Genomic DNA, 144179 nt, shown 5'->3' on the forward strand with positions numbered 1-144179 from the left:
GTCATGTTCCGTAATAAGTTGTTAGTGTCCTTGTAGTTTTTCCATGTTGGCCCGACTCTAACATGCAATATGTTGAAGGGTCTGATAGTAATTCTGTAATCTTGGCTATGTAGTCCTTATTGTTTAAAATGACTGTGGCATTATCTTTGTCTGCATTTAAGATAGTTGTTTATCCTTTTTCAAGTTTGAGAGAGCTCTTTTTTCTTGGGGTGTCATGTTTAGGTTAGGTGGCTTTGAAGTTGAAAGGATAATAGCACTTTTTAATCTCATCATTTGCCATTGTTTCTGAAAAGGATGAGAGTGCTTTCTCTATGTTACTGATGATGTCGACCTTAGAAACATGATCTGGGGGGACAGTGAAATTGAATCCTTTCTTAAATATTCCAGTTTCTGGTTGTGTTAATATATGATCCAAAAGGTTAAAAGTTACGTTTTCATCGGGGAGGCTTGGTCCAAAGTTGTAATACTTTTCATATAGTCAGAGGCTACCTAGATGGGGGGAAAAAGGGACGGTCCGCCTCAGGTGGCACTTTGCATTTAAAATTTTGCCATACTGTCTATAGAACAGCAAATTTGACAATGTCATTGATGATTTTGCTACGGAAAAGCAAGAAAAATAATATTTTAGAATGTTGGAATTACAGTTTTACTATAAAAATAACCATAGTATTTTAATATAGGTATTATTTCTGATAAAACTCCCATGTTACTCCTCTTAAAAAAACTTATTTTTACGGCTATTTTGCCTGAACAAAAGCAGACAAAATAGCCATAAAAATAATAGTGTTTTAATTTATTTCCCTATGTGTCGTTTTGACTTTTTGTGTATTTTTGATATGTATCGAGAAGAGCGGCAAACTTAGGGACCACCCCGGGCGGCAAAAGCTCTAGCTACGACACTGCATATATATAGTGTGTTGAATTTTTTGATTTGAGTTTTTTTTACTAATTAGAAAAGCTTTGTTGAAACTGTTGTAAATCATCTTACATTCTTCGTAGAAACCCCCACAACAACCTACCATCACTCAATACAGTTCATGCTTAGTTATTCGTTATGCAGGTATGGTGTCCGAGAAGATTGCAAAACTTTTTAACCCTTTCAACATCAGAGTTGCATTCAAACTGGTCAAGACTGTCCATCACGTTTTAAGATCGCCAAGACATTAACCCTTTTTTCAAACACGCTGGAGTGTACAACACCCCATGTGCTTGTGGTCTAAATTATATAGGACAGATGTCGAGAAGCCTTGAAATCCGAAAAAAAGAACATATAGGAGATGCGTCGAAGGGTCTTGCATCTGTGAGCGTACAGTATAGTGTCTTGAGTGGAAAAGGATCTAGATTTTTTTGGAAGTTGAAACTATGGATATGATATATGGGCCAGGAAAGATCAGAGATGTAAATCAGTTCAAGAAGATAAATTTAGTCTTTAAGGAAAGGGAAAGTGAAGTGTGATCTTTTTAAAGCAGCTCATTTCATTAGTTCGCTACTGAAGAACACCTGAATAACAGATATCTCCTTATAGGGCTTTGGTAAGACCCCATCTTGATTACTGTGAACCAATCTGATCTGGGTTTCTTGGTGATGAGGATTCAGATGACCAATATGTTGGCTGGTCGATGGAATGCGGTTTATGAGAACAGGTTGAAGATTTTTGGGTTACAGAAATTGCTTGCATTCAGAAAAAGCATGATTGAAACATAAGATTACAGAAAGGTTTTTAAAAGATTAAGAGAGGAAAACTTTCAAAACAGGTCTGGTGGTGGGAGACCCAGGACCCATCCTTGAAAAGTGAGCAAGTGTGGTTAACAAGCAAGAATGTGAGAACTATATTTTTTGTTTGGGTGATGATGGTCAGACTTCAGTTCAAAGCAAAGTATGATAGTATTGCACAAATGTTGGATAGTGCTTGGCATATTTAGGGCTGCCTAAAGTTTATGCACTCCATGATGGAGTTTCCCCATATATAAATTATTTCTGAGACTCAAGGAAGAGCACTGTGATGATAGTTTGATAACCCCTTTTATATCTTTTTTTTTACCTGGATTAAGTTGAACGTAGACTTGCTTCTGTGCTTTAAGGTAGATGCTGAATGAATTCTGGAGCAACCAAGAAAACCGAGGACTAGACCTATATTCAGTCCCATTGCTTTTTTTTTTAACAAAAGGTCTGAGGAGCATGGATGGTACGTTTTGGTATATATTCAATCCCATTGCTTTTTTTTTTCAACAAAAGATCTGAGGAGCATGGATGATAGTTTTTGGTATAGTGGCAAATAATTTGCCATAATCATCTACATAGGCAATTGGAAGAGCCTTATCTTTGGGTGATATTATGATGGTTACTATACTATCTGATCAAAAATACCAGATGCCCCTTTATATAGTAACAGACATGGTTGTGATGGCTATGTTCATTATAACCATGGCTCATACAGATATAAAAGGAAGCAGTCTTGCGACCTTCATGGACAAACAGTAAAATGGGCTGTATTGAAGAGCCAGCCAAGTAACTTTCAAAGTTGAACTATCATAGGATGCCATCTTTGCAACACCAGTTTAGGAAATTTTTGCCTTACTGCCCCAATTGATGGTGATATTATATATAGTGGAAATGTCTAGGATCAACAATTGCACAATCCCAACCTGGTAAGCTACATAAATCACAGAGCAGGCCTGCAAATGATGAAGCATGTGAAGCAATAAAATCATGTTCTTAGTTGAAACATTCATGAGTTCCAAAATGCCTCTGCAAGCACCAGCACTGCAACTGTTCATTGGGAGCTAAAGAACATTGGTTTCCATGGCTACAAAGCCACACACAAGCCTAACACCAGCAAGGGCAATGTCAAGCATTGGGCAGTCCTGTAATGCTCACGGCCATTGGATTCCGGAGCAGTCGAAATGCACTCGAGTAATGAATTGTACTTAACGAATGTTGGCATAATATATAGTTTGGGCTGAGCTATAGTTCCAGTGATGGTAATCTTCTGCAGGCTATGGCATTCTAAACCATCGGTGACCAACCAGTGGTATGTGCTGGGCTGGTCAGGGGCATGAAAAATAATCAGTAATGGCGGAAAAACAAAATGCAAAACGTTAGTTATGGAACAATAAATGTTAAGTTTGAATCACCACTATTTTAAAAATGAGGGGTACAATTTATAGAAATTGGTTTAAAAGGGGTACACAAGTGGAACAAGGTTGCGAACCACTGTTCTAAACAGTTCTGTGCTTCTAACTTTATGGTAACAGTTCAGTAAAGGCCCTTACCTATATCAATGTTCCCAACCGCAAGGTTTTGTGCATGAATGATGGGACAGATGTTGAAAGAACTTGACTGGCCAGCACAGAGCCCTGATCTCACTGAACACTTGTAAGCTGAATTGGAATGCTGATTATGAGCCAGGTCAAATTGCTGACCTCACTACTGCTCTTACAGAAGAATGGAAGTGAACTACTGCTGACATGTACCAAAATCTAGAGGAAAGCTTTCTCAGATTGAAGAGTGGACCAACTCTATATTAATCCCTTTCATATTAGTGTTGGGATAAGCAAGCACCTAGATATTTTTGATCAGATAGTGTATTGGAATTAGGGATGTAATCTTGAAGGAAAGAAACCATGCTTAGTGCCCTTGATCAGAACCAAAATGATCAACTGCCTGTTACTCAAAACAGAAATTTTCTTCATTTGACTCTTTCAAAATCTGATTTTATTTTATAGTTGTTAGGAGCTGCTTTGTGGGTCGAGTACAGAACTGAAATTTTTGGTTTTAAGCCACTTGTGGAACACTGAATTTTGCACTGCTATGACACACCAGCATAAAAAATAAGGAATGGTACAAAAAATCCCCCCCGAAATATTCATACAAAACTTCGGTTTGTATAATATTTCTATGTATTGTAACCCCAGTGACTATTAAAAACATCTGAGTTGATCACTGTGATTTGCATTCACAGTGGTGATGACCAGGCTCTGCTGTGGCTTCACTCTTTACTAGCATCCTCTTCCAACACTAAATTCCGTTTCTTCTAGGCACTGTCTGACAGCCACTGGAGTTAGAGCACATAGACATATTTGTTATATGAACAGAAGGTAATACCACAGGGCTTCCCCACCCCAACACACACTTTGGAGAAGTTCTGTATGATTTTTTATTTTTTTTTTGCTGCCATTCCTCCTCATATATACTTGGTTTTAATTCTTTTCCCAAGGAAGCAAAACAGTGTTTTGCAAGTGATAAATATGTCTGAGCTACTTGTATATAGAGGCTAATGATTTCATATCACTTGCCTTAGTATGTATCCCATAATCAAGTCCCAAGTTCCTTGGGAAAAGGATCAAAACCAAATATATAATTTCTTGGTATCTTTAATGTTTTCTACATTCCTCCTCATTTTTTATGCTGGTATAGGTATCTATTCTGGCTGTTCTCTCCTACCTGATCCTAGAGAGAGAGAAGGGAAAAAAAAATTATTAATTACAGCTAATGTGTGAATGGAATCCTATAGTTCACTAATTTTTCCCCCTTCAATTGCCAAAGGCCAATACTTAGTAGATGCATTTATAAGAACTTTTCCCCAAAGTCCTAGAAATTTGGCATTGCTTCATCACGCAGTTAAAGTATACTCCTCTAAGGTTACAAATTTTGAAGACATAAGTGATCTCTAGAATAACCTCAACTTTCCTATGCTCTAGTACATAAGTTACATCTGAGCCTGAGAACATGATTCATATTTCCATTCTCTATGCTGTGAGAAAATTCTGCACAAAAAGCAGAGATCACTAAAGTTCACATCTTTCTCTCTCCAGTTAAGAAACTCATAATGCCTCTAACTTCTTTAAATGTCAGTTTTGAATCAGATCTTATTCCAGAACTTTAGTTACTTTGAACATATGAAAAATATCTGGAAAATAGCAACAGAAGGGGACATGAATCACATCAACAACCATGCTTTGAAATCTTTAATTCTTCATTAGTCAAACAAAAATTTCCTGAATGCGAGAAATGTCATTATATTCAGAATAATATTTAACCACTCATACAGATGAAATCAATTAACAGTATTCCATATTATTTGAATTTCGATGGGCACTTCACATCTCTATTGAAATTATTGTTATTCAAAACAAGCCGAGGCCAGTAAAGTTATTTATTTTTATTTATATATATATAAAATGGAGAACCTATAGTACACTAGTACGGTGGATGGACAAGAATAAATCCAAACAAGTTCATTGTTTGCATTTACCTTGAAGAGCTATGGATTGTATACCTTGGAAAACATACAGTGAGAGTGTTCCAGATAAGGGATGAACAAAGAGGAGAAATTTGTTCTGTAAGTTTGGAGATGCACTGTGAGAGAGAAGTGATTAGTTGCTGTACATGTTTGAATGGATCTCACAGAGTGGGAATATTATTGATGCTAATTCTAATGAACAGTGGCTGTATTTGCAGAAAATGAAGACAGCAGAAGCTAGGTGTCTTTGTGAAAGTGAGCAAATTCTTTTAGTGGGATTTATCAGCATTGATTAATCAGCATGACTGCCTTTTTAAAACTGTAGAGTCCAGTATCTTTAGGGAAATCATCCCAGCTGTGAGAGCAATATTCAGAGGTTAGACAGATTTGTGATTTGTATAAAGTTTGAAATTAAAGTAATGCCTCAAGCAAAAAAGAACACAATTTTTTTTGAGGCATAGAGGGCAATACTTATATGCCAAAACAAGTTTTAAATATATTTTTAATAAATTAATTATAGCATATCATTTCATGGTTTTCTATTCTGTGTATCATGGGTTTTATCATATTTTCAACTCAGTGTATGTTTAGCATTTTGCAACTGTTATTCACTAGTAGTCAAAAAAATGATAAAATAGCATGGGGATCCCACTCAAAAAAAAAAAAAAAAAAAAAAATCACATTACTACCATCAACATACTAAGGATTAAAGGGAAATTCAAATCCATGGTATTAACATGAGAAAGCACAGATGCTATCTATTCAGTCCACCAGGCTGACTCAGTAATAAATTAATCATTGAATACTAACCTAAAAACGTGCATATAAATTACATCAAAAATTTCTTTAAAGAGAGAATAATACACAACCACAAAGAAGCTATTTTTAATTTTTTTTAATCCAAAACTTAAATTCGATTGTTGCCTATATAAACAAATGGTTTCAGTAAAGAATTCCAAAATTTGTATCCTTACTTATCCATTGATAGTGCTGTTACGAATGCAGACTTTTGTACATAGATATATTTGTTTCTTCTAATAATTGGTTGACATGACTCAGCAACAGAAACACGTTTTTGATTTAATGAATCCAGACAGTCTTTTTTGAAGAACATTTGGAATCTATGAGAGGGGGGGGGGGTGAGGGAGAATCTATCTGGAAAGTTCTGATAAACACCTAGAACAAAAATGATATTATTAAAGCAACTGATATAACCACCAGAAAGAACATACTAGTAGCAGAGTTATGAAGGTAACTTATGTTGTTTCTTGTGGTTATATCAGCTGCTTTAATATCATTTTGGTTCTAGGTGTTTATCAGAACTTTCCAGACCCCCCCCCCTCTGTAGACCATCTATTTATTCTCAGTATAAGCAATTTAAGGAGTAAAGCTTGTGCAAATTATATGGAAAATTTACTACTACAAATCTGGCTGTCCAAGCCAGGTGACCAACAGTGCTCACAATCACAATAAACAAAACATGGAGAATAGCTCTTCTTAATGGTGTATGCTCTACTTCTGTGCATGTTTGTTTTCTGTAACAAATGTTTTAATGCAACGAAAACATTTACTAATGATCTTTAATGTAAAATCACTTTTTACGTTGATAAGTGATGCCATTCAGCAGAAAAACAGTTCCAATACCTTATCCTGATTTCACACTATCCTCTCATGACATGCTAACAGCAGAAAGTTTTTATTTTTCCTGAAAATGTGTGCAAAGTGTTATAAGAATGCAAGAAGCAAAGTTAAAAACAGCAGCACATTTTTCTAAAGCAAACCACCTTTGTGAATTTATCACTATGAGAACATATTCGTAAATTGGAATGCCAATTTTAATGTTTTCTGTTGTGAAAGTAAATGAAATAACACTTTGTATTCATTATAAAATTATATTTGAGATTAGTAAGCAGTTACATTTCAAAATTTCACTCAAGAATAAAATCTCAAGGGAAAAAAATCACAACTGCATTTATTTTGATAGAAATGTAAACAACTGAGCAAAATAGCAATCATAAATATACTTACAAATGACAAAGTTTGATATTTTCAGTATACTGTATTTGTTAATGATAAGTGGTCTCAATAACTAACACCTCTGTGGTGCATTTTTACAGCTTCATGTAGTATAATTGCAGCTAATGATGAGTCAAAGCTGAATGAACTGATATTACTATGTATGGAATATAATTCCTTATTTTAGTAAATTTCTATTTCTGAAGTTCATCCAACTATAAATTTATGATCCTTACCCACATGTGGACGGCATGCTTAGGATCCAAACATTCATCATTGAAATTCATGCGAGAAGTCAATGAGTGGATCAACTAATAATGGCAGTTACTAACTGCATTTTGAATTAGTACAATTACCACCATAACAGGAAAATGAGGTAGGTGTTCAACTGCCTATTTTGTTATTTAGTAGATGCATTTTGAAGTTTACAATACTGCAAAGTGTATTTTAAATAAATTTTTAATTCTTAAAAAGTTTCATTGAATTAACGAACAAATTTTTTTTTCACAAATGTTAGTCACAAATTTATGTAAAGACTTTTTTATCAACAATTATTTTAATGTGACCAAGTGTTGAACTCTAATTTAAAATCACTCGAGACATCTTTCAACAATGCAAAGTTGGATGTTACAATTTCATTTTCAAATACTCAAAAAATATTCATTAACTTGTTTCAGTAAATTACCTCAGAATTTTTCTATCTCATCATCACTACATTATGTAATTTAATTTTTTATCTTAAAAAAAAAAATAGTTTTATTACTCAACCAAAGATTGCATCAAGTTATTTTAACTTGATACAATCATATAAAATTATATGATTGCTGGAATTGTGAAAATGTATGTCAGTGAATGCAAAGTCATGCACTTTGGTGTGATTAGATATCCAATGTTGTATTATGTGCAGTTCCTGGTTTCCATTGTGATTCTGATACAGGGGAGAGAGAGTACAAAGGAGAGTATTAAATTGATATTAGGATTGTAGAATACTAATTATGAAAAAAGATGGAGAATTTGTAAACTGCAGACTAGCAAACAGGAGAAAGATGGGTGATATGATTGAGGAATTACAAATTTCTGCACGGATCATACAGGATTTCAACTGATGGAATTTATTTTATTTTATGAGGGTGGGAAAAGGACAAAAGAGCATCCTTGGAAGCTGAGAATCAATGTCACTAAGAAGAGGGTGAGAGCTGGATTTTTCCTCTCATAGAGTGGTGTGTGATTAGAATGCATTTTTGAAAATTATAGAGACAACTACCGTGTTTGAATAAAAACTTTAGTTTAATATAACTAAAATCTACATTCGACGTTTCGACCTTTATGTCAAGGTCATCTTCTGGAGCGTACAAATATACACAGGAAACAACCTATGCTACAATCAAACTGGTTCGTTAAAGACACTGACCAACCGCTACCACAATTGTTGACCTGACCTCTGGTGAAAAAAAAAAAATAAATAAAATAAAATAAAAAAATTATACATCAACGCTAGAGTCCTATTATTAGTGTTGTCTAATATATATATATATATATATATTAACATCATTCCAGCCAGTTGGCATGGAATGGTTTCTAATACTAGTTATGGATTGGCTAGAGTCCTGACTTATGCTGGATCTTTCATATTAGGTAGGCTGAATGTGTGCCATCCAGATCCTTGGAATTTTCATGCCATCTTTGTTATTAATATTTGAGTGGTTTATCAGGATTTCGCAGGATTCCTTAAATTTCCTTTCGTACCAGGTTTTTGTGCGGTGCAAAGAGCAGGTGCTTTTCCAGTTGATTTGGTGTAAGGTGTTCAGTGCGTGGTCTGAGAGGCCAGCTTCACCATAATAGTTATATTTAATGTGTTCTTTCTTGCGTATAGGGATTGTCCGTCCTGTTTCACCAATGTACGGTAAGTTACAGGTGCAGCGGATGCAATAGGCTCCAGGATGTGCTAATGGGAGGAGAGGATCCTTAGAGGAGCCGAATATGGTTTTAAGTTTAGTGGGTGGTTTAAAGGTGGCATTGAGGTTATAATGTTGTAGGATTCTGTTGATTTTTTCTGATAACCCTTTAATGTATGGGATGGCTATGGTTTTACTGTAATCTAGATTCGTTTTTGTTGTAGTGTTATAGAGTATTTTATTAACAGTATTTTTGTTATGGCCATTATTTATGAATGTGTCACTAATGATTTTTAGTTCTTGTTTCAGGGCTTGCTGGTTAGAGCAAATAGTTGTGGCTCTGTTTTTAAGGGTGTTAATGACTCCATATTTTTGTGATGGGTGGTGGTGGTATGAATTTGCTAACCCTTTAATGTATGGGATGGCTATGGTTTTACTGTAATCTAGATTCGTTTTTGTTGTAGTGTTATAGAGTATTTTATTAACAGTATTTTTGTTATAGCCATTATTTATGAATGTGTCACTAATGATTTTTAGTTCTTGTTTCAAGGCTTGCTGGTTAGAGCAAATAGTTGTGGCTCTGTTTTTAAGGGTGTTAATGACTCCACATTTTTGTGATGGGTGGTGGTATGAATTTACATGTATGTATTGGCCAGTGTGTGTCGGTTTTCGGTAGACCGTGACGGATAGACTGCCTGAAGGAAGACGTGTAACTAGTGTCTAGGAACGGGAGCGAATTTTGGTTTTTGATTTCGATGGTAAATTGTATGCGTTCGTGTTGTTTGTTCAGGTGGCTGAGGAATGTGTTTAGTGTTTGTTGCCCGTGCGACCAGATCGCGAACATGTCGTCAACGTATCTGACCCAGACTGTCGGTCGTAGCGTGGCAGAATCAAGAGCCCTTTTGCTCAAAGGTTTCCATGTAGAAGTTAGCGATTGGGGGGATAGTGGTGAGCCCATGGCTGTACCTTCTTTTTGTAGGTAGAATTTGTTTTGCCATACGAAGTAATATGACTTTAGTACGTGGGCAAAGAGGGCCATAATGTCGGGCGGAAATTTGTTCTGTAGTAGGAGAATTGTGTCATTGATGGGGACATTAGTGAAAAGGGCAGAGACTTCAAAACTGACTAATAAGTCGTCTTTGTCGAGTGTTATGTTTTTGATTTTGTTTATAAAGTGTTGTGTGTTTTTTATGTAGGAGGGGGAATGACCTACCAACTCCTTGAGTGTTGCCGCTAATTTTTTGGCTAGGTGGTAATTGGGACTGCCAATCGTGGAAGGAATAGACAAGAAAGAACACATTAAATATAACCATTATGGTGAAGCTAGCCTCTCAGCACCTTACAACAAATCAACTGGAAAAGCACCTGCTCCTTACACCGCACAAAAACATGGTACGAAAGGAAATTTAAGGAATCCTGATAAACCACCCAAATATTAATAACAAAGATGGCATGAAAATTCCAAGGATCTGGATGGCACACATTCAGCCTACCTAATATGAAAGATCCAGCATAAGTCAGGACTCTAGCCAATCCGTAACTAGTATTAGAAACCATTCCATACCAACTGGCTGGAATGATGTTAATATATATATATATTAGACAACACTAATAATAGGACTCTAGCATTGATGTATTATTTTTATTTTATTTTTCACCAGAGGTCAGGCCAACAATTGTGGTAGTGGTTGGTCAGTGTCTTTAACGAACCAGTTTGATTGTAGTATAGCTTGTTTCCTGTGTATATTTGTACACTCCAGAAGATGACCTTGACATAAAGGTCGAAACGTCGAATGTAGATTTTAGTTATATTAAACTAAAGTTTTTATTCAAACACGGTAGTTGTCTCCATAATTTTCAAAAATGCATTCGGATCACCGGGTAAGCCTAAAAGAATGAGATTGGAATGGATGTTGTATAAGCAGTGTGAATGAATTCAAGAATAAGTATGACAGCTAGTGCATGTAGTATATTAAGAGAGAAACCTTCAGGGAGCCAGCATTTACTTGTGACACATTCCAAATCATGCATGGATGCTGATGATGGCTATTCTGATGATACACTATTGCAGTCTTATAAATTTAAGTGCAATAAATCAATGCATAATATGAAATAATTTATCTTCATAAGAACACATCAAAATGTGGTAATATCTTTATGGGAGACCATACTAGTTAAACTTTTTTTTTTTTTTTAATAGGGCTACTTTTCAACTAAAAATATTAGCACATTATTTCTTCTACAGTATATTATTATTCCTGTTCCTACAGTGACTGGTGTATGTTTGTTCCTTGTAAAGTAGTAAAGATATGGTAATCTAGCATTTATCAGACCCATCAGTTATCAGAATGATAAGTTCAGATAACTGAAGGATTGGATATTTGAAGTACTATTACAACATGGTGCTGTGCAGAGAAGTCAATTGAAGTGCAAGGGTCAATTAATTGAAGGTTGGATAAATGGTAATTTATATATTGTATTTATATTTAAATACTCATTCTCTAAAATAAATAAAAAAATGTTTTCTGTTCGTCAGGGTGAGGATCATTCATACATACTTTCTAATTATTCATTCATTTTATTCCATAATTATTGAGATGAACATTTGCCACATGCTAAGAAATTTCAGAGTGATTAGGCGAATGTTTCAAATGCATGATTACATACCTTTGTATCACAAATTACACAAATATGAACAGAAAGCTTCTGAATGCCAGTGGAAGTGAACATGCATTTCACTAAGTTTATATAATATAACAGATAATAAAGGAATACAGGTCATCAACACGAAGCACAATAACAACACCACGAATGGAACATCAGTAAGTAATAAGGCCCCACTATAAATCCACATCTCTTATTCATTTAACTGCATTCCCATCACTTCTTATTGTAGCACTAGTGAATTTGGAAATTATCATCATTTATACACTTCAATATATATATATATATATATTTGTGAACTCAGAATAAGAGATTTTTTTTAATGGACTGTACAATAATCCATGAACAAAATGACATTACTTTGCTGGAAGACATGTTTGCATCTGAACCTCATCAAATGATGAGAGAAAAAATGAGTAGATATGACTGAAAGAATCATCTAAGAAATTTGGCAATACAGAAATAAATTTCCATAATGTAGAATCTGTGAATGAGAAATTTCTCAATCTCCTGCCAAATTCAAAAAGGGAGAATAAATTATTTTAAATATGCAAAAACATATCATACAGTTATCATCATCCCAAAATTATAGTAAAACAAATGGGCCAAAATGATTGCATATTGGCAGAAGGGAAACTATGATAGATCACTGGCTTGTAAATTAAGTCTGATCACGGTCTGCTTATTATGTAATTAAGTTTTGTAGATAGAAAAAAGTCTGTATTACCAGAATATTAACTCTGGTGTCTATTTAATATCATTATAATGGCAATTTTTCAACAGATTTTTGGATACAGACAGCTGGCAATCATGTTATTACTAAGAGGTGTGCATCAAACAAACTGTTAGGGACAAAGGAGCAATTTGGCTTTTTTCTTATAATGCCAACCCAGATTCCATGAGAAAATCAATATTCCACGTGATTCATTCAAAATATTAAAAATAAACATTAAAAGCATAAATCTTCAGTGGCTGAGTTGATCTAAGATTACGAGCTCCGAATATTAACGTTTATGCAGTAGGAGATTACTGCAGCTCTGATTAGTATCCCAGTTATATGTTGAAATATATGCTTTCTTTAGGTTACAATCATTTTTAAGTCTGTCAGACTAAATCCATTTGCTGATGTGACAAATTTGTACTGGGAAGATTAGCATTTCCTTATCTATACATTCTCAATATATTATTCAGGTGAATCATAAAAATGGACATAACTGTTATACAAGTAACCCTCGTATGACATGGTACTTATACAATGTGGTTTCGATATAACACAGTCTACAAGTTGTAATAACCCTTTATCTTTTCATATATTTTTCACTGCGCGACTTAAAAATCTAATTTTATCTTCGTTAAATTTGCATCTGCCCGTATCACGCGTGTAGTTAGAAATAGTGAATTTATATGTTAGGGGAAATACCCTTCAGCACACATGTACGTCAATTGTTTACCATATAAGGTGTTTATTGTTGAATTGTCTTCATTATCTGCCATGAAAGCGCATTAAAAATCATAAGTGGTAATCTCAAGCTGAGCAGTTTATTTTCTGGTGAGTTATATATATAATTAATATGTAATGTTTTTTATGTAAAAAATTTATTTTTCTAGTAATAACCACTAAAACTGCAATGAAAGGGAAAAAACATTGAAAAGAAAATTCATTTCTCCCATGAAATAGCTCAACAAGTCCACCCTACTTGTTTATTGGCAGGCCGACAAAAAGGCATGGCTTATATAGCTAGCATGTTTGAAAATTGATTTTTCAAGTGTTTTGTACCCAATGTAGAAAGTTACACAAAAAAAAAAAAAAGAATGTTGACTTCAAAATTCTACTAATTTTAGATAACGCACCAGGCCACCCAACAAATTTAAGAAACCAGATATTAAAATAACTTTTTTTGCCACCTAATACTATTTCACTTACTCAACCAAGGAATAGTATCAACATTTAAATCATATTATATTCATCAAACATTCCAATTAATTTTGGAAAAAAGGGAATCTAATCCAAACATGACACCGCCTCAAGCATGGAAAGAGTTTTCAATATTCAATTGTGTGAAAATTATTTCTCTATCCATTAAGAAATTACAGCCTTCTACACCGAATGCTTGCTGGAAAAAAATATGACCTGAAGCCGTTCTTAAACAAAATTTCGTACCTCTAGTGGATGAAGAGCTAAGTTGTATAATAAACGTCACACACATTTTTGGTGGAGAGGGCTTTTCTGATATGGTTGAAAATGAAGAATTAATTAATGAAGAAACAAATTTATATGAGGAGGTACAATTAATAGATGACGTCAAACCAAATAGTGGAGAAAGTTCTGCCGAAGATTCTCATTGTGACGAATCCATTGAAGAAATTAGCAGAAGGATTGGACTTGGCAAGAAAGTTAGGAAGTTATTTTATGGTAATGATCTCTCAATGGAGCACTCCAGAAAATTCATGAGATAATTTAGCTCCATATTATGAACTTAATAAAAAAAATTGCAGCATAGTGGGTAAGCAGTCTTACTGACTTCTTGACCAGCCAAAGTATGCAAATGATATCCAAGAGATTTCAAGTGATGATGATGATGTCCGGCCCCTCGTAAATAAAGAACATCTACAAAATGTTATTTTTGAAGACAGTGATGGCGATTAAAATATGCAGTTTATTTTATTTTGTCTAAAATATTTATGCATTATGTGCAATGAAGTTTATGTACAATTTATAATTCATAGGTTATATATGTTTTCTTAACTTACATGAATTACCTGAATTAAATAAAAACATTTTTTTGTTGGATATGTCATTGTTATTTACATCATTTTAAAAAATGATTTCGGAACATAACTCTACCTTTTCTATGTGATCTGAGTCTCACATAACAAGATTTATATAATGTGGCATTTCTATGGAACCTAACATCTGCATTATACAAGGGTTACCTGTACTTGAAAATGTGTTCTTTCTTCTTTGCCTGTATCTAAAACATTTTTTTTTTTTTTATTAATATGCATACCTTCAATGACTTAGCTATATACATGGGAGTGAATGGAAAATTGACATAATATTCCTGAAATTAGGACATGCCATGTCTTTAAAGCAGCTTTTACTTTTATGCTATGCAATTTTTTAACCTTGTTCTATGTATAATTTTTATTTCTGGTAGTTTCAATGCTCTAGTTACAAGAAGCCTTAGATTCCATCATTTTAATAAAATCCCCGAAATGTTTTAAATTTTCAAATTGTACTTGAGAAAAAAAAAAACTGGCTGAGATCAAAGCCTGATGGTCAAATACTTTGTTTCTAAGACTACTGAAAAATTAGGAATATTACACACACACCACTGGTTAATACACAAACTACTTGTCAACAAAAAAGTTAATGCCAATCCATAATTAAATAAAAATGGAAATAAGCGATTAACAAATATATATCAAATATCTTCAATAAATGTATTAAGAACACAGTGAGCAGTCTAAAGAAATTATAATTCACTTACAATTTTATAGCATAACAAGTGCAGTGTTTAACAGTATTTTCTTAGTAAAGTAGTATAATTATTTTATATATATATACTTTAAAGATACCAAGCAAATAAGTCAAGTTTGCACCTGCAAGTCAAGGCAACTCATGGTAAAAGTAGAATAAGCTCTGATCACTATTCTTAATATTTATCCTTAATACAAAGCATATCTCCTGGAGGAGATATATGATGCTATGTATTAAAGACAAGGGCCACTACCCAGACCGGTTTCGACCTTTATTGAGGTCTCATCAGTGGGAGCCAGGCTAAGAGATACTAAGTTTTAAGTAAAACAGAGCTATAAATATTTTTTTACCAAAACAAGTTACCATAAGGTGCTTTGACCTTATTAAATAATAAAAAAAAAAAAAACTTTCTACATACATGCAATTTTATTTTATTTTTTTTGTCTAAAAGATATAGGCCAGTGTGCAAATGTATGAGACAATTTCTTAAAATCAATTCCGTCAAAAATTTTAATCCAGAGATATTTCAGCTTTTACTGCACGAAAACATTTTCAACTTGTTTTCTTCTTTAATTTTTGGCATTATTTTAAAAGGATCAAGAATTTTTTTGCTCTCAGAGATACTGGAATAAATACTTTATTATTTAATTACAAGAGTTCAAATATAAAAACAGAGATTACTTCATTCAAAGAATAAAGTAGCATTTGGAGGTAACAAATTCCAGCACTTTTGGCACATGGATAAAGATATAGGCCAGTGTGCAACTGTATGAGGCAATTTCTTAAAATCAATTCCGTCAAAAATTTTAATCCAGAGATATTTCAGCTTTTACTGCATGAAAACATTTTCAACTGGTTTTCTTTAATTTTTGGCATTATTTTTAAAAGGATCAAGAATTTTTTTGCTCTCTCAGTCGCACACACACACCACTATGTTACTGCTAAAATGTATAATATATTTCATAATTAAACTTTGGCTTTTGCAAATAGCAATATCAGGGAGACAACCAGAATGTCAACTGCCACAGCTTAATGGATTTAATAATAATAATAAAAAAAAAAAAATACAGCAAGTTTTACAGCTAAAAAGAAAGTTTAATGACATAATGAGCAACAAAGCAAAATTACAATAGCTGCTGGTTTTTACAATTATGTCCGTATTTTGATGTAAGGTAATAAAAACATAGATGATGTTCATATACTGAACAGTTCATGAGTGACAGTTCTCTTATGCTAGTTGTGATAGTCTTAATGGGAATGTTAACTATTATAACTGTTGATTAAAAAAGAGTTAGGTTGCTGAAATCAAAGCTATAAGTGTAATTTTTAATACCATATACAGCTAAATTCTCAAAAACCATTCCATTTTTAGCATGTACTCTTTAAATGCAAAATATCAACCACCATATTTGGTCAAATATACATAGTTAACTCTCATTCTAGAACACACCATTACAACAAATTCACTTGCTATAACAAACTATCCCAGCAATTCCTACAGGTTTGCTATAGCAAGAATTAACTGTAACAAGTTACTGTAATGTTAGTATAGGATAGGAACTGTCACACAAAAATTTTCCATTGGAATAAGTGTGGGTAATTTTTAACCTACATTTCATACTTTCAGATGTTACAGTGTAACTGAAACACTAGGTGTTTCTTATTTCCCAGTCAATTATTCCATAGCATCATTATTAGTAAATACATATAAAAATGAAATCATTCAACACCAAAACTGAAATGACCCATTGTTCTGTAAAATAATTAACTGTATATTGGCATTCTATCCTAAGTATTTTATAGAATAACAGCATTACACATTTTAACAGTATTACAATTAAACAAGATTGCAAACTAACTTCATAAATGTATAGCTGCTGCTGCAGCAAGTCAGTAAAATTCAGAATTTTTTTAACTAAAAAATAATTTATAAAATAGTATTTATTCACAAACAGAAACCAAATGAAGCATAAAGTGTAAAAGCAAATGGTTATTTAAAAATAAAGGAGAGAAATTAGTACACTGATCTCTGCCATACAATAATACATAATGTACTTTATTCATACTTTTATATATCACTGCTTTCAGCAGTTCATTATTAGAGGCAATGCTGTTCAGCCTTATGTGAGCAGTCTCTGTTTGAACAGCTCCCATTTGAGCACTTTGTTATTTCTTTCAATCACAACAATTCTTTATAGCACAGAGCATCATGGAAATGAAATTATATATACATGAAATCTAAAGTGAAAAGAATGAATCTCACTTTTTAAGCTCTGATCATTATCTTGTGAGGTCATATAGCATTAGATATTAGGTTTCTGTCTTTTGTTTAGCAGGATCCAATATTAAATATAATATACAGTTTATCTTTTTGGATTAAAAAGCCAAGGAATGACCATCTGAGTGTTACTGTCTTAATTCTCACTATCAACAGTATATTAATATAGTTAAGCTTTGATTTTATCAATTATTTATTAAGAAAGAACACGAATGTCAAAGATGTTATTCCAATGAACTGTATTAAAAGATGAATGCAGAAATCAAAACTGGTTTAACTTTTTTTTTCTCAACGCTTAAAAATAACACAAATCAGCAGTGAACACAGAGACTTTTTTAAATTCATTTATAAGACTCCAAATGAAAATTTTGTCACCTAATGAAATGTGTCAAAATAGCAAAATCTCCTTAGAATAATTCTGTTTTGAGAGAGTGGATAGCCAAATAACTCATAAATAATGACCTATTTTTATTTTTAAATGTGAACTGATCACGAATCAGTTTTATGGGTGGTGTAATGGTCAGATAAACCAAATATTCCTCTAGAGACGAAATGCAGAAGTTGGTCAAGTCACTTTAAGCCTACAATAAGCAGGGTATGATCTCTACCCAAGTGAAGATATTGACAACCATCCACGTCCACAATAAGCTTTGAGCCTGCTGGGCCAGCAGACCTTGCATTCTGCTGGTTAAAAAAAAACAAACAAAAAAAACAGACATCTCTTTAAGATATTTGACTGCGTATGTACACAGCACAAGAATCATGACTGGCATGAAGAAAAAGAAACAACAAAGTGCAATTTGATCATTCAAGAATAATGAATGTAGAGTTCTCATCCCCCCCCCCCCCCCATTATCTACTTTCTACACGTAAGGGGGGAAAAAAATTCTCATCAAGAATTTTAAAATGACAGTAAAAATAATAATACTGTAGGTTGCTATTATACACCATATAACAAAATGATATGTCCAACAAAGTTCTGACAATTTTAGACCCCTCATTAACTGCTAGTAAAATAAACTGCAATGCTTTACTGTGATTACACAATCTGTACACAAAATATGATAAGTGACAGAAAGGGCTCCACTTCGACATGTTCTCAGTTCGATTTTTATTTGCATTCTTTAAACATTTGAAATACTAAAAACGAAAACAACCTTCTCTTTTGCTAACAATTAAAAATTCCTGATGTATATCATTCAAAATCACCTGCAAAAAATTAAATAACCATAAAATATTAATCCTGACAAAAATGAGCATAACATTAAGCAATTTTAAAATACAGTTGACTCTCACTTTGGAAAATTTCCTTTAGAATAGCATTGTGCCTATGGGACTTCAATCAGGATAGAATACAATATAGTAAGAATCAACTGTATGAATTTTAAATTTAAAGCTGCATACCAAATTTGGTAACCCCCAGCTCTTCTGATTCACAAGAGAGTTAGGCACTCAGTTGTAGATCATACTGTAAAAATAATCATAATTTAAAATTCTGAATATTTTTACGTATTGTTTACGTTAGTATGTTTATTAGTTTTGTTTTCATAACATGCATTGTCGGCACTTGTGATGTACCCGTTATGGAAATTGTTTTGTCAAAAGTGATATGTAAAGCAGTTAAAAAGTTTATGTACTTACCAGATTTGAATAGTTGAATTACTTTAAAAATTTTTATAGTAGTTTAAAATATTAAGTTTTGTGTTTTATGAACACATTCTCTTGTCGCTAACGGAAACAACCGTGTCAGCCATTATACAGTATTTAGTTTCTCGCTTGCCATTTTCAAGGAGTGCGCATGCTCGCCGAGAAGTTTGATGTGTGATTGACAGCTGACAAGGAAAGCGTTCAGTATCTGAGTAACAGAAATAAACAAGAGAGCATTCGGAAGGAATTTAGAACACAGGCCAGCAGATATTCAGATTCAGAGGAACTTGAGTTTTTTTTTATGTGACAGTAGGAGGAAAATTAATAGTATATTCCAAAAAAGGAATCATGGAACTATTAAGTTTCAAAGTGGAATAAGTATTGATAAATAAAAGGGAAATCTTGCTATAGGCGTTTTAAAAGGAATGTTGGAGGAAACGCTAATTGGAAGATTTACAGAAGATTCCAAAAAGGGAATCGTAGAACTGCAAGTTTTTTTTTAAATGGAAGAGTTAAGACTGTCAATAAGCATTAGTAGTGAATAAAAGTAAGAAATTGCTATTTACGTTCTAAAGGAATGTTCGAGAAAACTCTGATTAGGAAGTTTCATCTGTATTAAGGACGCTGGATCTAACTATTATTTCCACTAAAAAGAGAGAATTAAGTCAGGAAGATTTTATGTGTGCTACATGAGTGATGAAAAAGGATCCTGTGAAAATGAAGAATAAAGTCATATATCTTCGGAAAAGGGCCTTGACAGAGAAACTGGCTATGAACATTTTGTCGTGCAAACAAAGTGTTTAGTCTAGTCTTAAGGTAAGCTTATTTTTAAAAGGCCTTGGATCCAATTAATTTGTAGTTAGTTATGTAATATTTGTTTGAAGTGTATATATATTGTTTTTGTTATATTAAATGTGTTTATTTTGTATTTAGGTCTTGAGTCAGTGATTTATTTGGATCCTGAAAGAAATAGTAAAAAAGAAGTCATTGCAATCGGAGTGAACCCTTGTGCATATATATAGGTACACTCGGAAATAAATTAAAAATAATTGTTGAAAAGAGATCATCTCTATAGATGATATTCTGATAATATCCTCTATATATAAACTCTATATGAACATCTGAAAATTATTAACAATAGCAAATTCTTATGCTGTTCAACTTGAGTGTTTTTAAGTAAAATATGCAAAAATTTCACAGAGCTCTGGTGGTATGAAGGCTCAACCAAATGTTTACATTTCTTTAATAATAATAAAACACTTATCATATGTATCCTCAATTCAAAGAACTAACAAGATAATGAACAATAATGCATGATTAAGTTTGCATTATTACTAGCTTCCTATCAACAATTTTTTTTCCAAATTATTCTTATTTGCCAAGTGGTTATATATATCTAAAATTAATTATTGTTAAAAAGCTGTTGTAACAACATTAACCATGTGTGCGAAGGTTTCTGTGGTTTAGTAGTTCGAGAGATAGATTCCAGTATTGAGATCACATGTTTATTAAATACGAACAGGATACTTGAAAACCCGAGAAGTTTCGTAAGTCGTATGACTTACATCATCAGGGGTATTGGTGTATAAAAAAAGTTAAACACAACTAACAAAGATTAAATTCATAGTCCATTAGATGTTTTTAACTTAACACCGAAATAATTGAAACATTTGTTACTGAATGTTGTTCCAACAAACATTCAGTTATACATAAAAACATCTCATCAGGTTCCTTCTTTTTTTTTCTGACCACTTGGAATTCATACATGGAATTCACATGGATTGATTAAAAAAGAAAGAGAAGTAATCATATTAATATTTTGTACACTACTAAGAAAACGTAGAAATGGAGGAAAGAGATACTGCAAAGGAAGCAAAGATTATCATTCTGAAAAATTATTAAATGCAGTTAAGAGTATTTGTGTACGTAAAATAATAAGTAAATCCTCTGATAATGAGTTCAAGGCTATCAATGAATCAAGACTTTCATGGGAGAGATTACTGCAGACAAGTACTACCATCTCACAGTCCTAAATCCCAACAGGTTTATATCACCTCTAAAACAGTGTAATTAATATATAATATAGTCTATCTTTTTCAGCTGTTGAGTTAAAAACTTGACTTTCCAGGAAGGAAACCTATCTGAATGTGTCAAATATCAAGTAACTTGAAAATTGACCAAAGAACGGTGTAAAAAAAAATTCCCTAGTCAGTGACTAACAAACTTATAATGGTCTTTGGGCAGTCTAGCACTATGGAAGCAAGCACTATTGGGCTATTTGGAGTTGCAGTCAAAGCAATTTAGGCTATGAGGCTAATGTATTAGGTATGTTAATCCCATATGTTCTTCTGGCTTACCTGCCTATTTTGCAAGATGAAAAACCCAAGTTTCAGGGAGGAAAACCCAGCCATCTCCATATAAGACCAGCTAACTCACTTCAGTGTCTTTCTATCCAAGGGATATTGTCAGTACTGGAACTACTGATGTGTGCTTGTATGCAAGTATCAAATACTTGTAAAGCCATTACTATCATTTTTGGTGTATGGCTGAAAGGCAGTATACCAGAAATCATGGATAGTTCAACATGATTATATTTCATGACTCCCAGTCAACAACTTTAGTTAGGTATCTGATTTGATCAGCTCTTACATTTCAATCTTCAAACTCCTAGTTACATAAACTCATCTATATATATCTTCTTCCAGGTTTATTCTGCTATTTTTTTTTCAAACATTAGTTTTGCCAATCTTTCATTTTGTTTAAATGACCATATCATCTTAGATTAACACTGCTTGCACATTGTTCAAACATTAACAATATTAAATTCTTTTCTGATATTAATGTTCCTGCTTGATGCCATCTGTTCATTCTCCTAATTTTCCTCAGAATTTATATATTTGTGCCTGCTAATTTTGATAATGATTTCTAACACAACTCTTGGATTCATAAGCCAAAATCGGTTTGAATTAATTTATTCACCAGACTTCCTACCATACCTGCTTTATTTTAGTAACTATTTCCATATTTAATTTGCCATCTTCACTAAAAAATCACACCTAAACAACAAGAAAGAGTACAGATTCACTTTCCTATTTTTGTAATGTTAGTCATTTTACTGCTTATATTCAACACTAGATTTGTCAGCAATTATTACATTCACGCCAATGAGGTGTGAATCGTGCTTTCCTGAGGTGCAGCACATTAAAAAATGTGCTCAGGAAAACACAATTTTACAGATAAATTTTTTGGTAGAATTTCATTTATAAAATTTGTATCTGAACTGTCCTTAATGTATAGATAATCTCAAATATGTCATGTTATCTCATTTCATTATAAAAAAACTAGTTGTCTTTGAAAATTTGCATTACATAAATCAGTTGATTTCTACACCTAGTGAAGTATATATGAATGCCTAACAGTATTTAACTTTTTTTTGAAAATATCATCCTATATTATCTACAAAATAACACAAGAAAACAAATCAAATCATTAAAATTGGTAATTCCTCCCCTTCCCCTTTTCTTCCTTGGAAAAAAAAAATTGCATGTGTGCAGTATAGTCTGTGGGGAGGGGGGGGGGAAGGTATGTATGTGTTTTATTACACAGAGTCATTTTCATTCTTCAGAAAGCACATGTTGTGAGTAAAAATACATTCATTCCCAAGTGAATAAAAACAAATTCTATATTTTACAAAGAGAGGACTGCACCTGGTATTTCCAACAAAATATCAGGATATCTGAGACACCCATTATTATTACGATATCAGAATGGCTAAGGGAAAAAAAAAAGTAATGAAGGCAGAATTCTAGAACATGTATAATTTTGATAATGATCATAACTGTCCTTTGTTAGAAATAAATTCTGCATCTGATGAAGAATAAAGTACAGTAAGTGAGGTATCTGATTACAGATATTTATTTTCTGCAAAACAAACAGAAGCTGGGGTAGCAAGGCAGTAACAATTCAGGAGTACAGCAGAGATGATGTGCATTCTAAGTTTCTTACCAATAATGTTATAGATTTCATGGTATGAGAAATTAATACATGCATCAGTGCTTGTCTACCACCAGAAATGCAAACTCCAGACTAAAAAATAAAATTAATCAAAACAACCAAGAAATAAATTTTTGGAATCCTTTTACTTATCAGAATTATATGCATTCCTAAAATATGTTTATACTGATCAAAGAATGACATGCAAATTCAAGTATAAAGAAATCAATGCACAGGGGCAGAATTTCAGCAATTGCCAAAGTATTGGCATTTTTGTAATAATGCTGTGGAGACTAGTGATCATTTGTATAAAATTCAGCAAGTTCAATTCAATTCTATAACAAGCTGTTTCAAACTTTAATTTAAAAAAAGCAATGTTCCAGAAAAAAAAAGAGCTGTAATTGATGAGAGCATAATTCCTTGATATGGGAGGCTGTTCTGTCTACCATATATTCCCAGCAAAACTTACAAATATGGCACTGAAGTTTACAAGCTCTCTTTACCAGCAGCTACACAGAAAACATCTGTGTATGCAGGTAAAGGTAACATGGCGAGGGGTAAAGACCATGCTCATTCTATCACCATGAAATTGCTTGATGGTTCATTGGATAAAGGATGGATTCTGTTTGTTGATAATTTTTATACATCAGTTTGGAATTGGCTGAACTTCTCTCTAAAAGAATACTTTTCTGTGGAATTATCAGGAATAATAGAGTTGTTCTTCAGATAGATATTATGAAGATGAAACAAAATCAGGAGAAATTATAGCCATGGGAAAAAAAAAAGAGGGAGGGCATTAAAATAATGAAATGAATGGACAAAAGATCGGTAACTATGTTGGCAACTTGTAGAAATCACTATGTATTATTACTGAAACTGATCGAATAGAATAGAATAGATGAATGACTACATGAAACTAGATGCTGTGACTAGTTTTAATATAGCTAAGAAAGGTTTCAATCTCTCAGACTAGATGGCATGTTATTACTCCATTCTCAGAAAGCCATCAAATGGTATAAAAATTTGCTATGGAGTTACTTTTAAGAACATCTCTTGTGAATACATGAATTATTTACAAAATAAAATTCATCTCCAAAGAAAATATTTCCTTCCCACAATTAAGAGTTGATCATAAAATAAATTCTAAAACTGCATAGTTCAGGCCTTCTGAACTATGCAGTGCAGCCACTGTAAGACTTTTATACCACCATACTTTAGCATTTCTGGTCGAATATCATCTACTCCTGCTGCCTTTCCACATTTCAAGCCTTTGATGGCTTTTTCTACTTCAAGTATGGATATGTATTCCTGACTGTATGCCTGTTGAGTGTTTTTTTACCACTGTGCTATCACTGCTTGTTTCATTTAGCAATTTTTCAAAGTAATTACTTCACACTTCAAGGATATCTTTTTCTCCCATTTTCATGTCACCTTTATCATCTCTAACTCTGTTTACTGCACTCTTTCCTCCATTTCTAAGCGTCTTCAGCAACCTCCAGAATATCTTACCACCTTCTTGATATTTATTTTTATGTTCTTGCCAAAATCCTCCCATGACTTTTCTTTAGCTAGTTTTACACAGTGTTTAGCTTTCTTACATTTGTCTCTGTATTCTCTAAGAGCACAAGCTGACTTATTTGCCAGGAACTTTTGATATGCTTTTTTCTTTTCCTTCACTACCTCTTTACCTTCCTGTGTCCACCATGGAGTTCTGAGTTTTCTATCCTTGCAGAACTGGCTGAATCAATCAGGTTTTCTTCAAGGTTTGCCACTGAATCTCCAAGGTTTGGTTCTTGTTCTCAAACTCTTTCATTTTTTCCTCAATAATCTTTGTGTATATTTTAGTCTACAGTTCACATCTGAGAGCTGCTCCACTTTTATTTGCTTTAAGACTTTCTTACATATCATTCTTTTCAATATGAAATTCAATTTTATCCTGCTCAAGACTAAATAGTGATCGCTTCCAATTTCAAATCCTCTGTACACTCTAGTGTCTTGCACTAAGGAGAAAACATCACTATCAACAATAACATAGTCAATGAGACTTTTCTTATTCCTTGCCTCTTCTCTCCATGTGAATTTGTGCACATTTTTATGTTGGAACATAGTGTTAGTAATAACCAGTCCATGATCTGAGCAAAAATCCAACAGGTATTTGCCATTATTGTTAGCTTTTCTCCATTTTCCCAAAATATTTTTGTATATCTGACAATCACTTCCTGCTCTGCTATTTAGATCCCCAACAAGGACCAACCTTTCCTTTTTCATTGTGTCAGTAGCTTTCTCTAGAGCCTCAAAAAATTCCTCCACTTCTACCTTAGTAGAACCTTCTGTGGAACCAAAGGCACAAATAAGTCTCATTGTCCAGTTCCTCATTCTGATATCTGCCCATATCACTCTGCTTGATATTGACTGGCAATCAAGAAGATTAGCCTTGTATTTAATAGTCGACTACTATAGGTACTCCTTTTCCTTGATTATTATTGCCTAAATATAACATTTTGTATTTATTGCTCAGAAAGATTTCACCAGTTTTTGTCTTTTTTGTTTCAGTCATCCCTATAATGTCGATCTGGTACTTTTCTAATTTCTCAGCCAGCTCCATTTCTTTGCCATTTAAGCTTCTTATGTTGATAGTACCAATCTTGAACTCTGGTGATCTTGAGTTGGGATGTGTTTTAGGATTTATTACAGTAGCTGACTTTTCTCTGTTTGCTCTAGTTCCTTGGTGAAAACAACAGGGGCCTTGTTTAACCGAGTGACACTGCAGCCGGCACGAAATTCTGTCATGTAGTACCATCATTTTAAATTGTGGTTTAAGCCAATAAGAATACAATCTGGTTGGCTAAATTCCAAACTGCCAGCCCATCCTTGTTTGTTCAGTATCCAGGTAACAGAGTGCACCACGAGAAGGTGAGGATTGGACATTAGTTCAGAAGTCCTGATCGGTTCTCCGCATTCCTTTAATATCTGGAGGTCTCCTCTCAGTTATACAGCTTTGACTCTTAGGTACCTCGAATATTATTTAATTTTTCCAATATTTCATCTGTCACTGAGACATCATCAAGGGTACAACAAAGAACCCACCTGGAACAAGTAACAACTGGAAGCTGAGGATCAAATAAGGCAAAGCATCTGTCAAATCTGACAGCTCTACAGACAGAAAAGATGAAATCACATGTGAAGAGTAGCTTGCATTTTATTGAAATGGTAAAGGATTTAGGGATAGTCTAACTGAACACAGACTATTCAAACATTGCATGGAAAATGCTTTATTCAGATTTTAGAATAAATATTGGGAACAAACAGAAGGATTTGCCATGGGTTTCACTCTGTCATCAGCCATAGCAAATCTTTTCATGGAAAATTCTGAAAAGAATGCTATTGAAAATTATCATAAAAAACCAAAAACTTGGTTGCGTTATATCACTGCTTGGTCAGGAATAACAGGCAATTTAACTCAATTGAAAGATTATCTGAACAGCTTGCACCCAAACATTAAACTCATTCTTGAACTGAAAGATCATAAAAAAGATTGATGTTTTCAGTATACAGAAAACTAACCCAACTGGAAGATTTTTATATGCTGCTTCACACCACCATCCATTAATAAAGCACAATTAAAACATTATGAGTCAGAGCTACAGCATTTCAAGTACATTAGGAAAAAAAAGGAGTAAAGACGGCATTTACTCTTTCCTCAATGGATACAAACCAAAGATGATTAACAAACTTCTTTGACATATAAATTATTTTTAAAGTTGTAACAGATAAAACTACTATTTATTTAATTCATGTGATTTATTTCGTTAATTGTTACCTTATTATAAAGAATATTAATAATTTTGCAAGGTATGATACTTTTCGAAGCACTTAGGTAAAAGTAACAGTATCAAACATTTTTTACATTGCCATGTAGTCTCACTTCTTACATTATGCTTGGCACATACATGCTATCTCTTTGCTGGATGTTGCTTTTTTATCAGTAGGTGGTACATGTTCAGGGAAACGTGCCCAATTTTTTGCCTGCAGTCTAATTGGGCAGTCCTTTTGCGATGGATGTCCACGGGTACTATAATTAGGTAAAGATATATTTGACAACATATCTTCTGCTACGTTCAAACGGAAATTGACTACTGTTAGTTTTGATGTATTGGGTAGTTTGGAATATAAAACATAAGCATTGTAAACAGCGATATCCATCAAATAGAAAAATATTTTCTTGTAACCTTTGACGCATTTTTGCATAATTGGAAAACCAAGTAGTTGGTCTTGCCTATCGACACCGCCCATTCCGCAATTGTATTCAAGAACATATTTAAGTTTCATTACTTTTTCTTCATTGCCCCTCTTACTTCTCCTTACTTTTCCTGTATCTACCATTTCTTCTTTTGAATGCTTTGTGCTTATCATGTAAACATCCTTCTTATTGCGGCAACGTAATGACAAAATTCCTTGATAAAATAAAGTTTTTGATTCGTTTTTTTTTATTTTATATGTCGTCAATTTCTTAGGCATATTCTTGTGATTTTTTCTAACTGTCCCCACAACATTTGTACTATTTTTTTCTCAAGAAATAAAATAATTCTGGTGACGAATACCAATTATCTAAGAATAACGTATATCCTTTTCCTAAAATAGGTTTGGCCAACTCCATTTTGAGATGCAGGTGTATCGCTTCCCAGAATTTTATCCTTTCCTGTATAAATTTTGAACTTTGAACAATATCCAGAGTCTGATCCACATAGCTTGTAAAATTTTATCCCAATTCGTGCTCGTTTGCTAGCAATGAACTGTACATAATTTAGTCAACCTCTATATTTCATAAGGGATTCGTCAATTACTACATTTTTATCTGGTGTATATAATTGCTGAAATTTATTATTCGGGTAGTCGACTATATTTTGCACTTTACATATTTTGTCGTCTTTCTTTATTGTTTCATTATCCACAAAATGGAGAAAATGAGATATAGCCAAGAAGCGTTTACGAGGCATAATTTTTGAATATATGGGTGTCTCAACCACAGCTCTCTTTGACCAATACGTCTATATTAGATTTTTTTACCTGTGACATAATTATACATAATGCAAAATATGCCTGCAATTCGTCACTTGTTATTGGATACCATTCTTCAATCTTTTTAGTAATTTCCTTGTTTATTGCTTGAGCCGCATATCTATTAGTTTCTGTAACTATCGTGTCAAGAAATCATCGCAAAGTATTTGTTTCAAAACAGAAAGAGGTGTCGGATTTGCACCAAATCTTAGCAAAGCAATTGCATTGATGCCGGGAATTTCCGTAAATAGTTTTATAATAGGAATATTTTCCTTTTCTTGCCAATTCCATTCATTTTCTGTTACATCGGAATCATCGCTACTAGACGATATCAGTCTCAAACATTTACGAACATTGCCTTGAACCGAACTTCCACTGCTACTATCGCTATTGTCACTTGACAAGTCAAAAATGCCAACACTTTGATGATATAAATTTGTCTTGCTGTTTTTATCCAAACTGTCCTCCCCGCTTTCAATATCACTTTCGGCTAACATATTATAAATATTTGCAATCATATTAGGGATGATAATAAATTGCAACACAAACTAACTAGTGAATAGAGTTTATATGCATATATATTCACTGCCTAATACCCTAAATTCATTTGAAATTGATGCGAACTTCGTAACATCTGCAATAAGTCAAAATCAATGTTGGTGCAATAAACAAAATACGTGTCACAGACGTCTTTGTATGTTAACTCTAAATCCGTTTGAAATTGATTCGAACTTCGTAACATCTGCGATACGTCAAAATTAATTTTGGTGCAATAAACAAAAGACTTGTCACAGATGTCTTTGTATGTTAACGAGTTAAGAATATTATAGACAATGTTGCTTCACGATCACAAATTTAAAGTGATCCACATCATCCCATGAAAAAAACAGGATTTTAGAAAATTCACTTGTGGCATTTGTTTGAACACGTAAAAGACATTGAGAAAAGAAGACAACAAGATCAGGATTGGCCTTCCCCACAACAAACACAGGCACCAAGTAATTTTTCTTGCTAAACTATTAATGCTATATGTTGATCATAACTGTTTTACAAGAAAGTTGAAAGAAGCCTCAGAAATGCTGCATATATCCACATTATGTAATAAAAACTAAGGTTTAATCCAAGTTTGGTCTTCTTTCATACAAAATCTAATAAGTGCAGACCTGGGATATGACACATGTCATGCCACAGAACAGCAGCAACTAGCATTTTTCCAATGCATACATATTAATTAACCCAATGGTTTTTTTTCCAGGTCACATGTCAGGTCACAATTCTGCTATGTATTAACTCTGAAGTTCTGATAACGTCTGCTATGTATGATTAATTTTTTGTATTCTTTTTATACAATTTTGTACCCCTAATGATGCAAGTCTGACAACTTACAAAACTTATTGGGTTATATTTTACTAAACCTGTTTTATGTTTGGAAAGATGGTCTCAATACTAAAAATTAAATGAAGAAAACAAAGGAGTGTGAATAAAGACTCAACGTAAGACCACATTATCCATGGGTTGATGCAGTTAGGAGTGCTGTAGAAGATCAAACTGTAAGAACTGATCATATAAGGAACCTGGCAAACAATTTAAGGAAACAGTCATGAAAAACTGTGTTACAATACCATGATATTTGGTATATGCCCTCACACACCAGAAAAATTATTTACTCGACAATGAAAAGGTTGAAAGCAACACTATTGTAAGTTGCTTTCAACCTTCCTACAAGCATAATGCTATTCTGAAGAAATATTACTTTAGCAAACTATTCCTGTGTCAAAATTCTCTATAATGAGAGCAGTATTGTATTACAAAAAGATAAACAAAGTTGAGGAAATATGGATTTTTATGAACTTCAAGTGAATAATTATTAAAGAATTTGTGTTTTGCTTCTTAGATATGCAAAGCATTGTATGTATGTATGTATGTATATATATATATACACATATACACACACACACACACACACATGGTGTGACTGTAATATCCCTTATTTTGATCAAACAGGTAAATCTATTGAATTACGTATAGAGGAGCATAAGAGAGACATCTCTTACAAAAGAACATGCGCCAGTGCCTTGTCCAGTCATGTTCTTTTCTCGAACAATCCTGATGATGAACACCAGAGTCATTCAGTCTGCTGGGATAGAACCAAAAACATCTTTCGTTGCCATGATGAGTTTGAAAGAAAAATTGTGGAGTCCAGAGAAATCATCCTTAATCATGAACATTTAAATAACAATTTGAACTACAACCTCCCAGATAGCCATTCTGCTGTTGTTCAGTACTGCGTTCACAAGAGACTGTAAGCACGCCGCATTCACCAAACAATGCCATGATTGAAAGAACAACTTAAATGTAACTACAAAGTTTTTTCATGTTAATTATGTACTGCAATTTTTTCCTGTGTTTCTCAGATTTTTAAACTTCAGTGTTTTTATTGCTGTTTCCTATTTTTAAAAGACACCTGAAGAAGGCTGTCAAAAGCTGAAACTAGTAGTATGTTATACCATTAAAACCTTACAATTATTCTTGGTTTCAGTCATTACATTCTCTTTATACAAATATATATATTTTAGTATCATCATGCATGCAGTTTCTCAAAGAATAAGACATAAGATTTTAGGGTATGATAAAGAAATGAATGGTAAGAGCTAGAATTAGCAAATCTGGTATGTATATTGTTCTTATAACTTACAGCAGTGAATTTCCTTTTTATCATAACTTAAAGCAATGAAAGCATTTGGTTGAAAAATTTACATGAACAAGAACAGCTGGGACCATCAAGTTTGAAATGCAGCTTCACTCACAAAGCTTAAAAGTTGTCTGTTAGAAGTTGTGTATTGCTTTCTTTAGTTAGAAATAATCAATTTAGATAGTTTACATAATATCAGAAATGCCACATGCAAACTTAGTTCACCACATATAGAATTTGTTTTTCTCCCTTTTCTGTTTTATTACTTTTACTAACCTTTCACCATAGTTCCTTTTTCTACTATTTTGACACTTACAATTAACATTTTCATTGTTCAGAAAATAGAAGCCAGCCAAGCTCTCCTTGATGATTTATTTTCAAGTTTTTATAATAACATGCAAAACTGTAGGCTATTTGTTTTCAAATGAAGGTTAACCAAAATTGTGACACATAAATTATGTTTTATTGAAAATCATACTTGGCATTTTTATACAATATTGAACATTATGCATCACCTCCATCATCCTTTCAAAATTCAGCTATTGTATAACATTGTTCAAAACAGTGGGGGTATACACACATAGAGCAACACAACATTTGTGACACATATCTGCTTTTGCTATTTTTCTTCACTTCAACTGGTGTTTGAACAAACATGCAGCAATACACAGTAGGATTTCTTTTTTTTTTTTTTTTTCAGTGAAGGATAAACCAATGTTGGGAAGTTTCTTCCTTTTGTTTTAGTGGTGTTCACAAGGTGATGCACATTCCATTAGTAGTTGCTCTGTGTATGGAAGTTTTGAAAACTTTCTCTTATGAGAGTCTTGAAAATCAGCAAGTACTATTGTTTTTTCCTGTTTTAACTTTGTGCAGTCTAGGAATTTACCATATATTATCGCGTATGATGTGATCCAGGTATAATGCAAACTAGAAATTTTGTTTGAAAACTAGCTCTAAAATGCCATGTCCACGTATAATGCAATCTGTTAATCTTGTTCCATAACATTATAAATAATACAATAAGAATTAACGAAAGAAATATTTATTTTAAAACAAAATGTCAAAATCCTTTAAATTCTTCTTCATCTTTTGAGTCATCAAACATTTCATTTATAAATTCATCTGTAGGGATTGCATCATCAGTGTAGCAGTTGTCGTCGTCTTCATGCACTCCATTTTGTTGTGCATCATCCTCACTTTCATATATGACGTGATCTTCGGATCCATCCATTGAATTACTTATTCCATATTTAAGAAATTAGCGTTGAACCATTTCAGATGGTATCGAATCCCATGCTTCTTTAATCCAGCTGGTGACTAGGGTGATCTCAGGCTTCTGAAAATTCCCACCCTTTGTCATCTTCACCAAACCAGATGACATCCATTCTCTCCATTTTTCACATAAGTGATCTTTAAATGGCTTATTCAAGCTGACATCCAGCAGCTGCAAAACAAAAGTTAGACCACCCGGTATGACTGTTGGGTCTGTATGTAGCTCATGTGCTTTCTCTTTGCTTGCCTCTGTTAAATGTGCCCGGAACATATCCCAGACTAGCATGCTTTGTTGATGTAACAAGCTACCTGGACGTATGTTCCATACTTGATCCAGCCACAATTGTACACCTTCTTCATCCATCCAACCTTTCTGATTGGCGCGAACAATTACACCTGGTGGAAATTTCATATGCTTCGGAATTTTCTTCCTTTTAAAAATTGGCTTTAATTTGGTTCCGTCTGCCATGCATGCTAAAACAACAGTAAAATACATTTCTTCATGTCCCGTTGTTTTTATGAAGACACCCTTTTTCACCAACTGAGTTTACTGTTCGATTCCCAGGCATATCAAAGTACATGGGCATCTCATCCATATAGCAAATTTGGGAAAATTCATATCCATGACACTTCCGTACTTTTATGATAAATTTATGGAAGGACTGCACTTTTTCTTCAAGCTACTCTGGTAACTTCTGTGCAATTTTTGTTCGGTGTCGTAATGTTAATGCTTTGCGTTCCATAAATCTGTTGCACCACCCAGGCGAAGCAAGAAAAGATGAAATACTTGATGTGTCCTTGAATTTATCATTCTTGAGTTGTAGAGTTCAAAAACAAATTACATTTCTTGTTACTATAATGCCATCTTGTCGTTGCATCAAAATCCATTCATTTAGCTCTTCTTCGAGTTCTGGAAAGGATGCTACATCTCCATGACGGTCACATTTCGTTTTGGGGATTTTTTCAAGACTGTCTTTTTGCTTACATCAAAGTCTAATATTACTCTCTGCTACACCAAATTCTCTCATAGCAACACTGTTATTATGTTCTTCTGCAAACTGCATGATATGCAATTTAAATCCTGCTTCAAAAGATGAACGTTTACGTTTCTGTTGGCTCATTTTCAGGCTAGGTTTGTTTAACGAATAATATTTAAAATGAACTGTGATTAAACCGATATACCTAACTGTGCTCTATCATTCGGCGACGGAGCGCGCATCGTATCTGTGCATAAAGCCAGTAATGTAAGTAGATTTATGCACAGATACGATGCACGCTCGGTCGCCGAATGCAAGTGGGTCAAGTAGATTTGGTTGCATAGGCATTAGGTAGTATATATTGTGTATGCAAGTCTAATAAGATGTTATATTTTTTAGGATCCGCATATAATGCGAACCCCTAACTTTAATTAGTATTTTTTACCATAAACTTTTCGCATTATACGCGATAATATATGGTAGACATTTTTATGTGCAGGAAGTGCAAAAAGAACCTTCTTTACCACTTCAAGAATGTACCCAAACATATAGCAGTACTACTACTACTCATTATGTTTGACCTGTCAGATGCTCCTAGGTTCTTATTGTAATCTACTGCACAACAGAACTTCATTATTGGGCTGATTGGTCTAACTGTCTCCCTTTCCTGATGATTTCATGACTTTTGATCAGCAAGCATGTTTCCCCTACTTTTACTATCCATGAGAATACAGACTTTGACACTGGCCGAGAGATTCTTCTACTACACCCTCTGTCCAAAAAGAAACTGAACTTTTCGAAAATAGAAAAAACTAATGGCGTCACCTGTTGTATCTTTTTGTTGTCAAAAGTGGCAACCTTCATTAGTGTTGTGTCAACTGTTTATGACATTTGTTTCATTAGAAGCCGAGTTATAATGCCAAGAGTGACAGTGTGTTGTGACGAACAGTTGGAAAATGAGTTTCAAACAGAGAGCTGCAATTGACTTTTGTGTTAAACTTGGTAAAAGTTTTACTGAAACGCATCAAATGCTTCTAAAAGCATACGTTGATGAATGCTTATCCTGTACTCAAGTATACGAATGGTTCAAGCAATTTCAAAGTGGTCGTGAGACACTTGAGGACGATGAAAAGCCGAGCAGTCCAATAACTGGACTGAGCGAAGTTAACATCCAAAAAAGTGCATGATTTCATCAAAGAAAACCCGAAATAGTCCATGAGATTGATTGAAGATGAATTGGGGATTCCAAAATCAACTGTGCACAACATTTCATTTTGACCGAGAATTTGGGCCTTCATAAATTGAATACGCGATTTGTTCCCCACAAGTTGACCGATGACCAAAAAATGTATCGAACTGAACACTGCAAGGACCTCATTAAAACCACTCATAAGGACTCAGACTTCCTTGAAATGATCATTACTGGTGATGAAACGTGGTGTTTTGAGTATGAGCCAGAAACAAAGGTGGTCTGTGCTCAGTGCCATAGTGCTGAGTGGAGACCACCAGAAGAGGGCATCCAAAAAAAAAGTTGCTTGGAGAAGTCAAAACTAAAGACAATGCTGATTTGTTTTTACGATTCCAAGAGCATTATCCGCAAAGAATTCGTTCTGTCTGGCCAAACGGTCAATGGTGAGTTTTATCTCAAAGTTTTGAAGTGATTGATAGCAAGAATATCGTGACGACCAACTGTTCGTCAAAACACATTGTCACTCTTGGCACCATAACTCGGCTTCTAATGAAACAAATGTCATAAACAGTTGACACAATACTAATGAAGGTTGCCACTTTCGACAAGAAAAAGATACAATAAGCGGTGCCACTAGTTTCTTCTATTTTTGAAAAGTTCGGTTTCTTTTTGAAGAAACCGAAAAACAGAGGGTGTATGTACACCAGTACAATTTTCCTCCAAGTTACAAGTGTAAACAGTGTACTCGAGTCAAACTGAATTATATAACAAATGTCACTACATGTATGCAAATTTAAAGTCGTTTCAGCAGAGGATGCATGCCTATTGGTGGAAAGGTTAGCAGAAAAAGTACTTGGTTGCTAAATGCTCTCCAAGGTCTAATTTAGATAAAATGTATACTATAACCTGTATGAATATTTGTTTCATATTTTCAGTTTTCCTTCTGAATTTATCATAGCTAGAATAAACTATATAATCTATTTGTATGATTTAAAATAAAAAAAATAGAAATTTATACAAAAAATGTTTGCATTAAAATCTCAAGTCAACCATTAATGTTTCACAATTCATTTTCTGATCTCATGCATAGTTATCTGCTTCTGAGGATATACAAGATGCCAGTGCCAATTATAAAAATAGTTAACATTTACAGATGAAGCCATATGAAATAAACCACAATTTTTATTTCAAAAGCATGACAGTTACCTGTCTAAACAAAATCAACATCCATGACTTCTGTCTGCTTTCTATTACTTCCACCACGTCCTCTTCCTCTACCTCGGCCTCTTAAAATAAACAGAAAGCTTCTTTAAAATTAAAACTGTTTAAATTTTACTTGCATTAAAAATTGCTTACATAAATAACATTTTCTTTATTCATAGAATTTTTAGTCAGTGTATCAGGTGCATCTTTGGTATGGCTGATTTAAAAGATAAAGCAGTCTGCTATTTAGACTTATAACACAGGTCTAAATAGCAGAGGGATTAATAATGTAGGTATAGTATCAAAAGCAGCCAAGTCTAATTATAACAATTATATTATATTATAACTTATGGATCTCTTCAGACTGGTGAGTTAGTAATGTTTCAAACTTTTCTTAATACGGTCTTTTCATAAGAAATGTGGTAGTGTGTTAGCCAAACCATTCTAGTTTACAATACTTCATGTATTGTAAACTAAAATGTACAGTGTTTATGTGTTTCTTATTAATTCTGTGATGAACCAATTGACAAAAGTAAGATAAATCAAAAGTCTAAGGGAAGTGATAAAGATCAACAAATGCCAAGAGAGGAAAGTTTTTCTTCACAGAACTCAAAAATGAAGAAAGTTTCTGGACAGGATGGAATATAATTTGAAAGTCAAAAGTTCTAAGTAACTTGTAATGTGTTCACATTCCTCAGATACAGGGGATGTCCTGTCAATCAGCCTCTTTTTGAGTTGATGAAGATGGCATGGTTCTATATTTACAGTCTTGTTGAAAGTATCATAAAAACTACTGGGCAGAAGAATAAATTTTGTGTGTTCAACTACCTTGTTGCAATAAAGTAACATGGAACAAAGAGAATAAGCTTCATGGATGAGAGTCCTTATTGCCAACATGATGATTAGATAGACAGCACTGAAAAATATTCAAAAAGGCTCAAATGTAGAGTGATAAAAGTTTTACAGTGACTATACTGCATAATTCAGACGACTGGAATAGGGCTCTCATAGTATCTATCTTAAAGTGGCAAATAAAAGTGATAACTATAGAAGAATTTCCCTGCAAAGTATTCCAGGTAAGATTTATGCAAGTATATTTGAGAAGCTAAGAAAAAAAACTGAAGAGAAACCTGAAGAAAAAGGTTTAGACCAAATATGATCTATCAGGATAAGATTTTTACTTTAAGACAGAGCTGAGAAATCATTTTTAAATATAACAAGGATCTGTAAGATTTGTCATCATCATCAAATTCTTGACATATACCCTCAAGAGATATACAGGATATAATAGTACTACATGAAAAACTTACATCACCACTAACTTCCTATCTACAATTTTCCTCCAAATCAATCTGTCAAGACTTCAACATTATCAGATCTTCTATTTCTGTCTTCTAACGCACTTTTTACTGTATCAGTCCACCTCTTGATGGTCTTGTAGACAAATCTGAGCTGAACAAGGGACCCTGTAAATTTCAGAATTAGAAAGAGAGAGAGAGAGGAGGAGGATATTTGTCTTTTAGAGAGGCTAGGAAAGAATTTAGTTTACATACTGGATAAAAAGAAACCTGTAGGTCAATAAGGCAAAGAAGTCTCACAATTTGCACAACATATTTTCAACATTTTTTCTTTTAAGCTTTCTCTTATTTGATACTGATATGTTGATAATGTTTTTGCTGTATGGAACTATTCCTTAACTGATCCTCATGAATTTCTTGGGAAAATTAATTTGGTAAACCCAAGAATTAGATTTACAGTTGAAGTGGAAGATAAGAATTGTCTCCCATGCACATAATAAGATATATTCTAATGTTTTTTTTTTTAAATAATGAACTATCATTTATCAGAGCTACTTTCATCTCTAATGGTTATAATATAAAAATAATCAATAAAATAATTAATAATAATTATAGTCTTCATCCTAATCCTCCTCAAAAAGAAATTCCTAGAATTTCAATTCCCTATACGTTAAAGGATTATCAATGAAAATTGCAAGACTTCTTTGCCACACTGACATAAAAGTTTCTTTCATCCAGTAAGTAAACTAAATTCCTCCCTAGTCTCTCCAAAAGACAAATATCATTCTCTCTCATCCTGGAGTTTTCCATAATTGTTATTATGGACAGATGGGTTGTTTGCTCAGATTCATCTAGAAGAACATCAAAAGTCCAATAAGTCTAGTTTAGCCAGTCATAGACTTAGCTAGAAATTAAAGATGCCAAGAAATTATATTCTTGGTTTAATCCTTTATCCAAGTGTAAGCAAACAAAGTTTGCACATGAAGTAACTTCACGACTGGGCTACTTGTATATAGAGGCTAATGACTTACTTCACATCACTTGCCTTAGTATTGGGATATTAAGGCAAGTGATGTGAAGTCATTAGCCTCTATATACAAGTAGCCCAGTCATGAAGTTACTTCATGTGCAAGCTTTGTTTGCTTACACTTGAATAAAGGATTAAACCAAGAATATAATTTCTTGGCATCTTTAATTTATAGTATAATCAAGTGAAACAACTTTCAACAGACTTAGCTAGCCTTTTGGGAAAGCATCCTAAGTAACACTCCTCATTCCTTTGTTTCATAAAACTAATTATTTAAATTTATCATCATCATCATCAAATTCCTGCCATGTATCCTCAAGGGGGTGTATTTCTTTGAATTCTAATAGTTGTAGATAGAGTTATTGTCCCATTGATAGCACTTATATTGTCACACACTTGCAATTTAATTGTTTTTATTGTGTAAAACTTTCAAAAGGACGTGTAGGATATATTTTGCATGAAGAAGCTTTGCACAAGATGGGTGCTGCACATGCTCAGAGCAGATCATAAACACACTCGCATGAAAATCTCTGAACAGTGCTTAGATGTTTTAACAAGAATAAAACTGATTTTGTGCGTCGATTTATTACTATGGATGAGACTTGGATTCACCATTATACACCAGAATCCAAACAGCAGTCAAAACAGTGGACAGAAGCTGGTTGTTCAGCACCAAAGAAGACAAAGTCAGTTCCATCAGCAGGAAAGGTCATGGCATCAGTGTTTTGGGATTCTAAAGGCATTTTGTTTATTAATTATCTTGAAAAGGGTAAAAGAATAACCGGGGAATATTATTCCGATCTTTTAACCAGACTAGACGGAAAAATTCCTGAGAAAAGGTCTGGTTTGCAGAAGAAGAAAAAATCATCTTTCATCAGGACAATGCACCTACCAACAAAAGTGTTTCGGCAATGTGAAAATTAAGGGATCTGCACTATGAATTGTTGGAACATCCACCCTATTCCCCAGATTTGGTTCCCTCTGATCTCTTACCAAAACTAAAACTCTTCCTCTCTGGTCAGCGTTTTTCTCCGAATCAAGAGGTGATTTCAGCTGTAGAGGGGTATTTTGCAGATCTTATTGAGAACCACTACAGGGATGGGATAATGGTGCTGGAGCATAGCTGGAACAAATTAGTCTTAAGGGAGATTATGTTGAGAAATAAAAATAATTTTGAAATTATAAATTCATTTTTTCATTGTTAGGCCGAAAACTTTTCAGACAACCCTTGTAGTACTATCATATCCTGTACACCCCTTGAGGATAAATGTTAGGAATTTGATGATAATGAGAAAACCTAGACATCCAACTTTTGCATCACCTCCTCACAATTAACAATATGGTATCATAAAAACATTCAACCTTTGTTCTAACCAGGTTTCCCACCCAGCTCAACTCTATTTTATTTGCTATAACTTTCTATCTAATGGCTACAATGCCAAAAAATAAAAAAAAAAAATTAAAAAAATAATTGTTCTCCCCCATTGTACACTTTTCTCAACGCACAAATTATAGTGCTATTACTATTCCCTATATCCAGGGCATCCCAGAAAAAATAGCTAGAACGTTTAAAGAAATATCTGTGCACTGCTTTCACACCTCATATAAAGCTGGCTGATTCACATGAAGTTTGAAAGCAATTACATAAAGCAGATATTCACTCTAAGGATCCCTTCCCCATTCCATGTATGCACTGTGTTAGATCCTGAATGGAGAGATTTACAAGTAAATTCTTTATTCAGAATTTAACATAATAAATACTACTAATTAAGGAGATATCTGCACATCAGCTAATAATTATGAAGTATTATTTTATGTTATGTATTAATGTGTAGTCCATGTGAGCCATATAGTGAGAGTTATTCCTGCATAACTGAAATGAGAAGCAGAGAATTTTGTGTCAAAATAGTAAGAATTGTGTAAGGGAATTGTTAAGTTATTTGTAATTCCCATTAAGCTGTCTAGTACATTACGAAATTCTGAGAAAAATTATAAGTAGTAATCCGGAATAATCGCGTATAATCTGTATGAGTTGAGCATAGCGATGGAGGCTATACCTACGCGGAAAAATGACGTCAGAACGGCTACCTGGAATAATGTAACCTAACAGGTTAGGGAGAGTATAGGATCACCCAAGGGGCATGAACGATGGGGTTCGTGAGTGACAACCACATCGAATAGAGGGCGCCCAAAGAGGGTGAATAAAAGACGAAGCGTGCCATTGTACAGGGCTTTTTCTTCTTGGGTTCCTGGATTCGAGTTTTAGGAGGTTTGTCAGGGAATTCGTGAGAGAGCGGTGGATTGACTATGGTGATGATAGATGGCAGGTTCTTTTCTTGAGAATGCTTGAAGATTTCCAAGTGGAGCTGATCGCGATATGACAGCCTATGCGGAATCAAGCCTTAGCAGAATGTCCCACTGGAGAAAGTTTCCTGCGGAGTGATAGACATCATGTCACAGTCGGAAACAATTAAAAGAAAAGTGTAGTGCATCACCAGGTGTAAAGATGGCCGAAGAATATACAGTAAGGTAATCCAGATCTATGAGATGGCAGCATGAAATCTGAAAGGATCCGGTAATGTAAAGATTTTCATTCTATGTTAAAAATCGCTTAGAAGAATAAGAAATTTGTGTATACTGTAACTTAAAGGACACTAGTAGAGAACTTTTAAGTGAGAATTTGATCGACTTAATTAAGACTCTGTGGAACAAACAAGAATTGTTGATAGGCAGTATTTTGATTGAGAATGGCTAGGCTTGCTTAATGAAATTTAGAATTAAGACAGTTATTGGTAGAGTATTAATGAGAGTGTTCAATGCGTGTTCTGTGAATGACTTGTGAAAGGAATTATATCCTAGTAGTATTATGCTTACACTTAATCTTATCCTTTCGTAATTGAAGGATTTAGCACACTCAGATTCATTGTGATTTAGTATGAACCTTAACTTAGAGTAAATTTTGATCCATTGAATATTTGAATTTTCTTAACTGTAAATGTTTTATGTTTTTTCCAATAAACATGTTTTGTACCTTATACCTGAGTTTATGCTTGATTACGAGTTCAAATCACCACTTATGAAATAGAACTTTTTGGCGGGAAGGAATTTAGATATAATTGCTTAAGTGAGATTCGAGTCACGACTGCTAACTGAATCTGCACAGTGCTAGCGTGAGATTAATTATTGTGTCTATCCCTTTTGAATTTAGAATTATTTCCCTGAACAAGAGTCTCCTCTGTTATAGGATGTTGGTTGGCGCAGCATAATAAAAATTTTGCCAATATCCAAAGAGGAGATAAATCTGAATTAATATTTTAGGGGCACGAAAGTAGATTAGAAGGAGGGCTATTTAGAGGTAGAACCAGATATAATATAGAAAAAGCAGCGACATAACAATAGAGCAGCAGGTAGGACTTAAATTGAGTAAGGTTAAAATAAGAAAGGATTAAATCAAGAAACAAAACTAATTAAGTATAAAGTAAGTATAAAATCCATAAATAATAGAACTAACAACTGAATTCCTTGTTCTTGAAATGTACCAGATCTGCCTTGAAAAACACAAGAAATGTATCGCTGCCATAACTAGAGTCAGTCAGGTCTGGCTGACCATGCCCCTTAGATATTTGCTGTTCACTTTGCTCAGAACCAAGTGAGAAAAAACTGTTATGCTTCACAGCAGCAAATACAAACTTGAAAGGCTTTATTTTTTGAATCAGCGATTTTAAAAAAACCAACCAAATTGAAATATAGTTGTTTGAAACTTTATTTCGATTTGGTTGGTTTTTACTGTTTAGTTCTCAGAATTTGTTTTCCAAGATTTGGTAAAGAGTAATTCTGAGCCCGTCTACCTGATAGCAAAGGTTAGCTAGTAGCATATATAGAAGATACCCCTCTTATGACTTCAGGCTTCTGCTCTCTAACATCTTCCACTTATTGTTTATGTGTTTTTATGTGTTACTACAACTTTTATGTTGTATCTCAGATGATGACAGAGATGAAATATTGGAACTATTAAACTTGTATTTAACAATTGCACAGTGCTGGTTTCATTCCATTAATCCTAAAGATGGCATAAACGAGCATCTAAGGCTTAAATACACATTCTGGGAGATTTCTGTATGATCTGTAAGACTAAAATTAGGCATATATATGGAATTTTAAAACTCTTAGAAATGGAGTAGAAAAGAAGAGTATCTTTCATTTCTTTTCTTTCTTTCTTTCTTTTTTTTTTTTTTTTTTGAACATGAAGCGGGCTATTGGCATAATATGTTTATACTTGGATAGGCTAGTCAAGAAGTGAAAACCGATCTTGGATGTTAAGTGGAATATTATCAAACACGAGGGAGAGCGATGCATGTCCTTTCTTCTGGAAAATAAGGCACATTTTGTTTCGGCAGAACTAAAATTCACTCAATTATCAGTGGAAGAACATCAGTATTTAAGTCATTGGCCATAAAATATTTGAAGCACGAGTCATCTAATCACTAAGGTTTTATAAATGAAGAAGAGGAATGGGTATACTCTCATCAGCAAAGCTATAAATTACTGGATGTTAGTGAGAGAAGATCACTAATGTATAGGAGGAAATGTGTAGGTGAAAACACAGAGTTTTAGGATACTCTGGCAAATGATGGAAAAAATCAGATGAGAAAGAATATCTACCATGACATTCAATGAACAACTGATTGTTTATTGCATATCAATTCATTTAACAAAAGGATAAGAGGGAGAACATAAGATGGCAGTTTGTTAAGAAGGACAGACTGGATCAAACTTCTTGGAAATATCCTTAGCCCACCTATGGTATGAATGTACTATGTAGGCTTACAATAAAACCATTTGTGATGGAAGCCACATAAATAAATAAAAAGTGACCAGATAAGTTTCTCCAAATCTTTTCATGGTATGTGTCAAAAAGTGACTAAAGTTAACAAGGTGGTCTGCTATAGAATGTAAATGATGGAATTCATATTGATAATCTAATTAACTGACGGATCTCTAGGTAGTGAAGAAGCTTGTTCTTGATGACTTTAAACTTTTGAGAATTACTATGCAAGGGCAATGGGACAATAGTTTAATGATTGACTTTTATTTCCTTTTCAGGAACAGACTGGATAAAGCTTGCTTTTATGCTGTTAGCCAGTTGAGTACAACAGGTTAAGGCAATAGAGAATGGATGTCAGTTCTGAAGCACAAGCTTCTAGTACGACTGGAAGGACACCATATGGGACAGGAAACTTATTATTGCCAAGGAATTTTTTTTTTTTTTAAATCCTATGAAAACAATCTGAGAAAGCATACTGTTAAGAAGTATCTGGAATAGGAGAGGATTTGCCTTGATCCTCTAAACAAGAACTGGAGAAGAAGACTGATAGCAAGAGGTCAGTCCTATCTTTGGGTGATGTTACTATTGTTCTATTAGAAGGAAAGAGAGGTAGAAGTCACTAATGCAGAAGTTTTGTTAAACAGCTTTGGTAAAAGGATCAAAACCAGAAATCTCAATTACCATTTGAGTAGGAAATAAGCTTAGTGCATTTGGTCCTTACAAAGTCTACTTTATATCTGTTGATTATTTGCAGCCATTACAAGCCGCAGCCGAGTCAGAAGCCAGTTTGAAGATTAAAGCTTGGTTTTTATTGATTCAATTTTACAGGAAAAGTCTCATCATGAGTGATAAGGCACTATTCTAGACTGGCATTGCATTTTCCATGGTTCAGAATTGTCTGACTGAAGGGAGGTACAGAGAACAAAAAAAGCTGTAATGTTGGTGAGAAGTTTATACACCATTTATTTCTGTATAGCAAGCATGCTTATAGTGATAACAGAAATAGCACACAAGGCTCTTTTTTGTTTCTGTGATGTCCACTTTGCAGCTATGATGCTTCATAGCTATGTTTGTCTGTGTTAACAAAATTGAAAACACCACCTGTCATCGTCCGGGTTTGTTACCACCATCTTTGCTACATGCAAAATACATAATTGAGTTCCAGTACATTGAATGAAGGCTGATATTAAAACTAGGAAAACTGTTTTGAAACACTCCAAGTACTTAAATATTTGTGATGATATCTTTAGCCCCTTGGAAACTATTGTGGTAGTTTCATTTGGTGACAGAGTTTGAAGAGGAACTGCTTTTAAAAATGATGAACAAGGGAGCACAAGTTCAAAGCAACATATTCTGAAGAACCACCTGCCTAGTGTAATTCAGAGATTACCCTGTGATTGTATATTTCTTCTTCAGTCATATTTTTAAACATGGTATCAAGTAATGTGCAAGTTTCTTTCTGTCATACAAATTTCAAAATTCTTTCTACCTAAAGACATACTGCAAATGTCTTTACATTAACAATTTTGATGTTCTGTGCAATTCTTTGTCGCGATTTCAATGCAGTGTTTGTTTCAAGATAATACAGAAAAACTTATTTCCTTTAGCTTTGGTTTTTCTATAACAGTTCTAACAGAAACTGTAGGGAGAAAACTCAAGGTTTAATCTCATATCAGTGATCATAAGTACACCACTTCAAAAATAATGGAAGGAACACACACACACACACACACACACACACACACACACACACACACACACACACACACACACACACACACGTGTGTATATATACAGCTAGAAAATAGGTGTAATTATACATAAAATATAAATATTTTATGGAGGAACATAAAATATTCCTTCAGAGTGGAATATCTTATGACACTGTAAGTTATTTCTTCTGAACTTGAGATTACCAACAGTAAACCATGCATGACCTACCTATTAAACCGACCTCGCTGACCACGCCTGGCTTGTGTTGCCCTTGGAATCACTGAAAATGTTATCTGAATGTTCATGGATCGTCCTAGATAATATGAATGGAATAAACAGCAAAATTAAAATACAAAAACATACATTCTACAAAATAGCACAGAGCAGATTTTTATGTGCATTTCTTTTAACAATATGAAAAATTATCTAAACGCTCTTACTTTTCAAATTTCCCAATGCATTCATTGTTTGATCACCACAGGCCTGAAGAGAATGTTCTAGGAAATTGGCATACATAATTAATGGCATACATCCATGATTGTCAGCATGGGTTGACAATAGGGAGATCATTTTGGTTGGAACCAATGGCCTGAGAGGTGAGAAGTACTGTATGAGGGACGATATGAAAGAGTTGTTGGAAGAAGCATAAGAGGGTGAATTTGTGTCTACTGCCCTGTAAGATAGAGAAAAACTGAGAAGGAGAGTGATGACAGCTAATGAATCAATATGCAGATTGTGCAGAAGGAATGATGTAGAGTTTGTCAATGGAAAGATTTGTACAATGCTTATGGACTGCAATTAAATGGCCCATACAATTTATGGGCATTAAATTGTATTCATATTTAAATGGATTTGGAGTTAGGTGTCTGGAGAGAGAGAGAGAGAGAGCTTTGTTCACTGAGAGTGTGGAAGTGCAAAGTCAAGAAAACTAAAGCAATTAGGACAGTGCAGAGCTGTTTGTCTGTGAAAGTACCCATGAAGTGAAAACAAAAAATGCAGAAGCTAGTCTCTCAGGCAACAATAGTTGGGGGCCCTAAGAGGATGCTACTACAGTGTCTATATACTAATGCTAGAAGCATCAGGAATAAGAGGGAAGAGTTTTTGGCATTGGTTAGTGCAACGTCACCAAAAGTTACAGGCATTAGTGAGACTTAGCTAACAGCAGATGACATAGTAAAATAATATTTGGTTTACAGATCAAGTGTTGATAAAATTTATTAACTCTACCAACTAGTTTCACCACACTTTAACTGTTGGCATCTTCAGGGCACTGACATATAGGCTTAAAACAATCTCACAATTATGAGTAACTGTAAAACTGACAAGAATAATTACAAATAAAATAGCATCGAATGTGAGTGAAACACGTATCGCGTGTACAAGGTTAGCTAGCTGTTGCAAAGGAACTTCTTGTAGTTTGTGTTAAAGTTCATTTCTTGTATTTTTAGAGATCTAATTAGGGTTTTCCATATCTCTGGGAGTATAAAACCTTGATTTCTGTTAAGAAATGAACTTGAACACAAACTACAGGAAGTTACTTAGCAACAGCTAGTTAACCTTGTACACGCGATACATGTTTCACTCACGTTCAATGCTATTTTATTTGTAATTATTGTTGTCAGTTTTACAGTTACTCATAATTGTGAGATTGTTTTAAGCCTATATGTCAGTGCCCTGAAGATGCTAACAGTTAAAGTGTGGTGAAACTAGTTGGTAGAGTTAATAAATTTTATCGATACTTGATCTGTAAACTAAATATTATTTCACTGATTCATATGATCAAGAAAATAAACCTTCATTATGAGCAGATGACAGTTATGGGGATAGAATGTGACAGATTTAGTATTTTCAGAGAGTATAGAATAGACAGGAGAGGGAGTGGGATACTGCAGATGATAGCAAATGAATTGCAGCCAATAAGATTAGGAGTCAGTTGAACAGATAGCAGATTGACTCTTTTGAGTCAATCCGGTGTGTGATTGAGATCAAAAAGTATTATATGGAACAGCAGAATCCAGGAGAAGGCAGGTGACTAGTGGTGTGCTGCAGGGCACTGTGCTCAGACCATTGCTGTTTAATTTGTACATAAATTATATAAGAAATAATTTGAAGGAAAATATTAAGTTGTTTGCTGATGATGCAAAGTAAACTGATTAGGGTAACAGTTAATCAAGGGATGCAGAGAGCTTGCAGGATAATTTGAATAGGCTGACATTATGGACAAAACATAATGGATGTCAATTCAATGTGGAAAAGTGGCAAGTTATTTTGGGATATAAAGATTACAAGCTGTGTATATCATTGAAGGAACTGCATTCAAGGAAATGGATGAAGCTAGAAATTTGGAGATAGTAGTAGATACAGAGTTCAAGTTTAGAGAGCATATTGCTAAAGTAGCCAGTGTAGCTCACAGGATTACTTGGTTATTGAAGAACATACTAGCAAGCAGAGATAAGGGTGTTATCATTCCTCTTTATAAAGTCTTAATATGGCTATGGGGTGCTTAAGGGTCAAAGCTGTATAATTGAGAGGAGACCTCCACATGGCCTTTAAAGGAATGTGGAGAACCGACCAGGGCTTCTGACCTAATGTCCAATCCTAACCTTCTCGTGGTGCACCCTGTTGGGTATCTACTTGGATACTGAACGGACGAGGATGGGCTGGCAATTTGGGATTTAGCCGACCAAATTGTATTCTTATTGGTTAAACCAAAATATAGAATGATGGTACAACATGACAAAATTTCATGCCGGCTGGAGTGTCGCCCGGTTAAACAAGGCCCCCGTTGTTTTCGCCAGGGTACCAGGGCAAACAGCGAAAAGTCAGCTACTGGAACAAATCTGAAAATAAACCCCAACTCAACATCACCAGAGTTAAAGATCGGTACTATCAACGTAAGAAGCCTGAATGGCAAAGAAATGGAACTAGCTGAGGAATTAGATAAGTACCAGATTGACATAATAGGGGTGACTGAAACAAAAAAGACCAAAACTGGTGAGATCGTTCTGAGCAATAACAAAATGTTATATTCAGGCAATGACAATCAAGGAAAAGGAGTAGCCATAGTATTCAACACAAAATACGAGGCTAATCTTCTTGAATGGCAGTCAGTCTCAAGTAGAGTAATGTGGGCAAATATGAGAATGGGGAACTGGACAATGAGACTTATTTGTGCCTATGGTCCCACAGAAGGTTCTACTAAGGTAGAAGTGGAGGAATTTTTTGAGGCTTTAGAAAAAGCAACTGACACAAAAAAAATGAAAAGTTGGTCCTTGTTGGGGATCTAAATAGCAGAGTAGGAAATGATTGTGAGACATACAAAAATATTTTGGGAAAATTTGGAGAAAAGTGCAAAGCTAATAATAATGGCAAATATCTGTTGGATTTCTGCTCAGGACATGGACTGGTTATTACTAACACCATGTTCCAACATAAAAATGTGCACAAATTCACATGGAGAGAAGAGGCTAGGAATAAGAAAAGTCTCATTGACTATGTTATTGTTGATAGTGATGTTTTCTCCCTGGTGCAGGACACCAGAGTGTACAGAGGATTTGAAATTGGAAGTGATCACTATTTAGTCTTGAGCAGGATAAAATTGAATTTCACATTGAAAAGAATAACATGTAAGAAAGTTTTAAAGCGAATAAAAGTTGAGCAGCTCTCAGATGTGAACTGTAGACTAAAATACACAAAGATTATTGAAGAAAAAATGAGAGTTTGAGAACAGGAATCAAACATTAGAGATTCAGTGGCAAACCCTGAAGAAAACATTGACTGATTCTGCCAGAGAGGCATCTGGTGAGGTTGTCTGTAAGGATAAAAAAATCAGAACTCCCTGGCGGACACAGGAAGTTAAAGAGGCAGTGAAGAAAAAGAAGAAAGCATACCAAAAGTTCCTGTCAAATAAGTCAGCTTGTGCTCTTAGAGAATATAGAGACAAATGCAAGAATGCTAAATACTGTGTAAAACTAGCTAAACAAAAGTCATGAGAGGATTTGGCAAGAATATAGAAAATAAATATCAAGAAGGTGTCAAAATATTCTGGAGGTTGTTGAAGAAGCTTAAGAATGGAGGAAAGAGTGTGCTGTAAAAGGAATTAGAGATGATAAAGGTTACATGAAAATGGGAGAAAAAGATATCCTTGAAGTATGGAGTAATTACTTTGAAAAACTGCTAAATGAAAGTGATGACAGCATAGTGGCAAAAAACACTGACCAGGCATGCAGTCAAGAATACATATCCATACTTGAAGTAGAAAAAGCTATCAAAGGCTTGAAATGTGGAAAGGCAGCAGGAGTAGATGATATTCGACCAGAAATGCTGAAGTATGGTGGTATAAGAGTCTTACAGTGGCTGCACTGCATAGTTCAGAAAGCCTGGACAGAGGGACAAATTCCCGATGATTGGAGTAGAGCTCTCATAGTACCCATATATAAAAAGGGAAATAAAACTGAATGTGAGAATTACAGAGGTATTTCCCTATTGAGTGTTCTTCCTGGCAAGATCTATGCAAGTATACTTGAGAAACGGTTGAGAAGAATTGTGGAAGAAAAGCTTGGTGAAGAACAAGCTGGATTCAGGCCAAATAGAGGCTGTCAGGATCAGATCTTCACTTTACGACAAATAGTCGAGAAAACATGGGAATATAACAAAGATCTGTATTTAAGTTTTGTCGATCTGGAAAAGGCATATGACAAGGTGCCAAGAGAGAAGCTATTCAATACGCTGCAGTTATATGGTGTCAATGGGGCATTATATCAAGCAATACTTAGTCTTTATTTGAGTTGTAAGTCAGAAGTTAGAATTGAAGGAAGTACAGGAAGATGGTTTAATGTTAAATCTGGTGTGAGACAAGGATGTACATTATCCCCTCTGTTATTCATTATCTATATGGATCACATTATGAAGGAAAGTGGTATTAAACAAGATATCAAAATTGGAGATGTTAATGTCAGCTCTTTGCTTTATGCAGACGATGTTATACTTCTAAATAAATCTACTACAAGTCTGCAAGATTCTCTGACTAAATTGAATAACTGTTGTAATAGATATGGTATGAAGGTCAGCAATAAAAAGACAAAGACAAAAGACAAATGAAAATAGGCAGAATCATTGAAAATATCAACTGTGTTGTCAATGGAGAACCTGTGGAACAAGTAAAACATTTCAGCTACTTAGGCACGATTTTTACTGAAGATGGTAAATTAAATATAGAAATAGACAACAGAATCAGCAAAGCTGGTGTGGTGGGAAGTCAATTGAATAAATTCATATGGAATAAGAGAGAAATTAGTCGAAACACTAAATTAGCTGTATACAAGACAGTGTTCAAACCAGTTCTAACTTATGGATCTGAGAGCTGGGTCAGAAGTAAAACACTTGACTAAAGCCTAGAGACCACAGATATGAGAGTCCTGAGAAAGATTATAGGCATGAACAGATGGCATCAATGGCAATATCATATTAAAAACGAGGATATTAGGAAAGAACTTGACATTGTCAACATCCAGGAATGCGTTAGCAGAGCTAATCTCAGGTGGTATGGTCACTTGAACAGAATGGGCGAAGAAAGATCAGCAAAACAAGTGTTCTCTGCCAGGTCGGCAGCAAAACGACCCAGAGGAAGACCAAGATATAGGTGGATTGATACGGTCCAAAGTGCCTTAGACGATAGAAATATAAGATCTGATAATGTTGGCATCTTGACAAGTAACAGACTAATTTGGAGGAAAATTGTAGCTAGGAAGTTAGTAATGATGTAATTTTTTTCATGTAATACTATCATATCCTGTACACCCCTTGAGGGTACATGGCAGGAATTTGATGATGATGATAATATGGCTACATCTGGATTAATGTACTCAGATCTGGTGGTTTCTTTGGGAATGATAATGTGGTAAAGAGGATCCAGAGGCAAGTGAAGAGTAGAACAAGAGGCCATTCCAGGTAACTGATAAGGAGAGTGTGAGGAAAGGAGTGAGAAGGTTCTTTACATGGTGAGCAGAATGCATTGCCTGAGTGTTTCACATTGAAACACACTGAATCAGAATGCAAGGTTGGATGAGTGTGTGTGTGTGTGTGTACACACGCCTCTCATAACGAGTCATTGACTCCATGGAGGTCAAGCGTTACTAATAACAAAATTATTTCTTAAATCAAAATACTATTCACTTAAAAAAAAAAAAATTTCAGCTTTCTGCATCATAAGTTGATAAATGAAAAGCAGTTTATGGACACGCACACCTGAATGCAAATAAACTCTGAAAACCTGAATGCTTTGTCAGTAAAATTAATGCTAGTTAACATGGATTTTTTTTTTTTTTTAACTGGGATTGAAATAAGTGTATTCTGTGTATTTTAGGGAACAGAATTTAAAAATGCAACTTTTGCCACATCAGTATTCTTTATATATCATTGAGCCAAGCATGTTTGGGTTTACTGATAATTGATTATACAGTAGTCCCCCCCCAATCTGCTGGGGATACATTCCAAGACCCTCAGGTGGATACCTGAAACCACGGATAGTACCAAACCCTACATATATACTTTTCTATACATACATACATACCTACCTATGATAAAGTTTAATTTATAAATTAGACACAGTAAGAGATTAATAATAACTAATAATAAAATAGAACAATTATAACAATATAGTGTAATAAAAGTTATGCGAATGTGAATGGAATCTTAGCAATCAGCATACGATTTTTTTTTTCTTTCCTTATGAAGTCAAGAACTTTCACCTTTTCACTTAAAGGAAGCACTGTATGGGCTTCTCTTTGGCATATCCGAATTTCCAGCATCACTACTCTTGCACTTTAAAGCCATTATTAAGTAAAATAAGTGTTACTTGAACACAAGGACTGCAATACCGCAACAGTTGATCTAGTAACCGAGGGTGGGTAGCACATATAGTATAGCATGGATATGTTGGAGAAAGAGATGATTCATGTCCCAGGAGGGACGGAGTGAGATTTAATCCTTCTACTCAGAACAGCACACAATTTAAAACATGAATTATTTCTGGAATTTTCCATTTAATATTTTTGGACCAAGTTGACTGCAGGTAACTGAAACCGTGGATAAGGGAAAAACTACACACACACACACATTGTATGTGTGTGTTTGGTTTTTCTTTTTTATACTGCTAGCTTGTGGCTGAGTTGACATTATGCTAATCATAATTTATACTGTTATCTACTTCTACATCTAATTTACCATCCTCTACTAAAAACTGTGACTTGATAGATAAAATGTGTCATATTTTATAAGTTCACTACCGAGAACATAACTGATATTGTCTACCCCCCCCCATCTATTTTATAATGTAGCTCATTTATTAAAGGTTTCAAATTCATTATAGTGCAAATTATTGAACAAAGAATTCAAACACAGTCTAATCACAATTGTTCTCAATTGTATTCATATTCAAAAATTAGAGAATGTAAAACAATACAGACTGTTTTTGTTATGTGTGTTTTTGCACTTTAAGTGTAAAGTAAAGTTAATTTCATTCAATGGATTAAGGAAAAAAAAAGGTGGTCTATGATTTGAGGAAAACCAAAAGATTATGCAAGAGATTATCTCTTCTGTTTAACTACTGTATTTTGGAAATTTATGTGAAAAACAATAAAAATTTGATATGATTCAAACTTGAAATCCCACGAGACCAGTATCTTTCTCTTTAGATTTCTAGTACCTAGTCCATCATCACGTTATTGCTATACTAATGAACCTTCTGCTTTTAGTATGGATAGGACGTCATCAGTAACATGAAGGCATTTAAGCAAATATATCCAACTCATATAAGTATTAAGTTGCATTCCAGTAACTAAGATTTCCAAAAATTTCAGAAGCCAAACTTATGAAAAGAGTTTCACTGCAATGGAACAACAAGCTTGGAAATTACTAATGGATACTGACGAAGTTTATGGGAAAGAAACACAATAAAAATTAAAATAAAAGATTGCTTAAAGAACTAACAGATCAACTCATAATAAAGTATCACAACTCATCTGGATTTCTTTCCTGAAAAATCTCGGTGAAGTTAGTGAACAGTTCTACCAGGATATCACAGTAATGGAGCAGCGATACCAAGGAAAATGGAATGCTAGTATGATAGGAAAGTATACTGTTAGGTTCTTGAGGGAGAGAGAGAGATATGCAAAAGTACCAATATTAACCTGAGTACTTATAAAGCTGACTTAAATGTGTATTTTTCTTCTTTGCTTACTTAGTGTAAGCAAATATAGTAAAAGCTGTTTTTATTCATTTTGCAATATACATCTTTTTTTCTACTTAATAATTATGTTTTATTACTATATAATACAGTTATCTCTCAATATAGCAAACACCACTACAGCAAATTCACTAATGAAAAGTCTCAAGCAAAGTCCCAAAAATACAATGCTAAGTTAAACGAAGTTAACTATAATAATGTTCCTGTGGGTGGTCCTTATAAAATTGCCATAGTGAGAATTGACTTTACTTAGCCAATATTTAGATATACTTATAAACAAGAACTCTGATATGCTGGGGGTAAAAAAATTAGATTTTTAAATTCCATGCATTAAAATACATAAATGCCTGATGACTAGTTAGACAATTCATGTTGATCAGTGTAATCGGTCATATGCTCAGAGATTTTCACATCATTTACATTTGCGAAAATCTGAAAGATGCACGTTTAGATTGCTGAAAGATTTATGGAATGAAAACAAGAGTGAATATGTAAGAAATGTTTTGAGAGTGAGGATAGCTGCGTGGAGAGAGAGAGAGAGTAAAGCATATGATAATGGAGTAAAGAATATTGACAAAGGTCTGGAAAATGTTAATGTCACAATATCATTGAAAGTGCAGTAGTGGAAGGTCAGAACCTCATGAAAGAATTAGCAACTTACATGGAGTACTTCACAGAACAAAGCGAAAGATGGAAAGATTACAGAAATGCCCGGAAAATGGTAGGAAATGAGAAGAGAAAAGAGGAAAAGGTGCAAGGCAAGAAACAAGAATGTAAACTAAATGAGAGAATGAGGATAAGGAGAAATTTTTTATTATAATTCTATGATAAGAGGCATACTTAATAATGAGCACCTAACTAAATATTTTTTGGTGCAAAAATCAATAACATTAGTGAAGCTATCAAGAATGTAAAAAGGTAAAGTGAAAGACGTTATGTTCTAGACGGCATTAATGACTTCGAAGATATGAAAGAGTGACTGGAAGAAGCAAAGAAGAAGACAAAGAGTGATGATTGTAAGTTGCTATCAGACTGCAACAGAGGCAAACTGAGGAGTACAATGATCCTCAACAAATTCAATGCACAGGTTGTGCAGAAGTAATGGTGTGGAGTTTGTAGACCTATGGGCTGAATTTGTAGGATGGAAGGACTTACATAATACTGTACTCAAATGGATTCAGAGTTAGGTGTCTAGAGAAATCTTTGTTCACTGAGCACGTGGAAGTACAAAGCCAGGATTAGTATACAGTTTAGGTATACTAATACCAGAAGTATCAGGAATGAGAGAGAGAGTTCTTGGCAATGGATGGTGATACTTTGCCAACCATACCATCTGAAATTCAGCTTTCTAGCCAGGCATTCTGAAATATATTAGAGGTTTGCATAGCAAAACTTGGGACCAGAGTTTATTAGCATGCAAGGCTATAGTTAATTTAGGGTAGAAACACTAATTCACCCCCCCCCCATTTCACTCATAAAACCAAAGAAATGATGATGATAAAAAAATGAAAAAGAAACCACAGGAAATAAAAGAAAACCATTTGAAATAGAAGACAAAAAAAAATCATGGAAAATTATACAAAGCCAGCAGACCACAGAGATTGGTAGGAAACATACAAAAAAAAAAAAAAAAGTACACAAAATGACAACATCAAAAATACAAATGCAACTAATAATGGAAGATATACGAAAGAACTAGAAGAGAATGAAATTATAAAAATAAAAATCCAGAAATGACATTTAAATTTAGATATTTAAATATCATTTAGAGTTAGCTTAAATGAATATCACTTACCTGAAATCTTTCAAAATTAACTAAATATGTACAGTCTGTACCATTAAAATAACATCAAAACTTCAGCAGTCAGCCAATTCATAATTGATTCTCAATTACAAAGAAGAAGAAGGCATAAGCGATGAACTTATGTCTTCTTCTAGTCTGCATTAGTCAGCTCGAGGAGAGGACTAAGTGATTGACATAGCTACTGTTTAGTGTCAGCTTCCTAATGAAAGAGACCCAATGGTGTAGTAATAGCATAAACTGATACTGTTCTTTTATAACCGTAAATTAAAGAACCAACTCATTTTGTGTTTGAAAGATAGATTCTTTATCCATAAGGTAAAAATTCTAAATTTTTTACCTAAATCTTTCATTATAATCATCTGCACATATTGGTTTATTATGAAGATATCAAGTAAGTGACATTAATTTAAGCTACTATAACATTTTGAAATTTAAATATTAATTGAGGATTTTCATTTTTATAATTTCACACTCTTCTAATTCTTTTTTATGTCGAATGGATAAGAGGAAGAGGGGTGATATGATAGAGACCCAGAAGGTTAGTAAGGGATTGTTATGGGATCAATGTTTCTGTTGTCAGTGTATGATTTCTGCCAATCCTTTGTGTTCTGTCATCAATGTATGTATGATTTCTTCTGTGTATTGATTGATTGTGATTTTATTTGGTATGAAATTCAGCTGTTTGTAACAGTGAGCTTAAAATAGTTAGAGTTTAAAAATGAAAAAGGATATAAAAACTGAATGTAAGCTTTACAGATAAATTTCCTACTGAGTGTCCCAGATAAGATTTATGCAATAAAAACTGTGGAAGAGAAACCTGCAGAAAGAAATAGGTTCAAACAAAATAGGGGTTATTGAAATCAGATTTGTATTACATTTCTCTCCACAATTCTTCTTAGCTTCTGGTCAATTATTATTGCATAAATCTTATCTGAAACACTAAGTAGAGAAATTTCCCTGTAATTCTCACACTGAATTTTATGTATCCTTTTGTAGATTTTGTTTATATATATCAGACCCATGCAGAAGGTTGCAGTACATCAGTACCATGTGCTGATGCACTCTAGGTCCTCAAACACTATAATGTTCACTGTTTCCTGAACAGGTGAAAATTGCAGTCTTTGGGGTAAGGTAAGGCAAGGAAAGGAAAGATTTGAGATTTTGCATTCTCAGACATGAGATGTTGGTTTTCACAAATGCACAAGCACTGCCTTTGTGGTGGGTGAAATTGTGTAAGGTGTAGTTTCAGCAAAATGGATGATAGTTGAGGGTGCAGCTAGTTCCATTAAAAATAATAGGTTGATCCAGATGGCTAAGTGGCAGACAATGTTTTTGTTGATGTTTGGCCACAAAATTGTAAGTAAAGTGGATGTAGAAGCTTTTCTTTTTGTAAGACTTTTTAATGGTTGTGGTTTCTTATTGATTTTTGCTACATTTTTAAAATTTTCTGGTTGAATATTTATGCTTTTCTGTGATCGGCAGTAAAACTTTTGTTACGCTGTCTTTCATTCTTGGTTTGGAAGAAGAGTTAAATAAAAATAGACTTATTTAGACTTACATCCTGGTTTGAACTCATTAGGTTTAATGAAATAAATACAGCACATAAAAATAATTAAACACATATTTAATCAATCCTATATTTTGTCTCAGTAACTGAGACATCGTCAGGGAAACAATATTAAAATTGCAAAAACAAAACACAAAATTGCACAAACCAATAAATGGAAAAAATTAAACTGAAAGCCTGAAGTCCTATGAAGGGTGCAGGAGGCTTAAGAAATAAGTTTCCCAAATCTTGGGAAGTTTAATACAACCATATTTATTAAGATTATGTTGGGGTTTCTTAAATTTGCTGCTGATTCTAAAAACAGTCTGTAAAATATGTATTTGTGTGAAGTATATGTTAGTTTTCTTGCATTTTGTGCAAGGTCAGCTAGAACCTGACTGACAATAGAACTTTGTAAACACCTGGAACAGAGGAGTCTTGGGAAAGTGGATAAATACAATACATATATGAGGGAGAGGGGTTGGAAAGTTCTGATAAACACCTAAAACAAAATTATATTAAAGCAACTGATATAACCATACGAAAGAGCATACTAGTAGCAGAGTTATGAAGGTAACTTATGTTATATCAGTTACTTTAATATAATTTTGTTCTAGGTGTTTATCAGAACTTTCCAACCCCCCCCTCCTCCAGTAAAAATTAAATGTGAACTTAATCAATCCTATATTTCATCTGTCACTGAGACATTGTCAGTGAAACAATATTAAAATTAAAATAAAAAAAAAAAAATCACACAAAATAAACAGAAAAAATTAGATTGAAAGCCTAAAACCCTCTGAGAGGTGCCCTCTATGAAGCAAAGTTCCTTGTTCATGCAACTTATCACATTATTGTCAAACTGGGAGATATGCAAAAGAACCGTGTTGCCTGATAGAGTGGTGAGAGCGAGACCGTTCAATGAGTAGTATGATAGACTTTGTGTTTCCTAGGAAGGAGCTCCCGTGATTTTGACTCCATGGAGGCCTGAATAATAATGATCATCATCATAACACTAATTACAGGTATAGACCATATTGGTCTGTTACGGTCTCATTACCCATCCAATATCCTTTTTTGAGGTCTACCCTGCCTTCTCTTTCCAATTGGCTTATATTTTAGTATTCATTTAGGATGTCGGGTGTTGGCCATTCTGTTTACATGTTCAATCCATTTTTGTTTATAATTGTTTAGTTTTTCTTCTATTGATTTTGTTTTTAGTTCTTTTAAAATGTCTTCATTCCTTTTTTGATCTAATAATGTGTATTTTGCAGTTCTGCTCATAAATCTCATTTCACTTGTTTTTGTTCTATGTTTATCTTGTTTGTTTATTGCCCAAATTTCACTGCCATATAATAACGTGGGCATTGCTAAAGTAGTGTATATTTTCAAGTGTATTATATTTGGGTTGAGTGTTCTATTTATCAGGCCTATAAGCTGTAAAAATTTTGAAGTTTTTGATTTTATGTCTTTTTTCCCTTCATATGATATTTCACATCCAAGATAACTGAAAGTATTTATCTGTTCTATTATTTTATTATTAATAACTATTTTGCTTCTAACTGGAGTTTGTCTACAAATTGCCATTGTTTTAGTTTTATCTATGGAAAATTTCATTCCAAACTGTTCTACTATAATGTTTAAATTACAGGTATCCCTTGCTTAACGCAGGATTTGATTAACACAGCGAAATTAATTGCGGCAATCCCTTGATATATACGCGGCAAGAGTTTTGATTAACTTGCCTTTAACCCTGCAGAGCTCGCAGCTGATCTGACAGACACATGCAAAATGTTTAATATAAATATTCTTACACAATTCAGCGTATAGCTTGGAGGTCATGAGTAGCTGTGCATTCACATGTTACGAGTGATATTCTGCACTGTTTTTTGCTGTCAGTTTGGTTTAACACGTTATATAAAGGTTTGTGATATTTGACAGTAAATTGTATCTGAGAGATACCGTGACTTCTGATGTCAGTATAGTATGGTTTAGTTGATTTATTTTTTATTCTTTGTTCAATAATTTCTAGATTGTAACTGAAAATAAATAAACCATCATGTATTACTGAAATAGAGAGCCAAAGGTTTATTCATCATACATGTTGTCTAGGAGATGTGCTTTACATTATGGAAATACTAAGGAAAGTGATCTGGAGCTTACTCCACATTTACTACGAGGTGCCCATAAGGTTGCTTATGCTTGCATCCACCGGTAAATAATGTAGGTACAAGTATTTATTAAACATTTACTTTGCATTCATTTTTTATCTGTCCTAAAAGAGTACCATATAAAACGAATTATTAATACAGTAATCGATCATGGACGAATTATAATTTTTACCATTGATCATTAGATTTGATTAATGCGATTTTGATATACGTGGTAACATCGAGGGATTAATTAGCCGCGTTAATCGAGGGATACCTGCATATATTGTTCTTTGTAAATTGTCTTCCTTATCTGATATTATTATCTGATCATCTGCAAATAATAGCATATTTATTTTGTTATTCTGGGAAATTTCTATACTTTAATTGTTTAAGATGTTCCACTGTATTAATATTTCGTTAATGTAAATATTGAAAAGTTTTGGAGACAGAGGGCATCCCTGTCTTACTCCTTGGTTTATAGATTGTTTTTCAGACAACTTTTCATTTTTTATTTTCATTTCATTATCTTTGTATATATTCAATATTACATGTAGTAAAATATTAGGTATATTTATTCTTTGTAATATATCAAACAGTATATATCTTTTTACTTTGTCAAATGCTTTTTTGTAATCTATAAACAAAAGATGAGTTTCCAAATTAAATTCTCTTCTTTTTTCACAAGTAGTTTTAAACAGAAAGCTACATCTATTGTAGAGCGTCTTTCTAAATCCATTTTGACATTCTAATAATATTTTTTCACTGTATATTTTTAGTTTTTCATTAAGTATTCTGCTATATATTTTGTAGTATGTATTCAATAAACTAATACCTCTGTAGTTAGCAGGTTTTGTTTATCCCCTTTTTTAAATATAGGTATATGTCCATTTGTATACATTTTATTTAAAAATTTTAGTAATCTTTGATGAAATTTTTTTCCAGCAAATTTATACAGTTCAGAGTTTATCCCATCTTCTCCTGCTGATTTGCCATTTTATTTTATTTAGGTTGTCCTTTAATTCTTTCACTGTTATCATATCATTTAAGGTATTTTGTAAGTTTCTGGTGTAATTATTTTTGATGCCAGTATCATCCATCCAAAGATCTGTAAAGTAATCCAAGAATTCTTTTACACCTATTTCACAATTTATATTTGCAGTTTCTTTTATATCTGCATTCATGTGTTTTAGTATTTTGTACGCAAATGGGAAAAATTTGTATCATATATGTAATTTTCTAGATATGATACAAATTTTTCCCAGCTTTCTCTTTTGGCTATTGCTCATCTTTTTTTATATTCAATTTCATCTTCTTGTTTTATGTAATAATAATAATAATATTATTATTCTTGTAATAATAATAACAATTTGCTGCAAGAAGGCAAGGCTGACCCAGGAGAGGCTATATATTGCACCTTTAGTCCAGAATTCAACCTTCTAGCCAAGGCCTTTGGAATTATGAAATGTAGCTAGTGTAAAACTTTTAGCCCTCTGTATTTGACAATTCAGATCAAATATAATATACTCTAGCTACCTTTCTTCAAGTACTGATATATATTCCTCTTGAATATTTTATACCACTGTTTATCTCATTTAACAATTTCCAAGTAATTACTCCAGATCCAAAATATAAGTATCTTCAGTACTTTTGTCACCTATATTATCTCTGATTCCATTTAGAGTAATTTTTCTTTATTTCAAACTCTTTCAATTGCCTCCAGAACATTTTACTACCTTTATAACATCCGTCATCAACATTATTGCAATGTCTTCCCATGACTTTTGTTCAGTGACTTTATATGTAGCTTAATTTTCTTACACATTTCTCTGTATTCTCTCAGAGAACTTGCTTATTTATTTGCCAAGAACTTTCAATATAATTTCTTCTTTTCTAACACTGCCTCTTAACTTCTCGAATCAGTGTTTCTGATTATTCTATCCTTTAAGTTAATTTTGCAACAAACATCTCTGGCTGAATGAATCAGTGTTTTCTAAAGAAAAAAGATTGATTCAGCCAGGAAAGGAGAAAAATTTTCTACTAAATTTGACAAACTAATCAAAGATTAAGTCCTTTTAACATTAATCCAAATGAATATCATCAATATGAAAAATTTTCTAAAGAAATTGTTACCATCCAAAGGGACACCATTGTACTGCTTCAGTGCTCTCATTGCATCTGACCGTCGCTCAAATAAAACATCTGCCGTACCAAGTGAGAGACCAGTTCTGTCATAATGGACGGATGCTTTTCGAAGAGGACCAAATTCAGAAAATAATTCCTACAGATTAAAAAAAAAAAAAAAAAAACCATAAAGCTTATTAAAATAAACAATTTATTACTATTATAGTTTTTAAGGTATACCCTCAAGGCAGAGCAGACAATAGTCCAACACATTTAAGAATTCAGTATTAGCTTCCTATTAATAATCTTCTCTTAAATTATCCTATTATTTGTCAGAGTATTTGATTTGATCAGCTCTTACTTCTCATCCTCTAAAGAAGTGGTTCTATAGACAATCTAACCTTGGTAGGAACTTTTTCTTTTATTTGCCCCCCCCCCCCCACTTCAAACTGTTTTGCAAATCTTTCATTCTGTTTATGTGACAAGAGCACCTTAGATTAAATTTCATACACAGCCTTGGATCCCAACAATATGTAGTTAATTTCTCAAATATTCAGTTTTTAATGCAGTTCGGCCATTGAGGTTACTCACTTCCCATTTTCTCCCGACTTCTCATATTTGATGTCTCCAATCCTAACTGTTTATGTTTATGTCCTTATTCTTAGTTGAAAGGATAAGAGTCATTAATTTGGTGTGTAGTTTAAAAAAATAGTGTGAAAATTATATTTATGCACTACCTTGGCCATCTTCTTCACGGCCAATATGGGATGAGAATAAATTTAATATGATCTTGGTTGTTGGGAAAAGAGAGAAGAATGAAGTTTTGTTTAAAAAATGAAAGCAGTCAATTGCTAAAAAAATTATGGCAGATATAACCAAATTCATGGGAAAGAACTGAATCAATGGAACAAACAGCCTTGAACCTGTGTTAATGTTTTAAAGATACTATAATGGTGAACTATTTTAAGTGTAATTGTATATGTATATGCAGTTTACAAAAGTTTTCAAACTGCATCTTCATCATCACTGTACATAAAATTTGTCCTTCACTTTACTGTCTAGGAAGGCCAAACTAGTTAACCATTATTTTTCTGTGTGATACTTTTTAAATTTACAAAAATATGTACCTAATACATCCATGCAGCCAAATGATAAAGATATCATCAGCAGAGCTGAGCCAAACTGTGGAACTGCTTTGTGACTCTACTAAGAATTTAGTTTAGTTGCTTTATGTTTAAGCTATTAAATTCCTACAAGAGAGAGTTGTAGAAAGTTTTTTCGCTTGGTTAAAGTTAATTAAATTATGCCAATAAATTATACTTTTGTTTAATCCTTTACCCAATTGCCCCAGTATTCCAAATGTAAGCAAACAAAGTTTGTGCCTAAAGTATCTTCATGGCTAGCAAAGACTTCCTTTTAGATATATGCAATGCTATACATTATGGAAAGGCCACTACCCAGACCGATTTCACCTTTATTATGGTCTCACCAGTGGGAACCAGACCCAAATACCAAGATTGAATTAATGCAGAAGTCGTATTTTTCTCGGTTTGGCCCCACTAATGAGACATCAAAATTGAGACTTGTAAAGGATATCCATTTTGAAACTGACCAACACATTAAGAGGAATAAATTTGAAAAAACAAATCTAAAGAGTTTTATTACAATGGCATTAAAAAAATGCTTTACTCTTTTCTCCAAATTTTTCTGTATGTCTGATAGTCATTTCCTACTCTGCTATTTAGATCTCTAACAAGGACCAGGTTTTCCTTTTTCGTTGTGTCAGTTGCTTTCTCTAAAGCCTCAAAAAATTCCTCCACTTCTACCTTAGTAGAACCTTCTGTGGGACCATAGGCACAAATAAGTCTCATTGTCCAGTTCTCCATTCCACATTGGACATTATCTCAAGCAATATATAGCTTATACAGTTTTAGATGGAAATTAGAATAAAAGAATGTGCAGGAGGATAGTTTGATGTAAGACAAGATGTATGCTGTTTCCACACTTATTCATTACTAAATGGATCATGTTATGAATGAAAGTATCATTAAATCTGATATCAAAATCAGATCAATTTATATATGCTGGTTTCAATAAATTAAGGAACAAAGAGAAAAATCACGATAACTCGAAAACTGTAGGATGAATTTTTATGTAATTCATTAAAAGCAGCATGATATGAAATGGGAAAGAAACGCCCACAAAAATTGTAAATAAATAGTTTAATTCAGTAACAAATAGGTATATTAAGACTGGTCAAACACAAGATGTCTATACACTCAAGTGTCCTGCACCAGTGAGAAAATATCACTATCAACAATAACATAGTCAATGAGACTTTTCTTATTCCTTGCATCTTCTCTCCATGTGAATTTGTGCACATTTTTATGTTGGAACATTGTGTTCGTAATAACCAGTCCATGTCCTGAGCAGAAATCCAACAGGTATATACCATTATTATTAGCTTTACTCTTTTCTTCAAATTTTCCCAAAATATTTTTGTATGTCTGGTAGTCATTTCCTACTCTGCTATTTACATCCCCAATACCAACTTTTCCATTTTCATTGTGTCAGTTGCTTTCTCTAAAGCCTCCACTTCTACCTTAGTAGAACCTTCTGTGGGACCATAGGCACAAATAAGTCTCATTATCCAGTTTTCCATTCTGATATTTGCCCACATATTATCAGCAAACTTCTTCCCTTTCTGGATACTTTAATAATCCACACATCTACAGACAATATTTAATTTTCAGTTTATAAAATATCTTCCTTTACTGGTAGAAACATTAATCAATCCTCAACACCATCATCCATCACAATCAAATGACCTTGATCAACCTAGTACCTCATCACAACATTAGAGGAACAGTTACAAAGGGAGCAGGATAAGTAGAAAAAAGAGTAAAAAGGATAGCGTTTTAAGTACCTGTCCCAATAATATGATGTTATGGAGGACCTGGAAACACATGATTATTGTGAAAATTCAATATTATGCAATACATTTTATGCTACATCTGAACTCTTACCAATGGAAACTAATAATGTATCATCCAAGCAGTCACCTATGATTCATGACATGTACCATAATGTAAATTACCACTATGCACAATTGTATGATTAAGGGATAAGTACCAATCATATAGTAAGAAAAAAGAAGGAGAACACAAGAATATGAGACAACATAAAGGCACGCAGGAGGAAGGACATATGAAATAATGAACTGAACCCATCATGTCAAAAAAAAAAAAGTTGTATATTTGTAAGGACAACAGAAAGCCATCAAACAATTCACAAAACAGTTGTCGGCTGTTGAGCCTGAGAAGCTATGGAGAAGGTTTCAAGTTCCAACAAAAAGACCAGCATTCTTGAAGTAGAAGGAAGCATCATCAGCTTATCTGAAATTAAAGATTTCCAAAGAGCTGTTTGAACCTAAGTGGGTACTTCTACTTAGGTTCAAACAAGAAGAAGAGACTTCCTTACTCCTTTACACTTGGTGGTTCAATTAGAAATATTAATGTGCTTATGTGTTAATTATTTTGATAATCTGGCTTAAACAATTAAGGACTCGAGGCTAAAAAGTAAATGTTTGATGTCTAAAGCTACTGGTAAGGTGAGATTTGACTCCTGCTTAAAAATTAAATGAGCGACTTGGCTGACTTAATGAGCTTGCATATGCTAATTAAGTTGATGGGTGTAAGAGACTAAGTTGTTTATTAACCTTCTACAGCATGTATTGATTAGTGTCATTTTGTTCATATTAAATTGTTGTTAACTAACTGTCATTCCTGAAGTCTGACAATCACCTAACCATTTGGTATTTAATTAAGAGATAATCTCATCATATAATTAGGGAACCAATTTGTTTCCACCATTCAGAACACACTGAGTTTGCAAACCACCTGAAATACTCACTGTAATATAGATGGTGCAGTCGACAGAATTATATTTAAATTAGCAAACAGTCAGGATTGAGCTGTGACACAAAACTTATTTAGACTTGAGAATTGACTAAGTATAAAAAAAGATGGCCACCACCAATGTTAATTCCTGAAATCAAACTGAATGTACAGATAAGGAGTTGATAAAATTAGTTAATCCAATTTTTATAATTCCCACACATACTGGTGAGGAAAATGATTCAGTGGAATTATTTTTCAAATGAGGGAGAAGGGTTAGACATTTTAGAAAACAGACTAATACTCAATTATTGTTGAATGTTCAAAATTTCGAGGAAGGGCAAAAAGCTTCTTTCATAACTCTCCACTGCTGAAGAATACAAATGATTATAATATCTTTAAGAGATTGCTAAGTGTCCAATACTCTAAGTAGGTGAGGTCAGCCCATCATATCAAAGATACAGCAGTGTACTCAAGGAAATAAAGCATCCATCCTTGAATGTTGTAACTACTCAATATTTCTAATTTATTAAGAATATTAAATACAGCATTATTTCAGAGCTGAATGTAGAAACTATGAAAGTTTCATATGAAATTTGACCAGAGAGCTTATGGGAATACATTTGCCAGTATTACAAGTTGCCCTAGCGCAGACTTTATAGAAGACATGATCGCTTGCCCAAGTGTCCACCAACTGAGAGTTCACTTACGAAAAATACACCTCTCTGACACTTCGAGTTCCTTAGTACTGAATGAGAGTTTTAGCTCTCTAAAGATTTCTGTCTGGTCTCTGAGGAGAACCAACTAGTTTGAACAGCTGTCAGGCCAGTGAAACCTTATCAAAATGGACCAATAGAAGGTGAATATATGGACGCTTGGGCAAGCGATCATGTCTTCTATAAGGTCCATGCTAGGGCAACTTGTAAATGCCGGCAAGTGTATTCCCATAAGCTCTCTGGTCAAATTTCATACAAAACTTTCATAGTTTCTACATTCAGCTTTGAAATAATGCTGGATTTAATATCTACTTGATTTATATAATTTTGCATCGCCGAACTGAAGTCTTTTGGCTCTTTATTTTAGTAAATCATTAAGAATATTTCCTGGAGAAAAGTCTTTACTTGACAGGATGATATTCCATCAATTCAGATATAAACTAAAAGACTACTTGCAAAAGCAGCTTATAACAAGCATGTAATTGAACTCTGTGTTGCAGTGAAAAGGAAACCAGATTAATGGATATCTTTCAATGTATACCAACTAAGAAAGTTTGTACAGTATTTAGATTCATGTATGTCTAAAAAGTGTTAAGAATTCGAAAGAAATGAATCCCCAAACTAAAGAAATTTAGTTTCGGGATTCATTTACATGAACCCCAAAACAATCGAAGAGCTTAATAATTGAAGATGCTCATTAATAGCAACAAACAATTTTGAAGAATTGGGATTTGCTTTATAAGATGATTTCTGAACTGTCTTTAGCCCAGTCAACCAGTAATGTGTGACATATGAGAAAACTAATCCTGATAATAGGAAATCACAGAAGTATGCCCACTGTGGAAAAATCGGTCATCACATAAGATTACTAATATAGAACTTTCCTTCCACATTAGAAAGAAATTCTCAGACATTCCTCTAAGAAGGAATTTATGTAAAGATGATCCAGGTAAATAGAGATATATTAGATTATGTAGCTGATATTAACAACTTCTTAAAGAAAAGGAATTTTAAGAATTTCACTCAAGTTAATATCTTTGTCAATAAAGACGATTCTCAGTTGACTAAATAAGAATATAAAAAAAAAAAAAGATACTCTGTGTAAAATACTCTTGGACATAGGTGCTCATATCTTCTTAATCACTTGGAATTCTTTTTTTAAGAGTTGCAAAATTTAAAGAAATGTTTGACTCGCAGATGTGTTCCACAAAGCTTATAAATGTCTATATTTCTATTCCTTGATTTCTTAAGGTAGTCACCAGTTGCTAGTATTGCCTACTATTGCTGATACATTACAGTGCAAGTTATTTTATGATCAGAATTTTTTCAAAAATATGGTTTTGTTTATGATTATGCAAATCACTATAACTTTGTGGTTTCTATGTTCTTGAGAAAGCCTCACTCTCAGTAATTTCTACTAATGGATTAGTCATTTTAACTGAGCTGAAGAGAGTCAAGTTTTTGAAGTTTGAAGAAAAGATTCACTGATTCAACAACTGACTTAGAATGTTTGAAAATCCTGAGAAACCAAAAAAAAAAAAAAAAAAAAAAAAAGCATCAGTTAATATGCAGAACCTAACTCAAATATTTCTTTAGGTTATTTTCAGAAAGCATTATCCCAATGACATTTATTTCATGTGGTCCCCCCCCCCCTTCCTCAACCGTCCTTTAGGACTGGTTGAGCCCTCCTAATGAGGGATACTTCTGTATGAGACCAGCTAACTCACCTTTAATAGAAAGAGACCAGATAACAACATACATTAATCAAATAGACATTCATTACACAACTGATACTCCTGTTTATGTTAAATAGTTCAAATTCTTCAGAAGTACATGGATAGATTCCAGAAATTCCCGCCTCATTATGAAAATGCATGCATCACTGAGAAGTCAACTCCTAACTGGAACAATATTTTCTTGTCATTCAAAATCCAAATGGAAATTGGAGATTTGCTTTAGATTGAAGAGCAGTAAATCAAGTTTAAAACTACTGACTTACCTTTGTGTAAGATGAAAAAAAAAAAAGACATGACCAAAATGAGAGAATGCAATATTACACAACAAATTTTATGCTCCACCTGAATTCTTACAAATGTAAAAAACAGTAACAATTTCTAATCAATGATGACTTGCGGCATCATGCAAATAGTTATAATGTCATACACGCACAATCATGTGATTAAAGAATATAAGTAATAACTAGATGGTGAGGAAAGGAGAGCTGGACACAAGAATATGAGACACAACACAACACAGACACAAGAAAGAATGATGGAGCAACTCGCTGTGTTGAAAAGAAACTTGTCAGTAGACCTGTGAGGATGAGAGAAAATTAGTCTTCTTGTTGGAACTTGAAAGTTCCAACAAGAAGACTAATTTTCTTTGAGATAGAAGGAAGCATTGCTAGCGTATCTGAAATCAGTGTTCTAAAGGACTGTTTACCTAAGTGGATACTTTCACTAAGAATCCCCCCCCCTTTACAATTTATGGTTTGGTAAGAACTCTTAATGTGCTTATGTGTCTTAAGTTTTTTTTCTGCCCAGGAAAGGTTGTAAACCTATAGTACTGAGGGTGGGATAAGGCTTTTTGTAATTTATTTTTTGCATTTTTTTTTTTTTATCTGGTCTGTAACCCTGCTCCAGAGATTAAACATGGAACTTTTTTTTAGAAGCCACTTCAATCCTCCAATAAGCAAGGCAGTGTTCTCAAACTGGATGATTAAATTCTTGAAACCAGGACAGCTAAATACTGCTTAAAATTTAAACAAGCAACTTTGTTGATTTAATGTACTTGCATGAGGAAAAAGTAACAAGAACACTTGCTTTGCAAAACCGAAAGTGATTACAGATCAAATTAGAGAATAATTTAGCCTCGCTATATTTTGCACACCCATTTGTACTTACTTTAATATCAGCATCTGAGACCCCATAATCCAGGTTTGAAATAACTAATTTTGCTCCTCTTCCTATTGATATGGCACTGGTATTTCTACCTCCTCTTCCCCTTCCACGTCTTCCAGTTCCACTTGATGAGATATTTCTTTGCCGACGGAAAAAGTTCTGAAATACAATTTTCTTACTAAATACAAATAATGCTATATCTCAAAATTCAAGTTTAACAAGAATTCATTAAATCTTAAAGTAGTTAACTACAGCAAATATGAGCAGCTGAAGGTCTTTTAGTCTAAAATGTCCATTATTCTTATATCTACTATTGATAACTACAGCAAAAATAGTGACATGGTTGAAGATAGATGATTTCATACAGATCCCTTTATACGAAAGTATTAAATGCAATTTTATCAACAATATCCATATTCTCCTAACTACATGGATATAGAAGCATCACTACACAATTTGCACCAACAGTTTATAATTCTAAACAAAGTAATATAGTAGTGCATAAATAAGTAAAATAGACTACAGGGATCTGTCTGCTTTGACCTGGTAGCCCAACCATTGGCACGTGCTCATTCTGGAGACTTGAAGCCCTTAGTCTTGATTTCTTTTCCAAAAAAAAAAGGCGCCTGTAGTACCTTTGCCCTCTCTCTCTCTCTCTCTCAAATGGCCTTCATCAGAATTTTTTTTTTTAATCATCATGCCTGTATGAGAGGTCACAAAGTTACAGTAAATAAATGCTGTGTGTGCATGCATGCTGGGGGTCAAGAGCTAGAAGTTGTGGTTCTTGGAAAATACTTCATAGGGAAAGTTGGTATAACAATTACATACAATTGGCCATGTTTGAGTGCAAAAGACAATGCATCACAATATTTTATTATTATCAAATCAATGAGCATCTTCAGGAATTCCAAAGACTCATTGTAGGAGGCCCAAAAATTATTATTGACAATACCTATCATATAATAAAATTAGTTTAATCCTTTATCCAAGTGTGAGCAAACAAAGTTTGCACCTGAAAGTATCTTCAGGACTGGGGTAAGGTGGTACAACACCAGGGAAACTCGTTGCAAAGGTGGAGCAAGCTACCAACACACCTATCTCAGTATCTCCTATAATGCAAAACACATCTCCTTGCGGATATGGACTGAGATAGGAGTGTTGGTAGCTTGCTCCACCTTTGCAATGAGTTGCCCTAGTGTTGTACCACCTTACCCCTGTCCTGATGATACTTTCAGGTGCAAACTTTGTTTGCTCACACTTGGATAAAGGATTAAACTAATTTTATTATACTCTAACCAAGTGAAAAATAAACTTTCAACATCTTTCCCTAAATCCAGAGTAATTTATTAAAAAAGGGTGGCACACCATCTGGCAACTCCTATAGGTAGAGATGACCTGCTAATGCTTCTGCCTGATATCTCCACTTGGGCCTGGCTCCCACTGAAGAGACCTCTGGTAAAATAATAAACTAGGTAATAAAAAACGCTAAAAATAACTAGGTTTCCTCTAGAATACCTAGAGAATGAACCTGAAGTCAAGAAATTCTTCAGTCAATGGGGGAAATCCATGAGATTAAAGCACTTGAGCACGCCGACTATAAGGGATGGAAAACAGGAGACGTTGAAATCCTGATTGACATGAAAAAAGAAGTCCCCAATTTTGTTTTTTTGGGGGGAACGAGGGTAATGGTGAACTACCCAGGTGTGAAAAAAAGGTGCTTTAGATGCAATTCGGAGGAACACCTTGGGGCAGATTGCCATCGAATACAATGCAGAAATTGCAAATCGTCAAAGCATAAAATGGAAAGCTGTACAGAACCCTGTATTAAGTGTGGGGCTCTGACCCACAAATTGGACACATGTCCGAACAAGACACACTCAGAAGCAATAGGAGGGACCATAACACCGATTAGGGCAACGCCCATCGGGAACCCTGAGAAAATATCAAGGAGCGATTTTCCGGAGCTCGGCCAGCAGGCTGAAAAGGAAGCAGCAACGGAAACGAAAACCCCAAAGATACCCAAGGCAAGTCGCCACACACAGAACATCACCAGCATCAATGTGGCAAACCATGAAGCTTGCAGGAAAGAGGAAGGTCACACCCAGCGCCCCAACAAAGCGCGCAAGAGAAACGGAATCACAGGAAAAGAAAAAAGCGAAACAAAGCAGCATGATGTCATCGGAGGACGAAACAGAGTACACAGAGACCACAGGTCAACGTCGAATAATAGGCGAAAAGCCCCTCAACAATGACGTTACAATGTTAGAGAGCCTACCCCCAGTAATGGATCAAGTGGCACAACCCCAAGTCCACGAAATGGACTCTGACGAAGACAGGGACTCTACAGACAGGCTCGTCATTGTCTCGGATGCTCAAAGTGCAACCAGCTCCGACGAGGAACCAGAACCGGCTTTCATAAAACAAACACCAGATAACGCCCCCCCCTCATTCTAACACCACCATGGAAGTTAAAATCGCAACTTTAAACACTAATGGACTACGCAACCCCTTTGCGCAAAGCGCTGTCTGGAGGCTAATGTTAACACACAAAATTAATATCCTCCTGATACAAGAAACCCATTTCTATAAGCATTGGGACGTGGAGAACTTCTCAAGAAGCTATCCGGTCACCAGCTACTGGTGCTTCGGGGACGCTCACTCGCGAGGGGTGGGGATACTAATTCGCCCCCCAATCGCGGGGGGGTTCTTCAACGTCCAAAAAGACGCCGCAGGACGCCTAGTAACGGTGGACTGGAAGTACGGTGGGCGTACCATCCAACTTGCTGCAGTTTACGCCCCGAACAATCCATACCACAGAAGTGGTTTCTTCTCTGCCCTTGAAAACTATCTCCTGGGAGTAGAACACCTAATAGTTGCAGGAGACTGGAACTGTGTGGAAGACACACGTCTAGACAAAGTAGGCGGGAACGCAAACAACGGAACTGGCGGCATTGCCGCTTTAAATCGATGCTGTATAAATTTTGACCTCGTCGATATCTGGAGGCGGAATAACCCCGCCAAAGTAGAAACTACGTGGGGCCGCGGCCAGATATCGACAAGACTAGACAGGGTGTACGTGTCCCAAAACCTGGAACAATATGTTCAGAGGATACGTCACACCGCAGTGCATAACTTGACAACCGACCACAAGATGGTCATTCTAAAAATCACGCTCCCAGAGGTGATGGAAACAGCCAGAGGTCCTTGGAGGCTCCCTCCCACCTTCCCCAGTCTTTTCAGCGACCAGCTACAGAACCTCTGTGACAGATGGACAAACACCAACTGGGACTGGGAAAACTGGCTGACCTTCAAGAGGCAGGCTAGGGAACTGTTCCAAAAATGTGGACGCGAAAGGGCCTACCAAAAACGCAAACGGCTGAGGGATCTCTACAGGGAACTCGGCTGGTACCGGACAAACGAACGGAGCGGAGTTCCCTGCGGAGATCTCATCAGACAAGTAGAAATAGAACTGCAGCAAGAGCGGCAGAGTAGAGTCGAGGACCTCGACTTTCGAACGAGACTCTATCTCAGACATTTGGAAACACCTTCCGCCGCATTCTACAACCAACAACGGGTGGCGGCTAATGATGAGAAAACGATTCACCAGATCGAGGAGAAGGGCCAGATTTTACGCTCAACCCACGAAATACTCCGTCACTTTCATCAGCAGTATATCGGTATCTTCTCTGACCGGCAGGGCACGGATGACTTCAGTGAGTGGGACGCAACACGTTTTCCCGATCATCTTAGTGCCCTGCAGGACAGGCCGATAACTGCAGCCGAATTAAAGGCCACGTGCAGAATGATGAAAACAAAGAAGACCCCAGGGCCAGACGGACTGGGGATAGAATTCTATAGATCTATCTGGGAATTTGCATTGGCAGCGTTAATAAACATCTTTAACGAATTCCTCACTTCGGGAAACATCCCCGAGGAATTCGTTAAGAGCCACACCATCTTTATCCCCAAGAAAGACCGAGATCGGACTTTGTCGAACAACTGGCGTCCAATCTCCCTAACCAACGTAGACTACAAGATTTTTGCAAAAATTATCTGTACGCGCCTTAAGGGCGGTATCGAAAAAATAATAACAAGCTCACAGGTCTACGGGATCCCTGGTAGATCTATGGAATTCAATCTCTTTTTGTTAAGAGACTTGATCAAACTGGCCAAAGAGAAAAAATATCCTCTGGCACTTCTCTCCACCGACCTGGAGAAAGCGTTTGACAGCGTCAACCACAGGTACTTGCAGAACATCCTACAAAAAACAGGCGTGGGCTCGAAACTTCGGCGTACAATTAAAAACATGTATGCGGAAGCCACGACCCAACTATCTATTAATGGGTTTCTAACAGAACCAATCCGCATAAATAGAGGGGTTAGGCAAGGCTGCCCGCTAAGCCCCCTCCTCTTCTCCCTAGTATTAGAACCCCTAATCAAAAGAATTGATAACACCCCCGCAATTAACGGTATTCCACTGCCCCAAGGCTCCAGACAATGCAAAATAGTGGCATATGCAGACGATGTAGTGGCTACACTCAGAGACTCTGAGTCCATCTATATCTATCTGCACACGCTGCAAAAATTCAGCATAGTCAGTGGTCTTCGCGTTAACGCACAAAAAACCAAAATCAAAAGTTTCGGAAATTTCCATAGCACTGGACTTCCCTACGGTTTAACGCTACAGACACAGCCTCTAACTATACTAGGCGTGCCCTTTTCAGACACCCTAGCACTACCAATCCAAAAATTGCAGGAGACAAGCAGGGAAAGGATAAGGCTGTTCAAACCAACCTTCTTCTCCTTTTATGGCAGAGCGACAGTAATAAAAACAATCGTCACCCCAATGCTGATGCACACTGTCAATATCACAGGCATCACACTGGCACAAGAAAATAAATTAACCAAAGAACTCCTGGATTTCTTCTGGAATGGGAGAAAACGCGAAGTAAAGAAAGAATACCTACAACTCAAACAGGAAGAAGGGGGTTATGCTCTGCCCGATCACAGAAGCTTGCTACAAGCAAACACGTTCAAAACCGTACGGAAGGCCTTAAACTCCAACCACATTTCTGGCCTACTAATTAGATATTTTATAGGACTTTTCCTCCCCCTCTTTGGGATCACGGACTATGCTGGACCCCGCGCAAGGGGGGGTGCCCAAGTGGTACCGTACAGTAGTGAAATCGATCACAACACTCAGAGACAGAGGAATAGCAATCCTCACTCACAAACCCAAAGCAGTATACTGGGATTTCTTCCAACTTTCCAGGCGTGATACACCCAATCTTAGTACAAACAATGAAATTCTCTTCAGAAACATCAAAAATAGCTGGGGACAGCCTTTTCATCGGGATTAGCCTGGAGAATAGCCTACGGGCGGCTCCCGGTGAAACTGGTGAAATCCCAGCATGTACCTAACCCGTGCGACCCATTCTGCGATGTCTGCCGGGACGTGGAAACGGTGGACCACTTCTTTTATTTTTGCCCACCAGCCCAACGCATCTGGCGGAGACTCAGCATAGCATTGGGAATCCCCATGCTGACAGTAGAAGAGGTCGTACGACTACAATTCCCGCCACCAGTCCAAAAAACCCAAAAGTTCACTATCTTCCTAATCAATGTACTAAAATATCACATCTGGAAAGTACGGAAAAAATCCCAGGTACGAGACGCAAATTTAATGTATGCAAGAATAAGAAAAGGTTTCTTTTTCTACTTACCCAAATTTCTTGCACAAGAAAGGCACTTACTAGGAGACTTTAAATTTGTGAATCAATACTGCAAACCACCGACAATATGCTTTCTTATACAGGGACGCATCAGGCCCTGTATATCTCTTTAGAACCCAAAAAAACCCACCACCACCCCCCCACCCCAGGAAAAAGATTAACCACTCTGTCTCCCCTAGCCACAAAGCTTTCGCTGGCACGGTTTCTTTACTCCAAACAAGGGGGGGAGAGATGAGAACCCGGGCGGTGCAGCTCCTCGTGAGCGGCATCTCCCGGGCCAGTCTCTTCCCCATTCTAAGTCCCAGTGGTACCAGGTATACAAGTTCCTCAAAAAGTTCCTATTCACTCCTACTTACCGGACCTTAAGTCCTGTTATTTTAGATTTAAAATAAATATTTAAATAAGTACTATTATTTACATCTTGTCTTAAAAAAAAAAAAAAAAAAAAAAAAAAAAAAAAAAAAAAAAAAAATTACCTGGAATAAAAATAAGGATATTATATCTAGTAACATAAAAAGAACCTCCATTAACACTGGAGTAAATCATTACTTTAGATAAAATAATATGTGAACTATAGACAAAAGTCTATCTTTAACCTTTTTTCTGAACAGATAAATTGAGTTATATGTTACAGACCAATTAGCCATTAAGGCTAAACAGGTTGACTGAGGCCTCTTTTTACCTCCTACTATCCTACTCTATCTTATATCATACTCCTCTTTTACTGTCTGCTGATCCTCAGCATGCTTTATTCTCCAAAGGCCAATGATGAGAGACATGAACTCCCATTCTACCTCTGGTATACCAAAAGTCCTTTTTAGGACTTCCAGGGTAACAAATTGCAATGCTGAACCAATGAAGTTTAACTGAGGTTCAGCTGTTGCTGTTATCCTGGTAATGAGTTCGCTCTCTTAGGGGTTTTGCCTTAAGGGAGCAATTTGAGTCTCCGGGGAAAGTGTTCTCCGGCACGGCCCACTGAGGGGTTCTGGCCGGTGAATTATTTTCTTCGGAATGAGCGGTTCTGCTCGGTGGTCGAGTTTCACTGAGTGGAACCAACGCGGAGATTTAGACGGTCTTTCGCCCACGAATGAGTGGCCTAGAGATCATCTGATTTTTTGAGATTTTACCCTTTACTTAAACAACAGGTCGAAACTAGTCTGGGTAGTGGCCCTTCCCTTAATGCATAACATTAGACATATCCGCAAGGAGATGTGTTTTGCATTATAGGAGATACTGAGATAGGAGTGTTGGTAGCTTGCTCCACCTTTGCAATGAGTTGCCCTGGTGTTGTACCACCTTACCCCAGTCCTGAAGATACTTTCAGGCGCAAACTTTGTTTGCTCACACTTGGATAAAGGATTAAACTAATTTTATTATACTCTAACCAAGTGAAAAATAAACTTTCAATACCTATCATACCTCTCCTTGATGACTTAAATTTTTATGCATCAATTCTATAAAATCCCTTTAAGTTATGTTTCTATATTCCCTCTTTTCCATCAATCAACCAATTTTAGTAATCTATAAATCCTCATAGGGATCATCCTGCAGACCTGTCGCCATCTTGGTCAATTGCCTCCAGATCTTTTCTATCCCTTTCCCATCATCAAGAAACCCAGGAAATCATACACAGCAGTCTAGATGTTGACATATGAAAGTCTTATAAAAGAGTGTTTTCTTTATTTACCAAGTGCTCTTACAAACTATTTTACCCATCTCTGCAATTTTCCCTCTGAACTTCAACTCCCTAACTACCATCAATCCAAAATCCCTAATCTGACTTTGCCACATTAAAGTGGCAACCATTATCCTTTAGACACAATATCATCATTCTACTTAAATCATCCTACAAGATCTCAATATATATTTATTAACTATTGCTTTATTGGTTTTATATCAACAACAAATAACTGGAAGATCATCTCCTATATCATTAACCATGTTGCCAGTTTCATATCCATTCCTGTTTCTTCAAATTTGATATCCTGTGAAATGTCTTTACAAAGTCCAGCAGTATCATCATGTAGTGTTTCCTTTATCTTTATCTACTTTATCTTCCTTTATCCTTCCTTTATAAAGGAAATTACTAACTTTCCTTTATATAGAAAGTTAGTAATTTCCTAAGACAAAGCCAACCCTTAAAAGCTGTATTGTCCCTCCCCAAAAAAGTACATATTCCTGTCCACCCAACCACTTCTAAATCATGCCTCTGATAATTTCTCCAATATCTTAACTACCATCCCTGAGATACTAAGCAGTCTATAACTGCTACCCTGTCTTAGAGACTCCTAAACTATTTTGTTCTCTTTTCACTCCCTTAGAACCTTGATGGAGTTGAGAGTTAAAGACCTTGGTCAAAGGCACTGCCAGTTCCATTGCACATGGACTGATATCCCTTCTTATTCCACATTCTAATTAAGATTCTGAAAATATCCTAAGCACCTCTTGTTCTACTTCTATTCTCATATGAGTCTGTCATCTCTCTCTCTCTCTCTCTGCAACATCTCTATATGGATGATACAAAGTGATCCCTCAGTAACTCAACTTTCTTCTGCTTCTGTCAACCCTCCCCCCCAATCAACATTCATTAAAATTATTCTACCATAATCACTTTTACTTTCCACATAGCAAAAGAATTCTTTGGGATTTCCTCTGACCTATTTAGCTATCCTTTCATAATCAGCTGCTTTACCATTATCACCCTTCTTGCCTGTTTTCTGTACACTGCTCATGAACCTGCACTCATTAGTAGGGTAGTGATCTAGCACAAAGGCAAAAAAATTTATCTACACTGGTTCATTTACCACCAATCACTAACATCCATGCCCACAGGATGATTTGAACCTGCAGTATGTTTGGTTGGGTAGTGGATATGTTAGCCACTCAGCCAACCAGGCCAGTATTTAGGGTTGAATGGCAAAAACATCAAATATGTGGCAGAGTTGTACTAAAAGTTTGAATGTAGATGTGTTGAATGTTTTGTTTTCAAAATATTCTACATTATTAGCCAAAAAACATAACAGGAAGAACCCATTGCAGTTCGATTTTTTCCAATTCCAATTTTCCATTCCATGGAGAATAATCTGCATGCACCATAAATCTGAATGATTCAATTATGTCAGGGGAGGGGGACTTTAATAAACAAGTATTACTATTAGTGGCACATTAAATAGTGAAAGTAATACGAAAACTAATCATGTTATCTGAATTTTTAAAGATGTAGTTCTTTAATACAGATGTGAAATGAATAGAATTTAAAAACATCAACTTAAAGAGGAGGTAACCGCTAACACAAATATACGAAACTTCTAAAATATAAAACTAGAATATATAAGTGTAGGTATACATATATTTTAATGGACTTTTGCCCATGAAAGGTTGCAAACTTACGGTACATTAGTAATGTGAGTGAGCTAAGGAATTTTATTTATTTTTGTTTTGTTTTTAGATAATCCAAAAACCTCACTATAGAGAAGACCAAACATGATACTTTTCACACCACTTCAAGCATCCAATAATGAAAGCATGGTCCATGGCCCAGGAGTTTCAACCCACACCATAATGGTTACAGAGCAAGTACACTAATTACCCATGCAACAATGCTGGCAATGTTTAATACAATGTTCAATACTAATCTTTAAACCCGTTCCGTAATGCATATTTTATAACCTTGTATATTTCAAAACACAATTCTTATTTCTCATAAATTACCCCCCCACACCCATTTACCTTTGATACTACATATATCTCCAAATTTGAATTCTTTCTAGGATAACTTTTAATCACAAATGTTTCTTGACATAAATGTATTTGAGTTTTATCTATATTTGAGTTTTACATCAGCAATTAGAACTGAAGGAGGTACAGGAAGATGTTTTAATGTTAAATCAGGTGTGAGACAAGAGTGTATATTATCTCCACTGTTATTCATCATCTATATGGATCACATTATGAAGGAAAGTGGTATTAAACTTGATATCAAAATTGGGTATGTTAATCTCAGCTCTTTACTTTATGTAGATGATGTTATACTCCTAAATAAATCCAGGATAAATAAGTCTACAGGATTCCCTGACCAAATTGAATAACTGCTGTAATAAATCCGGTATGAAAATCAGCAATAAAAAGATAAAGTAAATGAAAATAAGCAAAAACAGTGAAAACATCAACTGCATCCTGAATGGAGAATCTATAGACCAAATAAACTATTTCAGCTATTTAAGCACAATTTTTAGTGAAGGGGCAAATTATATATGGAAATAGAGAGCAGAATTATCAAAGCTGGTATGGTGGGAAGTCAAATGGATAAATTTATATGGATTAAGAGAAAAATTAGTCAAACACTAAACTAACTATATACAAAAATGTTCAAACCAATTTTAAAAAATAGATCTGAGAGCTGGATTAGAAATAAAACACCTGATCAAAGACTGAAGACCCCAGATGTGAAAGTTTTGAGAAAGATTAGGGAAGTGAATAGATGGTATCAATGGCAGTATCTTATTAAAAATTATAATATTAAGAAAGAACTTGTCATTGTTAGCACTCAGGAATGTGTTAGAAGAGCTAACATCAGATGGTACAAAACTTAAACAGAATGGGACAGGAATGTTAGTAAAACTGATGGAGAAAAAGACCTAGAGGAAGATCAAAATCTAATCTCTCATTGGTTAATTCTATGCTACTCCTTTTCAACAAATACTGAAAGAGAGCACAAAAGCTGCATACATTTTCTACAGATGTTACAATTGCTGTTCATCAGAATTTTCTTCATGCTGTTATAAATCCGTGAAATTGCAGATCATGTCAAATTATCCTTTTTTTGCAAACAGTGGAGCAACTACTGTTCATTCATTGTTGATTTTAAATACTTTCTTCATTCATTCATTCATTCTCTCTATTGCTATCTCTTGGAAAAACCAAAGCTTTTATCACTATCCCATATGCATTGCAAGGTTGCTACATTTACACAGTACAATGTATGGAGAAGTGGTTAAAAAGAAAGGGAAAAAAAACTTGATACATATGGTTTCCTGGGTCATAATATTTCTGTCAGTATATACATAATATATATACTTTTCATAACTACTCAGGAGCAGGGAGACTATATTATGGTCAGTGTGCTACTCCTTTGCAATTGATCATGAGATGTGGCTAATGACTTCCTACCCTCACATTTCTCCACTATACAACCTTATAGCAGTGTCTGTCAATGCATATACACAATGAATATGCCATCCACACACATGAAACTCCAAAAATTATATGTACAGCATATTACCTGAAGATGCATTATGTGTTACAATTTTCACTAACATGCTCAAAATATATGAATTCTGTATATATTAAACTTGAGTATATATCTATTTTGTGAGCCGACTGTAAATTAAGTAAGAAAAATACACCATTAATTAGACTATTGTAGTATATACAGAAATTATTATTTTTTGTTTATTATTATGTGACACCTTTATGGACTCACTGCAGAAATCTACACAACACAATCCACTGTCTACACTAATTTTCCATCACTACACATTCCACCATCTATAGACTATGCTACCTACTACCCACTAATAGTATTTTTGTCACAAAGCTAAGTTGAAATAATTGGCTCTGCAGATTAGGGCAACCTAAAAGAATTTTATCATTATGCTCCAAGAAAAAGAAAGAATGAATGAATATGGAAGAATAATTTTTACCGAATGTAGATAGTAACCTTAGGTCAGATGCAATTGTTCAAATAATAAGTGCTCACTTTATTAATATTTATCAATCTGTGTATATAACATAGCACACACTACTACTACTACACTGGTGAAGAGTAGAGGTGCGTGAGAACAAGGTTTTAGAGCTGTTCAATAACCTGGATAAGAATTTGGCAATATGGACAGATGAGATATCAGCACGTATGCTAAAGGAATGCTCAGTCCTTCAAATGTTTGTTTAATCTGAGTCTCAGCTCAGGAAATATTCTACAGGAGTGAAAAGAATGTATGATAAACCCATTGCACAATGGTGATGCAAACGCTGATGTGTCTGTTGACCTATTAGTATATATCTCTGAAATGGCTGTGAAGATTTTAGAGAAGCTAAGAACTTACATACAGAAATAGGTGAACAGACAAGCTTTACTTTGCAATGAACAGCATGGGTTTACCAAAGGGAGGTTATGTTTTAGTAATTTACTCTTATTTTATAATTTACAGCACAGCTGAGATGAATAAACGGATACCCTATGATATATCTGGTGTTTGCTAAGGCATTTGATACAATACCACATGAAAGGCTACAATGAAAATATGAAACTGAAATATAAATTACTGACTTGGATAAGTGATAGACACTAGTAGTGCACTCCAGCAATCAGTCCTTGAAGATCACTGTTGTTCAATTTATATATTAATGATATTCTATGGCATATTTATACTGTTGTGATTGTGACTGAATAAAATGATAAGGCTAAGGTTCATGGAATTAGTGAATAGGAATCTTATGTTCAAAGGTCAAATAGCAAAACTTGCAAATACAACTCAGAGGATAACTTGGAGAGGATAACATGACACTTGGAGGTGTCACGAATAATAATAATAATTGCAATGTTGAAACAAATATTAACATGTAAGTACAAGGAAGTCATTTTCCCTCTTTACAGGATCATGTTGCAACTGCACCTGGACTACTATGCACAGATTTAGTCTCCTGAATTCCAAGGAGTTAAAGAAGATAATGGGGATTATGAAATGTAGATATGGAAGGTGGGGGAGATGACTAAGAGGCATCCATGGAAGTTTTGTATGTAGTTAAGAAAGGGACAAGAGCTAGATATTTCTCTCACAAAGCAGTGAGCAAGTGGAAAAGTTTGCTCCTGGAAGTGGTGAGTCGCAACCTCGAGCGCACATCTAGTGTATGAGAGAGAAGATATGACAGATGATGTGGGTTTTCTCATTCTCCTTGACTTCTTGGAGGTCTCTGATAATATTATTATTACTTCAAATGAGTCAAAATGATATATAAACTAAATCTGTAGTATACAAAACAAAAATCAGTTTAGGTTCCACTGCAATATTTTTTATGATAATCCTAACCACAAACCTATAGCAAATTAGTACTGTGTATAGACTAAGAGATCCATAATCATGCTACAGACAACAAACATGGTACTTTTTCAAGCCACTTCTGGTCTCTAATAAACTAAACAAAACAAAAGGCCATGGTTTTGACTGAGACAATTTGATCCACAGCTCTGATTCTGAATGTGCTATATGAAAATTAGCTACCACCCAGAATGATATCACTATACGAGAATGCCTATGCAAGATGCACTTTTCATGATTTTCTAAAATCACATCCATAAACAGTTATGCCTTTTATTTATGATAAAAATAATTAAATATTTTATTATTACATCTGTTTGGAACACTGAAATTTTTACCATAACTTCTTCACAGCACTAATTTAGCTATCATAATCCCCACATTCCCATTTTCTTGATTTACACATAACTGCAGTTGGCTGACAGAGAGATATCTATGTTTCTATGTTTTCCTCCCAAAATCTTCATTTGTCAACACTCACAGATGTTCACAGAAGAGGATGAAGCCATTTCTCTTCTTGAAGATTGCTCAAAATTCACAAAAGGAATAGCCCTAAATTACAAAATAAAACTACATCGACATACTTGCTAAAATGCACACACATTTTTCTAACATCTCATTATTATTATTATTATTACCCAAGACCTCATGGAGTCAAAGACTCATCTGGAAGGTCCTTTTATCACACACACACCTCATCATAAACACACTCAAACTCCTTGCAGACACCACACTCTCAGGCAAGGCATTCCAATCATTTACAACTCTGCACGAAAAAAACCTACCTCTCACTCCCCTACTCATACCCTCTTTATACAGTTTCCAGGGATGACCTCTGGTTCTCCCCCAATTTCCCACTATTTTCTGTAAAACTTCTCCAGCATTGATCCTAAAACAATCCCTTACCAACTTGTAGGTCTCTATCATATCTCCCCTCTTCCTCCTGTCCACCAGACACTGAAATTACATCTTCTCAATCTTTCCTCATACTCGACATTCCAGAGGTCAGAAACTACCTTAGTCAGTCACCTCTGGACCCTCTTCAACATCTCTTCATCCTTCTGAAAACCAGGTGACCAAATCTGGGCACAATAGTCCATGTGTGGCCTAATCAAATCCTTATACAGTAGAACAAGTCTCCCTACTTCTACAAGTTAGTGTCCTCCACATCATTTCCAGAAGCTATGTGTCCCCTAAATTTCAGATCCTTATTCACTATCGCCAGCAGATCTCTTATTTCCTCCACCTCCAACAATATATCTTCACCAAGCATAAATTCTGCATCCCATCTTTGTTTTCCACATTTTAAAACCTTACATTTTGCAACATTGAACTCACATCCCCATTTCCAATGCCAATCACTCAATTTATTCAAGTCTTCTTGTAAGGCCAAAAAATCTCTACTTTTCATGGTTCATCCCAACTTTGCATCATCTGCAAACTGAATATCTCCATCCAGATCTTCACCAATATCATTAATACATAAATTAAATAAGTTATATTATAAATTAAATTATCTATTCAGTTAATATGTGCAGGTGCGTATTGTGAAGGATTTAAAAAAAAAAAAAAAGCAAGTATCTTTTGAGAAAAAATATGAAATTTTATGTTACTGTAATGGAAACTAACTAAATACTGGAGTTCTGATCTGATAAATATATACACGGTCTTATCCCTCCCCCCGACACACAAGAAATAGCATGATATGATATGAATACATGTTTGAATGTCCTACTTCAGACAGTCCAAAAAAAAAAAACGACCGTTACTGATGCTGTAGACGTTTATTTCATCCATAAAATTAAATATATATATAAAATAAAATTATATATATATAGGATAGCTGGCATTTTAATTTTTTTTTAAAACCTTAATCCTATATATATATATATATATATATATATATATATGGGATATTTTGATTGTTGCTGCTTTGCCAAATCATTATAGTGCAATTTTATGATTAGATGGATAAATGTAGTTTTTCAAATTTGAATGCCAGGATTTTTTTTAAAGATATAGTCATCAGAAAACAAGTTTTAAAGGATATACATGTAAATCTACTTTATATAACTTACCCTATTTAATGACTGAGATCGTTGAAGTCTAACCCCACCTCGACCCCTGAAAGAACTGGTGGAGAGAGAGGTCCGAGCACTTCGTCCTCTACCTCTCAGACGACCTCGACCTCTACCTAACCGAAATTTTCTTCTATCTTTTCTGATTATATCATCTAGGGAAAGGTCCGCTGTCTCTGCCATTTAGGATGATATTGTAAAGTTCACTATTTCACAAACACTAGCGGTTATAATTTTTATGCTGGATGTCTTGTTTTGTTTTGTTTTTTTATTATGATGATGATTTCTTTTGAAATATAGGCTTACCTTGTAAAAATTACTACTAGATCATTGAAATAGTTCGGATGCTAAAATAATACTATTACTAAAAGATAAAACAAATAAAAAAAATCTCAAACAAGGATAAGCAGGTTTCATATTTATGATGGAAAGTACATCATAAATAAATTAAGACGGCACCCATAATCATATATCATAACACAAAACACCGTTAAAATAAAAATACCGCTGGACGTCATTCGGCGCAAAGAGCGGTGGGTAGACAAAAGCACCTATAATAAGTGCTATCACAAACTTTTAACTTTAAATCAATAAATTAACTGAAATAATACTTCTTAGAAATTATAAAGGAAATTGCAAATTATAATATGTATTAGAAATTAAACCCATATAAAACCTCGCCATTATTTATAATAATGGGTTTAACATATTTTTCAGTCAATAACTTATCAGAAAGATATTATTAATAAAGATCACATTGAAGTCAAAATAATAATTCTTATTTTGATTTTGAGATTAAAAGTAATACGGAAATAAATAAAATAAATGCTTCTTCTTTTCATTTCATAAAAATAAAAAAAGAAAGAAAGAAAGGTATTTTTTAATTTAATTTTACTTTATTTTAAATGTATAGTAAAAGCAATCACTATAACTTACATATCATGTCCAATTATGATACTAATATATTAACAAGTATATCCCATGTTCTGTGGGCACTCATAGATACAGTCACTGGACTTTGCAGTGATTGTGTCGAGCTAAATTAATTCTCTAGTAACCAGTATGGCTAAGGCCCTTGGTTACACATAAATACATAAACTAACTTACTTTATCACTAAAATCACTAACTTAATTTAAGCATTTTATAAACTATGAAAACCATCCGAAATGTATTTTACTCTACTTGTATATATAAGAAAAATATTTTTATTAACTATAACAAAATAAATAGCCAAAAAAAATGTTAACCAACAGAAAATATGATAGTAATACTTGAATTGTATTGTATAATACTTGTATATTGAACTGTATAATATAAATTTTATGTATATGATGAGAATAATAATAAACTTCATCTTATCGATATTATATAAGTATTAGGTGCTCTTTTTTTTTTTTTTTAATTCGATAGGCAACAGACTCCCCTATTCACATCCCCTATTCCCTATACGGGAATAAAATGCGTCAGCTGATTATTTTATTTTATTTATTTATTTTTTTAAGCAACTGGCAGTTTTCACCATCACCCAGGTTGAATAAATTAGCACATTGTGATATATATTTATATGTAATCATGAGTATTGTTCTACAGCCGATTTCGTTAATAGATGAGAGTAAAATGCAAAAATAAAATAATTTTAGCACACACACAAAAAAAAAGATATAGTTTGTGCTTATCTACACGGGCCAGGTTGAACAATCTCTCATATCATAGTGGTGCTCTCTAGGCAAGGGGAACATGATCAATTTGCCTACCAAAAGAATTCAAATCAGAACAAAAAATGTTGTTAATTTTCTGGTCAATATGAATAAGAAAATTTATTACTATGTAAAGTATATGGGATGGGATGGAGAATCTGTGAATTATAATGCAATTTACAAATTTAGATGAATGTGGATACGAAAAATTAAAGATGAGTTGTTTCTCTAGTTTATTATTATTATATGAGCACGTCCATTGAGTCTGAAGACTCATCGCAGGAGACTCAACCTATCCACACAATCTATCATACCTCTCCTTGAATCCATTAACATACAAAGCACTGACAACTCACTCTAGCAACCCATTCCGTTCACCACTCTCCAAGCAAAAAATCTAGTCCTCACACCCCTACTGACCACACCTTTATTCAACTTCCAAAGATGATCCCTTGTTCTGGTCCCTCTAGCCAAGTGCAGAACACTTGGCTAGAGGGACCAGAACTGCATTAATCCTATAAAACCCTTTAAGCAACTTAAATATTTTTATCATATCTCCTCACACAAACCTTCAATCTATCCTGATATGGAACGTTCCACAGGCCACTCACCATCTTGTCACTTGCCTCTGACTCCTCGCTGCTGCTTCCTCATCTGCAAAAAACTCAGGAGACCAGACTTGAGCACAGTAATCCAAATGAGGCGTATCTAATAAAGAGGAATGACAACATCCTAATCTCGACTTGTTAATGTGTTCTTCAGTAGCCATGTAATCTTACGGGCTACTTTAGCAATACGTTCTCTAAACTTTAACCCTGTGTCTACCACCCCTCCCTAAATCTCAAGCTTAATCTACTTCCTGGATTACGATGCCATCAATGTGATATACGGCTTGTAATCTATTTATCCTAACTAAAATGCATAACCTAAGATCAATTTACTGAGGAAGTGACCAAAGAAAGGACTATAAAAAGTTTCCCTGATCAACAACACCAGATTTGAAATTGAAATACTCTTTCTTTGGGCTTCATTGTATGGATGTAGACGACACTTTCACGGGACTACACGAGCACCTTTTTCTTTCGCTTCTCCTACTCTGACACTAAATTGACACCCATTAAATTTTGCTATTACTGATATCCTATTTAAATTGTCCTGCAAACTCCCCACTTTCCCTTGATTAACTATTCCTCTACCTAATTTCGCATTATCAGCAAACAACAGGATATTTCCTTTCAGGTTGTTTCGTATCTCATTTGTGAACAAATTAAATAACAATGGTCACAGCACTGAACCTTGCAGCACCACCACCACTAGTCAGATGTTTTCGACTCTGTCTCAGCATATACCACTTTTTGATATCTGTCCAGCAGAACCATCTTATATTCCCTCAACAAATATGAATCTCTGTCTCGTAAGAGGATAATACTACAGTGATAATGATTCAACTTGCATTTCTGTAATGCTTAGATGAAGCAAATGGGGAAATGTAACACTCAATATCTTTAAACAATTGTTATTATTATTAAAAATCCTCTAACGAGGAAAAAAAAGCAAAGCTAATAATAATGGCAAATATCTGTTGAATTTCTGCTCAGGACATGGACTGGTTATTACTAACACCATGTTCCAACATAAAAATGTGCACAAATTCACATGGAGAGAAGAGGCAAGGAATAAGAAAAGTCTCATTGACTATGTTATTGTTGATAGTGATGTTTTCTCCCTGGTGCAGGACAACAGTATACAGAGTATTTGAAACTGGAAGTGATCACTATTTAGTCTTGAGCAGGATAAAATTGAATTTCATATTGAAAAGAGTAACATGTAAGAAAGTTTCAAAGCGAATAAAAGTTAAGCAGCTCTCAGATGTGAACTGTAGACTAAAATATACAAAGATTATTGAAGAAAAATGAAAGAGTTTGAGAACAGGAATCACCTTGGAGATTCAGTGGCAAGCCTTGAAGAAAGCCCTGATTGATTCAACTAGAGAGGCATGTGGTGAAGTTGTCTGCAAGGATAGAAAAATTAGAACTGCATAGAAAGTTAAAGAGGCAGTGAAGGAAAAGAAGAAAGCATATCAAAAGTTCCTGGCAAATAAGTCAGCTCATTCTCTTAGAGAATACAGAGACAAATGAAGGAAAGCTAAACACTGTGTAAAACTAGCTAAACAAAAGTCATGGGAAGACTTTGGCAAGAACATAGAAAATAAATATCAAGAAGATGATAAGATATTCTGGAGGTTGGTGAAGAAGCTTACGAATGGAGGAAAGAGTGCTGTAATATGAGTTAGAGATGTTAAAGGTGATATGAAAACAGGAGAAAAAGATATCCTTGAAGTATGGAGTAATTACTTTGAAAAACTGCTAAATGAAACAAGCAGCGATGACAGCACTGTGGTAAAAAAAACACTGACCAGGCATGCAGTAAGGAATACATATCGATACTTGAAGAAGAAAAAGCCAACGAAGGCTTGAAATGTGGAAAGGTAGCAGGAGTAGATGATATTTAACCAGAAATGCTGAAGTATGGTGGTATAAAAGTCTTACAGTGATTGCACTGCATAGTTCAGAAAGCCTGGACAGAGGGACGAATTCCAGACAATTGGAGTAGAGCTCTCATAGTACCCATATATAAAAAAGGGAAATAAAACTGAATGTGAGAATTACAGAGGTATTTCCCTACTGAGTGTTCCGGGCAAGATCTATGAAAGTACAGTTGAGAAACAGTTGAGAAGAATTGTGGAAGAAAAGCTTGGTGAAGAACAAGCTGGATTCAGGCCAAACAGAAGCTGTCAGGATCAGATCTTCACTTTACGACAAACAGTTGAGAAAGCATGGGAATATAACAAAGATCTGTATTTAAGTTTTGTCGATCTGGAAAATGCATATGACAAGGTGCCAAGTGAAAAGCTATTCAATACACTACAATTATATGGTGTCAATGGGCATTATGTCAATCAATGCTTAGTCTTTATTTGAGTTGTAAGTCAGCAGTTAGAATTGAAGGAAGTACAGGAAGATGGTTTAATGTTAAATCTGGTGTGAGACAAGGATGTACATTATCCCCTCTGTTATTCATTATCTATATGGATCACATTATGAAGGAAAGTGGTATTAAACATGATATCAGAATTGCAGATGTTAATGTCAGCTCTTTGTTTTATGCAGATGATGTTATACTTCTAAATAAATCCGCTACAAGTCTGCAAGATTCTCTGACTAAATTGAATAACTCTTGTAATAAATATGGTATGAAGGTCAGCAATAAAAAGACAAAGACAATGAAAATAGGCAGAATCATTGAAAATGTCAACTGTGTTGTGAATGGAGAACCTGTGGAACAAGTAAAACATTTCAGCTACTTAGGCACAATTTTTACTGATGATGGTAAACTAAATATAGAAATAGACAACAGAATCAACAAAGCTGGTAACGTGGGAAGTCAATTGAATAAATTCATATGGAATAAGAAAGAAATTAGTCGGAACACTAAATTAGCTGTATACAAGACTGTGTTCAAACCAATTTTAACTTATGGATCTGAGAGCTGGGTCAGAAGTAAAACACTTGACCAAAGACTAGAGACCGCAGATATGAGAGTCCTGAGAAAGATTAGAGGCGTGAACAGATGGCATCAATGGCAATATCATATTAAAAATGAGGATATTAGGAAAGAACTTGACATTGTCAGCATCCAGGAATGCGTTAGTAGAGCTAATCTCAGATGGTATGGTCACTTAAATAGAATGGGAGAGGAAAGATTAGCAAAACAAGTGTTCTCTGCCAGGTTGGCAGGAAAACGACCCAGAGGAAGACCAAGATATAGGTGGATTGATACGGTACAAAGTGCCTTAGACGATAGAAATATAAGATCTGATAATGTTGGAGTCTTGACAAGTAACATACTGATTTGGAGGAAAATTGTAGATAGGAAGGTAGTAATGATGTAATTTTTTTCATGTAGTACTATTATATCCTGTACACCCATTGAGGGTACATGGCAGGAATTTGATGATGATTAAAATCCTCTAACGGTTAAGTTCGCAAAGGCAGTGAGTGGAGCGGCTTGAACTGCAACTAACTTTTTGAAGAGGGGGTAAAGATTAGCAAGCAGCTAGTATCAACTACCAGCAATCACTAACAGCTGAGCTCGGGGCTATGAATTAAGACTTTCAGAGGAAAGAGTTATGTGGATCCACGTGATACTATCTCATGGTTATAAATATTAATGGATAAGAGATTTGGGCTGCGATTTAAAACTGGACTTTCTAGGAGAAGAACATTATTTTCCTGCTGCAAAGATTACCTTACTGAGGAAGTGACCAAAACGAAAGGCCTATAGAAAGTTTCCATGCTCAACAACCAGTATTAAAATTGAAATAGTCTTTCTTTGGGCTTTATCGTATGGATATAAACGCGACTTTCACAGGGCTTCACGAGCACCTTCTTTTTCTTTATCTTCTCCTACTCCTATGCCTCCATTATTTCTTCAGGTAACATAAAAATAGTTAATTACAAAGTAGAACAAACAATGGACTGATTTTGAAAATAAAAGTTACAGCTGCATGATGTTATACATAAAACAAAACAGTGGGGTAACTGAGAAATACTGCAATATTGATAATTCAGAGCGTCCAGTTCGTCCAAAGTAAGAACAATGACAGTAGTAAGTAACTTGGTAGATAGACACCACGTAGAGAGCTAGAGGAGATGGCCTGTCTTTTCAAAATGGAAACCATTCTGATAATTTGTTAATAGGAAGAAAAATAGCCACTAAATTGTATTTCTTAAGAATTCTGGAAATGGGTTCTAAAATGCCAGAAACATAAGGAATTGGAATTTGACATACTGTTTCTTTGTTATTTGAGCTAGGATCATAGGAATTTAAAAAGCTGTTGCATGGTCCTTTCTGATAAGCCATTGAGTCTGATGTTTAAGAGTTCCCATTGTAATAGTTAAGGTGTAGAACAAATAGTATGAGCACGCTGCAATGAAGTTTTTAGAATTCCAACCTTTTGTGATGGAAGGTGAGCTGATTGTTGTTGGATGAAGTGCCCAGTGAAAGTAGGCTTTCAATAAACGGAAGTAATTAATTCACCTGATGGGGAAGTAAGGAGTAAAATATTTAAAAAGGACTTGTTTTTCTCCATGTACAAATTTTCTATTTTTTCCCCTGTTAATTGAAAAAACTTCTCATAACACAAGTATTTCTTAAAGAAGATTTAATAATTTTTCTGCTTATTATTGTTGTTGTTGTCATTGTTGTTTTAATCTAACATCCATGACTGGTCTATTTTGGCACAGGAAATATAAACAGGAATAAGAATCCCAAGAAAATATCTTTGGATGAGTGTCACTTGTTCCCTCTGAGCGATAAACATAAAAAAATCACCTAACGCCTTTTATTCCCGTATAGGGAGTAGGCGAGGATGTTTTAGCCCTATCTAACTTTGGAGACAGAGTGGGAAATTTAATCTCCACTGGAGGCCAATCAGAGATAGATGGCTCAAGGCTGTCTATCACTAATTTAGCTACACGCTGTGAAGAGACTGCTAATAAGTGCCGCCATCTCTTGGTGCCTAACCCTAACACACTATTTTAAATGTCTGAAAATAGTGTGGGTTCTACGGTCGATTTTCTTGAGTTTACGGGACGAAAAACCAGCTTGACCATTCCAGAGATCGACTAATTCGGAAACCGGTCAAAAGGCTTAGAAAAAGTTCCTGTAGTCAGCTACTACAATCGAACTCGTGGCGCTTTTTCTCCAGGCGGTTTAGCGCTTAGGAGTGAACATCACTTCCACTGAGCAACACAGGTGCTCGAGGGATAAATATACATCAGAAAATTTATTTATTACTCTTTATAAGTCTTGGTTTCGAGTCTAGTCGGCGACTAGAGGAAATTTTTCTAAGCCTTTTTTCGACCGGTTCCCGAGTTAGTCGATCTCTGGCACGGGCAAGCAGGTTTTTCCTCCCGGAGACTCGGGTTTTTCGTCCTGTAAACTCAAGAAAATCGACCGTAGAACCCACATTATTTCAGACATTAAAAAATATTGTGTTAGGGTTAGAGACCACGAGATGGCGGCACATTTGAGCCGTCTCTCTTCACTGCGTACCGCTTAATTAGTGATAGCCTTGGGCCATCTGTCTCTGATTGGGTACCAGTGGAGATTGAACTGCCCACTCAGTCTCCAAAAGTTAGATAGGGCTAAATGGCCTCGCCTACTCCCGTATATACGGGAATAAAAAGGCGTTAGCTGATTTTTTTTTTTTTTTTTTTTTTTTTTACAAGAAAAGTAACACTTAATGTCACTTGCTAATCATGGCATTTTTCAACTTCCACCAGCGAGAGTTTCTTTTTCCCCCGTACCGAATTTTTTTTTTAATTCGTTGCTAGATTGCAGCTTTGGATGGATTTAGGATTTAAAGAACAAAGCCAAATGCAGGTTTTTTTTCTTTCAATCCTAAATAAACACACATTTTTTGAAAAACTAATCAAGAAATAAAATAAAATAACTTTGCTAACTCCTTCCATTCCCATACAGGGAGTAGGTGAGGCGTTTTAGCTCTGTCTAACATTTGGGGACTGCGAAGGTAGTTCAATCTCCACTGGTACATAATCAGAGATAACTGGCACAATAGTATTATTAATTATACACTGTATCCAGTAAAGAGAGGCGGCTGACAAGTGCCGCAATCTCGTGGTTGGTCCCTAATCCTGACACAGTCAAGGAATTGGGTAATGCAGAGCTAACAAATGAAAATAAATGACTGAAGCAGCAAATTAACGAACTGAAATGAGAGGCCAATGAAATTCAGCAGTGCTCCAGGTTGAACAATATTGTTTTAAACTGCTTACCAGAAGCTTGTAATGAAAATATGCACACTATTAACTGAAAAATTAGTAAACCTACTGGGGGTTGAAAAAGAAGACATCATGCATACCCACAGAATATTCAGCAACAGTAAAACACAGATCTACCCAGTTGTCACTCAATCGCTGAACAAAAGTGATGAAAGCAAATGGATGGCAAAGTCAAGAAAAGTCTGTACCAAGATGACAGTTCAACAGTTTGATGAATAACAAAAGCTGGTGTCCGTCTATGTAAACGACCACATGAACAAACTTTACAAGCAACTTCTTTATCAGGGTGTAAACACAAAAGTGATAAGGATGAAAACACCAGACGATCTCAACGAACAATCGAAGAGGGCAAAAACCGAATGTGTTAACTAACTGAAGTAAACGAAATAGACTGACTCAAATGGACATAAGAGAATAATTGAATAGCCTGTAATTAGTGCGAGTTTTTTTGCGAGTGTAATTAGTTTTTTTTTTTTTTAGTAACTGTAAAAAAACTATTTTACAGTTTTGTACTGAAAAAAGTTTTTTCACGCTACTTCAAATTCATTAAATATTATAAATTTATACCATTTACATATTAGATCGTAAGGTCAACTCTTTCCAGAAATCAACTGATGTATACACAATACTAGTGTTGAGTAAAATATGCATCAAACACAACTTGAAATTATTCAATATTCTCTCCTTTATTATATGATATATTTTATTATTATTATTATTATTATTACAGAAAAACAGACTGGATGCAGATAGCATCTTTAGACTCTGCTGAAGCTGCATATAATAATCTTAAACTTGCATTTTATAAAATATATAACAAAGCATTAACAAAAATAAAAATATGCTCCCAAACGAAACAGAACCCATGGATAACAGACAACATATTAACAGACATACAAAGAAAAGATCCCCTATGGAAACAACAGTCGCCAAACAATATCGCTTTACAAGCTGAATACAAAAGAAAACGCAATCTCGTAACAACACAGATTAGAACGGCAAAAAAGAAATTACTACAGCAACAAATTAAATACAGCTCAGAACGACAAACACCTGATTAATGAAATACTGGACAATATACACAGAACCACTGCCTCAGAAACAATAAAACATAGCTTTGCTTGCGACCCCAAATCAGCTGAAACACAACTTTAATCAGTACTTCGTGTACTCTGTCCAAAAACTACAAGAAACAACCTTTCCTCATACAAACGAACATTCTCCACTAGGTCCACGAGCAACCCAGTCGATGTGGTTCCCCACAGTAACAGAAAAAAAAAGAACTATCACTTGCAATTCAACAAATTAACCCTAAGAAAGGACCGGGGGAAGTCAGAATAAGACCAAAAGACATCAAGAAACACTCAACCAACCTATGTCCAGTTATACAAAAACTGTTCAATAAGTATTCGAAACGGAACACATACCTGAAACACTAAAGACTGCATTAATCACAACCATACACAAACATGGAAAAAGAAACATTATAAGTAATTACAGATCCATTGCCGCGTTGTCTGTAATCAACCAAATCATGGGGCGCATTGTGTACTTCAAACTCTCCACATACGTTGAAAATTTTCAAATCATACCCAACACCAGTGGTGTGGTGCAGCTAAAGCTTTTGACGCCCGGGGGGGGGTCCCGAGTTTGCTGTCCCTCTCAATACATACCACAAACACTACAAAAAGTCAAAACGACGTATAGGGAAATAAATTAAAACGCTATGTTTATTTTGAAGTAAAACTTTAATTTCAACATTCTGAAATGTTAATTTTCTTGCTTTTCTTAGCAAAATCGTCGATGACAATGGGGAAGTCTCTTTCATAGTAATGTAGGTAATTCTTAATCAATTTTATTTAGAAAAACTCCTCTCACAACTAGCAACCCTTACAGCAATTGTGAGGAAAATTCGCAGTAGTATTACAATAGTTGGAAATGAGTTCTCAAGACAATATTTTAGAATTAACTGCAAAAGTTCAAAAAGGTTCAAAGTGCCGCCTCCTCCCTCTAGCTACGCCACTGCTGCCCAAAACACAATATCGCTTTCAAAAGAATAAAGGAACAGCAACACTCCTGGAAGATTTCACAGTGCTAATAAACGCTGAATTGGATAAAAACAGAATAACATTAGTCGTATTCACTGACCTAACAAAAGCATTTCACACTCTAACACACAAAACCTTGTTAACGAAACTAACGCATATCTGAATCGGAGGTAGTCTACTCCAACGGTTTAAAGCATACACGAAAAACAGGAAGCATATCACACATATAGGATCAGCATGCAGCAAAGAAGTACAGGTAACCTGTGGAGTACCACAAGGAGCTGTCCTATCTCCCCTTCTATTTAACATATACACACATGACATAAGCCATCTTCCCCTAAAAAGTAAAATCTTCCATTACGCAGACGACACGGCCATAGTATCCATTCACAACAATGCAAATATCGCTTACACAAATATGCAACACGACATCAATCCAATCACTAACTGGTTAACCGAAAACAGCATATATATAAACCCTGGAAAAACAAAGCTAATGAAATTCAAACACCCCCCAAACCCTCCCCATAGAAACTAAATATCTCACTATCAGACATTCATCCTCCAATACACAAAGAGCTGAACCTAAAACCACAACCATCATACAGGTGAAAACAACACGCTATCTCGGACTTCACTTCGATGCTAATCAAAGTTGGAATAGCCATACAAACTACCTACACACCAAGCCTAGGATAATAGCAAGCAAACTATACCGATTAAAAGACATTGCCCTGACATACACAAAAATACTAATTTATAAAGCTTTATATGAAAACATTTTAAGATACGCAATCACATCATATGCATTCTGCGCAGACTACAGACTTAACAGGTTACAATGGTTGCAAGATAAAATGGTAAAACTGATATTCTGGGAACAACCACACCTATGCAGGCAGCATGGACACAACACAAAATATTTAAGGTGAAACACTTATGCCACTACACAGTCATGTTAAAACATTACTACAGCCCAACCTATAGAGTAACCAGAACAACATATCAGGTAATAACAAGACCACAGTCAACAAACTACATAACATATAAGTACAACAATCACCACGGCAAAGTCACCCGAAACTTCTACGTAACCTGACATGATAAACAAACTGCCGTTCGATGACAGAAACCTAGGGACATACAGAGAGCTGAAACAGGCCCTATATAAATATTATAGCGAGAACGAAAATTAGAGAAATTCCTGTTACTCTTTCTCTCACACACATACACGCAGAGCCGGCGTTAGGGTCTTTGCCGCCTGCATGCAATTTCTATCTAAGCGCCCCTGTAACGATCCCGGCATGTGTGGTTCTTTTTCGATAATAAAAATTTAAATTATTTGAAATTTCTTAAATAAATTTTGACAGAACAGCCACACGTTGGTTCGCTAAATGTAACGAACCGAGGGGGGGGGGTTGACTAGGCAGGATAATCGTTAAAAACCCGAATATTCAAAAAATGCTCAAAAGTTAAAGCAAATTTTGATAAAGCCACTTCACTTTAATCGTTTAATATAATGATACAGGGATTAGAGCCTTCTCACCGACCCGAACCGCTAACAAAATTAAAATGAATTTTAATTAAAGTTAAAATTTATTTCAACTAAAGTTTAAAAAATTCATGCATTTTACAAGTTACTAAATTCTTAGTAACTTGTAAAAATTGTTTAATAATTTTTATAAGTGGAACTATCTTTTAGGAAAATAAAATAAACTCAAGATAGATGAGAAAATAAGAAAAGAATTCAGAAATAATTAGAACATTTAATATAAGTTTAAATTTAAATTTAATATGTACATCCACTTTACCCATCTACAAGGGTAAAGGGGATGCACAAGACTGTAAAAATCACAGAGGAATAAAGTTGATGTCCCACACAATGAAAATCCTAGAAAGGGTTCTTGATGGAAGATTGAGGAAGGAGGTGGAGATTGCAAAGGAACAATTTGGTTTCATGCCTGGTAGATCAACAACAGATGCTATCTTTGGGTTACGGCAGATGATGGAAAAGTTTCGAGAGAAACAACGGGAGCTACAGCTGGCATTTATTGATCTGGAGAAAGCATACGATAGAGTGCCAAGGCAAGAAGTCTGGAGGTGTCTGAGGGAGAAGAGGGTTCCGGAGAAATATGTCAGGTTGGTGCGGGAGATGTACAGAAATGTGAAGACAAGTGTTCGGACCTGTCTGGGACAGACAGACAGAAAGTTTTCAAGCAACAGTTGGCTTGCATCAAGGGTTAGCATTAAGTCTGTTTCTGTTTAACATTGTGATGGAAGTAGTGACGGAGGAGATGAGAGAAGATGCGCCTTGGACAATGTTATATGCAGATGACTTCTTGCTGTGTGCAGATTCAAGAGAAGAAGCGGGAACTAAACTGGAAAGATGGAGAAAAGTACTGGAAGAGAGAGGTATGAGACTGAGCAGAAGTAAGACAGAATATATGTGTTGCAGAGTGGGCGGCGGCCAGGAGAGAGATCTGGAGCTGGAAAGAAATGTCATCAGGAAGGTGAGGGACTTTAGATATTTAGGTTCAACAAGGGAAGAAGAATGAGAAGCTGAGAAGGAAGTGGGATGGAGGATACAAGCGGGTTGGAGGAACTGAAGGGAGATCGCTGGAGTGTTATGCGATAAGAGGGTGCCGATCAATCTGAAAGGCAAAATCTATAGGACAGTAGTGAGGCCAGCTATGACGTATGCTATAGAAACTGTGGCCCTGAGGAAAAATAACATCAGCAGGATGGAAGGAGCAGAGATGAGAATGCTTAGGTGGATGTGCGGTGTGACCAGAAAGGATCGTCTGAGGAATAACTATGTGAGGGGAACAGTGAAAGTTGCGAACTTAGGAGCGAAGATACAAGAGGCAAGGTTGAGATAGTTTGGTCATGTGATGAAGAGGGAGGACGAATATGTTGGAAGAAGGGTCATGCAGATGTATCTGCAAAGAAGAGATGGAGGAAGCTGGTAGAAGAGGACTTGAAGATGAAGAACTTGGATGTGGTGACAGCCCAAGACAGGAGGATGTGGAGGAGACTCATCATCAACAATGACACCACTTAAGTGAGAGAAGGTGCAGAAGAAGAAGAAGAAGAATATAAGTATTCAAAAAAAAACATCTTTACAAAATAACAGAAAATAAATTAATTACATAAATATACTTGAATTTTTTTAAATTAAAGTTTTAGGGTTTTTGATTTCATATTCACAAAATTAGAAATAATGGTCTTAACGTCTAATTCTGGACATATATCATTTTCAATAACTATTAACGCCAAACTAACAAGCCTTTTTTGTGACATACTTGTTCTTAAGTAGGTTTTAATCAATTTCAACTTGGAAAAGGAACGTTCACCGCTCGCTACACTAACAGTTAAGATTAATAGTATTCTTAAAGCAATTGAAAAGTTAAGGAAGATAAATTATTGGACACAATAAAATTACGAATATCGAAAAGGTTTTGAATATTCAAATTATCCTTCCGAAAAATATCCCGGAAAGTACATAACTCGTCATATAGTTCTATTGCATTTACGTCTTTATTGTCGCCGTCCTTCTAGAGAATCTCTAAATTGCCACAATATTTTCGTAAATCTTCGTTATTAATTTGTAGTAATCTATACAAGAAATTGAAATTATCAGAATATGTTTTTAGTTGTTAAAACTTTCTATTAACGAACACATTGCAACTTCTAGAAGTGTATGAAACGCATTCACTAAATTTATTTTCTGGTGATAGTGGCGTTTCGTCGTAATGCTCGTAGTCAAATTGTTGTGTCCTCTTTCGTTGTCGAACTTCAGTACCAGTTTTAAATTCTTGTTCTCCATCCACCTCTTCACTCAGTTCTTTTGCCGTTTTTAGAACTTCTTTAAAATTTGTATCTGATCGATACTCTTGTAAGAATATTTTTAAGTTTTCGATAGATTCTAAAGCAAGTGTAATGTTCATATTTTTGTCTTGAAGCATTTTACTAACAGGGTTTATTCTGTTAAGTAAATCATGCCAAGTTATAAGAGAGCAAACAAATTTGTAGTCCTTTATTTTAGCACATAATGTTTGTGCTTCATGCTGAGTTTATTAAAATTTAAAATTTCAAAAAGTGCATCGTAAATTTCTCCTAACTGATATCGTAGAAGACGGGTTGCAAAAATTGTAAACAGCCGGCTAATCAAAGAGGCGGCAATATACAATTTTTTAAAATTTTTATTCGGTGTATCCGGCCTTATTTATTTTAATATTGATCATTCTAAGATTTTTTTGTTTTTATTATAAAAATTTTGTTTCTTAAAAATGAACTTATGAACCGTGCCCCGGCGGCGGCGTCCCCTTCGTAGCGGCACCCGCATGCACCGCATGCCCGCTTCTGCCGGCCCTTCACACATGCACGCACGCACACATACACAAACCTATGACAAACTCCATTCAAAAAAAAACACCACTACAAGGATATAAACAAACACACCATGTCCAAATCCAACCCTACTTGCAAAAAAAAAAAAAAAAAAGAAGTTAAACTGCGAAATAGCAGTTGAAGTCTTCCAAACATGTAACAAGAAACAGTAAAATCAACACCCGGATTGCCACTGGTATAGAAACATAACTACGAAACCACCGCCATCTATTATCTTCCTCAGATAAGCACTGCAAAGTTTTGAGGAAGAGATCAGAAATTCCCCCAAAGAAAAGAAACAAAGAAAATTATTATAGTAAATATTATTATTATTATGTGATGATATTATTAATATAATATCACTATGTAACAAAAATAATGTAATAAAACATTATTATTACTAAAAAATTATGTAAATAATGAGTTTACATTATACGATAATGAGAATTAGGAAATATAACATTTTAATTGCATATGTGTAAATACTGTGTATAATCACTTTCTCAAACTTTGAAGAAAAAAAAGTAAACTACAACATGTAATATTATTTAACTTGCGTAAAACTGAACTATATAATTGTAAATTATTACAGTGATTATTTTAAAAAAAGCAAAAAAAATGTTATCATCAATATTACGGAAATATCATTATATGTAGCACTTAGTGCTGAATCTTGTAAAATAATATACTGAACGTTACTCAAAATGATTATTGCATATATGTAAATATTTGAGAGATCAATAAAATTTTAAAAAAAAATTATTGTATCACTTGCAAGGAGTCCTTGGACTCATTATGGGAGGATATATTATGCCACTACACCAAACTCACCACTCCTTTTCTTTATCCTCCAAGTACACATTCACACTACTATCAACACGATGCCATCTACCGCCCACCACAACCAACAGTATTTTTTGTTTGTGTGTGTTCTCTTCGTCGATTTGCCAGTATGAGAGATAAAAAGACAAAGTTTTGGGGAGAAAAAATCCTGCCGTACGAGATCGGCTAACTCAACTTCAATTGAAAAGCACATATAAAGATTTCTCTTGTCACAACGAGAATCGAACCTTAGTGTTTTCTAACCGAATGTCCCATTTGTTTTCCAATTGTGCTATAAAGGCACTTAATGACTGTCAGGATTATAACTGTTTGGGAAGATTAGTTTTATTCTTTAGGAAAAATAATTTTCATCTTCAGAAACTGGAATGATATCTGCATAGTGTTAAAACTCTGTTGATTTATTACACAGCTATGAACATACTCATATTTGCAACACACCATGTGGCACGCTTAGAAATATATCAACTAGACCAGTGTTTCTCAAAGTTTCACGGAGGTACGCGAAAGGTCGTTGGGGGTATTTTCGACTATGCATAATTAAAGGAGTCATTATATTTTTCAACAAACAGTGCAATTGGAGACAACCGGGATAAAATGGCACTAACTAATGAATCAAATTCCATTTCCAACAGAAACTGCTATATAGACCAAGCAAACCATATGTTGCTAGTGGAACATATGCTTTAGCTTGATACCCCCCCCCCGTCGTTAACGTGTTAAAACTAAGAGATATATAGTGAATGTGTTTCAGATATTATGGAATTCGGTTGAAGGGAATTAGCATTTCAACTCAATTTTTGAAATGCTAATTTGTCTTTGGTTCGCGCGATCTTTTGTTATATTAAGTTAAGTTAGTTATATTCGAGTAAATACAGTATTTTTTTTAGCTTTCAATTTCTTACGTATGGATCATTGGTTAAAGATTGGATTTATAAAACCCCCAAAAGAGAGCAATATAGTAAATACAAGTAGTAAATAAGCAACAAGAAAACGTTGAAATTGCATCTGGATCAAATGAAATTGATGAGTGTGTTGTCTGACATATCTAAGAACCAAAATTTAAAAATAAATCATATTTTTTGTTTACATAAACATATAAATTCAAATAAAAAAGATATTTAATTTTAATTAATATTTTAAAATAATTTATTAATTTTAATACATACATACATACATACATCTTCAAGGCCCACTCTTCCTAATTGGGTTGTGGGGACAACAGCTGCAAGAGGAACTTCCAATGGTCACGATCCTCTGCCACCAAGCTCAGGTGTTCTGGCGGGATTCCCAACCGTTGTTTTGGATATAATCTGTCCAGCGAGTCCTTGGCCTTCCACGTGGCCTCCCACCCTCTGGCTTGGCAAAGAGGGCCTGCTGAGGGAGCCTCTCTTGTGGCATTCTGACCAGGTGCCCAACTGTGATCTCTTAACACAGAGAAGCAGCGGTTGAGTATTGAGGGTTCCCGAATTGCAGAGCTTCTGACTCTGTTGTCGAGTTTTGTCAGCCCCGCAACCCCTCGAAGGAACCTCATTTCAGCCGCTTGGATTCGTGTCCGCATTCTTTCGGTCATTACCCAACTCTCATGACCATTGGTGAGGATGGGGACATAGACTGTATTGAAGACAGCCAGCTTTGCATTCTGGCTTAACTCCCGCTTCAATACTACCGAACGGCCAAGCTCCCACAATATTGAGCTTGCTAAGCCAATTCGAGTATCTAGCTCTACGTCCCATTTTCCATCATTCGTGAATATGGACCCAAGGTATTTAAACTTCCCCACCTGTCTCATTGGGACTCCACTTCCATTTAGAGTGCACTGGGATGGTTGTCTTGAGACCACAAATGTTTCAGTTTTGGCCACACTGATTTTCATTCCGGCATCTGCACAAACAGCTACAAACCTATCCAGGGTCCACTGGAGGTCATCTGTGGAAGAGATAAGCAGAACTAGGTCATCTGCAAAAAGCAGACGTCCAATGCTACATTTTCCAATTCTGACACACTCACTTCCTCGGCTGTGTCTATCAATCCAGTCCATAAATATTTTGAAAAGGAGGGGTGACAGAAGACACCCTTGGCAGAGGCCAACAGAGACTGTGAAAGGTTCAGACTTTGTGCTGTTTACCCTGACACAAAACTCTGGGCATTCATACAGGGACTTGATGGCAGCTAATAGTTGGCCATCCACTCCATGCTCCTGTATTACTTGCCAAAGCCTATCCCGAGGAACCCGGTCATATGCCTCTCCAAGTCTACAAAACATGTGTAGACATTCTTGGCATATTCCCAAGATTTCTCAAAGACTTGCCTTAAAGTGAAGATTTGGTCACTTGTGCTTCTACCAGGACGAAAGCCACATTGTTCTTCCTGGAACTTTGACTCAACTATGTTCCTGCAACGTCTTTCCAAGCACTTAGCATACACTTTCCCAGGCAGGCTGAGCAGAGAGAGATGCCACGATAGTTACTGCAATCCTTCTGGTCTCCCTTCTTAAAGACTGGTATTATTATGCCTGTCTGCCATTGGTTTGGTGCTCGCCCAGATATCCAAGCAGCCTGACACACACTCGAGTCAGCCAGAGAACACCGTCTCGATTTAAGGCTTTTAGCATTTCGGGCCGAATTTCATCATCGCCAGCAGCCTTGCCCGATTTTAGCGATTTTATTGCTACATGGACCTCTTCTGCTGTGAGACTAGTCATTGCCCCTATCTGCTCCTCTTGGATGTCCACAAATGCTGGGCCACCCGGGTTAAGAAGTCTCTCAAAGTATTCCCTCCATCTGTGGAGGATATCCTTCTCGGTTGTTAAAAGTGCACCATCAGAGGCCTTAAATCGCCCTTGCTGTGCACAATTTCTTCCCTCGAAGGCGGCGGATGGTCTGCCAGAATACTTTGTTTGCATTTGCATAGGATGAGTCTAATCTTTCTCCAAAGGATTCCCAAGCCTTCTTTGCTGTCTTTACTGCCTTAGCAGCAGCTTTTCGTGCCTCAGCATACTACAAACGCATCTCAGGTGACCTGACTCTAAGCCATGTTAGGTAGGACTCCTTTTTTGCCCAGACAATTTTTCGGACTTCTTGATTCCACCAAGGTGTCCTTTTCTCACTGCCCATTGCCACGCCAAGCCGCTCTCTGCCACATCATGAGAGTGCAGAGGCAGTGACAGTTGTTCTGAACAGCTTCCATTCCTCCTCAACATCTGCAGTATGCTTGGGGATCTCTTTGAACCTGGAGGAAATGTCATCTGCAAAATTCTTCCTCACAGCTTCATTTTCCAATGCCTCCCATTTCACGTGGTATAGCTGGCCTACAGCGTTGATGGTAGCATCTGGTTTCTGAAGCCGTAGAGTGCACACAACAAGATGGTGGTCAGTTGATAGTTCTGCCCCCTCTCCTCACACGAATGTACAACATTGAGGAAAATAGGACTGCTGAGACTATAAAGAAGCCAATCAGAGACCTTTGTTCTAGTGTATCCCTGTACCAGGTATACTTATGGACTTCTCGGTGCTGGAAGAAGGCATTCATTATGGACAAGCTGTTAGTACAGCAGAAGTCCAATAATTTCAACCCATTCGCGTTAAGGTCAGGGGCACCGTTCCTCCCAACCACACCCCTCCATGTCTGGTCATCGGTTCCAACATGTGCATTGAAGTCACCCATTAGCAGGACTGATTCCATGTCTGACACCCTGTCAAAAGCAGCACCCACTTCCTCTAGGAAGGCAGAGTATTCTGACTCCAGATTAGATGCATAGGCTTGCACCACAGCCTCTTGATCGAAGAAAGCCCGACTAGGTCTAGCCAGTAGCGCTTGGCTTCCTCAACCAGTTCCAACTCCTTCCCTGTCAGAGAGAAGATGTTCCAGTTGCCTAAAGCCATAGTCTGGTGCCGATGTCGTTGCCATTTCCGTCCTTTTGCAGAACCATTTCTTTGCGCTGCCCCTAAACACCGCCCCAAACGGGCAGCGGGCCCATTGATGAAGTTTCCTCTAGCAGAGTGCTGAGGAGTGGTGTCTAAGGGAGTTTGTAACATATTTTTCGAACGGGTCCCTCTGCCTAAAACCCGAACGTGTCCCTTGGTAACCCGCGCGATGGACGATGCGGTATGAACATTTTTTGATGGCCAGATCATGTTACAGTGTTTGATAATGTCCTGTTAGCACAAGACGAAATGACATAGAAAAATAGGAAAGATTCCCCTCGAATACTCTAATAGCATTCAGGGGAAGGAGCAAGAAGAGAAGAAAGAAAGAATCAAGGGAGGAAGAGGAGAGACCAGTCTACAGATAATATAACCGATGTATATTACATGAAGTAAGGCATGGTCCAGCATCAGGTACGGGTGTGGCAAACCTCGGGTTTGCCACACCCGTACTCACTAAAGTGAGCCCCTGAGAATTTTAATTAATTATTTTTTAATTAATTAATTTTTTTAATTATTTAATTAGGCGTACTTGGTAATAATGAAAATTTAAGAAGGGGATATCTGAAGTTTGAGAAACACTGAACTAGACCATTGTGTATATAGCAATTTTATTAGAATGATAATGTTATAGTAGTGGGTGATATAAGTTCGAATTTATATAAGAGTAATAGCAAAATTGAAGAATATAAAAATATATTATCTTCACATGGATTTCTTAAATGCCAAAATAGAAATATGAGACAGAGAAGTAAACAATTCAGTAAGTTGCATTGATCGCATATTTATAAGAGACAAACTAACCTTTTTGGTATCCTCTGTAATCTATTATAGCAGTCTAAGAGATCAACACTCTATGCTGTTGAATCTAATTTTGCCTGATAGTGTTGATATGAGCTGTCAGGTAGTCATGAAAAAACCTGGAATTGGTATCAGTTATCAATTTTAGTACATTTCAGGATTATATAAATATTATCAACTTCCGTGGATGTGGCGTTTGCACACCACCGCACTTGGCCGCACGAAGGAAGACTTCGTTTCGAGTCTAGTCGGCGACTAGAGGAAATTTTTCTAAGCCTTTTTTCGACCGGTTCCCGAGTTAGTCGATCTCTGGCATGGGCAAGCAGGTTTTTCGTCCCGTAAACTCAAGAAAATCGACCGTAGAACCCACATTATTTCAGACATTAAATATATTGTGTTAGGGTTAGGGACCACGAGATGGCGGCACATTTGAGCCGTCTCTCTTCACTGTGTACCGCTTAATTAGTGACAGCCTTGGGCCATCTATCTCTGATTGGTACCAGTGGAGATTGAACTGCCCACTCAGTCTCCAAAAGTTAGATAGGGCTAAATGGCCTCGCCTACTCCCGTATACGGGAATAAAAAGGCGTTAGCTGATTTTTTTTCCCACATGATGACCTATTAGATGAAATCAACTATATGAAGAATTCATCGAAATTATGAAACATTCAGAGAGCAAATCATAATATCACAAAAGAATTACTGTAAGAAAAAGTATCCAAAAAGAACACTATCTCAACAAAATTTCTTTCTAGAATGATAATGTAAAGAATGGCCATTGGTTAGCATACGCGAGTCACCGTCTGTGGATTAAGAATTCGATGTATCTACACGCGGTAAATGAGGATGAGGTAAAGAATGTAGTAATCGGATTAAAATGGGACACATTAGAATAGGATAATATAAATGTCCAAACACTGCATGTTACAATTATGCATATAAGTTCTTTATATATAATAAATAAATCTTTTGAACATAACATATTTATAGGGCACTTAAAGGTGGCTCTTCCGTTCTTCCGTTATTTGAAGAAGGTAAGAGAAATGAAATCACAAATTGCAGACCAATATCTATATCATTTAGAGTTTTAAAGGTTATTGAAACCTGAATATATAAAATAGAGAAAAAGGTCTGTAGTTCAGTGGAAGTGACGTTTGCATCCTTTGTACTAGACCGCCTGAAGATAAGAAGATAGAAAGTTCCACCGACTGGAGGAACGGTTTTAAGCCTTTTTTTTTTCGACCGGTGCCCCAGTTATTCGATATCTGGCACGGATTAGTTTTCTCTCGGAGATTCGGTTTTTTCGCCCCATAAACCCAAGAAAATTGACTATATAATCCACCCTATTTCAGGCATTAAAAAATATTGTGATAGGATTAAGGACTACGAGATGGCGGCACTTGTTAGCCATCTCTTCACTGTGTACCGCATAAATCAGTTATAGCTTTGGGCCAGCTATCTCTGATTGGCTACTGTAGAGATTGAACTGCTTACTAAGTATCCAAAAGTTAGATACGGCTAAAACGACCTCGTCTACTCCCTATAAGGGAATAAACGGCGTTAGCTTATTATTATTATTATCGCACGAAGACTTGGGTTCAAGTCTAGTGCTGAGTACAGGAACATTTTCTAAGCCTTATTTCGACCAGTTCCCGAGTTTGTCGATCTCTGTCATGGGCAAGTGGGTTTTTTCTCCCAGAAACTCTGGTTTTTTGTCCCGTAAACTCAAGAAATTCGACCCTCGAATCCACGTTATTTTCAGGAATTAAAAATATTGTGTTGGGGTTAGGTACCACGAGATGATTGCACTTGTTAGCGTCTCTTCAAAGCGTGACGATTCACTGAGTGATAGCCTTGGCTCAGCTATCTTTGATTGGCTGCCAGTGGAGATTGAACTGCCCACTCAGCCTCCAAAAGTTACATAGGGCTAAAACGACCTCGCCCACTCCCTATACGGAAATAAAAGGTGTTAGATGATTTTTTTTTTTTTGATAAAAATAAATGTTAGCACTTTCACATTACCAATGTACTATACATTTACAGCGCAAACGTCCGTGGGCGAAAGGTCACTTTAAAAAAGAATATGCGCTTTGCATATTTGCTATACTACTAAATGTTACCAGTAGCATATTTACTCACAATTTTTCATTTTCTGTGGGTCTCTGTAGCTCAGCAGGTACCGACGATGCCTTTTAGTTGGAGACGTTCAAATCCCTTTATCGCGACATTTTCATCCAAAGGTGGTTAGCCGGTTTCATACAGAGGTGAAGCATTTTTCCTCCAGGGAGCTCGTGTTTCTCATTCTGCAAACCTCCTAAAAGAACATACGCAATTAACTTACAAAATGCTATACTGGTCTCTTAGTTTTGGTTGCTTCAGCCATTCCAAACAACAACAACCTTTTCCACAATTTCGTTACTATTTTCTTTTTACATTTTATAATCTTATATCCAGTTCGGTTCTAAATATTTTTAGACATGGTAATTATAAAATTGAAAGTTGGTTTTATTTTTTTCCAGTTCACTCAAATTACTGAAGTGGAGATAGATTACTAGCAGCAGAGCGCCATCTTATGGCCACGGAGATTGCCAATTTTAACTAGTGTAAAATTGCTACAGGAATTTGGGCAGAAAATCCAGCCGAGACCGCATTTATTTCAGCATTCTTTGTGCCTCATATCATATTCTCCTACTTTCCTATGCGGTATCCTATTTTGGGATTATCTCCTCGAGCAATTTTACAAGTACTGTGCGTTACTTTTTAACAAACTTCGTCATTTTTACGTTCGAAGTCTGTCATAGATTTGCCTTTTCTAGAATTAGAGCCTAAATTAAGAGGATGTTTTCTGATAAATGGAATTCATTTAAACTTTTGAGGAGAGGGGAGGAGGGTGAGTAACTCCCACAATGAAAAACCTGCCACCTTTTTTATTTTTTATAATTTTATTTTTATTATTTTTTATATAGAGAGCCGGTTGTTAAAGTTTTACCAACATATCCCTGCCTATGTCCATATTATATGAAGCTCTGAAGTAATGAACATAAAAATATAGGATAATAACAGTTTCAAAGATTAAGTGTCTATGAACGGAGAATACAACATATGGTCAAGGGAACTTAGAAATATATGTAAGTTTCTGTATAAACTTATAAAAAGTTTATATAGAAAGTAAAAAATTCGCTCAGGCAAGTAGAAAAATATGACCGCCCCGTTCCTGAACAATTTTATATTACTTTCTAACAGTTTGTATATTATTATTATCATCATCATCATCATCATCATCATTATTACGGACAACTCGAAGGAGTTCTTAAACTCATATAGGGAGGCCCTAAACATCACATCAAGAACAATTATTCGGCATTCGCAGAATATCGTATCTATCATACTTCTCCTTAAACTCATTCACAGTCATGGCACCCACAACACACTCAGTCAGCTTATTCCACTCATTCACCACTCCAAGTAAAAAAAACTTAGTTCTAACACTCTTGCTAACTACACTCTTGCTCAGTTTCCATGGATGGCCCCTAGTTCTCCCATCACCATACCAGTTCTGAAAATTTTCCTCTGAATTAATCTTATAAAAACCCTTCACTAATTTGAATGTCTCAATCATATCACCCATTTACCGCCTATTAACCAATTTCTGTAACCCACAGATCTTCAACCTGTTCTCGTAAGGTTCATTCCATAGACCAGCTATCATCTTGGTCGCTCACCTCCAGATCCTCTCTACCTCCTTCCCATCAAGAAGAAACCCAGGGACCCAGATCTGGGCACAGTAGTAAAGATGGGTCTTATCAAGGCTCAATAAAGAGGAACATTAACTTGCTTATCTCTGCTCGTCAAAATATTCGTCAGTAACCGAGTGATCTGATGAGCTGATTTAACCACTTTTGCTATGTGCCCCCTAAACTTCAACTCACTATCCACCAACACACCGAAATCTCTGGCGTCATCAACCTCCTGAAGTATAGTTCCACCAATATGATATACTTCTGCTAATTTGTTTACCCCAAAATGCATAACATTACACTTTGCTACATTAAACTGACATCCATTCTCATTAGCCCAGACTGCCAATCTATCCAAATCATCCTGCAAAATTTTGACATCATGTGCATTCATTATTGCTCTACCCAACTTTGTATCATCGCAAATAAATGAACAGTTCCTCTCAGATCCTTTCCTATATCGTTAATGAACAAATTAAATAGCAGTGGTCCAAGAACAGAACCATATCGCCCACCACTAGTAACAGGCCTTCTTTTGGACTCCACTCCTGAATAAACTACTCTCTGATATCTCTCCATCAACCATCCACCTATCCATCTCACCAACCCTATATCCATCCCCATGTGCTGCAGTTTATTGATTAGAATTCCATGTGGTATCTTGTCAAAGGCCTTAGCAAAGTCCAGCAATATCACTGTAAATCCATTACCCTTATCCAGTTCAGCCGTCACTGTGTTATAAAACGTGAGCAAGTTACTGAGGCATTATCTACCCTTCACAAAACCGTGCTTTCCTCCATACATTATGCCATTTTCATCTATCCATTCCTGTATTTTGCTCTTAACTAATATCCCCAAAATCTTGACAAAGATTCCTAATATGCTGATCGGTTGGTAATTTGCAACAGCAGTCTTGGTACCTTCTTTATGCAATGAAACTCTCTTCCCCTCTTTACACTCCCTCGGGACTAACCCAGAGCTGAGACTTAAATTAAACAATATGGTCAAGGGAATGGACAATTCCTTTGTCACTTCATGTAAGATTCGACCTGGTATACCATCCAATCCCACAGATGTATTTACATTAAGGTTCTGTAATATACTACTCACCTCCATTTCATTCACTTCAATTATTCGCTGCAATATCACAGCATGGATGATATACTCTTGCATAGTGTTCACTTAGTAATTTTACTATTTCAGCTGATTCAGTTACCTCCCTGTCATCGGCATTCCTTAGAATCATTTTGCTGTATACATTTTTTCTTTTATTTGCAGCATATCGAAAGAACTGTTTAGGATTCACTTTAGCTTGCATTGCTAATTTCCTTTCATAATCTGCTTTTGCTTTTCTTACCACACTAGTTACCCTTCATGCATGCTTTCTACTGTTCGTGTGCCTGTAGGTGACCATTCTCCTTAAATTTCATCCACAATTTTTTCTTTTTTTTGCAGTTCTAGCTTAATGGTGTTATTCATCCATTTAATTCCTACTTGATTTACTTCGGACTCTAGGTATACAGTCAGCCATAGCCTCCTGCAAATGCTCCTTGACCACTTCCCACGTCCTATCAACATCCAGCCCTTGCAGTGTAACATGTCATGGCACTGATCCAAGTAATCTCCTAAGCTTGTCATACTTATCAGCCTGGTAATTCCACATATACACTGTCTTAATTGAAAATTCCACACATTTAGCCACTTCCCAGGTTCACCTTATGATCACTCTCACCAATTGGTGGCAATATGGTCATATTCATAATAGTCAATTTCTCGGATGCAATTACTAGCTCAAGCACTTTCGAATCTCAAGCAATTCTAATCCCCAGTTATCCCTTAGTAACTGCATAAAATGCATTTCCTTCCTCTCATTTTTCCTCTTCCCCCCTTCCAATTAATTTTACCATAGTTGAAATCCCCCATAATAATTATCTGTCCTCCTCTCATTGAGTCTATTTGCCTATGCATACTGTCTCCATCATCTATTCCATCGCCTGGTCTATAGCAGCACCCAGCTGTAACTTTTGTTCTGCTGACCTCAATCTCACACCAGATAGCCTCAAATGTGCTATTTTCATTATCCTGAAGTTGAACTTCTATTCTCTTTGGGTGAAGTTCATCAGCTATCGTCAATAACACTCCTTCCCCAATTGTTTTCTCTCTGTCTTTCCTGAACACACTGTACCCCTCACATTCTATCCCACTAACTATATCATCTTATGTTAGTCATGTCTCACTAATGCCAATAACCTGTGGCCAGGAAGAACGAATCAAGGCCAAAAATTTCTCTTTCTTATTCCGAATACTCCTGGCATTAGTGTACATAAAGTGTAGAAGTACCCTAGCTCCACCCCTATTTTGACGCCTTATACTAACTATCCCATTTTGGTTTGTTATCCTTCGTCCTAACTCAGGCATATTATACACATTCTTACACTCAACTGCCTCATTGATTTCTGCATGTCCACTTAACAGCATCCCCACCCTCCCTAAAAACTGTAGTTTCCCTGATTCTACACATTCACTTTCACTTCATTCAGCAACAGTTTTCCCATTCTCCGAATACATAATCCATTCCGATGCAAACCATCCTTCTGGTATAAGTCCTTTCTCCCGTCAAACGCACTCCACACATCCATAAACTCCACACCACTCCTCCTGCATAACTTATGCATAGTCATTCGCAATTATGGCCTTCCTTCTCAACTCTACTCTGTCATACCGCGGTAACAGACTGACTATCTTAACTCTCTCACTCTTTCCTTTTGCTACCGCTAGTAATTCTTTCAAGTCCTCTCTCATAGCAAATTTTTCAACTTTTAAATCATTCGTTCCGGCCACTATTATAATTTCTTTCTCCTTATGCTTCTGTGCCCTAATAGCCTCACTTACATTATTAATTTTCGCACCCGGAAAGCACGATTTTGTCAAACTCTCATCTATTACACCTTTTACTACTGAATCACCATATAATATTCGCGCCCTAATTTTTCTTTCACTCCCGATATATATTCGTTCTCCTGTGATAATGCAAATTAAAATTACCAGTGAAAATATATAATAAGCAAGTATTAAGACGTTACTTTTTAATCTTAAAATTCTGCCTTTTGCTGAAGGAAGAAATCTCAAACACAAGAATGGAGAAAAAAATCATTATAGTAACAACCCATGACCTAACTAGGCAGGTGCAATGGGTGCACACGGCTCAGGACAAAGGGGGTTTGAAATGCGGTATCAAAAAATAATCAGTATTATATTTTCATTTTTAATTTTTAAATTTTTCCACTGTGGGAGCTGATTCCGTAACGTTTTTGGTTCAAGTTAAAATTAATCGGTCTATTTCTATCGTATTTTTTTTTATTTTGTTTTTTTCCAAAAAAAGCGGGCCACAAATAAAATCTTGCACAGGGCCCATGAAAAGCTAGTTACACCACTGATAGCAATATTTGTACTTTTTTTTCTTGAAACATACGCTCTGAAATTTAAGACCACCCTTTCTCTCAAGGGCAGGTTTCTTTCCGTTGAACCTTTCCGTTAGCACTAGCAATTTGTGAAAAGGTTATCAGAAGAATGTTGTTTTCTGACTGTATCGCATGATACTACCAGTTAAGTCTAGTGACAGAGTTGGGATAATGTGAGGAGGAGGGGTGCGTCTGGATTTGGATTCCTTGTTGTGGTGCCTGCAAATACGAACACCCACCGAAGTGTTGACATTCTGTGTTACTTATGTTCAAACCTACATAGTTTGAAGAAATAGAGCGAGGATAGTCTGACCACCACAGAATTGTCTCAAACTGGACCCCGCCCTGAGCCATCTTTGAGAAGAGCTGAAATGCATGCTTAGGTTAAGACCATCATCCCCATTTTATTACAGGAATTGAGTACCATTTTGGTGAAGAATGGACCAAAAATGGCTGTTCTGATTTAGTGAGATATGGTGCATTGGAATTTGCGAAAATGAAGGATTTATGAAACATGGGCAATTTTCGCAATATTATACTGTATAAACATGTTTACATATGATAGAAAAATCGCCCACATAATATACTGCATGTTTAGGTGGAAGATGAATGCATGTTATCATCTGGTATAAAATCACCAACTCCATCATGGGATCCTTAGTGGTCTACCAAGCCTGGATAAAGGAGGAGAAGGGTCGATCAGATCGGTGTCAATGTTCTGACCATAAAGAAAAACAAGATTGACACAGTATTAGCGGTATAATCATACCATCAGAAGTGGAAATGCCATCTCACGTGGGTCAAGACATCAAGGTATCAGCCCTACCACTGGACTTACTGCATTTTGACTAGCAACCAATCTGCATGACACATTCTTTGTTTGTAAATCTCGCAAAGATATGAAGAAAGGACAGCCACATATGGAAATCGGAGACCTGATCTGAAAAAGGGTAGTATTTGGAAACGGTAGGAAATAAATTTTAAAATAAATTTTAAAATTTATTTGCCACCTGGAATGTCCAAGGAATCGGACATAAAGAAGAATAGTTGGATGAAATTTTATCTAAAAATAAAATTACAATAGCTGCAATATCTGAAGCCAAGAAGAAGTTGCAAGGTTCAAAATTTATATCAAATTAACTGCAGTTATACTCAGATGTTAACAGAAATTAAAGAGCAAGAAGCGGCATAATTCTGATGATTCATAATTCCTTTAAAAATAATGTGGAAAACTATACATTTCATAATGAAAGAATCTTACATGCTAGATTAAAACATGGACATCAACATACAACAAAAGCTATACATGCACCAGTAAAAGATAAGATGAAGAAACTGAAAAATTTTATTTTCAACTACAAGAAATATTCCACAAAACTAATAAGAAATAAGAAATAAAAAATAGCTTAGAAATTTTCTAAGCCTTTTTTTTCGACCGGTTCCTGAGTTAGTCGATCTCTGGCACGGACTAGCGGGTTTTTTCTCCGGAAACGCGGGTTTTTCGTCCCGTAAACTCAAGAAAATCGACCGTCGAACCCACACTATTTTCAGACATTAAAAAATATTGTGTTAGGGTTAGGGACTACGAGATGGTGGCACTAACTTGCCGCCTTCTTCACTGCGTACCGATGAATCAGTGATAGCCTTGAGCCAGCTATCTCTCTGATTGGCTACCAATGGAGATCGAACTGCCCACTCAGTCTCCAAACGTTAGATAGGGTAAACGGCCTCGTCTACTCCCTATACGAGAACAAATAGGTGTTAGCTGATTTTTTTTTTTTACGGCACAAAATTAACAGACTTTTCGCTTTTTAATAAACTGAGAATAATGAACACTTTCTATAAACATAAAAACTGTCATAAGTTCACCTGGTAAGCCCATGGTCAGCCCAATCAGTAAGTGATTATATGATTGCCAATGATAAATTATCCAAAAAGTGTTTAGATGTCAGAGTTTTCCTGGAAATGAAACAGAAGCAGATCGTTTTCTTCTAGTAGCAAAAACCAGATTTCCATCAAATTGGAGAGGAAAATTACCCAAAAAGCAACACACAATATTCAATAGCTCATTTAAAGTCAGTCTCCTGAATGAACTTAGCATTCGTTGGCTGTATTCAAGAAGAACCCATACAAAAAAAAAAAAAAAAAAAAAGCTCCAGGAAAGTTCGACATCAAAGAAGAATGGGAAAATCTATGTAAAATTCTAAGAAGCGTTGTTTCAGAGGCTCTGGGAGAGAAAAATGGAAATAGAAGGAAGAAATTGAGTAAGAAAGTGGGATAACCAAATAGCAGCAATTATAGAAGACAAAAGAAAAGCATTCAGAAATACTCTTCAACCAAATCACAGGAAGATTATATAGATTATAAAAGAAAAAGAGATTTAGCGAAAAAAAAAGCAGTGAGACAAAAACATCCGGAAACTTTTGTGTCTGAATTAGAAAGAGATATAACTAGATCACAACCTAAAACATAAAATATTAAATCGCTTAAACAAGATAAAGACAAAGAAGAATTACTACTATTGATACAGATATATGTTGATATATCTATATCAATCAAATTCTATATCATTAAAAGTGGTATATGTGGATTACAAATCTGTATCAATAGTAGTATAAATTACATTTATACTACTAGTGATACAGATTTGTAATCAACATATACCACTTTTAATGATGATAATATCGAACTAGATCTTACACACTTGGAAGAAGTTTTAAATTCATTCAAGAATAACAAGGCACCAGGAGAGGATGTCATCAACATGGAACTCTTTAAATATGCCAGTGAATCATTTAAAATACGATTTCTTAAATTACTGAATAAATTGTTAATAGGAGGAAAAAAAACCTGATAGCTGGCTTAACCAAATGTCATACCTATTCACAAAAAGGGGAAATATAAATGATTGCAATAATTATAAAGGAATCAATCTTCTAAATGCAGGCTATAAAATATAGAGCAAATTTGTAAAAAAATAAACTCGGTGAATTTTATGAAGAAAGACTGGGCGAAGAACAAAATGACTTTAGACGTGGACGCAGGTGTGCTGAGGTTGCTTTTCCTTAAAACTTCTCATTGAGAAACACAAGGAATATAACATTGAGACTCATCTGGCTTTCATTGACTACAGTAAAGCATTTGATACAGTGAATCATACAAAATTTCAGAATATTTTAGAAAATAACGGAGTTTTACAACCCAACTGATGAAAGTAATCAACAACATATATACGAACAACAGGATTTCTGTTCGAACAAATAATTTTCTGAATGGAAACCAATAAATAAGGAATCAGAGAAGGCTGTAGCCTGTAATGAAAACTTAGAGACGAAAATATTCAAAATCAATTTTAGATACACTTCTATATGCACACAACCAGGTGCTTATATCTTCACCAGAAAATGAACTGCAGTATTCCCTACACCATTTAGATATAATTACAAAAGACTTTGATATGAAAATATCTGTTGATAAAACTAAAGTCATTGCCTTTGCAGGTAACATCCCCATAAGAAATGAAATTTGCATTGAAAATCAAATATTGGAACAAGCAAATACTTTTAAATACCTCGGTTACCATTTAACCTACAAAGAAGAGAAAGATATTGATCATAAGATAATAAATTTAAACAGAGCACTAGGCATTATAAATCAAGTTTTCAAAACCTTCAATTGTTCAAACGCACACCAGAATCAGAGCCAATAACACCTTGGCAAGACCAGTGTTAAGGATAAGTTTATGCCATGGAAGCGAAGCCTGGACTTTAAAGAAAAGAGATGAACAGAGGATAGGAGCAGCTGGGATGCGTTATATACTTGTCTTCCAATACAGGGAACACTAGAAGAATCACGTGCAGAGAATGAATATTAACCTCAACCGAATTCCAAAGAAACTCTTGAACTACAGGCCAAAGGGAAAACGTTCAGTAGGAAGACTCAGACTTAAATGGAGGGAGACCGTAACAGGCCACTGGGCCTATTACGTAAAGGAAGAAGAAGATAAAATCATCATCAGTCTTACTGGAGTTGCTTGAAAAAGTTAATGTTTAGCTTCCAAAATAGGGTTTCCAGATTATCTAACGATTAACCTCTGACGATGCTGACATTAATGTGTTATAGGCTAACAGCTTCGACGATGGGATTCATATTAAAAAAAAAAATAGTTGGGTTGTTCGTGGAGTTGTGTTCTGTCTAACTAACCAACTTTTTTTAATTCATTAACAGTTATGCATATCAACAATAAACAATAATTTTCTTATCTTAATACTATTAACGCAAAAAAATCGAGTGTTAAATTTTTTTAAAAAAAAAGATAAAAAAGAAAGAAAGAAAAATAAAAAAAGAAAAGCAGCGGAAGAACAACCGTCGCTTTTACATATTAAGACATCCAACTATTAATATATTAACATAGCAGTATATTAATATACAGTATATTATTATATCACTGTATTAATATATTAATAGATGAGAGGTCTGTTCAATTTTGCAGTTCAACTAACAAAGCAAAGTATCCCAAATAACCAGTATAATATTAATATGAACATCAGTATTATAAACTATACGATAAAGCAGCCAACCAGTCAAGTGTCAAAATCACTAATTTAGTACCAAATCATTCATCTAACTAGATTTAATTTCATAGGCTCAATTATTATTTTTTTTCTTCTTGGCATTGAGTAGTACAAAATGCTTCATGCCACGTTTATACACAATTGTAAACTAACATTTTTTTTTTAGAAAAATATCCTGTGAATAAACCAACGTGCACTATTCCTTTTAGAATATTTATAAAAGCAACCATAACCAGTAAGGAAGTGACCAGACAATCATTAAAGTGCATTTGAATTTGTTTAAGTATATTCTTCTATAGGAATAATATTCATTATTACAACATTGAACCTCAAGTCTATTTATTATGCGTATCGTACGCATAATTCTGTTTGCTTAAATCCAATGTTTTATTGATTGAGATTACAAATTCTGGGCAAACAGTGGATTGGAGTCTTTGAATTGGAATGACATATCAGTTAGTATGAATGTCTTTGGTCTTGCTATTGCCAATCAAATTTTTTAGTTGTTGTTTGTTACAATGCGTAAAACACTGTACATCTTATTGCATCTAGACTTCTTAATATAATAAAAACTAATAAATAAAAGTACAAAACTAAACTAAAAAATAAAACACCAAAAAAATAAAAAAATAATAAAACACCAAAAATAAAATAAAAAATAATCCACGAAAATTGGATTTTTTTTATTTTTTATTATTATTTTTTTTTTGCAGTATATTTTACGTCTGTCCAATAGCAGACGTAAAAACTATCCAACACCATAATACTAAAGTATCAACTCATTGAACTAGAAAGTGAACAAATGATTTCTACGCGTTTGCCACAGAAGTGAATTATTTTTTTCTTATGAAATATGATGTAAGTAAAAATATCTCTAAAGTAATTAATTATATTTACTCGTATTTTAACTACTGTCATTACGGTACTACTTGGTCTCTGAAAAGGTGCGCATGTGCAGAAAGAACAACTTACGAAATATACAATGAAAGCGTTATCTGTTATTCATTAGGGAGATATGCATTAATTGAATTTAGTCGAGATAAAAAAATTTGTTTAAATAACATTGTTCCTCGTGCTGTTTCCATTATACAATAGGGGAAAAATAGTGAAAAATGTTTCTCGGTATTTCGAATCATCTTTGGCATTGTAATGGTTATCATTGGAAAGCTGTAGCGATGACTGATCTTATCGCCTACCATTTGTGTCTTCTGCTTTGAAACGATGATAAATCTGCCACGAATTATCTGTGCGTTTTCACGAATGAATATTGATTTTTGTATTTTCCTTCACGTTAACAGTGATCCGTGTCTTGACTCTTTCTGCAAGCGGAAACATCAACATCCACAACTCTTATCTTGTCTTGTGTAACTACAAACACAGTCATAAATCTTATAATCAAAGAAAACTTGGGGGAAAGTTTCCGTTAATGACAACTGAAATGATCATTTTGGCTTGAACAGCTAATACAGAGTAGAAAAGTTTTTGGTAACAACTTTAATAAACAGAACTGCTCAATGACCACATTCCCTGTTATTTTCGCCTGTCTCAAATCCCCGAGGACTTGTTTTACTTTTATCGGAGGCTCGTTATTGATTGGAAAATGTAATAATGATAATAATATGAAAAAATAGGGTTCGAATCCCGTCAAGTAAGGGAATTGGTATCCTCCGGCTAATTTAATCAGTTTTTTATTTATATATACAAGATTAATATTTACTTAATTATTTTTTTGTAATCTATTCATTAATAATAAAAATATAATAATATTTTTCGGTTGTAATAACAAAAGCTATTTTATTGTTTTCATTTTTCAGATATTTTCACTAAACAGCTCTTTTGGTCGTTATCGTCTGCCAAAGGAGTAGTTGCTATTTAATTATTCTCTCAAACGAGTCTGGTTGCTTTTCGTAATGGTTTAAAAGGACATTTAACGAAAAATATGGCTTAATGCTTCTGCTTTTTTCTCAGTCAGCTGCATTCCGGTGACGACGCATGCAAGTACTGTCGTAGGTCGGTGGTAATTAATTAGTGTGATGCATGTTTTGTTCGATTTGCAAAATTCAACAGATAAATCCGCCAACAACTTTATTATCAAAGGGAGTAGGTGAAATTTCTTTAGTCCCAACTACCAATCAGGCTATCAGGAGAAAGATTTTACGGAAGACAGGTGCTGCCATCTCGCATCACTAAACTCCAACAGATATATATGATGTCTGAAATAATGTGTTCTACTTTTTTTTTTTTTGTAGTCTGCGTAATTAAAAACTCAAGTGCCGAGAGGAATACCCAACATATCTGTGTCAGGGAGCTCGGGAACCGGCCAAATAAATGATATATTTTCTTTTTAATAAAACGTAACTAAATGATATTAAAAAAAAAAAAACCAGCATTGACATAAATGATAGAAATATCAACCGGCTGATATGAAATCATGAAATCACTAAGTAATACTACTTTCCACAAAAATGCAGCCAAGATCTGATGAAATTTGGACGGCGTAGTAATTTTTCTCAACTTTCTCGGTACATCTTTCATGAGGAATCGTTTTTCATGCCTTTTCCCAGCCACTCATGGACATAACTGCATGTTCAACAGGTTCAGATTGTTCCAGGTTATGATGCTTTATGCATTCCTTATATTCTTGTGACGAAATGATGAAGACCTCCTTCCACATTGACTACGCTAAGATAAATCCCAGGTGTGTAAGAATCTGAATAGGATAAAGACAGTAAAGAGAAAAACTTACAGACCGGACGCAATGAGACGTGAATGTTAAGATTTCCAAGTATCTTGACATAAGTGATGATCACACAGTTGGTGCGCATGCGTGCAGAGGTTGTTGATTCGTTAGAAAGGAGTTGGTGCCATTTTCAGACCTTTTCGCAGTGCGTACGCTTCTTGGTGTGTGTGTGTGTGTGTGTGTGTGTGTGTGTGTGTGTGTGTGTGTGTGTGTGTGTGTGTGTGTGTGTGTGTGTGTGTGTGTGTGTGTGTGTGTGTGTGTGTGTGTGTGTGTGTGTGTGTGTGTGTGTGTGTGTGTGTGTGTGTGTGTGTGTGTGTGTCCCATATATTGCCATATTTTTGACATAGATGATGTTAATGATAAAACATAATAGATAGGTTTCTTCTGGAAACAGAACTGAAGGCTTCCATCTGATTAACGAAGAATGAATGATATTAATCTCATTTGAAATTCTTCTACAAATACTCTTGTAAATACAGACATATGGATTTGCATTTTGATTAATCCGAATATTAGTATTGGCCGCACGAAGGAAGACTTGGTTTCGAGTCTAGTCAGCGACTAGAGGAAATTTTTCTAAGCCTTTTTTCGACCGGTTCCCGACTTAGTCGATCTCTGGCACGGGCAAGCGGGTTTTTCCTCCCGGAAACCCGGGTTTTTCGTCCTAAACTCAAGAAAATCGACCGTAGAACCCACATTATCTCAGACATTAAATATATTGTGTTAGGGTTAGGGACCACGAGATGGCGGCACATTTGAGCCGTCTCTCTTCACTGCGTACCGCTTAATTAGTGCTTGCTAGCCTTGGGCCATCTGTCTCTGATTGGGTACCAGTGAAGATTGAACTGCCCACTCAGTCTCCAAAAGTTAGATAGGGCTAAATGGCCTCTCGTACTCCCGTATACGGGAATAAAAAGGCGTTAGCCGATTTTTTTTTTCAATGAATATTAGTATAAAGCAAAAAAGGCAGTTTGTCTGCAAAAAAAACTTTATGCATTTCTGCAATGAAAAATATTATGTAAATAAAAGGATTACATAAACATTTTTTTCTTTCAGAACACAGAACTGCATTGATTCTTGTTATCTGTAGCAAGAGAGATATAAGATGGAATTGTTGGTTGAGTGTAATATGGTATCTTTCACCAAGTGTCCGGACATCTAGCCATGAGCATACGATATGCAAATAAAAATTTCGTATATCAAGCACCAAAATTTGAGGTATCAATGGTAGTGCACAAAAATACCTCATTTCACGTGGAAATAGTGTATTTGAAAGAAGAGCCCGACATGTATCCATCGGTTGAAAAGATATGGATTTAAATCCTGTCCGGGTTGCAAGGGACATTTATGGGAACTTTTCAAGGAAAGGTGAGACTTCCAGCCTCATATGGAGGTGGACGATTTTTGTATCGAAACTCTGGAGGTTTCTCTGCGTTTTGCAAAGCAGAGAAACCTCCAGAGAACACATTAATCAACAAATAAGATACATGAACTCATGGCCTTAGTTAACTCTTCGATAGTTAACCAATCCCAATCCGGAAGGCATAGATAATTTTTCGGGTATTCAAGTAAAAACTTTACAATAAACCTTTCGGAATATTTAGAATATTCATAAGGCACCTCTGAGCAGATCTTTAAACGCTGGAAAAATTTTACCATGGGATTTCACGGCATAACCACGCTACTGGCACGTTCATTTGCATTCAACTTGTCACGAGTTACAGCAAGTTGAAAAGCGGACAGACGATTGAATGTTTAAGGATGTTCGGATTTCGGAGGCTTTCCACTTTTCAAATACTACTCTATGTATATTATACGGAAGCTAAGAGACCAATACGCTCTATCTTGTTATGGATTAAATACCGATGTTTTATTGATAACAAGATAACTATGTTTTTGCAAAGCTATAAGAAAAAAAATCGTAAAAGACATTCCCATATTAGCACACTGTCATCACCTTGCTTTACAGTTGGTAGAATGCAGTACTCAGTAAATGTCCGCAGCTCCAAAGAAATCCTAGAGTCCAATTTCAGCATTGCTCAATTTGAATTGATACCCAACATTGCGGTTTGTAAATATAGGTTGGTTGCAGTTGGTCTATGAAATTCCACAGATGCAATGTCTTTTCGCATTTAGGATCTCTGTTGAACTTTTATCCTGTATGTTTCTGGGAGATCCTTATGAAAATGAAATGCGATTATGTTTTTTAGCATCATGTAAAACTACAGAAAGTGTTTGAATATGCTTTGGACATATGTTATCAAATCTTCTTTCAAGAATCGTTTTTGGGTTCTAGACAGAAGCAAGTGTAGAGAATAAAGTGGGTCAAACGAGTTGATGTCTTTTTTGTGTCATCTTTGCACCGCCATTCTTTACACAAACTTTCCTTAGTCAAATTTTTTATCAAAACAAATGTTATCATTTCTTTATCTAACTTTCACTTTGGGGTTGTTGATGGTATAATCATTTATCTGAAATACTAAATTTCATGCCTTTCAACATACGCACTCGTCTCATGGATTGTTTTATGACCATTACTTGCATTTCCGACTTGCTTTAACATTTCTGACCACTCAAGAATTCTTTTACATCACAAAGGTTCTATAGACGTTCAACATATTTCAAGTTGTGTGCCTTGTTGTCTGAGTGGGTAGCGTATCTGCCCTCCAATCAACAAGCTGAGAGTTCGAATCCCATTTGGACATGACTGTTTTGTGAACGCCTTTAGATGTGAGCTGAATTACATTGACCACCAAGAAGCGGAGAAGTGAAAGCACCAATCGGCTTATTGATGACCTGAAGCAGCTTGAACCAGTTCACGTTTGGTCTCTCTAGAACAGAGCTTCTTCAGTTTTTAACCTTTAGCACTGCACCAGGGCTGGTCCAAGAGTGTCTGATGCCCTAGGCAAAGAAAATTTGGCGTCCCTATGCATTGTCTCCCTATATATATTTTGTCATACTCACACAAGCACACGTACACCTACACAGGTGGATATTTATAAAAATAATATCATTATGAACATTAAAAAATATTAATCAAAACCAATACATTTGTATACATATATGATTACTCCTAATATCTGTATAGCAAGAAAATCATTACATCTTAAATACACAAATTATGAAAAATTAATCTTTCGGACTTTTGCTTTGGCAAAGTTTTGAATTAATTCATCTATATCGATTGTAGATGCAATTTCATGCTCTATAGATATTGTTGGTAAACCAGTGAGTCGTTCCTGAGCCATCGTGGAGCGAGTGTAAGTTTTTGTGAGTTTTAATTTCGAGAAACTCCTTTCTGGACTTGCTACCGATACTGGCAATGTCGAAAAAATTCTCGAGGAATAAACACATTTGGAATACTATTTTCTAAATTATTTTTGCATATGCATGACAGGACATCTAATGGGGAAGTATTTTTCGGAATTCGCCTTGTAATTCACTACATAAATCTGTTCTGTCAATATCTTCAGAATTATCATCTGTTATATAATTTTCCAATATCAAACATTTTTTAAGCAGTTCTGTTGAAGTAATTTTTTGAAATTCATATATATATTTAAAAGAAAACCAAACTTTTCGTTAATTGTAGACATGTGCTTGAATTTTCATCAACAGATGCAATTGTGGTATCAATAATTAAAAAATAAAAATCTACCTTAAATTTTTGTTTAAAATTTGTTATGAATTCATCTTCTGCTTCATACACAAACTGTTTCTTTTTTTTTTCTAAGTCTAACTGTTTCTTGTTCAAAATTAGGCGTTACACCTAAGACTTCAGCGATTTTTTCCGCATCTGTTAACATCTTTTCAAATTCATCCTCATTTCGGATTTTCATTAAGAAATTCTTTGTATCATTAATACAATTTATGGCACTATTTATATTAAAGCTTGTATTATGAAGTTGTTTACTTGGAAAGTTGATTTCAAAAAGTATATTATACCACATTACTAAGGATGCAATAAATTTGAACTTCCTTAAAGTTTTAAGAAGACCTTGCTTCTAATTTCATGGTATTTCCACTTAATCCGCATAAACTATCACTTTAATCTCGGAAATGTTACTGATTTTAGCAATGTTTAAATGATATGAAATGGATAGACAGGTATTACTTACAGAAATACTGTCTATGGAGAACACTGGCTATTTTGGCTATTCCACAAATGTTCTTCAGCCGCTTTACGAATGTTAGATACACAAGTACCAAAACTATCAGCCATCGGAGTCAACTGTCACCTAAGAAAAGCTTGACTGAACTAATCTGAAATCAGTAGAAGAATGCCGGAGTGGGGATGATGACAAGTAAAGGGAGCGAAGAGAAAGACCAATCAGAGGTCTTATTTCACGAATACTACCAATCAGAATCCCTGCCACTGCAATTCTATGAAAATTCCCAAGGCATTCTTATACTGATTTAGAATAAACTGAACTGAATAACAAGACGATTCTGTGAGAAAATGAATGACGTAATCCCCAACTTCTCAGACTTCAGAGAGCTTGCAAAAACAGGGCTTAATCTAAAAATCAACTGAATTAAGTCTATAGGAAATAAAGATAAGAAGTGAGAACAGTCGATTAGTCGCGACTGATTGTTAGTTTGAGGGATACCTCAGAACTTCCCACTCATCTTGGGACAGATGCCGAAAGGAGGAAAAATCTCTGCACTTGAGGTTAAGTATACAAAGAGCAGGGGAGTGGAAGAAATAGAGAAGGACGAAAATGATGTAGGTTCATCAGCGAACCCCAGGACGGCTTGACTTATTTCAGTTTTTTATTATTAATCAAGGTTTTACTAATTTTTTTCGAAGGTTGTAATTTTTCCCCCAACTATGTATCAAAATCTGGCGTTCCTAGGCGATTACCTAGGTTTGCCTAATGATAAAACCAGCCTTGCACGGCACTAAAACTGGCATTTTGTATAGCTTATCCTCCTTTCGTGGGCGAGCTTTACATTAAAAGCACCTTCTTTGCAATTTTCACTAATTTGATTTACTACAAACAGGCACTTCTTTTTATTAGCGCTGTAAACTTTTACAGCTACTGTATCGGAGTGGGAGCTTACAACGATAAAAAAAAAGGCATGGGTTCAAATTACATCTAATCTAGAATGTTAGTCAAATCTAGAACGCGGAAGCACTTTTACATTTTCTAAAAAAGTTTTCTTTCCGAAAACTCAGATGTTATCTCCCACAAAGCAAATAAATATCCAAAAATACTCAACACTGACACTTCTATACTCTTCTCATAGCTTTAATTGCTTTGGCGTTATCTTAACAAACAGTGTCCAATTTTGTCGGATACAAAGAATTGCTTGGGTTTCTAGAAAAAGTGATCAGGGTAGAATAATCTATATCTGAAATTGTGGATAATAATAAACTGATAACAAATAGCCAAACGAAACTGGTAATGAAATGCACATAAATGTATAAAACATATTAGTGTAAAAATGAATAACTAAACAACCAAGTCATCTAATGATGATGTTTTTATTCGCAAAAGGGAGTATATTGTTAGGGATAAAAGGAACTCTTTTATCCCTAACTTTTTTGGAAATTGAGTAGCCAGTTTCCAGCTTTGACCGTCACTGGTAGTTGAGCCAAAAGCTGCCGATGATATTAAAGGCATCGGATCGACAGGATGGCATACAACTGCTGCCATCTCGTATTCCTAAACCTAATTCGTATCACAGCCTGAAATAGTATGAGTTCTGCAATCATGTTTCTCTAATGAGAGATTAAAAAGCTCCGGGTGGAGGTGGGGAGAAGACTACTTCAGAGCCAAAATCTACTAACTTGGAATGCGAATTTGTTGATCTGTTCAGCCGAATACCAGAGGACTAGGAAACTTTGGCAATCGAATCGATAATAATAATACACGAAATCGCAATAAACAATGAAGGTGATCTTCTAATCTAATACAAAAGTTTGATTACAAATGTATGTTGGTCTGATAGAAATTACAATCAAAGAGAAGTAACAGATATTTCGCTGGTTAACTAACGCTCGCATTTAAAATACGTATGTGAATTTGAAACAATTACATTTTCCAGCTATGAATGCTAAATGCGTGCATGCGCACTGACTTCTTTTTTAGGTTGACTACATAAGTAAATACAGTACTTATTTTTTATTATATTTTGAAGCGCCCCTATTTAAATATTTTTGTAGTTTTTCGACAATAAATTATATGTCCATATTTTCTCCTAAAAGAGATTTAATTCTTTTCATTCTTTTTCATTCTCTGATTTTTAATCTTATTATTATTTTGAACAGTCGGTTAAAAAGAGTAAAAATAACTGGACTTTATAAAAAAAAAAAAATAATAAAACTTAGTTTTATTTGAAGGCCAAAGACGTACAAGTAGTGTCCACGTACCGAGCTGTAGTTCTTTAGTTTGAAATGTTTGCGCAACTCAACTTGAATACTTTTTTTTTGCCCAACAGTAAATGGGAGGATTGCTATAATTAATTGGCCCTTGCATCATCCACCTGAAGGCAGAAAAGGCGAATTTTACAAGAAAGAGAAAGCTTCAGAAAGTGTCCCAGGATAACGAATTACTTGTGTGAAATCGGATTCGACAGCCTATTCAATATTTTCAAGGACGTGACTTTAAGAAGATGTTAAGATCGATCCGTTTGCTACTTTCACAATGAAACACCTTCTTCGACTCAGTAACAGATTCGCGAGCATGGCACCAATCAATATTTGAAGGGTTACCGGGTTGCTTTCGGCTTTAATATCAATGCCATCTAGTGTAAATTGCCAAGTCATTTATAAGGAACGGATTTAATGAAAAATTTCTTAACTTCTTCTTATATTCAACTTTTAAGAAGGCTCCAACGAGAATTTCGCTGATGGCAAATAAACTTGCAACCTTAAATCGCCTACGGTGCTTGTAAACGGACTTTTCCGTCATTACCTGAAGGGAGGAAAGAGGACAAGAAAAGTGAGTCGATTAAGTTAGGTGAGATATTAATTCTCTTTCCTCAAAAAGTTTCGAGGCTTGTGTGCTGATATACTGGGATTCGGAAGCCACAAAGAATAGGATAAATAGCCAAGTTCCGGTTACGAAAAATAACTGCGATGTGTGGTGAGTTGTCATCAATCAAGTCCACAGTGTAAGACGTTATCGCATGTGTAGCTCTTCCTGCTCACACTCTCGCCAATAGCCAATTTAAAGTTCAATAAATGGTCAGTGGTGTATAAATGATGGAGATTTCCCCCCAAGAGATGGCGTTAACTGTATTTTTTCTGCTTATAAATTAAGTGAACAAGATAGAGCTTGAAGGCGACTTTACTGAGTTCAGTAGAAATCCACAAGATTTGTATTTTCATACGCATGCCAAAGTAATCATAAACTGTTTTATAATTTTAAATGTTTACTAATATATACAGAATTATTACGAAAAATCCTGCATATACATTACGTATACATTTACGTATATATTTCAGATTTTAGTTGAGATCAAAATGTAGTACATGACAAAGCAATCATAACTCGTTGAGATTTTTTGAGTTGTTGAGATTCTTTTTCACTACCACGGATATAATAATGGTCGGACTATTTATACAAGCTCTTGGTGATATCATTGTGTAAAATAAACATTAAACGCACAAAATAAAGCAGAAAACACGAGAATTATGTCCCACTTGTTTCAAATAAGTTCGTAATAAGATGAAACCAAAGTTTTCAGGTGTGTGTGTGTGTGTGTGTGTGTGTGTGTGTGTGTGTGTGGTGGCAGGAGAAATCGTTTACTTTCATATGACACCGACTAACTTGCCGTCAGTTGAAAATATTCTAATAAAAGTTCCTATGTGACGACGCAATTCAAGCTTCAACACCGTAGGGCAAGTATAGCTATCCTTATGAAGGTTTTCATAAATCGTTTATCTTCCTTAACTGCATGTCTGTACCTGGGAGAGAGAGATCTGATATACTACATGCAGAGTGTCACCTCCGCTACTGAATTTTTATGATAAGCCACAGCTCACACCAGGAGATAATAATCATCCATTATCTACAGACATTCACAGACATAAATAATATAAGCAGAATTGAGAGAATTGAAGATTCTCGGCCGGCCAAACAGGCATTGTATTTCTTGTATTATCTATTGGATAAATTTCTTTTTTTATTTAGTAGCAATTCCTGAAAAAAAGTATACTCTAATTAAGTTTGTCAGGAGTCACATGAAATAAAAATTTTAATTATTTATTTGAAATAAATAAATAAAAAACGGAAGGTCCATTTGGCGAGTGTGCTGGATATTACGCCCATATATTCAAATGTTGTTAAGTTAAGGACTTCTCAAAACAGGGTGAGTTAGCCGGTCTCGTGTGGAGGTGAAAGGATTTTCCTTCCGGAATCTGGAATTGTCTTACGGGTGGGGTAATAATAACTTATTATCCCACCCCTAAGTTATTATTAGAAGTTGTTTAAACATTATTGAACAACTGTAATAACCAATAAAAATGTATTTAAACTTTCAAAACTCTAAACAACTATGCTATAATATATATATATATATATATATATTTAAAGATGCTAGCATTTTGGTATTTGTCTCTTGGTTCCAGTAATTAAATACATCCCACTAGGAAGCCAGTATTTATTGCTTAATTATAAGTTTGACGTAATCATGATGTCACAAATCACTACCTTATGCAAAGACCATAAATCACATTCTAGCATTCCACTGTAATTATGCACCGTGCAGAGGGTCATTACGAGAAGTCGTAGGACGTTATCACCGTATCTTCGCTTTTGTAGGAACGCTAATTCAGCGTCTGTTTTACCTCTTGGCCATTGAACGAACAGCTTCTCTTTACGGTATACCCTAGCTGGGATTTGTTGCTAACCAGCACAAATTAACGGATATCACTGGTGCTTACTTCGTGCAAGAGGAAATAATTAGCTCCAATTAACCCATCGGTTGCTCTGTTTTCATCAAGTTTTGCTAATTTAGGTGGAATCAGAATCGTCACGAACCGTTAACTCTACTTTAATTATGGCGAGAGAGATGAAACATATTTCTGATATGTTTAATATTTTCCTATTTGTATTAATAAATACAAACACGAAAATATTAATAATCAATCTTTTCATGTCAATTAACTTGTTTCGGATAAAGTAAATATTTAAAAAAATAGACAGAAGAATGCAACTCAAATCTTTTCGATTCGCATTGGTTGGAAAGATCTGGTTCGAAATCCCGTCTAGAAAGTTTTCTTTTTTTGGGGGGGGGGGACTTTTGAATCTTCCGCAACTTCTGAAAAACAGACTCAGTAATTCTGGTTGAATTCAGCAATTATCCACTGAGTATACGAATTCGAAATATCTTTTGATTTTATAAGACGTTTAAGATTTTTAAAACATATAAAGTTGTCTGTTTTTAACTCTTAAAAATTCAAATCATATGTCACCTATTTGGTAACCTTTATATGAATTTTTCAAGTCTAATATTTGTGGCGGTAGATGGCACTATATATTTTTTTTATCCCTTCTCATACTTTTATTACTATTGCTAATAATAATAATCATCAGCAGTTCTCTACTAGTCTTTAAGGTCAATGACTGTTCAAGTTTCCACGTCTCACCACGTACACGCTGTTTGCATCACTGAAGACGACGCTGCATGTTGGTGCGGGTAATATGGCTTGCATATTGCTGTTCCTACCATGGAAACCCATGTTGTGAGCCTTGGTTCTGAATGTTATGTGCATAGTCGTGTTCCAGTCGATGCCCAGAACTCCGCATTCATCGTGTCAGCCGACGAATGGTGGTTTTTACATATTATCCTTTATAGCACCCTACGGTCACGTTCGTTGACCGTAGTTGACCTGATTGTATCACTGATCAACAATCAGTATCACTGATTGTTGACCCAGGTCAGCAATCATTGATACCATACTGAGATGGAAACGCAGGGAGTCAACTGCAATGGTCCAATTTGTCAACAATTTGCCGAAAAGGTAGGCCTATAACATGGCATCCTATCACAATGCTGCTTTCAAACTCTTTCAGTTACCTTTTCTCAACCATTTCACCCGGACACAGTTGCGCTGACTTGGGACCATCATATTCCTTCAATGTAGACCGGCTATAAACACATGACACGTTACACTTTGCCCATGGGGTGTCGTTGATTTCTTTCCAGGCAGTGCATAAGGTGACTAATCTTAGGCCCATTGAATGTGACTTGCATATGTTCTTCTAATCGTTTCACCTCTTTTCAGGTATGACAAACCAACATTTCCTTCAAAAAAACTGTTTTTCTTGAATTTAAGAAATGCAACCAGAAACTACGGTTTCTTCATGTTCTAAGTCAGCTACTTTTAAATTTTTGTAAATTTTCAGACAATTTTCATAGAATAAAGGCTTTAATCAAGGTATTTTGGTCATACATCTCCACTACATTTACACATAAAATAGTGGTATGGAGGTCAAAAAAAAAAAAAAAAAAACAGACTTAGGGATTCAACCTAGGGCTTATAGGGTAAAATACAAAAGGGGTAAAGCGTTCGGAACACCTAAAGCAGGTGGCCATCTTGAAAAGAATAATTACTTTGTCGGAAAATGCAAATAAGAAATCAAAACACACACACACACACATGCATTTGAGTATTAAAATGGAAGTTTAAAAAATCAGAAGTTGAACGATATTGAAATAAGTTGTGATTAATTTTAAAATCCTCCGAAACTGTGAAAATTCTGTGGATTCACCAAACAGAAATGGCGGTCATAATTAATAGGATGCCAGGAAATATCTAAAAAATCTTTCCATCTAATGGATAGGATGATAGAATAACTCGTTTTCATAAAAATCAGAAATTACGCACATCAGCTCCCTGATAATTTCACGTGGAATGACCCAAATCATCATTGGATTATCGTTATAGTCATGATGTAATTAAACACGGTAAATTAACGTGGTGGTGGCATTTACTACTTGATTACCAGGTTTATGAACATAAATTCATAAACGACGCTTCCTCTGCGCGTAAATCAAATTCGGCCTTCTATTTAACGATGTCTTGGTTGTCATTAGTTTAGTACATTCGCATTCCTTATCACCTGCGATTGTTATTTTTTTTAATTTTTTTTCTGTTATCTTCTGCCTGTTTAGCCATAACGTGAATGGTCGGTAGATGGCACTAATTGTAGGACTAATTATGTTTAATGGAAGATTTCTTTTATTTTAGCAGTTAATTTCAGTTATATCGAATTGTTTAGCGTGTCGATCCAAAATGAGTTATACGTTAAGTCTATCATAGAGGTATGTTGAAATTCTAATGAAATTAAATTTACGATTAGCAACTTTAAAATGGCATAACAATTTAATTTTATTATACATGCATGCAATGCAATAATGCAGAACGATTTACTAGTTTTATCGGCAATGTGCTTTTTATGTTCTTCATCTTAAAATATACAGCTACATTGATGTAGCTGTGTATTTTAAGATGAAGAACATAAAAAGATGAAGAACATAAAAAGATGTCTGACTCAATATGAGTTTTTTGTTGTTGTTCTATTATATGAGTATTTGCGCAGAGTATGCCAGATTGTTTTATTAAGGATTATAAAATACATGTTTTTAGTTTTATCATCACTGTCATTAAGTAGAGCAATTAGACATAGCAGTTGTAATGCCAAAATTGGCAACAACTGTAGTTGCTGCCAAACTAACACCCATCGCTAAACTTTTGTTTAGCAAAAATAACTTTTGCTAAACAAAAGTTATTTTTTACCGGAAACAGAAATATAGACTTAAATGCATTAAGTAATTTTTTCAGGAAAGATGACTGAATATATTTAGCGCTATACCTGCCTGTTTGGCCCTGTGGAAATGTCATTCGCTTCTGAAGTGTTAGGCTGTCCGAAGACGGACCGTTTGCTTCTAGTTGTTGACTGGATCAACTCTTTCCAGCCGGTTACCGAGTTAATCTATGTTTGACAGTGAAGTCACGGCTTTTAATTTACATCCGACTATGTACAGAGCTTTCTCTGTAGTGGGCGGTTTATTTTTTTATTGCTTTTTTAACATACGATTTTATATTTTACGTATTTTATACTTTATGAGATATCGCATACGTTTAGATGAAATGGATAAGACACTTGAGAAATAATTAATGAAAATCACTTGAATTATGTAGCTTCTACAAGTGTGTGTGATATTTTACTTCTCACACGCCTATTTTTATACAGTGGTGCTGAAATTTTCAGGAGACTTTAAGCAAAGTAAAGAAAAAAAATCGAAACAGGTAGAAAATTGCAGATGAATTATAGAAGCATATAAAAAGTGATATAAAAATTAAGAAAAAAACCAGGTCTAGAATTTAAAGCCACGAATATCAACCATATTAAATACGCAGACGATATTATTATTATTATTATTATTATTATTATTATTATTATTATTATTATTATTATTATTATTATTATTGCAGAATTAGAGCACCATTGGAAAAGATAATAAAATTTTAAATGAGGAATACAAAACTTTTGGAATGAAAATCAATGTAAGCAAAACAAACACAGTGAAAATAGGAAGAGATGAGGAAATTTTTCAATAAACTTAGAAAATCACATACTTGAACAAGTAAAGCAATTTATATATCTCGACAGTCTCATTATTCACAATTTCGACAACACAGAAATAGTAAAATACTCAGATTTAACATAGGATGGTCTAATATGAATACATTAAAGAAAACACGGCAAAATAACTGCATTTTAAAAAGTATCAAATTAAAACTATATAAAATCATTATTATTACTACGGAAACATATGGAGCCAAAACATGGAAACTCAGTCAGAAAGAAATTCATAAAATCAGAGCATTTGAGAAATGCTTGAGAAAAATAAGCCAAAATAAGAAAATATGAGCGAATCAAACCGTAGAGAAGACATCACAGATATAATTCGTAAACAACAATTATGATGGTTTGGGCACCTCTAGAAAATATGCTCCCAGAGATTACCGAACATCTTGAACAAGATGGTTACAGTCTTTGAAGGAAAGATCGCAATTATCGAACTTCAGAGAGATCAGAGAAATAGCAAGAGATAGAGCCAGATGGCAAAGATTTCTTTGCCATCTGGCTCTCTAATGGATGAGGAAGAAGAAGCAGAAGCAGAATATTCTTGTAATAAGAGTAGTCAATAGCTACAGTGACTCAGTGACTTGATTATTAGCTCATCAAATTTCTATAACTGCAATTGCTTATGTAGGAAGCAAAATAAAGGTTAGCGTCATTTAATGTACTGAAGATGCCTCATCGATATACATTCGATATATATATATATATATATATATATATATAGTTTTAAAAAAATAGCGTTATCAGTTAATAATTGTGCTAGAATTATAGTATATTGCGGAGTTAATCTGTTTAGCATTAAAAGTTTGTTTTAGTTGGTGTTAAATTAGTATTTTGATAAGATACATATGTAGCGTAGCACATGGCACTAATGAAAAGAAAGGCAATGGCGTCCAAATCATCGCCGTCTTTTTGAATAAATTTAACTGCAGGGAGTTTGTTCAGTGTAACGTCTGCGGGATGTATGCTTTTTCTGAGAGCGGCTGGAGTTTGCTTCGATAATGATAGTGGTGGGAAAGTGTGCCGAAAGTGTTAGGAATGTGAGGATTTGAAGTGTGTCCCAGGTGCGAGATTGGTGTAATAGATGAAAGCCATAATGTGATAGAAAATAGAGATATGATAGAAATTTGCGACGTAGTGCCAGAAAGCATTGAGAGCAATGTTGCAATGTTGAGGGGTGAAAGTGAAAGTAAAAGTACAGAGCGTGAGAATGGTTTGAGTGATAAAAAAAAATGAAGAGTTAGTTGTGATGAGGGAGATCGCAAGGTTGTGCGGAGTGATACTTAGGGCAAAGCGGTAGCCGGAGCGATTACAAAATTGTTTACCGAATGCATCAGCTAAGGGAAAGAAGCAAACGTGTGATAAGAAAAATGAGAGCATGATCGAGAGTGAAAGGAAAATGACAGTAGTGGCAAGAACGAGTGATTAAAAAGGTGAAAAATTTGTTGAGAGAGTTAAGATAGTGAAACTGTTGCCGCAGTATGACAGAGAAGAGTTGAGAAGGAGGGCCATAATTGCAAATGACTTTCTGCACAGGTTATGCAGGAGGAGTGGTGTGGAGTTTGTGGAGTGAGTTTGATGGGCGAAAGGACTTATACAAGATGGATGGTTTGCATCTGAATGGATTTGGTGTGTGGAGACTGGAAAAGTGTCGCTGAATGAAGTGAGAGTGGATGTGCAGAATCAGGGAAACTAGAACTATTGGGGGGAGGAAGTGGATATGCAGACATCAGTGAGGCAGTTGAGTGTAAGAATGTGTATAATATGCCTGAGCTAGTACGAAGGACAACAAATCAGAATGGGACATCAAGATAGGGCATGGGATTAACAGGCTTTTGCACTTCGTGTATACTAATGCCAGGAGTATTAGGAACAAGAAGGAAGAATTTTTGGCCTTGGTTGGCTCTTCCTAACCACAGGTTATTGGCATTAGTGAGACATGGCTGACAGAAGATGATATAGTTAGTAGGATAGAATGTGAAGGGTATAGTGTGTTTAGGAGGGACAGAGAGAAAAGAATGGGGGAGAGGAGTGTTATTGATGATAGCTGATGAACTGCAGCCAAGGAGAATTGAAGTTCAACTGCAGGATAGTGAAGAGAGCATATTTGAGGCTATTTGGTGTGAGATTGAGACAAGCAGAACAAAATATAGTTGGGTGCTGCTATAGACCAGGTGTTGGAATAGATGGTGGAGATAGTATGCATAGACAAATAGACACAATCAGTGGAAGAAGAGTAATTATTATGGGGGATTTCAACTATGGTAACATTGATTGGAAGGAGGAGAGGACACATGTGAGGAAGGAACTGGATTTTACTCAGTTATTAAAGGATAACTACCTGAGACAGCATGTAATGGAATATACTAGGGGTTCGAGAGTGCTTGACCTAGTAATTGCATCTGAGAATTTGACTGTAATGAATATGGCCACGTTGCCACCAATTGGTTAGAATCATCATAAGGTCTTGACCTGGGACGTGGCTAAATGTGTGGAATTTTCAATTAAGAAAGGGTACATGTGGAATTACCGGGCTGGTAAGTATGACAAGCTTAGGAGATAGCTTGGTTCAGTGCCATGACATGTAAAATTGCAACGGCTGGAGGTTGATAGTGCATGGGAAGTGGTAAAGGAGCATTTGAAGGAGGAAATGGCTGACTGAATACCTATTATCCGGATAATAATTCAAGTAGGGGTTAAATGGATGAATAACACCATTAAGCTTGAGCTGCAAAAAAAGAAACAACTGTGGGGGAAATTTAAGGAGAAAGGTGACTTGTAGGAAAATGAACAATATCAAGCACAGGCCAGAAAGGTAATGAGTGTAGTAAGAAAAGCAAAAGCGGATTATGAAAGGAAATTAGCCACACAACTTAAGAGAAACCCAAACAGTTTTCTCGATATGCTGCAAGCAAAAGAAAAAATGTATACGGCAGAATAATTTTAAAGAATGCCGATGGTAGGGAGGTAACTGAATCAGTTGATATAGTGGAATTACTGAGCGAGCACTTTGCAACAATATGTCATCCAGGTGGTGATGTTACAGGAATGAAGGAACCAATAGCTTATACGGGAATTTAGGTGAAAAATGAAATGGAGGTGAATAGTATATTACAAAACCTTAATGTGAATACATCTGTGGGATTGGATGGTATACCAGCTCGAGTCTTACGTGAAGCGGCAAAAGAATTGTCAGTGTCCTTCACCATTTTGTTTAATTTGAGTCTCGGCTCTGGGTTAGTCCCGACGGGGTGGAAAGAGGGGAAAATAGCCACTGCATAAAGGAGGTTCCAAGACTGCTGTTTCGAATTACCAACCGATCAGCATATCAGAAGTCGTTGTCAAGGTTTTGGAGAGAGTAGTCAAGAAAAAAATACAGGAATGGATAGATGATAATCGGATACTGTATGAGGGAGAACATGCTTTTGTGAAGGGTAGATCATGCCTCAGTAACTTACTCAGGTTTTATAGCACAGTGACGGCTGAACTGGATAAGGGTAATGGGTTTACAGTGATTCTACTGGACCTTGCTAAGGCCTTTGACAGGATACCACATGGAATTCTAATCCGAATTCTAATCTGCAGCATATGGGAATGGATATAAGGTTGGTGAGATGGATAGGAGGGTGGTTGATGGAGAGATATCAGAGAGTAGTTTATTCAGGAGTAGAGTTCAAAAGAAGGCCTGTGACTAGTGGTATGCTACAGGGTTCTACTATTTAATTTGTTCATTAACGATATCGGAAAGGATCTGAAAGGAACTTCATTTGTTTGCTGATGATCCAAAGTTGGGTAGAGCAATAGTGAATGCACACAATGTCAAAATTTTGCAGGATGATTTGAATAGATTGGAGAGCTGGGCTAAGGAGAATGGATGTCAATTTAATGTGGCAAAGTGTAAGGTTAGGCATTCTGGGTGAAAAGATTAGCAGAAGTATACCACATTGGTGGAACTGTACTCCAGGAGATTGACGAGGCTAGGGATTTGGGAGCGTTGGTGGATAGGGAGTTGAAGTTTAGGGAACACATCGCAAAAGTGGCTAAATCAGCTCATCAGATCACTTGGTTGCTGAAAAATACTTTAACAAGCAGAGACAGACAAGTTATTGTTCCTCTGTATCGGGCATTGATAAGACCCCATCTGGACTACTGTGCCCAGATATGGGCGCCAGGGTTTCTTCTTGATGGGGAGGAGGTTGAGAGGATCCAGAGACGAGTGACCAAGATGATAGTAGGTCTATGGAATGAACCTTATGAGAACAGATTGAAGATTTGTGGGTTGCAGAAATTGGTTGATAGGTGGGAAAGGGGTGATATGATTGTGACATTCAAATTACTGAAGGGTTTCTATAAGATTAATTCAGACGATATTTTTGAGAACAGGGCTGGTGGTGGAAAGACTAGGGGCCATCCAAGGAAACTGGGCAAGAGTGTGGTTAGCAAGGTGTTAGAACTAGGTTTTGTTTTACTTGGAGAGTGGTGAATGAGTGGAATAAGTTGCCAGAGTCTGTTGTGGGTGCCATGGCTGTGAATGAGTTCAAGGCAAAGTAGGATAGATACTCTGTGGAAGCTGAATAGTTGTTCTGGATACGATGTTTAGGGCCTCCCTCGATGAGTCTAAGGACTCCTTGGAGTTGCCCGTAATAATAATAATAATAATAATAATAATAATAATAATAATAATAATAATAATAATAATAATAATAATAATAATAATAATAATAATAAACTCCCGTTTTATGTTAACATTCTCGATATAATGTATATTCTGCAAACGCTTAAGAATAAGAAACACAACGCGTTTTTTTTCCCTTTTTTACTCACGTGTTGTCTATTTTTTAAATAGTATATTGCGTTCGGTTTGTTTCACACTTACATAAACAGCATGGTAAGTTTATTATACCTCAAGTATCTATTTTTTATCTTTATATATATATATATATATATTGATTGATTGATTTATGAAGAATTGAATGACTAGAACCGAGATTTATGTAACAAGGTTTTAATATAAAAACACCACTAGTTTCAACCTCTAACAGCCTTCGTCAGGTGACATTATAAAAGAAAGAAAAAAGAAAAAACACTAAACACTGAAGGTTAAACGACTATGAACAGCGTAGAGTCTCTATACATAATTAGCATGAAAACGTTGTAGTTGTATTTAAAGCTTTCGTTTGTTTCATTGTTCGGAGAGTGCGTGCTTGCAGATCACGTGAACGCCAGTACATGATTACAGCCGAATGACTATCTGGGAGGTTGTAGTTCAAGTTATTATTTAGATGAACAGAATTGAAGGTGATTTCTCTAGATTCCACGATTTTTCTCTCTAGTTCATCATTGCAACGGAAGATGTTAGTAGATGTTTCCCAGCAGACTTTGTGACTTTGATTTTCATCATTAGGATTAGCCGAGAAAAGGATATGACTTCGACAGATTTGTCTGTCTGCCGAAAATAAGGAATATCACAATCACACAATATTTTATATACACCAGGTTATTTGAGTTGATGATGACAAGGTTTTGGGTGGCTTATTAAGAAACTTATTAAAAGATTCAAAGGCAATATATCTATTCCTTACATAAGTACAGTTTCACATAAATTGGCAAAAGTTCTAAGAAAATACAATATCAGAACCTTGTTCACTCCACTTCCAAAGATCCGTTTCTTAATAAGCCACCCAAAACCTTGTCATCATCAACTCAAATACCCTGGTGTATATAAACTATTGTGTGATTGTGATATTCCTTATTTTGGACAGACAGACAAATCTGTCGAATTGTGTATGGAAGAACACATGAGGGACATTACTTACAAGAGACAGCGAGCGAGTGCATTATCAAGTCATATCCTTTTCTCGGCTAATCCTAATGATGAAAACCAAAGACAAAGTCTGCTAGGAAAAATCTACTAACATCTTCCGTTGCAATGATGAACTAGAGAGAAAAATCGTGGAATCTAGAGAAATCATCTTCAATCCTGTTCATCTAAATAATAACTTGAGCTACAACCTCCCAGATAGTCATTCAGCTGTAATCATGTACTGGCGTTCACGTGATGCTGCGAGCACGCACTCTCCCAACAATGCAACAAACGAAAGAACAGCTTTAAATACAACTACAACGTTTTCATGCTAATTATGTATAAAGACTCTGTGTTGTTCATAGTCTTTTAACCTTCAGTGTTTAGTGTTTTTTCTTTTTTCTTTCTTTTATAATGTCACCTGACGAAGGCTGTTAGAGGTTGAAACTAGTAGTGTTTTTATATTAAAACCTTGTTACTTAAATCTCGGTTCTAGTCATTCATTTCTTCATAAAAATATGTATGTTAACTGAGTTGATGATCATTTTGTTTATTGAAACAAAAAAGTTTCTGGGTTATCGGTGTAATGGTGATTTTTGCTGTGTACGATGTAATAAAAGTCTGGTGTTGTCTATTTGTATTACTAGATGGCGCATCTGTGCTTGTATAGACAAAAGCCTCTTATTTAAAAACAGTGAATTATCTTCGAAAAGTAAGTCGCAAATAGTTGGTAATTCGAAAAATGTAAATGAAAATAACAATAAAAATCGAAACGGGTGTGTAATTTAATAAGAGAATCAGTACTTATTTGAAGGGAGTCTCGAAGTAAAACGCGATTAAAGAAACCAAAATTTGTGGTATGGAGATCAATTAAATACATTAAAAAATCCAGGAAAGCAATTTATTTGGTAGGATTCCAAATAAAGTAAATCGTTGAGATGTGGCGCATTTCAAATTGCATTTTAATAATACAGTTTTATGGCTTATTGTAATTTATTATTATTATTTTTTTTTTTTGATGGAAGATGTTTTTAAAATAGGAATGCGAATAGGCCATATGGTTAATCGGTCAAACTAAACAAAGAAAACTACCAAAAATTAAAACTCAGTACGAAAATAAAATGGATGCCGTGAAAACGTGAATAAAAAGAAAAAAAAAGGAAGCTGCGAAGTTAGTGGAACTATGATTAAAGACAACGTGAACTGAAAGCTGAATGATAACAAACATAGTAATTTCGAATCTCTTCGACAAAGAAATTTGTAAAATGCCAAATAATATATAAAATTGAACAAGACGTGAGGGGAGGGGGGGATGTTACGAAAAAAAAAAGACAAAAGAGAAAAGAAAATGGTTGACACTCCTTTTAGGTGGGAGATGAAATTCATCCCCCCCATCTAAAATGACTTGAAAATGTTCCATGTTTGGTTTTTGGATTTGTTAAAAATATAAAAAATAACAAAAATGAAAAAAGAACAAAAACTCTTAGCCCACCCACGGTGCTGATGTATTATAAGTTCCGAACCATTCGTCGATGGAAGTCACATAACCAAAATATCGGAAATATGCTGTAGGGCTTCTACATTTTTGGCAAAAGGAAACTTTTTAATAGTGTTGGTTGTGTACCAACACTGATCGTGTCATAATTTTTGACAATAGGATTTGTAAATAATAAAACATGCACAGAATGTTACATTATGTATAATAGAAAGTGTGTTACGAATTTTGTGTGGCTCCCTAATATTCCTCTCTGCAGGAATCTTGGCAGGATGCCAAATAAGGTAAATTGTGGAGATGTTGCACGCATTTTAAATTGCATTTTAATAATGCAGTTTTATAGCCGCTTGTATTTTTTTGACAGAAGTTGTTTGTAAAATAGGAATTGGAATAGGTCATATTAATTGATTGATTTATATAGATATCACGTCTCTTATTCCCCAAAGAGAGTACCGGAACTCTTTTAGGTTTGGCTACCCGTAGGAGTCTGTATTTAGTCTGTTTTATGAAGATTTTTAGAAAATTGAATGAAGCCAGTTTTTTATTATTCATTTTTTAATGGGGACAGAAGAATAGTTCTAATTCTCAATCGGTTAGTAAGATTCTGATCTCTGCATCAGTTCATTTTGTAAAGTAATGAATAAAATTTCATTCACAGTTGGGTCTAAGTAACAGAATTTTTTATTGCTAAACAGACTATAGGTTTAGTAAGCGTGGTCATCGTCTTATCTTGTAGAAAACATTAGAGTGGAATCTAACATATCAAGAATATCTGAAACAAAAAGATTAAACAAGGTTCCATGAATGCTATCATTGGCACACTAGTTGTTATGACATACAATGATACTCTGATTTCATAACGAACTCGTTTGACCAATAAAATACACGAAGGATCGGAGAGGTTTTGATATCACGGATCATTATCGGAAAGATCAGTAACATACAAACTTCTGGCCTCAACGCAATCAGCTATTTTTTTTCCGAGATACACTGAGAATCGGGGAATACGTGGTTCTTGGAAATATAATGACCAGTGGAGTACTAGAAAATCATGTGATATCATATCGATCAGAGCAACAAATTCATTTTTTGCTGATCCCAAAGAAAGTTTTCATAGCTTGGATTGTGTTTGCGCTGAGCATCTCATGACAGATGGTTCCATCATCTCCGTATATGGAACATGACTCAGTCTATGCTGCTTGTGTGTGAAAAGAGACGTGAGCAGAATTTTTCATCTGGAAAACACGGATTTTTCATTCCGTAAAAACAGGAAAACTGAGCAGACAAACAAAGATGAAAGGGCAAACAGTGGTCCAAATTGGGAAAGCGTGAAGTGCATATTCAGTTCCTAGATGGACGGCTAAATTGGTAAAGTTGCTCATACTTGAAATGGAGGCCACTTCAACTGTTTGGTTATGAAAATTCCTGTATCTGTAATATAACTGGTCCATCGTTGTTCTTATTTCCATGTGCTGTGTATTTGTTTAATAAATAAGTAAGCCAATTGATAAATTCGCCATCATGTGCTCTAAACACTGCAAAGGCTTCATTCTCACAAATTCTTTTATTCTTCTTTCATTCTTATAGTCTTATTGTAGATAATTAGGTACTGATTACTCTTACCCCCCCTGAATTTATAATTTTAACTATATTTTTCCACGTACCGTGTTCAAATTATCACCAAATGTTTAAAAGAGGCAAGTTCGGATTTTGAAGTTAAAAGTGCGTGAATTTTAAAACTGAATTTTAGTGTTTTCCATTTTGAACAAGTTTATTTGCATTGTTTATAAATTAGGATAATATTTGTATCACATAATTAGTGATATGTGAACCTCATTAGAAATATATCATTAAACAGATTTACAATGGTTTGTAAAAAAAAAAAAAAAACGAAACTCAGCTCAACTCTTCATGAATAGTGATTGGATAATTATGATTTAAACTGATTGAAAAGGGAAAAAAACCCTCACGTTCTAGTTTCTTTAAATAAAACACCTTTATTGAGGTTCATCAAGATTTCCACTGCTTAATTATCTGTACTCAATTCTATCCAAGTTTTGTGCCTTAAGTGATCATTAGAATGTGAACATATTAGTATAATACGAGCGAAGCAATGAGGAGAAGAGACTTTTAAAGGGGTAATCGGATTTTCCAGTACATTATACCAAATGTTAAGTGATGAGCCGACATTCTCAGCATAATTTGAAGAGACAAATTTGAAGAGCAACCAGACATAATGTTCAACTCAAATACGATTCTTTCCCTTATTATTGGGCATTCTACAGTAATTTTATACACTTGAAGTGAATAGATTCAACTCGAAGTGTTTCCTCTTCTGTGTGGGAAGGCTTCAAAGATCCAGTTGCTATGCCGATGTGAGTACTCAGATTCCATTTAGAAGGCGCGCATTAACTATACGAAATGCGAGGCAGTGAAGAGAATGAACTTGACAAAATGCGATAATTCTAAACGATTCATCGAAAGATAACTTTATTATCAATGAGTACTGCTTTTATTTTTTAAAACCCGATTACAAGGAGCGTTAGAGCGATGGGAAAATCTTTCTTGTTGTAATCAAATTCTGAGGAAGTTTAAGGACAAATTTCAAATGACGAGTTGGAACTTCGAAAGAAAAGAAGCGAAGCGAAAATTGAAAATTTCCAGATAATAATAAATAATAGTGTTGCGAATAGAATGGTGGCGGTAAATTCTTTCTTAATAAGCAAAATTATAACTGCATCATTTTTTAACCATTGAGTCCTTTTTTAACCAAAGAATTTGATGGTGAGAACGCTAATAAATTTTCCTGAATTAAAATGATCCCAGAGTCAGGTTTGGTTTATATTAGGCCAGTTGATTTCCTATTATGTACAGCGATTGAAATTTATATAGGAGAAAAGTAGACCGAGCTGTTCATAAATTTTCAGTCATTCCCCCCCCCTCCACACACACACACACACACACACACACACACACACACACATGCAAAAAGGATAACGAAGTTACTATTACAAACAAGATAAAATTGGGATCCGCATGGAGATCCGATCCTGATGTATCTACTTCTTTCAACTCCCCCCCCCCTCCTCGTAGCACATATTACATAAAAATTGCCCATTGCTAGTTGATTTGTCGGTTCATGTTATCAAAGCAGTAGGAACAGTATGAATGCTCTCATCCGCATCTTTGTACTAATTAGAAATTACTTGTTTCATTCTAAAGTGCTTAAGCGGTTTCTTACTAATCAGAATATTATTTTGATCAGTGATTAAGCGTGAGGAAAGTTTTAATAGTGTTGTTGCATAATATATTTCTACTTGAGATTTAATAATGAAAGCGTTTTTAATACGCACAATCCATTTGTTATAGGATCGAATTTTAGTGGCCGACTAGAACTACTTTTTGTAGTCTTTTTTGTTTCCAGCTGGTTCCCGATTTAGTCGATCTTTGGAGTATAAAAGTTGGGGTTTCTTCTCTCCAAAACTTGGCTTTTTAACCTTGTACTTAAGGAAAAACAATCGACTGTAGAACTCCCCTACTTTCAGACAATAACACCATTTGTGGTTTAGGAACATGAGACAGCGGAGTTGTCTATCCTACTCATATTCGAAGACTTCATATCATTGGTAACCATAATCTGTTATTGATAAAAACTAAATATGGAAACTGTTATCAAGTTTGGTGAAAATTACACATATTTCTACCACGAAATAGAAACGCTAAATTTAGAAAGTGATTTTTTTTATCGCATTAAAATTTATTTCAAACAGTGATTTAGTATAATAAGTTCAATAACTTTTTAAAAGAGGTATTTGGATGTTTTAGTTTTTATGTCTGTTTTTACTAATTAAATACCACTAATGACATCGACAACATACAGCCTAAAAGGAAGAAGTTATTTGCTGAAATCAACTACGCCGTAATGCTGAAAATAGGAATTGCCGTTGTTCTTGTTTAGTGTTATACACAGATCATCAGGAAACGAGTGTATTAAGTGAAATGCGGGTTCTTTCTGGCTAGTTAGTCTCTGTTGATCCACGAATAAATTTCTTCTCTCTAAGCTAATGCTGCTTATCATTAAAGAAGTGCTTTGGACCATTTCACGAATTCATTATTATTGCGAACGTTCACATCTTAAGGTTAAATTCTGCGGCCCTATTACATGAACTCAGCCAAGACATTACGAACATCCATGGTTTAGAGCCAAAGAGTGCTACTCCCCAAGCTTTAGTCTGATTTGTTTGTTTGGAACCAGGACTTTGAGGCTGCTAACTGCATATAGTTTTCTAGACGGATTGCCTGTTTTCCTGCATGATAAATTGGAAGTTTCCAAAAGAAAAACCTTACCATCTCCATATCTCCATGTGAGGCGGTTTTCTCACCTTCGGTTGAACCCCCCCCCCCCATAAAAGTTCGTCGAGTCTTGAATGAGATTCGAACCCAGGTCCTTCTAATCAAAGGATATCGTCGTTACCGGAAGTTTGGTGTTGGGCCATGATAAGTTCGTTCATATTTAAAGATCCATCAAAGAGAAAGTGCTATGATCATAGGTGAAATTGAAGCTAAAGTAACCCACCATATGCGAGTAACTTAATCATAGAGAGCAACACAAAAAGCAGACATAATTGGAACTATGGTTTCGTGGCCTTCAGCGGAACTTCCTCGAATATTTGTTCCTCATAAATGAAGTCTAATTCAATCATCTGTCTATCTACTTTCAATCTGGGAAGCATAATTAATTTATTACCGAAGTGGCTTCCGTAGCAAGTAATTGAATAATAAATTAAGGTATGCCGAATATACTCTGCACATTCAAAAAAAGAAAGAAGAGCATCCTCCATAAACAGAAATCGCAGAGCTTTCAAATATGTTCTTTAATATATTATAAGGAACGTCTTAAATATACACGTGCACTGTATTCAATTTATTATTCACCTATTTTTTTATCCAAACACGTATGTAAAGGACTGTCTTTAAAAAAAACAATTAATCATGTCAGGTTAAAAATAAAAGATCATGGCGTCATATATTTTAAATGGGCTTGCTTTGTTACTTATACTTGATCATTGATGCGTTATGAAGGAAACTAACTGCTCACTTATAGCAAATCTATTTATCCATTTGATCAATAATCAACGTTATCGGAAACAAGCTTTCTATGTGATCAAAATACTATCTGAGTAGATCCTCCACAGCTCAGTCGGTTTCGGCGATACCCTTTGATCGGAAAGACCGGAGTTACAAATCCGTCTAGAATGCGAAAAACATTAATCAGATTTTTTCGAGTAAAGCTGAGTTAGCCAGTTTCATACGGAAGTTAAGGGTTTTGCCTGCCCCCCGAAACTCGGATTTTCATCCCGCAAAACAGGCAAACCAGCCAACAGAACACACGCAATGAACAGATATAATACACTGGACTCAAAGCCAGGATTGTCTCATTTCTTAGTGATTTCCATTAATTTTTCTCTTATCCCACAATGCATTTCTTTCTTTCTTTCTGGCTTTCTCTCTCTCTCTCTCTCTCTCTCTCTCTCTCTCTCTCTCTCTCTATATATATATATATATATATATATATATATATATATATATATATATATATATATATATACATATATATATATATATATATATATATATATACATATATATCTGCTAATATTTTCAGCCCTGTCATTGTCCAATCACGGAGTCATCGATATGTATTCTTTCTTTCCTTATTCCAGTAGTAGGGGATACTCTCCTGACATTTCCTAACAGTATGCGCATCAGCATGTTTACTGATCTGTGCTCGCCATCATTTCATATTTTCGTATAGGACTTAAGGCGCACTTATAATGCCCTTTCAGCCGACAGTGAGTTAGCTCGTCTGATACCGAGATGGCGAGCTTTTTTCTTCACGATCAAGTCATATTTTCCGTCCCCACTAAGGTTTTCGTAAATGCATGGGAAACAGGAGTGGACAATGAGTGAGGAAGAAGGGTAAAGGTAAGCCAGCTAGTAAAAACCATGTTTTAAAAATTATTTGGAATCTCTACATGCTTTGCGAATAGCTGTTTTGCTTACCTCACCCACGGTACAAATCTACTAGAGGTTTACTAATAACCTTTTGTGGGTGGGAAACACACAGGCGCGCGCGCACATATATATATAAATTGTAAACGTACCGTGGATTTTTTACCAAGTCTGGAAACCCTGCTCCAGAGGAGGAAACATGGAACTTCTTCAAGGAACTTCGAATCTCCGGTAACAAGCGGAAAGGTAGCCTCAGACTGGGCGATGAAATTCATATTCACACATAAAGACAATCACCGATCCGACCACGGTGGGATTCGAACCCAGTCTGTTAGTTGGAGAGCGAATAAGCTACCCACTCGGCCAACCAGGTCGGCAAAGGACTCATTCGTTTACGTTAAAAATATCATAAGATTAGCAAGTAACTAA

The 144179-nt window shown here is 35.2% G+C and overlaps 1 protein-coding gene across 2 annotated transcripts; it reads right to left on the reverse strand.

Moving 5' to 3' along the window:
• Positions 1-14460: 14460 nt before the first annotated feature.
• LOC150095038 (uncharacterized) lies at positions 14461-83250 on the reverse strand. Of its 2 annotated transcripts, none has more exons than XM_090411379.1 (6): positions 82756-83250; positions 67852-68007; positions 60346-60493; positions 44699-44783; positions 35611-35690; positions 14461-18785 (listed from the first exon to the last, which is right to left on the reverse strand). In XM_090411379.1, the coding sequence occupies exons 1-5, from the start codon at positions 82936-82938 to the stop codon at positions 35615-35617; spliced, it is 648 nt and encodes a 215-aa protein (XP_090267505.1). In that variant the 5' UTR covers positions 82939-83250; the 3' UTR covers positions 14461-18785; positions 35611-35614. The 2 variants fall into 2 exon arrangements, with proteins under 2 accessions (XP_090267505.1, XP_090267503.1); XM_090411377.1 differs by having other exon boundaries at positions 35611-35708.
• Between the last annotated feature and the right edge of the window lie 60929 nt (positions 83251-144179).

This window comes from Typopeltis vanoorti, chromosome 21 (genome assembly GCF_054136105.1).
Source record: "Typopeltis vanoorti isolate ZY-2024b chromosome 21, IOZ_Tvanoo_1.0, whole genome shotgun sequence".
Classification (NCBI taxonomy): Eukaryota; Metazoa; Arthropoda; class Arachnida; order Uropygi; family Thelyphonidae; genus Typopeltis; species Typopeltis vanoorti.

Coding starts and splice junctions, on each gene's coding strand:
- LOC150095038 (XM_090411377.1), bottom strand. CDS start 82,938: ATGGCAGAGACAGCGGACCTTTCCCTAGATGATATAATCAGAAAAGAT. Junction 44,784..60,345: donor CAATGGTGTCCCTTTGGATG/GTAACAATTTCT, acceptor CATATTATCTAG/GACGATCCATGAACATTCAG. Junction 35,709..44,698: donor CAGCGAGGTCGGTTTAATAG/GTAGGTCATGCA, acceptor ATTTTAAAGAAG/CTTTCTGTTTATTTTAAGAG.